The sequence below is a fragment of the Bos indicus x Bos taurus genome, chromosome 1 (genome assembly GCF_003369695.1).
Source record: "Bos indicus x Bos taurus breed Angus x Brahman F1 hybrid chromosome 1, Bos_hybrid_MaternalHap_v2.0, whole genome shotgun sequence".
Lineage (NCBI taxonomy): Eukaryota > Metazoa > Chordata > Mammalia > Artiodactyla > Bovidae > Bos > Bos indicus x Bos taurus.
Genome location: NC_040076.1, coordinates 73,494,051 through 73,634,180, shown reverse-complemented (window position 1 = coordinate 73,634,180; position 140,130 = coordinate 73,494,051). Strand labels below are relative to the sequence as shown.

Below are 140,130 nucleotides of genomic sequence, written 5' to 3'. Positions count from 1 at the left end.
ATTTGAGCACAGAGACTACATATATAAATCAAGTCATATATTACCCTCCAACTGATGTAAGTATTCAAATATACAAACAAATGTGGTAAAAGGTGTTTAGTTATTTTGAGAGCTGGACTAGGAGTCTAAGACAACTGTCAGAAGTCCCAGTACTGTGGAAGCAACACACATTCATGTCTGCTCTGAAAGAGAGAAAAAAAGCAATCTAGCTGCTCATGTGTGCCAGCCTCACTATAAGCATTTTACCTGCAGGAGCTGGCTCTTCTCAACCAATAACTGGAGGAATTGAATGGGGGCTTGGGGAAGCATGTTGTAGAGCTCTGATCAAGGACTGTCATCATAATTAAGCTAGACATCCAATTTAACAGCAGTCACTAGAGCACAGTGTTTAAGGGCAAGTACTCTGATTTTGGAGGTTCAGTCACTAAGTTATGATTCTTTGTGACCCCATGAACTGCAGCACACCAAATTTCCCTGTCCTTCACTATCTCCCAGAGTTTGCTCAAACTCATGTCCATTGAATCAGTGATGATGCCATCCAACCATCTCATTCTCTGCCACCCTCTTTGGAGGGCCTGGGTTCAAATTTGGCCTTTCCTAGTTATGCCATGTGGGGAAAACAAGTCTCATAAGCTCCAGAAGCCTCTATCTGCTCCCATGTAGAATAAAAAATGATAGCAATAGAACTTACCTCCTGTGTGAGGGGTAGTCCCTGGGAAACAGTGTATGTTCAATAAAGGGGAGTTATTTTTACCTTCAGTGTGTCCACCCACTCTCCTTCAAGCTATCCACAAATGTTGGCATTGATCACCAACCTGATATGAAAAATCCTAGCAAGTCAAAGACTGAAGTGTGTGTGTGTGTGTGTGTGTGTGTGTGTGTGTGTGTGTGTGTGTAAAACATTGAACAAATGGTAAAGTATCATTAAGATAAGCATTCAAAAATAGCCTATTATAATATTAATTACTATATTTATACATACATGCAGCTCTCTGAATTTCTAAAAATTATTAGTGCAACTTAACCACATAAATAAAACATTTTATCACAAAATCACAAAAATATGAAGAGTATGAGATTTCTTTTTAGGAGGATGAAAATCTTCTGGAATTAGTGGTTATGGCAGCAAAACTTTGTGAAAATACTAAACTCACTAAATTGTATACTTTTTAAAGGGTAGACTTTATAAATGTGAATTGTTTCTCAACAACAACAAAAAAAATTATATCTCAAAAAAGGATAAGTGACTATTTTAGAGCTCTAGCAAGAGTTATGTAAATATTTAAGAGACTTCAAACTTTATCTCAACTTATGAGGATTGAGGAATGTTTCTGTGTGAAGTGGTAAAACTATACCCATGCTACTGGGCAAGTGAGAAACAAGTGTTTCATTCTGTTGTCTAGAACTGGCAATTCCTGCACTTCTTCCTTCTGACTGGGTTCTTGAGTACATTTGGCAATTCATGTGCCACTGTGGGGTTAAGATGAGTGTGTAATTGATTAAGGGCTTCAGGAAAAACTGCACACGAACTTAACTTCATTAAACAGATCTGATTATGCCATAGCAATATTTAAGGCGAACTTGAATAGCAAAATCAGTCCTTAAGAATGTAAAAAAAAAAATGTTATTGAAAACCAGAAGTCCGTGGAAAACCGTTTCAACGACATGGTCCAGGAGAACTGAGGACTTTGAAATAATGAGTTTCCTCACATCCCTCCAGAAGTTCTAATGGTAAAATATCCAAGTGCCTCTACAGCCCACATGACTCATGGGCAGCCTCCTTCCTTGTCTAGAACTGTTGGTCTGTAAGCATTGAGTGTACCAAGAAACGGAGCTACATTCCATGAAAAGGAAACAGAATATTTACAGAACACTTCCATGTACCAGGCACTATTCTGAGCATTTTATGCACATATTTACAATCCTACAACCTCTGTAGTCATTACTACTCTAGACCTTCCCACTTAGCAGACTGGGAAATGCCAGCACAGAAAATAAATAGCGAATGCAAGTATTTGGATATGGCAATGCTGCTCTCCCAATCCACGTTCCTCATTGTTAGGTTAATACAGCTACTACAGGTTCATTTGGCATAATCTAAGTGCTTTCTGAGAGATATTAAATCTATATGACCAGGAGAGCCTCTTCGGGAAGGAAGTATTTGAGAAGGACCTTGAAGTCAGACAGGAAAAGCTTCAATAGGTGGAGATGCTGGGGCTTAGACTGGAAGTGGGTCATAGGAAAGAGCATCTAAAGCAAGGGAGCCATCAGGAGAAACACACAAGCTGGTCCAGAAGTAATCCATCACCTTTGCTGCAATCAAGGAGTGAGTGAAAGAAAAAGGGAGATAGGGCAGGAAATAGAGATTAAGGTCATTACCTGAATGGCCTGAGTCTGAACTTCATACAGTAAGTAATGATGTCAGTGAAAATAAACTAGCATCACAAATATGCATATTTTCCTTGATCAACCTGTACTTGACTGTTACAGGAATCACTGAATAAGCAAGTTCTAAAGTAACTCAGTCTTTCTAGACAATAGAAAGAGTTTTTGAACCCTCTAGGTTAAATGTACTTCCTTTTACAACATTGTTGGAAAATTAATTATTATTTATTAAATAAATTTTAACTTAAATAAATTTCAATAGACTTTTTTGGAGCATTTTTTAGGTCTGTACTAAAGTTGAGCAGAAGGTACAGAGATTTTTCATATACTTTTTAAAAATATACATCCTTCCTCCCACATGAGCATTCCCCACCAGAATGGTACATTTGTTACCAATTAAACCTACTCTGACGCATCATTTTTACTCAAGGTCCGCAGTTTACACTAGAATTCACTTTTGGCGTTGTCCGTTCTGTGAGTTTTAACTCCTGTAGTATCATATAGTTTCTCTGCCCTAAAAATTCTCCCTCCTCCCACTATTCATCCCTAACTTTCCAATGACCTCAGGCAATGGCTGATGTTTTACTGTCTCCATAGTGTTGCTTTTAGAATGTTACATAGTTGGAATCATACAATATGTTGCCTTTTCAAATTGATTTCTTTTGCTTAGTAATATGATTTAAGTTCTCCTGGTCTTGTTTTGATGGCTCATTTCTTTTAGAGTTGGATATTATTCCACTGTCTGGATGCACCACAGTGCATTTATCTGCTCACCTACCAAAGGACATCTTGGTCGCTTTCAAGTTTTGGCTATGAGAATGGCAGCTATAAACATTTGTGTGCAGGTTTTTGTGGAGACATACGTTTAGGAACAAGGAATTTAATAATCAAGGCTAAACTAATTAACCAAGAAATAATTTAAGTAAATAACTTTTGTGTTTGTTATTTATAATCACCTCATTTGATTATGCCATCAGGGAACTGTAAATTCAAGCAACAAAGAACTATCCCTATACACCTATTAAAATGGCCAAAATCTGGAACATTGCCAACACCAGATACCAGCAAGGATGTGGAACAGAAGGTTTCATTGCTGCTGGGAATGCAAAATGGTGCTTTGGAAAACATTTTGGGAGTTTCTCACAAAATTAAACATCTTATCATATAATTCAGTTATTACACTCCCTAGAATTTACCCAAGGAGTTAAAAGTTTCATTATTTAAATCAGTCTCTCTCTTCCTTAATATCACCCATTTGAAATATATTCTCCACTGGATGTGCCTCACAGAGTATAGAGTGACATGGTGAGCGCAGCAGATGCGGGTTTGGCGTGATCTGAATTCAAATCTTGACACTTTTCTAGCAGAAACCATTCATTCATTTATTTAACACTTGTTTGATTCACTTCATTGTACCAACTTGTACTAGAAGGAGATTGTGAGTTAATATACCTTGGAAGAGCTAAGTCATTAAGAAGCAAGACAAACACCAAAATATGAATTTCAAAACAAGTGTTAATTACAAAAGAGTGGCAGAGAAAGTTCAGGTAGGATAAGGACAAAAAGACTTCATGGAGGTAGGAAGCTCCATGCCAACCTAGATAAATGGAGATGGAGAGATAGAGAAAACATTACTGACAAAGAAGACTGAAAGCAAAGGCCCACTGAAAAACACACATGTGAGCCCATTCTTAGGAATCTGAATAATACACACATATTTATATACTGATAGCTTAGAATTGAGAGGAATTCCCAAGAGAAAATATTGCTTCAGCCATTCCCTCTCAAATACTCCATTTCAAATAAGAACGGAAAAGAAAAAAAGAAGAAAACCAAAAATTAGCTGCCTCTTTGCTGATCTGGTGTTTCAGTTTGCTTTCATTTATCCCAGGAGCATGACCACTGCTCTATTTTTCAACCTCTTTGGGTGTTTATAATGGATGCAAAATAGAAATAATGACACTTCCAGTTTCTGCCAGGACTCTGGGCCTGTGTCTTCTTCACATCCTAACTCATTTAGATGGTGTGAAGATAAGTGGTAATCAGCATGTATTAACCTCCACCTTTCATCTGAGAACTCCACAGCAGTTACAAATATTATTCCTTGCAACATCTCTATGAAGTAAGTGGATGAGTAATATTACTGCCCCCACTTGAAAGCTGTAGGAGCTGAGTCACAAAGGGGTCACAAAGACCAGTTCAGGGTCATGTGTCCTCAACATAAAGTGGAAATCAAAATGAGCGTGATGTCTCTGCTTGTCATCATTGGCAATGAGCTGCCTCAAGCTTCGTCTCCAGTCTTCGTTCCTCCAGTCTGCTTATTTGCAAAGCACTTGAGACCTTTAACTCTAGAACTGCATCTAAACTCATCTTATTATTAGTTGTCCTAATCTGCACTACTGTATAATCTGCACATGACATCGTAGCAAGCAAAGATGTGATGTCCCACAGAGGAATTACCTACCTCAAGGTGGTGCTGTGAAGTTTAATTGAATTAATTTCATTTATGAAACATTTAGCAACCCTAAGAAAAAAGAGTCTAATACAAATATACAGGGACTCCCCATTAATTACAGTAGAAAAGAGCAGGTTACCACTGTCTCTACTTCTCAGAAGTATTGCTCTCAAATATCCCTGCTTGGCATCGGGTTCTGACCTTCCTTATGGTGACTTGGCCCATTGGTCCACCTTCAGAAGCAACCACCTGGCTTTCTGTTATTTTCAAAAATGAAAAACTCCTCTCTGGAGGTAAGGCAGCTTCTCTTCTGTGAAGTGCATCTCAGTTGGCAACTATTACAACAATACCAGGTCATTAAGGACAGTCTATAAAAATGGAAGCCAGAAGAGTAAATCCCCAGGCAGAAACTTCATGCCAGTGTACTTACTTTTGAGAACTTCTAACAGAAATTTTGAACATGCAAAATCATGCATGCTAAGGTAGAATTATTAAGAATCACGGATTGTTACAAGTAGACTGGATCTTAGAAATTACTAAATTACCTTCATTTTTTTCTCAGATGAAGAAAAAGTTCCAAGAAGACTGTACAATGATTTTCTGAGGTCACAGTCTATGAAAAGTGGGCCTCAAATAAAGAACTCGAGTCTTATATAAGGTACTTTGTTATTGTTATTATCGTTTAGTCACTCAGTCGTGTCTGACTCTCTGCGACCCCAGGGACTGTAGCTCACCAGGCTCCTGTGTCCGTGGGATTTCCTAGGCAAGAATTCTGGAGTAGGTTGCCATTTCCTTCTCCAGAAGATCTTCTCCAGAAGACAGTTCTCCAGAATACACGCCTAACCTGTGTCGCAAGAATTCTGGAGTAGGTTGCCATTTCCTTCTCCAGAAGACAGTTCTCCAGAATACATGCCTAACCTGTGTCTCGTTCATTGCAGGTGGGTTCTTTACCACTGAGCCACTAGGGAAGCCCATAACGTACTTTACACTGCACCATATTGCTACCCACTTTTTTGCGAAGGAATCAGAATAGGATTCTTTGAACAGTCTCTCTAGTATATTTAAAAGAGGATTTCATTTGGAAAGTCCAATTTAAATAGAACATTTGCAGAATCCACTAACTGGGTAACTGCTGCTATTGCTAAGTTGCTTCAGTCATGTCGGACTCTGTGCGACCCCATAGACAGCAGCCCACCAGGCTCCCCCGTCCCTGGGATTCTCCAGGCAAGAACACTGGAGTGGGTTGCCATTTCCTTCTTCAATGCAGGAAAGTGAAAAGTGAAAGTGAAGTCACTCAATCGTGTCCGACTCTTAGCAACCCCATGGAGGAGCCCACCAGGCTCCTCCGTCCATGGGATTTTCCAGGCAAGAGTACTGGAGTGGGGTGCCAAAGCTATGGCCATATCACAGAATTGTAGGATGTATCCAATTACTGATTTAGGCAGAATAGAAAGGATCGTGAACATATCCAATGGACTTGATATCTGTACATGGCAAACTGCTGAATTTGCAGGTGCTAACAAAGGAAGTTCAATCTAGCCAATTGTCTATGGCAATCTTTGCCTACAGCTCAGGAGAGCAGTTGGCCGTAGAAAGGAGGCCATAAGACAAAAGTGGAAATGTTTCCAAAAAGCAGCTAAGTCCAGCCATGAGGAACATGGGGCAGGTGATACTTGGAAATCCAAACAGGAAGCTGGCTCCAGGAGTCTATTCTCTAGTGGCCAAGCCCAGCCAGAGACTTTGAGCCTGGGGGAGTGTTCCAATTCTGGGTAGGAGCCTGGCAAGAGGAAGCCTAGTCCTTACTCCTAAGAAGGATCTAGGGCTTGAGGCAGGCAGCCAAACAGGAACTTGGGAACAGTAGTACCCACAGGGGATCTTACGTTTGGGAATGAGACAGAAGCCCAGTTAGCAGAATCAGAGTGAAACTGTTAGGTGTCATTTCCAGGGTTTCAAAGAGCTCTGGCCCCACAGTCTTGTATGTCTCAGTGCAGAAAAGAATTCAGCAAGAGACAAAGTAATAGGTAAGAAGTGATTTATTAGAATAGGATGCTTGACTCAATGGACGTGAGTCTGAGTGAACTCCAGGAGTTGGTGATGGACAGGGAGGCCTGGTGTGCTGCTATTCATGGGGTCGCAAAGAGTCGGACACGAATGAGCGACTGAACTGAACTGAACTGAACTGAACTGAAGGCTCATAAGTGGGAAGGCAAGTGTTGTGCTGCCCTGGGTACTCAGTGAGTTACATTTTTATAATCAGAGGAAGAGAGGGGAGGAGGAAAAGGTCTTCATTGTCTCTCTTGAGTAGACATCACATTTCCATCATCAGTTCCTCCACCATGTAGAGCAAGGAAAGTTTGCTAGTCCTTCCCTGTATGGTCAGGCCAGGTTTGTCATAGCACTTTGGAAAAAATATTTTCAAGTCTCAGTGCAATGAGAGTCTTTCATTTTGAAAAGTCACCTTCCCATAAGTGATTATTTTTTGTGTACACAGACCCTGTTTTGGGAGTCATTAACTTGATGACACCACTGGGCAGATCGTAGTCCTTATTTTCTGCTATTGTTTTATTGTTTTGGTTGCATGGTGCAAAGAACATGTCTTGGGGCCAAAGAACATGTTTAGGGTGTTACTAGCTCACTGAGCTCACTGAGGAAGATATAGGTCTCATGCCACCATAGTTTTTTTTTAGGGGGGGGGGGTCATGTCTCATGCTTCTGTTGCATGGTTTTGTTTTCAAAGCAAGTTAGCTTGATTTTACCATAAAGCAAGCCTATCTGACTGTGATACTAAGTGACTTATTTTGCTTTATGAGTCAAGCAAGCCCACATTGTTTCAGAATTTTTCCATTACTTTCTTGAGTGACCATTAGTCCTACTGTGGTCTCCCCAATCCCCTAAATTTCCCTCTCTATCTACAATTCCCTAATGGGGTTTCTAAGCTAACTATTTGACCATCCTATTCTGTCTCTACCAAGAGAACTGCCTCTGGTCAGACTGAAGGGGTGTGACTTGGAGCTCCTGGTGTAGAGTGAGGCTGGTCTGGGTTTGGTACCCCCGCTGTGGGATGACCCAGGAACAGGGCTGAGCCTCCTGGTGGGAATCCAAAACAGGTCCCTGCTGGAGATGGAGTTCAGTTCAGTTCAGTTCAGTCACTCAGTTGTGTCTGACTCTTTGCGACCCTATGGACTGCAGCACGCCAGGCCTTCCTGCCCATCACCAAATCCCAGAGTTTACTCAAACTCATGTCCGTTAAGCTGGTGATGCCATCCAACCATCTCATCTTCTGTCGTCCCCTTCTCCTCTTGCCTTCAATCTTTCCCAGCATCAGGATCTTTTCAAATGAGTCAGTTCTTTGCATCAGGTGGCCAAAGTATTGCAGTTTCACCTTCAACATCACTCCTTGCAATGATTATTCAGGACTGATTTCCTTTAGGATGGACTGGTGGGATCTCCTTGCAGTCCAAGGGACTCTCAAGAGTCTTCTCCAAACCACAGTTCAAAAGCATCAATTCTGCACTCAGCTTTCTTTATAGTCCAACTCTCACATCCATACATGACCACTGGAAAAACCATAGCCTTGACTACATGGACCTTTGTTGGCAAAGTAATGTCTCTGCTTTTTAATACACTGTCTAGGTTGGTCATAACTTTTCTTCCAAGGAGCAAACGTCTTTTAATTTCATGGCTGCAATCACCATCTGCAGTGATTTTGGAGCCCAAGAAAATAAAAGTCTGTCACTGTTTCCCCATCTATTTGCCATGAAGTGATGGGACCAGATGCCATGATCTTAGTTTACTGGATTTTGAGCTTTAAGTCAACTTTTTTACTCTCCTCTTTTGCATTCATCAAGAGGATATTTAGTTCTTCTTCACTTTCTGCCATAAGGGTGGTATCATCTGCATATCTGAGGTTACTGATATTTCTCCCAGCATTCTTGATTCCAGCTTGTGCTTCATCCAGGCTAGTGTTTCTTATGATATACTCTGCTGTCGCTGCTGCTGCTACGTTGCTTCAGTCATGTCCGACTCTGTGCAACCCCATAGACGACAGCCCACCAGGCTTGCCTGTCCCTGGGATTCTCCAGGCAAGAACACCGGAGTGGATTGCCATTTCCTTCTCCAATGCATGAAAGTGAAGTTGCTCAGTTGTGTCCGACTCTTCGCCACCCCATGGACTGCAGCCTACCAGGCTCCTCCATCCATGGGAGTTTCCAGGCAAGAGTACTGGAATGGGTTGCCATTGCCTTCTCCAATGATGTACTCTGCATATAAGTTAAATAAGCAGGGTGACAATATACAGCCTTGACGTACTCCTTTTCCTATTCAGAACCAGTCTGGTGTTTCATGTCCAGTTCTAACTGTTGCTTCTTGACCTGCATACAGATTTCTCAGGAGGCAGGTCAAGTGGTCTGGTACTCCCATCTCTTTCAGAATTTTCCACAGTTTGTGGGGATCCAACCAGTCCAAGGATTTGGCATAGTCAATATACCAGAAATAGATATTTTTCTGAAACTCTCTTGCTTTTTCGATGATCCAACAGATGTTGGCAATTTGATTTCCGGTTCCTCTGACTTTTCTAAAACCAGCTTGAACATCTGGAATTTCATGGTTCATGTATCGTTGAAGCCTGGCTTGATGAATTTTGAGCATTACTTGCATGTGAGATGAGTGCAATTGTACGGTAGTTTGAGCAATCTTTGGCATTGTCTTTCTTTGGGATTGGAATGAAAACTGACCTTTTCCAGTCCTGTGGCCACTGCTGAGTTTTCCAAATTTGCTGGCATATTGAGTGCAGCACTTTCACAGCATCATCTTTCAGGATTTGAAATAGCTCAACTGGAATTTCATCACCTCCACTAGCTTTGTTCATAGTGATGCTTCCTAAGGCCCACTTGACTTCAAATTCTGGGATGTCTGGCTCTCGGTGAGTGATCACACTATCATTATTATCTGGGTCATGAAGATCTTTTTTGTATAGTTCTTCTGTGTATTCTTGCCACCTCTTCTTAATATCTTTTGCTTCTGTTAGGTCCATACCATTTCTGTCCTTTATCAAGCCCATCTTTGCATGAAATGTCCCCTTGGTATCTCTACTTTTCTTGAAGAGATCTCTTGTCTTTCCCATTCTATTGTTCTCCTCTATTTCTTTGCACTGATCACTGAGGAAGGCTTTTTTTATCTCTCCTTGCTATTCCTTGGAACTCTGCATTCAGATGCTTATATCTTTCCTTTGCTCCTTTGCTTTTTGCTTCTCTTCTTTTCACAGCTATTTGTAAGGCCTCCTCAGACATCCATTTTGCTTTTTTGGCATTTCTTTTTCTTGGTGATGGTCTTGATCCCTGTCTCCTGTACAATGTCACAAACCCCCGTCCATAGTTCATCAGGCACTCTGTCTATCAGATCTAGTCCGTTAAATCTATTTCTTACTTCCACTGTATAATCGTAAGGGATTTGATTTAGGTCATACCTGAATGGTCTAGTGGTTTTCCCTACTTTCTTCAATTTCAGTCTGAATTTGGCAATAAGGAGTTCATGATCTGAGCCACAGTCAGCTCCTAGTCTTGCTTTCGCTGACTGTATAGAGCTTCTCCACCTTTGGCTGCAAAGAATATAATCAATCTGATTTTGGTGTTGACCGTCTGGTGATGTGCATGTGTAGAGTCTTCTCTTGTGTTGTTGGAAGAGGGTGTTTGCTATGACCAGTGCATTCTCTTGGCAAAACTCTGTTAGCCTTTGCCCTGCTTCATTCTGTACTCCAAGGCCAAATTTGCCTGTTACTCCAGGTGTCTCTTGATTTCCTACTTTTGCATTTGTCTCCTATAATGAAAAGGACATCTTTTGGGGGTGTTAGTTCTAGAAGGTCTTGTAGATCTTCATAGAATTATTCAACTTTAGCTTCTTCAGCATTGCTGGTCAGGGCATAGCCTTGGATTACCGTAATATTGAATGGTTTGCCTTGGAGATGAACAGAGATCATTGTGTCATTTTTGAGATTGCATCCAAGTACTGCATTTTGGACTCTTTTGTTGACCATGATGGCTACTCCATTTCTTCTAAGGGATTCCTGCCCACAGTAGTAGATATAATGGTCATCTGAGTTAAATACACCCATTCCAGTCCATTTTAGTTCGCTGATTCCTAGTGTGTCGATGCTCACTCTTGCCATTTCCTGTTTGACCACTTCCAATTTTCCTTGATTCATGGACCTGACATTCCAGGTTCCTATGCGATATTGCTCTTTACAGCATCGGACCTTGCTTCTATCACCAGTCACATCCACAACTGGGTGCTGCTTTTGCTTTGACTCTGTCTCTTCATTCTTTCTAGAGTTATTTCTCCACTGATCTCCAGTAGCATATTGGGCACCTACCAACCTGGGGAGTTCATCTTTCAGTGTCCTATCTTTTTACCTTTTCATACTGTTCATGGTGTTCTCAAGGCAAGAATACTGAAGTGGTTTGCCATCCCCTTCTCCAGTGGACCACATTCTGTCAGAACTCTCCCCCATGGAGATGGAAAGAGAAAGGCAAAACTGGGAGTGGCTACTGGGCTCCTTGTTTGCCATTCTCCCTCACGTCCACTTTAGGATGACTTTTGCTAGTTATGGTTTTCATAATTCATCAGCAAGTGACTGCACAGAAGGAAAGAGATTCTCGAGTGTATCAACCCATGATATTTGGGAAGGGAGAAGAAACTGCAGTGAATGCCTCATAAAGTTCAGAGCTTGTATTTGTTCATCTTACAGGCGTCTCCCAATGCCTTAAGCAAACGGGAAGTGTTATTTCCTGATGGGAAACTGAGTGGAAATTGGAACTGAAGCACTTCTAGTACTCAAACCTGTCCCTCCATTGTGAGGTATCAAAGGGGGCTTGCTGAGGTCTTCGGCTTGCCCAGGCCCTCCACTAACTCTACTCAATCATCTTAGATTAATAATCTAAGGAAAAACTGAGTTTGTCATGCAAAAGCAACTTCAAAACAAGTTCCCCTGCTTCCAGCTCAATCTCTGTTCTAATAGAGGTTTTTTGGGGGGCCTTCTCTGTCTTGCCACTGACCTCCTCTGCAAGGCTCCGTGAAACATTGCTTTCTTCCCGTGTCTGTCACAGGAATGTCCCTGTACTTCTCCTTGCACTGGGGCCTTAGCAGCTTACTACCCCTTTAGTCTTCCTCTGGTCCCAGGACACTTGTCATTGTCTGCCTACTTTGTGTCTCTGTTTGTTTATATCCCATTCACCCTATAGGGCATTAGTTCACTTTTTCATTTGTGAAATGGAATAATACTCATGCTGTACTCTGTGAGGTGGTTGTAAGGATGAGTAAGATAGTGTATACATACATACATAGTATCAAACAAATTATAAGAATATTTTTTAAAGGAAAAATTAGTGGAAGTTAAAGATAACTATACCTGGGAATTTTTTCTTCCCTAAAAATATTTTTATATGAAACAGATATATACATATAATATACATACATATACAAAGCACATATAAATACAAAGCATATTATAAATACTATTTGTATATTTATTCTACATAGACACAGAAAATGGGGAAAAAAGACAAATCTTTTTTATTCTAGCAGGGAGGGGCAAGATAGGGGTATGTGATCAGGAGATACAAACTACAATGTATAAAATAGATAAGCAACAAGGATATATTGCACAGCACAGGAAAATACAGCCATTATTCTGTAATAACTTTAAGGGAAGTATAATCTATAAAAATACTGAATCACTATGCTATATACCTGAGATTAATACTGTAAATCAACCATACTTTGATAAAAATAAATAATAAGAAAAAATAATTTTATTAATCTTTTAAAATACACACACACACAAACCAATTGGTTGAAAGATGTCATCATTTGGAGTAGGCCAAGTTAAATCAAAGACATCCCAACCCTGGCCGCTGAGCCTGCCTCACTAGGCCTTGCTCTGGGCACCGCAGCCTGCCACCCACAGGCCTGGCTGCACCCTGTGTGCTCTGTGACAATAGTTGCATGGCTTTTTGCAGATTGAAAAATCATCCAGATATTCAATTACCTGGGCAAAATCAGTGTGGGAGGGTTAACAAGCTGATAAGAGAAACTCAGTTATGTCCCATGAAGTGCTTTGGTAAGAACTCTGAAAGGTACTTGAGGAATAGAAGAACAGAAGATTTAGGAAGCACAGGTTGGTCATCTGACTGCTTGTCATATAGGATGGAACTGATACTGATCTGGTGAAGCCAAGAGAAGAATTAGGATTAATAGAGAGAAGCTGTTACCCAGTGTTGATGAGAAAGGGCTTCAGTCCTTTCGATTGTGGTGATCATCTCACAGGTATACACTTGACATATTTTATATTTTATATATTCTCAGTGTATTGTAGTCTATTTATATGTCAATAAAGTCAAAAAGCATATGAGCTTTTATGTCCAATGTCTTGGGCTCCAATTATTACCTTGCCACTTAAATTCAGTGTGATCTAAAACAAATTCCTTAACCTCTAATAAATCTCTTGCATTTTGATAAGAAGACAGGTGAGATAATGCATATAAAGTGCTTAGTGCAGAGTCAATGTGGCAAATATTTGCCTAGGAGCTTCTTTTGAACTTCACAGAAGGCCTCCTGCCAGGCCTACTAGGGGCCAGATTTGGAGTGGTAGATTTCCAGGGACTTTTGCAAGGCCATCAAAGAGCACCGCAAAGTGGGAGAATCCCAGCCAAGTTTTGTTAGCTTCACTATCCAAGGTGGGCAACCTCAGAGTCAGATAACCTTGCCATTAGAAGGAACTCTTGGGATTGCTGCTTGTGCAATTCCAATCTAGACGTCCCACTCTGTACATGAGGCGTCCCAGCCTGCCCCTCCTCTCTACTTCTGGTACATCTGCACGGGGTACCTTCCTTGTCAGCACTCTTCTGGCATCTGGCAATCAGGAGCTCACATACTAAGTGCCTATTAATAGTCAAGTATTTGGGACAGGAGGTGGGAAACACATTAACTTCCTGTCTCTTGTTCTCTTGCCACGTGTTCTTGACAAGTCACTTCACTGCCATGAGCCTCAGTTTCCTCGTCTGTTCGATGAAAGCTACAATTTACCTCATCCTTGTGATCTTGTAAAGCACTTAGTCCTGCTCAGAATAAGATCAAGTACTCCATGAAGGGCAGATCATAAGACCACAGTGAATGAGCATCATGGGAAGTAATAAAGGTAAAATCCATGCAGAAGGGAGTGTCCAAGTCCTCAGTTCACAAACCTGTGTGGCTGTTGAAAGGAGCAAATCAAAGCACTTTCTTCCCCTCCAGGGGAAGAAACACAGACTCATTTTATTTTGTTTTTTTCAATTTTTATTGGAGTACAGTTGGAGTACAATATTGTGTTTCATGCGTATAGCTAAGTGAATCAGTTATACATATATCCAATATTTTTTAGATGCTTTTCCTATAGAGGCCATCACAGAGTATTGAGTAGAGTTCCCTGTGCTATACATTAGGTCCTTATTAGTTATCTAGTTTATAAGTAGTGGTGGTGTTGGGTTTGAGCAGCACAAACCTACAAGGCCTGTGCTTGCCCAGCTTCAAGACTGAAGAAGTAGCCCAGAGTCAGCAAAGAACCAACAATGATTTAATGGATGGGGGCAGTTTATACATCCAAAGCAAGGTCCTGGAGCAACACCCCACCATGTGTGGGGCACAGCAGGCAGGACATGGCGGCACTTTTTGTTCCCAGGGGGAAGGGGGTGGAGGAGAGGGGAGATTATCAGTTATAGGGGGAACTGAACTCAGATAGGCTCATTAGTTACCAGGGAAACCAGCAGAGGGGCATGCCCCTCATCACTGCATTGATAAGCCATCATTAGCTGGGGCCTGGGTTAAGTACACAGGAAAGTCAGTCGTGTGGGTAGAGTGCAAGTGAAGCAAGCCCTGGTTGGGCAAGGGATGCACAGAGAACAAAAGAACAGCCATCTTGGGTGGCCTGACCATACACTCCACCTCTAAATACCCTGTACAATCCTTACAATCTCGGACCGCCAACCCAGATGCATTTTAGACTGTGAGTCCCTAGAGGCAATGCTCCCACCCTTGTTGTCTTAACCTACTCTTTGATAATTTCCTAAATCCCAGTATCCTTTACTGAAATTTAATTCCTCAACAATCCTCCTTAGTTTAAGATCTCCCGGATTTTCCTTGCTGTGATCTTTTAACCTCTATGTTAGAACAGATGGTCCCCAGCTTATACCTTCTCCACAACTGAATATTCCATTCCGATCTGGACAACAGCTGGCCTGCCTCCTTCCTCAAAGGACTGACCCCATTTGGCTTGTTTTCTGCCTTCAATAATCTGTGACTGCTCCCGGGTGCACAGCCCCAAACCTGATCTGCTGGGGACCCCCAGCCCCAGGAAGATGTTAGGCATCACAAGAGCCTTGCATCTCTTTCCCTCAGGTGCCACAGTGTCACACACGCACACCCACACACATACCATTCCAGCATGAGCCCTGGTCACATTTCCATCAAGATGCAATGGGGACATTTGTCTCACGATTCCATTCCATGGTATTTCTCATCCCGTTAATCTAGTCTTGGAAGGCCTATTGCTAATTTCTTCAATTCCCTTTTGCCAAAACCGCATTTCTTACCCCAGATGTCATTCACAAAGCTTAGAATTCTGATTCACAGTATTTTCAATTACTATTAAAATATTTAATGATGTGCTTAATGTTAAGAATGACAAGGGGTCTTCTGGAAGGTTAGTTTTTAATATTGACCAAATGGAATATCCTTGCAGCAATTATACTTAACATTCATTGAATATTTGCCATGTACCAAACACTGTTGTGAGTGGTTTAATTTCTCTGCTCTCATTTTCCTGACATCAACTGTCTGGAACACATACTTTTGTTGTTGTTGTGTTGTTGTTCAGTCACTCAGTTGTGTCCGACTCTTTGTGACCCCATGGACTGCAGCACACCAGGCTTCCTTGTCCTTCACCATCTCCCGGAGTTTGCTCAAACCCATGTCCACGGAGTCAGTGAGGCCATCCAACCATCTCATCCTCTGTCGTCCCCTTCTCCTCCTGCCCTCAATCTTTCCCAGCATCAGGGTCTTTTTCAATGAGTTGGCTGTGTGCATCAGGTGGTCAAAGGATTGGAGCTCCAGCTTCATCATCAGTCCTTCCAATGAATATTCAGGGTTGATTTCCTTTAGGATGGACTGGTTCAATCTCCTTGCTGTCCAAGGGACTCTCAAGAGTCTTCTCTGGCACCACAGTTCAAAGGCATCAATTCTTTGGCACTGAGCCTTTTTTATTGTCCAGTTCTCACATCTGTACATGACTACTGGAAAAGCCATAGCTTTTGTTATAACCACTTTATTCCACTTCTAGAAATTTTTCCTAAGGTAATAATCTTGGCCATATTAAAAATGTACATATACAAAAAATTTAGCAGAGCATACTTAAAAGTGAATATATCCAATATGATGTAATATTATACATTTATTAGATATCAAAAGTTTCACAAATATTTAATAAGATGAAAAGGTCATCAAATACTAAGTGAAAAACAAGGTGTAGGGGACTTCCCTGGTGGTTCAGTTGTTAAGATTTCACCTTCCGGTGAAGAGGATGTGGGATCAATCCCTGGTCAGGGATCTAAGATCCCACATGCCCTGCAGCCAAAAAACCAAACCATAAAGCAGGAGCAATATTGTACAAATTCAATAAAGACTTTAAAAATGGTCCCCATTAAAACACCTATTTAAAAAATGCAAGATGTAAATTTTTACATGCAACATGAACCACATGTTCATGTTTTTTTATCCACAGATGCATAGACGAAGAAAAAAAGAAGAGGAAACACAGCAAAATTCTAAGAGTAAATACCTCTAATGGGAGAGTTTTTGTTTGTCTGCATCTTCTGGAAAAAAAATGGAAAGTGAAATTCTTCTAAATTTCCACAACAAACATGCCTTAAAGTCATAATCAGAAAAAAGTAAATGTTATTAAAAATATCTTTTGCTATAGCATAATTTCTTCAAGTTCTACTTCTACTAGACTAGAGCAAGTCTCTTACTTGCCTTCATTGAGAACTTTGCATTGTCAACGTCTTTGATGGGACCATCTGCTAGAAGTTAATATTATTACCAAAGATAAGGAGTTGGAAAGGTAATGCAAATTTATTCCAATTACACAGAAAATATCCAAATAAAGAACCTGTGTACCTTACTCTGTGGCAGGCAGAAAATTTATCCTCTTTAAGGAGCCACTCAATCTCCTTAAGTGCCCAGAGAAATGGAAATTTAGCATTAGATTTTCTCTTTTCAGCCAGAATGTTTCCTCCTTCCGGGTTTTTCCTCTCAGTGATGTTCTTTGTTTCTTTCCTCCCTGCCATCCCCTGACCCTCCAAATCAGACTGGCCCAGGTCCTGTTCAAAGCTTACCAAGCATACTCCAGAGAGACCATCTCCCTCTAATCTTGTAAGCCAGGTCAGCATAGCCTAACTGAGGTCCTTGGTCCATGATGGTGCCCTCAGTAAATTGGGGGTGCTAGAAATACCACTTTTCTTTAACTACCAGAAAGCTTCAGTGAACAATTAACTGCAAGACAAATTCTTTCTCTGGGTGGAGTAAAGAGAAAATCTTTCATCCAACTGCAGGGAATAATGTATACTCCTTTTCCACTTTAACCATTATTTCTGGGCATACTGAAAGGAATATGGGTTTGTAGTCACTTCACATCTGGACATGAGGTCAGGCTCTGCTATAAAAGCAGGGGGAGCTTTTGCATGGCTATGAAGAATGCTCATCTATATGCTAAGTCACTTTAGTCGTGTCTGACTCTGTGCGACCCCAGAGATGGCAGCCCAACAGGCTCCCCCGTCCCTGGGATTCTCCAGGCAAGAACACTGGAGTGGGCTGCCATTTCCTTCTCCAATGCATGAAAGTGAAAAGAGAAAGTGAAGTCGCTCAGTCGTGTCTGACTCCTAGCGACCCCATGGACTGCAGCCCACCACGCTCCTCCATCCATGGGATTTTCCAGGCAAGAGTACTGGAGTGGGGTGCCATTGCCTTCTCCAATGCTCATCTATAAAATAAGACTAATAACTTTATAAGTTGTCATTTAGTCACTAAATTATGTCTGATTCTGATTCTTTTGCAACCCCGTGGACTGTAGCCAGCCAGGCTCCTCTGTCCATGGGATTTTCCAAGCAAGAATACTGGAGTGGGGTTCCATATCCTTCTCCAGGGGGAACTTCCTGACCCAGGGATCGAACTTGTGCCTTCCGCATTGGCAGGCAGATTCTTTACAGCTGAGCCACCAGGAAAGCCACAGCTGGAAGAATAGAATTATACAAAATGTATAGCTAAGTGAACATAAATCTAGCACCCTGATTTTTGCTTCTAATACCATTCTCCAACAACAGGGACCAGGGCTTCATGGGAAGAAAAATGGCTGATTCCAGAACTAGGATTTCCCAGATGTTGCTAGTGGTAAAGAATCTGTCTGCCAATGCAGGAGATGCAAGAGGCATGGGTTCCATCCCTGGGTTGTGAAGATCCCCTGGAGTAGGAAAAGGAACCCACTCTAGTATTCTCACCTGGAACATTCCATGGGCAGAGGAACCTGGCAGGTTATAGTCCATGGGGCTGCAAAGAACCAGACACTACTGAGCACATAATCTTTCTTTTCCAGAACTAAGGCAGCAAATATACAAGGTGAACTGGGAGCCTCTTTTATGGCCAGGAAGTTATGAAGTGCTCACACAAAAACACACAACAAAGACAAAAAGAAAGATGATGGGTATATTGAGAGGGCACTGGAGAAACTGAAAGAGTTTTCAAGGGCGGAAACAATCTGAGAAACAAAATTTTTAAATTGGATTTGGATTATAACCCAAAGTATAAATTAACTACCCATGAGTCCACATTGATATAAACAAAGGATAAAGTAAAATAAATGGGGAAGAAGAGACAAATCTCTGAAACCGAAGAATCCACATACTGTGTGTAGATACTGCCTCCTTCAGGAGGGTTACACAGCTCCCTACTCCTTAAGTGTGGGCAGCTCATCATGACTACCTTTCACAGTGACTGCAAAGTGAGGGAAGGAGTCAAAGAGCAACTTAGCAGTGGAGACGCTTGACAAATACTAGCCCAGTCAGGTGATCAAGGTTCAACATCAACAGTCCTAAATCATGTTCACAGTATGTACTCTTAATAAGATGAGATGAGAGTGATACTTTACCTCTGTGATATTCTTCTCTCAAATTCATAATAAAAGTCTAATAATGAGAAAAAAAATAGCCAAATCTCCATAGAGGGACAATGTACAAGATACTTGACCAGTATACCTCAAAAAGATCATCAAAACAAAGAAATTTCAAGAAATTGTCACAGCCACGAGGAACCTAAGGAGCCACGACAACTACGTGAAATGTGGTATTCTGGAACAAATACAGAGCACCACTGACTCGATGGACATGGGTTTGGGTGAACTCCGGGAGTTGGTGATAGACAGGGAGGCCTGGTGTGCTGCGGTTCACGGGGTTGCAAAGAGTAGGACATGACTGAGCGACTGAACTGAACTGAAGGAGACTTCAATAAATTACAGACTTTGGTTAGTAATAATGTGTCAATACTGGTTCATTAATTGTGATAAGTGTACCATGCTAATGCCAGATGTTAGCAGTAGAGAACAATGGGTTTGGAACATATGGGAACTCTCTATACAATTTTCACAATTTTCCTGTAAATCTAAAACTATTCTAAAATTAAAAGCTCATTCTTTAAAAAGTAGTATGAATAAAAGTTTGAGTCACTGGAAACTGCTTATTTTAAATATATAGCAACTCAACCTTTATCATCTTGTTAAAATAATTGAAGCCACCTTGGTGGCAATGTCAGGATTCAGATCTAAATTGATAGTATAAACTGGTTTCAGAAACAAATAGTACCTTAGTTTAGTGGGATAGCTCTGCCCTCTAGTGGCTTAATATAATGTCTACAATTTGTGTCAAAGGACAGCCTTCAGCTCCAGTTTTGAAGTTTCAAAGCCTAGACAAGCGTCAGAGCCCTTGACCTCCTGGAGCATATCTCCACTTCATTCATATACATAGATCTTTGCCCTTTGAGTGGTATCTGAAGAAAGGGACATGAATAAATCAGCTGATGGGAACATAAATAGCATGAATAGGGAAGAATTGTGTTAGTCACTCAGTTGTGTTCAACTCTTTGCAATCCCACGGACCATAGCCCGCCAGGCTCCTCTATCCATGTAATTCTCCAGGCAATAATACTGGAGTGGGTAGTCATTCCCTTCTCCAGGGGATCTTCCAGACCCAGGGACTGAATCCAGGTCTCCTGCATTGCAGGCAGATTCTTTGCCTTCTTTACACCATTGGACAATGTGAATAGAAAGTTTCAAAACTATTTATATACCTTTACCCAGTCATTTCATTTTTGGAAATTGTTCCTCAGAAAGTAATACAAGTTATAGTAAAAGGCTTAAGCTATTTTAAGAAATGTTTCATATAACAGTGAAAAATTAGAAACAAAGTAAATATCGAACAATCAGGGAAGTATGGAAGGAAGTAAAGAAGGAGGTGAGAGAGGAAGGAAGGAAGGAATGTAGGAAGGGGAAAGGAAACTATACCTACATGATAGTTTTATTACACAGTCAGTAAAAACATACCCAAGAATATTTAATGGCATGCTTAAACTGCTTGTGATAGAATGTTCAGTAAAACTCTATAAACAGTGTGATAAAAACTTTAGGGACTAGCATAGATGATCACACATACACATACACGCTATGCTATGCTATGCTAAGTCACTTCAGTCGTGTCCGACTCTGTGCCACCCCATAGACGGCAGCCCACCAGGCTCCCCCGTCCCTGGGATTCTCCAGGCAAGAACACTGGAGTGGGTTGCCATTTCCTTCTCCAATGCATGAAAGTGAAAAGTGAAAGTGAAGTCGCTCAGTTGTGTCCGACTCTTAGCAACCCCATGGACTGCAGCCTACCAGGCTCCTCCATCCATGGGATTTTCCAAGCAAGAGTACTGGAGTGGGGTGCCATTGCCTTCTCCCTACACACACACACACACACACACACACACACATATATATATAAACAATGATACGTATTTCTTAGGTCACAGTGTGCAGGAAATGTAACTTTATGTTCTTATATCTCAACTTGATTTTTTCTTTTACTACCTCATTGTGCCTGATGGCAGGAAATGAATCTAGTCCACTATGAGTTAGCTAAGTCATGCCAGGATACTCCCAAGCACTTTGTGTTTAAACAGTCAATTAAGGATTTCCCCCTTTCCGCTTCCTTCCATCAGATTCCGTTCCCCAGATGTTCGTGTCCCAGAGCGGGGAAGACTGGTCTTTCACTGTCCTCCGTCCTTCACTGGCACAGGTTGAGCCATCGTTTGCATACACAGTCATTTGCATTTCTAGGCTTGCATCTTTTGAGACATCTGTGGCTCCACTGTGGGTTGTACCTCAGCCTTCCCTCAGCCCTTCTCCACACCTTTAGGCCAAATGAAACACTAGGGACTTTCCAAGCCTCCTGGACCACCGTTAATGTAGGGGCTGGGCCCCTGCTAGGCTTTTCCTGCCTCATTCGCTTCTTCACTTCTGCTGTGAACTCCAGACTTCTCTGTCAATGTCATTATCTTCTCAGACTTCCCCAGGGCTCAGGATCCAGTTCTCTGCTTGAGGTGCCCAGCCCCACTGCCCTGAGCCATCTGTCATTCCACAAGGTACAGGTGTGTCTCTGGGACTGACACCAGCACGAAACTCAGACTTCCCAAATCTCTCCTTCCTCAGCTGTGAAATGTTTGTCAAATCTGTGACCCAAAAACTAGACCTTACATCATTTGTTCTGCCAAAGTCTACTATTTATAGAGTAAAATTTAGCTTTTGTACAAAAAAATCAGACTCTAAGACACAGAAGGACTTCTCTGGTTGTCCAGTGGTTAAGACTCAATGATTCCACTGCAGGGGGCACAGGTTCGATCCCAGGGCAGGGAACTAAGATTCTGTATGCTGTGCAGCATGGCCAAAAAGGAAAAAAAAAATCATTGCTTAAAAAAAGGGGGGGAAAATGACTCAGAAATCCTTTTTCTCTAAGTAAAGTGTCTTTCGGAAATGTCAAGTCTATTTCAAAAACCTAAGTACTGATGATTGTCTCGTTTCTTTCTCTTTGCTTTCCTATTGTAAACTTATACTGACTGCCCATGGAAAAGTCTCGCTGGTGATTAAGCAATTTGGGAAAGGAAAGGAGTAAAAAGAAGTGAATATATGTACACATACACAAACATTTATGGATGCTTAAACATATGTATTTATATAAAGAACAGGAAAATCAATTCAACAAAAGGTTTTGATGGTTACCTATACATGTATCCCCACATTTCCTAAATTCCTAGAAGGAATAGATTTCGACTCATCAGAAAAAGAAAATGGTATATAAAATGGTATATAAAAATAAATCAATGAACAAAGTCTCTGACTCCCAGCATCACCACTCGCAGTGGAGGAGGAAAAGGATGGTATCCAACTCATCTCTTGGCCTCACCCAAAGGCCTCTTCTCTTCAGTCTCTGTGTTACATGATCTTTGACCACTTTCTTCTTGAACCCTCTCTTTCCCTCAGCTTTCACAGCACCAAGGTCTCTTAGCTTTTTTCCTAGTTCTTTTATCCACCTCAATTCTGAGTCTCTTGCTGTAATAAAATGAGACACTTGCAGGTTCTTGGAGGGAAACAGGGCAATCTACCTGAGGGAGTACTGTCTAAATTTGTGGCCAGAGGCTGTACTATGGTAATAAAGAGGACTGCACATTTACTTGAATCGGACAGGCTCTGTGACTACTTTATCCAATATGCCAGACGTGACACTGACGAGGTCACACTTTAAGAGACTGGCAGCTTCTACCTCTGTCAGGAGGAATCTTTTCTCTAGGAGTCCTGAGCCACAACATGAAAGGTGAACTAGCCTGAGAATAAATACTCTGCTGCAAGGAGCCCAAGCTAACCATGTGATATGCCATTTGGAGACAGGTAGGGAAGATTGAAGCAAGAAGAGAAGGGGATGACAGAGGATGAGATGGTGGGATGACAGAGGATGAGATGGTTGGATGACATCACCAATTCAAAGGACATGAGTTTGAGCAAGCTCTGGGAGTTGGTGATGGACAGGGAAGCCTGGCATCCATGTGGTCACAAAGATTCGGACGAGACTGAGCAACTGAACTGACTGACTGACTGAGGATGAAAGGGTGGTTGTTTTAAGTCACTAAATTTTGGGTAGCGTCTATGCTGCAATGGATAATTAGAAAAGATTCCTTCCAATAAAAGGGGGCTAATACTAAAGTAGCTCTAGGAGGAGCTGTGGTGAGAATTACCTTCACAATAGGTTCCAGAGTTTCTATGGGGGGCTTTTCTTTTTAGGAAATTACCTTGATAAGCCAAAATAAGTCCCTAAGAGGATGAGGTGGTACAGAGAAATAAAAAGATATAACTAAAACACCTTGAATTGAAAATGGACAGGAATTTGGAGACAGGGAAGAGCAAAAAAAAAAAAAGAGAGAGAGAGAGGAATGCAGTGATAAAGGAAGATAAATGGGAAAAGGGGCAAATAATGTGGTCAGAAGCTAGAAAGCAAGTTGCAGAAATGACCAAAAGATTTTTTGAAAACATGAGCATCTAACAAATTTGATTTATTTACATATTTGTGATGAAAATCTATTTCTCCAGAACTTCCATAAAATTCGGTATTAGCATTAGATTAGAAATTAAATTAAAGATTAAAAAAATTTTTTAATTTACATTAAAAAATTTTGATGGAAATTGAGAACAATGATAGCCGCATGTATACAGACTTGGTGAGAACAGAGACAACAGGTGGCAGTTCCTACATGGTATTAAGTTAGAATAGTGGTTCCCAACAGGGAGTGATTTTGCACCACCACCCCATGAACTACAGGGAACATTTAGTATTGTCTGGGTACACTTTTGTCATGACTGGGGAAACGGCAGTCATGACATTTGAACTGGCATTAAGTGGGTAGATACTGGGGATGCTGCCAAAAATTCCTTCAGTGTACTATACAGCCACCCACAATAAAGAACTGTACAGTCCAAAACATCAATAGTCCCAAGGTTGAGAAATCTTGATTTGGGAGGATACAAAAGTTCTGAGTCAGATGTGTCTGTGAGAACCCAAATCTCCGACAGAATTAATAGAAATCTTGGAGAAGGTGTTAGACTCTGCAATCCATGGAGTAGAATTGCAGTCAATCTTATCTAAATTATCAGGGAAGGGTTATTGTAGTCAACATCTGGGTTATGACATCAAATAAGAAAATTGATTTAGTTACGGTTCTAATTTGCAAGTAACTGAAACTAACTCTGGCAAAATTAAGCAGGAAAGGAATGTATCAAGCAATAGTGGGTAGCTCATAGAATCTCTGGAAGAGGTGGAGAATATGGCCCAGAGGCTATGCAGAAAAGAACAGTCATAAACGCATACTGCAGAACGGGTCTGTGGAGACAGTGGTGCTCCCGTCACTAGCACAGACACTGCTGGGATGAAGGGAGGAAGTATGGAGGTACTAGCAATTGTGATAGAATGGATGCTTCAAAAGAGAAAAGGAAAAAGAAACATGACGTCAAAAGAGTCTATTACAAAATATACAAATTATACAAATATACAAATACTGGGACTTCCGTGGTTAAGATTTCACCTTCCAATGCAGGGGGTGTGGGTTCGATGCTTGGTTAGGGAGCTAAGATCCCACATGCCTCATATAAAAAAAAAAAAATATATATAGAACAGAAGCAATACTGCAACAAATAAAATGTTCCACATCAAAAAAAAAAACCCAAAAACTTTTAAAAAAGCATACAACTATCTTTAAGCCTTCACATTAAAAAAAAACCCTCAGCCATTTAGGCTAAAAGCTTCACTGTCACCTTTGACCTCATAATCCTAATCCAAGTCAGAACACATTGGATGATTAAAATATCCTCCTAAATGGGCTCTCTGCTTTTGTCTCCCACCTTTAACCAATACTACCAGCCACTGGCAGGTTAACCTCCACAGAGCATCATATGGATCATGGTGCTTCCCCACAAAGAAATTACAAATTCCTTTTGCCAAAAGAAAAATACCCAAACATAATTTGACATCTTCAAAACGCTCTTGTGTTTTGCTCTGAACCTGCTTTTCTGTTTTCTCTTCCATTACTTTTAGGCAAATGGTTTGCAAATGGAGCTGTAAATATATTAATACCATACTTGAACTTGAAAAAGTTCAAGTGTGAGCTTGAGAAAATGAACATATTTCTCTGAACCCATAAAAATAGAGCACGGAAGTCATATAGTCTACGATGCTCCTTGGGAGACTAGAACGTGGAAATCATATGGTCTACACTGCTTATCGGTCTCACTGGTAGCCCTAAATCCAGTGTCCAACATAACAGGAAGGTGAACATTAGAGCACAGTCTTTCTCATGTCTTTTCAGCTGATGCAGTGGGATTCATTTCCAAATCCAATCTCTTATCAAATGGATCTCTAAGTTGCAACCCAGCATGTAGACATCTACATCCCACATAAACATTTCTGTTAGGACTCTTAAAAGAACTAGGATTTATTAACAATTCTGAAAGTTGAAAATGCTTCAGTCTCTTTCAATCTCTCTGCATACAGTGTGTATTTAATGGAGCAGGTATAAATCACAGACTGTAAACTCAGGTATGTGATAAATATTGTGTTTATTTAAATCAACTGAATTTTAATTATGAGCCTTCATGTATTTGGTTTCTGAGAAATTCAATCACTTTCAATATGATGGTCCTGTTACAGAAAGTACAATAAAACTAGACTATAGGACTTGCCCAGTTGTCAGTGGTTAAGACTCTGCCTTTCAATGCAGGGGGCATAGGTTCGATCCCTGGTCAGGGAACTAAGGTCCCACATGCTGCAGAGTGTGACCAAAAAAAAGTTTTTTAATAAAAAATAAAATTAGGTTATTCTCTCTTTATGGAGAATAAAAGTAATAAAAGTAGGTTTTAGAAACAGAAGGGCATGAGTTAAAAAGTAATCTAAAACTATAGGTTCAATGGAAATATAGATAGCAATACTTAGAAAAAATATCTCATTTTTGGAGAGCAATGAATGACACTATTGTTATTATAGCTAATGCTTATAACATGAAGCATTAGCAGAGATAGGCACTCTCTCTGTCCATGTTCTCCTCAGTAGTTTTGAGCTTTACTGGTGGTTAAGTTGGACAAGGGACTATGTTCTGGCCAACAGAATGTGAGCAGAAGTGAACTTTGCCCCTTTTAACCACTCACATAGTGGTCATACTATGAAATCATTTCTAGCCCTTAAAAATACCAGACAATGCTCCATGCTCACCAAAGTGGCCTTGAAGGCCGCATGTTTCAGATGGTATAGGGTCAGGTGGGAAGCCACTTGGGCATCCAGGTCACCTGCCTTCAGGAGACCCTTCCTGCCCAGGGCACATCAGACTATCGTGTAAGAAGGAAATAACTCTATTGGGATTAAGTCCTTGAAATTTGGAAGTTTATCTTCTAGAGCAGCACATCTCAACCTATCTCAACCTACAATTATTATGTGTTTGCTCTGTACCTGGCTTTGCTTTAAATGCCTCATATGTATTAACTCATTTTGTACTCAGATAGATACATCAGCATGTACTATAATGCCATAGTAACAGACTAATTTGTTGTTCGGTTGCTCAGTTACATCTGACTCTTTGAGACCCCATGGACTGCAGCACACCAGGCCTTCCTGTCCTTCACCATCTCACAGAGCTTGCTCAAACGCAAGTCCATTGAGTCGGTGATGCCAATCATCTCATTCTCTGTCGTCCCCTTCTCCTCCTGCCTTCAGTCTTTCCCAGCATCAGGTCTTTTCTAATGAGTCAGCTCTTCGCATCAGGTAGCCAAAGTACTGGAACTTCAGAACGGTGCAGAAATACAAACCTAAAATGGTCATTGACCCCCAGATTCACCACACACACCCTTATCGCATTTCTTCCCCCCATCCTTTCTGCTTGTCTAAATCTCACCTATCCCCCAGGAGGGAACAAAATGGCAAGCTGGGTAAGGTAAAGGAAACAAAATAAGGTATTCTAATTTGTGTTCATTTTATATAAACAGGTAAATCTAATTCTGATTTATTAAGAACTTCTTGGAGGCTATGCATTCCTATCATCTCTCCTACCAGTATAAGCTGATAAATGAATCACCTGCACACAGATTCAGTTTGCCTTCTTTAAATGTAAGTGCCATTGCTGCTAAGATGGTCTCCTGACCACGGGATGGTGGATCTCACTCTTCTGGTGGTGTTTGTAAACTGGATCAGCATTGTTGTAGCAGGCTGCTGCCTCAACCACCCATTTTGGCCTTTCCTGCCATGAAGGAAAGTTAAGGCGAACCAAAGTATGAGAGAATGAGGAGGCCGTCGACAATAACAAGCATATGGGAGCTTATCCCTTTGCAAGGCACACAGTTCAATCTACTTCTGCTGAGAAGGACACCAGAAAGCTGGAAAACGTGGATTACCATGCAATGTTACTTAACAGCTAATATATTTCTTGAACAGCTGAGCTTGGAAATCGGGGGGAGGTAGGGGATACGTTGTTCATATAAAAGACAAGAAAGGAGATGTTTCAAAGCGTAGAGAAAAAATATCTCTAAGCAGGAGGAAGAAAGCTCAGAATCCCAGGAATGGAGAAAGGAATATTCTGCAGGCTTTAGACATGACATTAGCCCAAAAGAGGACACAGCTGCATAAGTGGCCAGAGGTATAGGAAACTTCAAAACAAAGAAAAAAAACTAAATGGCACAATTTTTTGTCGATTTGTTTGGTCGGGGAGGGGATTGGCCACACCACATACCATGTGGGATACCAGTTTCCCAACCAGGGATTGAACTCATGCCCTGCCTTCAGAGGAACATGGAGTCTTAACCATTAGACAGCTGGGGAAGTCCCATAAGTGGCACAAGTTTTCAATGATGGAAAGGTGGAAGAAGAGTAACCTGTTACCCAAGCCCACATGTGCACACCAGTGTTGTCCTGGGAAATGTTTAGCAATAGCTCTTCCAAAAAAGCATTCATCTATATGCATAAGGTCATTATAAACTTTACTAGGAATAAGTGCTTGATTATCTTTATTACTACTGATACTGAAGAACGTACTATCAATTACTAAATGTACTAAAGAAGTTGCTTATATCACTGGCCTATGAGTTCAGATCCGACACGAATATAAGTTGATATTCTCTATTCATTAACAAGTAAGAGAAATGTGAAATGACAAAGGCATGTCAGGACTTAGATCATCCACGATGATGTGTAAGATTTCTTTCCTGGATCAGATAACAGATTTTAAATACTGGAAGAGTATTTCCTCAATATTCTGTGCTATTCATAATGGAACAGCCACAGACACAACACACTTTTAAATGGAACTTGCAGTATTGCCATTTCTCTATCACCTACTTAAGACTAAGCAGTCAACAAAACAATAAATCAAGTCTTGATTAATTTATAATAACTAGTATAACTAATTTCAACCTCCCAGCAAGATGTCACTGAAAGAAGAGTTGGGGAAAGATACACAGTAGCACACTGCTGCTGCTGCTGCTAAGTCGCTTCGCTTCAGTCATGTCCGACTCTGTGCGACCCCAGAGACGGCAGCCCACCAGGCTCCCCCGTCCCTGAAATTCTCCAGGCAAGAACGCTGGAGTGAGTTGCCATTTCCTTCTCCAATGCATGAAAGTGAAAAGTGAAAGTGAAGTCGCTCAGTCGTGTCCGACTCTTAGCAACCCCATGGACTGCAGCCTACCAGGCTCCTCCATCCATGGGATTTTCCCGGCAAGAGTATTGGAGTGAGGTGCCATTGCCTTCTCCAAGTAGCACACTATTAGATAGTATTTCCATCAGACATAAATAATAGACATAATAAATAACCACATGTGTAGAAAATAACTTTTTTTACCATAAGTGGTCATAGATAACTTCTGGAGTCCTCCAATTTCCTAATCTTCATCATGCCTTTGAATCTGATGGGTCTGCTGTTTCCAATCATGTTTTCTCACTGTTTTTGTTGTTTAGTCTCTAAGTCATGTCTGACTCTTTTGTGACCCCGTGGTCTCTAGCCCACCAGGCTCCTCTGTGCATGGGAATTTCCAGGCAAGAATATGGGAATGGGTTGCTATTTCCGTCTCCAGGGGTTCTTCCCAACCCAGGGATCAAACCCACGTCTCCTGCATTGGCAGGCAGATTCTTTACCACCAAACCACCAGGGAAGCCTATGTTGAATAATACATTCTTTGCAATAAAAAACACAGTAAACCTGCTAGCCTAGTAAAGCAAGGAAGAAAAAGTGAAGCCTGTGAAAAAAATGTACGAAAGAATGGAAGGAGGTATGTGTAAAGACAGAGCTTGGTGCCCAGTGCATTCAAAGAGCATCCACTAGTGACTGTAATCACAACAGTCATGATAGATGCAGAGGAAGATGATATCCATGATTTTACTATCTATGAGATTATTTACGACAAGGATAAGAAAAAAAATTTAGACATAATTTTCATCTTTAAGATAATGAAAAAACTTGACCTCTAAGGTACAGGCAGAGAAAGCAATAAACATAAGTAAGGGCAATATCTCAAGATTTACAAGGCAAAAGAATATTAAAAATGACTTAGAAAGCAGGAAACACAACAGTACCATTGCAGAAAATGACATTTGTGACATGGAATGCACACTTGAGATTTCCTTTTAGACTGCAGGAAAAAATATGACAAATGTATACAAACTTTAAAAATAAGAAAATGATAAATTTGTAAACAAAGATTAGAAGTACAAATTTAAAACTACAGATATTTCCAGGTGTAGCTGGGTGAACAGGTGGAGCATGATACTTCAGACACACACACACACACACACACACACACACACACACATACACACACATACACACATACATCCCATAGTATCAGAGAAAGATCAGTCAAAAAATTTAAATGGAGCTGTGTTGTAGGCAGGAGAATGTCTCCCACAAAGTCCATCCTAATTCCTGGAATTTGTGACTATGGAAAGGTGAATTAAGGATGCAGTTGAAATTAAGGTTGTTATCAGTCGATTTTAAAATAGGAAGATAAATGTAGATTATCTGGATGGGACCAATATAATCACAAGGGTCCCTAAATGTGGAAGAGGGAGAAGAGTTAGCATCAGAGTGTTACCAAAAGAATGTGTGGGGTCTGTCTGCTCGCCGTCCAAAAAGCCAATAAACAGACTAGGTTGGTGGAAAAGAAAGTTTGCTTTACTTCAGATGCTGGCAACTGAGGGTGATGGGCGAAGGACATCTGTCCAAAGGCCAGCTCGTTCCACTGGCAACCAGTGGAGCAAGAGCTTTTATAGGCTGAACAAGGGGGCTACATGCAGAAACAGCAGTCAGCTCTAACAGTCATCATCAAATTGGTCATCGGTGGTCTGACCAGAGTCATCTTGGTTATTTTAGGTACAGTTATTCTTCAGTTCCAAGGTCCATTTGTTCCATTTCTCTAAGGCCAATTCTCATAAATGTGCAGCTCGTGTCCTAGGTACAGTCTAGTCATCATGCAGTTGACTTCTCCACTGGTGTTTCAGTATCTACAAGGCAGCTCACAGGATATGGCTCAGAATATTATCTAGAGCCCTTGAGAAAGAACTAAAGGTCCCTGACCATGCTTGATGACTACATTATTATTATTATTTAGTCTCCTTTGACTGTTTTCCTTTATTTCCGCATTTCTCATTTCTCTGATTAAACTTATTCTTTGACTAAAGTTTTCCACATACAAAAGGCAGACAGATGACATGGTGAGGGTGCAAAGACCATAGGGTCCTGCTCCATTTCAGCTATATCACTTAACATTCCTGTCAGCAGTGCCTGAGAGTTCTGGTTGCTGCACATCTTCATCAAATGCAGTATTGTAAGTCTTTAATTTTAGCAGCTTTAGTGGAAGCATAATCGGTATCTTGTGGTTTTCACTTGCATTACTCTGATGAATAATAGGGAGTCCCTGGTGGCTCAGTGGCAAAGAATTTACCTCCAGTGCAGGAGACACAACAGATGTGGGTTTGATCCCTGGGTCAGGAAGATCCACTGGAGGAGGGCATGGCAACCCACTCCAGCATTCTTGCCTAGAGAATTCCATGGACAGAGGAGCCTGGTGAGCTATAGTCCACAGGGTCACACAGAGTTGGACACGAATGAAGTGACTGAGCCTGATGACTAGTAACATTGAGCACTTCGTTTATGTGTTCTATGGTGTGTGCTGTAATTTTTGGATTAATGACTTCTTCCTTTATCTTATACTTTGAATAAGATACAGTTTGATCCTTTGGTTCAAATACTTTCAGGGCTGCGGGTTGGCACTCTCTTTAAGCAAATTCACTAAGGCCACACCCATGGCCATTGATTTCACATCAAATATGGGTAATAATTGAAGAAAGAAATGGCAACCCACTCCAATACTCTTGCCTAGAGAATCCCATGGACAGAGGAGCCTGGCAGGCTACAGTCCATGGGGTTGCAAGAGTCAGATATGACTTAGCAGCTAAACCGCCATGGTGTGTGTGTATATATACATATATACACACATATACACACACACACACACACACACATATATATATCCTTTTATGTAGTGTTTGTTTGAATTTTTGCCCATTTTTAATTGGGTTGTGCCTTAGTCAATTAGGGCTGCTATAATAAAATGCCATACACTGGGTAGCTTAAAAAGAACATTTTTCACAGTTCTGCAGGCTAGAAAGTCCAAGATCATGGTTCCAGCATGGTCTCTTTCTAGTCGATTAGATCCTCCACTCTCTGGTTCATCTTCACACTGCCTCCTCCTCTGTCTGTACGTGTGAGGTCTTACTCTTGTCAGGATACATGTAACGGCATTTAGGGCCCACCTGAATAATCTAAAATACTCTCCTCAGATCAAGATCCTTACTATAACATCTGCAAAGACCCTTTCCCCAATTAAGGTAACATTTACAAATTCCAAGAATTCGGACCTGATATGTACACAGGTGTCTTTGCAAGTATATAAAAACACAATTATTTTTTATATATACTTTTGGGGACTCAACTCATTGAATATTTCTACTGGCTTTTTTTTTTTCTTAAGGTTTTCAATGTAAGCAATCAATTGAAAATGTTATGCCTTGTATTTCTTTTTCTTGCATTATTTCACTGAAGGTAATACTTTTAGCCCTAAAATAGAAATGTTATAAAATAATGTGGATTTAATAATTTATAAACAATTTCAAGTTCTTGCACGGTTTTACAAAGGTTAATGTGATTCAGTTTCATGTTTATAAAGACAATTCTCAAATCTGTATTGCAAGCTTTACCTCCCTCTGGAGTTCCAGGATTTGATTTCTAAGAGCTTCATAGATTTTTCCACTTAGATAACTCATTAATGCCTCAGCATTAATCGTCAATCCAAAAGCAGCATGATCGTCTCTATTCCAAATTAGCTTCCCAGTATCTGTGACTATCACTAGCACTGTTCATTTACTACAGATTGAAATACCAATCATCTTTGACTCCTGTCCTGAATTTATGCATTCAGCTTTCCATTGCTTTAAATACTCAGAAATATTCTTTTAGATAATCTTTCACCTCTATCCCCACTGTTGTACTGGGACCTCTCACACTTACATTTCTTCATAGCTTCTTATCTAGCCTTCCCAAAATTCAGTCTCTCTTTACAAATTTATCCTTTTCTGTTTTCTCCAGAATTATCTTTCTTTAGCCCACTTGCTTATGCCATAGTTCTGCCTGTAGCAGAACTTCCATTCCTTACTCGGTCCTCAGTGTCCACTTAACTCAATCTTTGTAAACACTCTTTATATTGTTTACCTTTTTAGGTATGGGTCTCCATAGCCTGACCGTAGACACTTGAGAACAGGGTTGGGTTTTACTCTTTTTCAAAAACATATATCATTTTTCTTTAAATCCCCAAGTGAAGATTTGTAGAAAATATTTTATAAATGTTTGTTGATGAAGATTATGACATCCTTTTCTGAAGGGTGGGGATAGTTTGATAACCATAATGGTGCAGTTATGCATGACTTAGCTAGTTTCTCTCTCCAGGAAACTGCAGAGGAAGAGTGCAGTGCCAGGGAATTTGGGCATCTCCCAGGAAGAACCCTAGGAACGGGGGAGCCTGGTGGCCTGCCGTCTCTGGGGTCGCACAGAGTCAGACATGACTGAAGCGACTTCCTGCAGCAGCAGCAGCAAGAAGAACTTAAACTATCATAAAAATTTTAATATAAAACTTTTAAAAAATAAATGCAAACATTTCAGTTTCCATTAACATCTCCCTTTCTGAAGATCTCTGGGATTAAAAGATAAACTGAGTCATTAAAAATTTAAAGGGTTTATTTTTTAATGATGCTGATTCTAATCTTCTGCTATTTCATACAGTGCAGAAAGAAACATCATGCATACATCTTTGCACAGTTTGTAAGCAGATAAGGTAGAGGGTCTGGAAACAGAAAATCAGGTGTGGCTTTCTTGGCATGAGAAGTCATTTCTGGCCTAAGCTGTTTTGTGATCTAAGCCTGGCCACAACGCTTGTCCTCAGGTCTCAGGAATTAATGATCTTAAGGGAACAGAGAACTGGACCATAAAGAAGGCTGAGTGCCAAAGAAATGATGCTTTCAAATTGTGATGCTGGAGAAGACTCTTTAGAATCCCTTGGATTGCTAGCAGATCAAACCAGTCAATCCTAAAAGAAATCAAACAAGAATATTCATTGGAAGGGCTGATGCTGAAGCTGAAGCTCCAATACTTTGGCCACCTGATGTGAAAAGTCAACTCATTGGAAAAGACCCTGATGCTGGGAAAGACTGAAGGCAAATGGTTAGATAGCATCACTGATTCAATGGACATAAACCTGAACAATCTCCGGGAGATAATGAAGGACAGGGAGGTCTGGCGTGCTGCAGTCCACGGGCTCTTGAAGAGTCGGATATGACTTAGAGACTAGACAGCAATAACAACAAAAGGGAACAAAGCAAAAGAATGCAGAAACAAAACTGTTATCAGGCAAGAGAAGCAACAATGCATTAGGTGTAAAGACTTCCAGTTCTAGTTCACTGGTAAAGGTTAGCCTGAAGCCTCAACCATCAGATCAACTGGAACCTAAGGGATGATGATGTTGACCTTTTCTGACCCAAGTGACTCCAATCAACTAAAGCTTAGATTCTGTTAACTGGCCAAGCCCCTTTATGAATATGCATGTACCCTTAGCTTAAAAACTTCCCCAGCTTTTTAAGAAAGGATGCACTGCTTTGGAAAAGATTCCCAGGTGTCTCATCACATGCTGCAAGTAATAAATTCTCCCTTTTCCCCAGCTTTGTCTTGGTTGTGTCTTTTGGCTCAACATCCACCAAGAGGAGAACCTAATTGTTGGGGGAACAGATTCAGCAGGCTAAATGCCTAGAAGTAAAAAAACAAAACAAGAGTTTTGTAAGATGTAAAGAAAACCCATACAGGAAAGGAGTTGCCATTATTTGGTTTCCATTTTTTTCCCATTAAAACAACTGGGACTTAACAGTAACAGGAATTTTTGCATAACTCCAGAGTTCTGCAAAAATAGTTTGTACAGATCAATACAGCAAGTTCCTATTTGCCCTTTTAACACAGTCACCACACTAAATATAATAAAGAAAATTCCCAGAGTCCTTCATGTGGGAAGTTTACTACCAAAAACTGGGTCTATACTTGGTGTCACTTTGAAGGAATGGATATTGACTTCAGTTCAGTTCAGTTCAGTCTCGAAGTCGTGTCCAACTCTTTGCGACCCCATGAACCACAGCATGCCAGGCCTCCCTATCCATCTCCAACTCCTGGAGTTTACCCAAACTTATGTCCACTGAGTCGGTGATGCCATCCAACCATCTCATCCTCTGTCATCGCCCTCTCCTCCTGCCCTTAATCTTTCCCAGCATCAGGGTCTTTTCAAATGAGTCAGCTCTTTGCATCAGGTGGCCAAAGTATTGGAGTTTCAGCTTCAACATCAGTCCTTCCAATGAACACCCAGGACTGATCTCTTTAAGATGGACTGGTTGGATCTCCTTGCAGTCCAAGCAACTCTTTAAGAGTCTTCTCCAACACCACAGTTCAAAAGAATCGATTCTTCTGTGCTCAGCTTTCTTTATAGTCCAACTCTCACTTCCATACATGACCACTGGAAAAACCATAACCTTGACTAGATGGACCTTTGTTGGCAAAGTAATGTCTCTGCTTTTTAATATTCTGTCTAGGTTGGTCATAACTTTCCTTCCAAGGAGTAAGCGTCTTTTAATTTCATGGCTGAAATCACCATCTGCTGTGATTTTGGAGCCCCCCAAAATAGTTAGCCATTGTGGGTTCTGATAATTAAGGGCAAAGGAATGTTCTTTGTGTATAGCATGTGTTGGGGCAGAGTCCTTAAAACTAAGGGTGCTCTTAGTTTTAAACCCAGCCCTTTGATTTTGGTTCTGGCTATACCACTAATTGACTTCACTACCTTTTACAGGCCATGTCCCTCGTATGGGCCTGTTTCCACATAAAACATAGAATGGTAAGAGCTGTAAGGGGAAAAAAGATATTTAAAGTTACAGAACTGCCTTAGACTACTGGCAGAGATAATGAAGATAGAGATGGGGTCCAGGATTTCTTGAGATCTGGAAACCTTCATTGAAATGCTGGGAGGAGGAAACAACAAAGGAGACTGAGGAGTAGCAGGTCCTGGAGAAAAAAGTTAATGTAGGTCCTGAAACCCAGGAGAGTGCTGAGTATCCATTATTCTGAGCTGAACGTGGAGCAGTCCAGTAATCACTGGCAATATGGAATTGTTGGTGACTTTTGACAACAGCAATATCAACAAATTAGTGAGATTAAAAGCCAGATGACTGCCAGTTAAGGAGTGAATGAATAAAATTATTTTTGATGCCTTTATAAACTGCACATGCATGTATCAAGCCTTCAGCTCGCCTAATTCATGAGCTTCTCTTGGATCTCCTTCAGATTCTAAAGCATTTAACCTGTCCAATACTCCTCTCAGCCTCCCGAGATTGCTCTAAACTTATGAAAGTTCTTCCTAAACAAAGACGTCATACAAAGGAGCAGGGCAAAGAGGCAGCAGTGGGTTTTCATTATTCTATTGCTCTATCCCTGTATTAACTCATCCCGTATTCCCTAGCCTCCTCTATGCTCAAGCAATATTAAATTTTCTTAAATTGGTAGCCACCCAGTGAGAATTTATCACCTGTATTTCACGCCTTTCATTCCCTACCCTACACCTTCACCCGTCCGCTCCTCATTTATTTAACTTGAGAGGCACAAGTTCCCAGTTCCACCCCGGAGGCACAAGCTCCCAGTTCCACCCCGGAAACAGAGGGCGGAGAGGGGAGAGGGGAGGGGGAAATAAAGTGGTTCCTACAGAGGCTTTGAGTGCATGAGCGAGTCCTCCGCCGGACCGTTTTTGCTGCCCTCCTGGAAGAGCGGGGTGGAGGTTTGGCCGACGGACCAAGTACGGGTGCTGAGCAGGCTCTTACGGAAGTCCATTCGCCATTGGGAGGGCCGCAGAGGCTGCTCTGTGCCCTTGTTGCTGCGGGCCTCTTCCTGGGTCATTCCCGGAGCAGGAGCTGGACTGGGGCTGACACCCGGGCTCCCCGCTGGCCGCCTCGGCGCCTGTGTGACCTCCTTGCCGGCGGAATGTGGCGAGTACGCCAGGCTGCCGTGGCCTGGTAAGTCCGGGCTCCGACCTGGCTCCGTTATTTCTGGGGCGTCCAGAAAACGGGGCTGCCCCATCACTACCTCCATAGTGTGCAGATAACTCTCAGGCCAGGCGGAGGGCAGTTAGATGGTTCCTGGATATTTTAGAGGTCCCAGAGTCGCAGGAGCCCTGACTGGGTTTACCTGAGATGCTTGCCCCAGTACTGGCCCCTGTCCCTATTCCTCTCGGAAAATTCTGGGCCCATTTCAGTCTTGGCCTGTTTCTGTTGTCCTTTTGTGCCTGCCCCTTCACCCGTCTGTCCTCGCTGTTATCTCTGTTTCTGGTCGCCCCTGGTTTCTGTCCCCTCTCTCTCTGGGCTCTATGGTGCTTGCTATCCATGTGTCACCTTTTCCGCGTCTTTTTCTTCTACCTCCACGCTAGGTTTACATTGCCTTTGCAGGTACCTGAGCTGTTCTGTTCGGATAAAGAGGACTCTGTCTCTTTCCTTAGTCCGCTGAAGAACATGAATGGAGTCAGATTTGGAGCAGTGACACATACAGTATCAGAGATGGTGATTAGAGATATTTTCTTAATAACAGCTTTCTTTTCAGTGTTCATGGAGGGAGAGTTGCTTTTTGGATGTGAGGTGGTGAATGTAGCGCCACTTTTCTAATCACCGTGTTATTGTTGACCTGGTCTGACTTAATCCTAAACCGAAAATGATAGAAGTATTTACATTTCTGTGGGTTACTATGTGCATTTTAATGAAATTAAGTTTGGCTCTAATTTTTACACGTAGTTGTGTTCTAATGTTCTTAAATACCTTCAGATTTTTAACTCACTGTTGACAGGCATTTGATGAGAAGTAACATGTATCAAGCAAAGTTGGAAAAACCTGATTTTCTGAGTTAACTCAGTCTCTAAACACCTGTCCTGAAGATTTTTTTAGGAGTGTTTTAAGTGGTGTAATTTATAGTGTTTGTAAGCGATGGAATCCATTTGCTTTATATAGATTAACCTTGAGTCTAAATTTAAAACTGAAAAACATACAATAGTTGTAGTTTTAGTCAAATAGAATACTTGGATAAGTTACTTCTGACCTCATGGAATTTTAATTTCTGAGTATATCCACAGCCTTTGGTACTAAACTAAGTTATTTACAACCTTTTTATTTCTACTTCTCAGTATTTACTGGGGAAATATATTTAGTTTTCTTTAAATAAGAACAGGAAAGACTTTTCAGAAAATAGCACACTTTGTTGAATTGATTAAGATATTTAGGGAATGCTTTAAAAATTGAGTTTAGAAACTAGATATCAACTGATAATTATTGATTCAGTTGGATTCTGTCAGCTAAATTGTTTCTAAAGTTACTAATGACTCCATAGTCATGGTTTAAGATATCTTATGTTGACTGCACTGTTGAGCTGCCTGCCCAAGTAGAGATGAGGAAGGTCAGATGCCCCATGTTCTGGAGTTTAGGTTCTTACTCTTTAAACAAACATTCTTTGACATGTATATCTAAGTACATACTCAAAGACATGTAAGAAGACGAATGACCAACATTTATTTAGGTGCAATAAGTATTTGTATAAAATTGTTGAAAAAATAATTACATGCTAGGAAACAGTGCTTAGGTTAAAAGAAGATGGATAAATGAGAATAGATGGTTTCTGGAGTGAAGGTCGGGGAGCCTTGTTTTGCATCACATTTGATTTTTAGTTTAGCCTAAATATAAAAGTATATATTCAAATTCTTTTCCACTGTCACTAGTCATTCTACCTTAGGTGAGACGCAGTTTAAAAAAGCAAATTGGAAAAATAAGGATCCTTACCAGGTTTTTCTGAGAGTTAACAGTAGCGTTTGTGCAAACATCTGCCATAATGCCTGTCAGTTACATACCCCTTTCCCGTGACTGTCCTTCTTCACAACATAATTTCAGTGTTCCTCGATTCCTTTTTCTTAAGATATTTCTAGTCCCATGTAATTAAATGAAATATTTTAATTCTTTAGAGCGGGGCCTGGCCCGTAGTAAGCACTATGACTGTGTATTGAATAAGATAATCAAGTGTGTGTTTGTTGGTAGGAGACTTTCATTCTCTACCAGGAAGAACAAGAGGGAAGAGCTCAGATAGCAACATGTGCATTTAGATCCTTTTCTCTTTGGGGTGTTTTTTGTTCTCTGTCTGTTTCTGGGGAGCCTGGTACCTGAGGTGTTAATTTTTTCTTAATTTCCATCCCTGAACCATCTCTGGATTGTGAGACATGAGAAGGCAAAGAATAGATGTTGTAAGCTACTGAAACTTTTGTGATTAAAAGTAAAAGTTTATGTGCCCCTTTTTGTATAAGTGCATCCATAATTCACGTTTATTTTCTTTCTGTTTAAAGAAAATTTTAGTCATTGTATTTATGTCTGTGCTGGGTCTTTGTTGCCTCACGGGACTTCCTGTAGCTGCAGTGAGTGGGGTCTACTCTAGAGTCAGGGCCCTAGGGCACATGGGCTCAGTCGTTGTAGCGCTGGACTTAGTTGTCCCCCAACATGTGTGATCTTTCCAGACCAGGGATTGAACACATGTCTCCTGTATATGCAGGTGGGTTCGTGGCAACATTATTTTTTGCTATTTTAACACATCTTTTTTTCCAGTTTTATGGAGATATAATTGACATACGTCACTGTATAAGTTTAAGGTGAGCAGCATAGTGATTTAACTTAAATACATCATGAAGTGATTATGAAATAAATTTAGTGAACAGCTATAGTCTCATATAGACTCAAAATAGAAAAAACATTTTTGTGATGACAATTCTTAGGATTTACTGTCAACTTTCATATATAGCACATCAGCTGTGCTGATTATATTTATCATGTTGTACACTACAGTCTTAGTATTTATCTTCAGTTCAGTTCAGTCACTCAGTCGTGTCCAACTCTTTGCGACCCCATGAACCACAGTACACCAGGCCTCCCTACCCATCACCAACTCCAGGCAAACCCATGTCCATCGAGTCGATGATGCCATCCAACCATCTCATCCTTCGTCATCCCCTTCTCCTCCTGCCCTCAATCCCTCCCAGCATCAGGGTCTTTTCAAGTGAGTTAGCTCTTCGCATCAGGTGGCCAAAGTATTGGAGTTTCAGCTTTAGCATCCGTCTTTCTAATGAACACCCAGGACTGATCTCCTTTAGGATGACTGGTTGGATCTCCTTGCAGTCCAAGGGACTCTCAAGAGTCTTCTCCAACACCACAGTTCAAAAGCATCAGTTCTTTGGCACTCAGCTTTCTTCACAGTCCAACTCTCACATCCATACATGACCACTGGAAAAACCATAGCCTTGACTAGATGGACCTTTGTTGCCAAAGTAATGTCTCTGCTTTTTAATATGCTGTCTAGGTTGGTCATAACTTTCCTTCCAAGGAGTAAGCGTCTTTTAATTTCATGGCTGCAGTCACCATCTGCAGTGATTTTGGAGCCCAGAAAAATAAAGTCAGCCACTGTTTCCCCATCTATTTCCCATTAAGTGATGGGACCAGATGCCATGATCTTAATTTTCTGAATGTTGAGCTTTAAGCCAACATTTTTTCACTCTTCTCTTTCACTTTCATCAAGAGGCTCTTTAGTTCTTCACTTTCTGCCTTAGAACTATAAATTTGTGCCTTTTGACTGCCTTCATCCATTTCCCCCTTCTACCACCATGCCTGTAATAACCACAAATCTGATCTCTTTTCTAAGTGTGAATGTTTGGTTTTGAAGTATAATTGACCTACAATGCTGCATTGGGTCCTATTGCACAGCATAGTGATTTGGTATTTCTGTACCATTTCAAAATGATCACAGCGGTAAAGTCTAGGTCGGATATGTCACTAAATAAAGATATTTTGTTTTCAAATTTATTGACAGCAAGTAGATGTCAACAGCTAATAAAATAAGTCTCTTTTTTCCTTTAGTTTGGATTTTTTGGGCCATGATCATTACCCACATATAGTAAATCAAGGGACAGGCTCTGGAGACCCTCTGTCTAGGTTGGAGTCCCTCCATTACTTCTTACATCAGTGGGGACCTTAGTAACTTATTTATATCTGTCTGCCTTTTCCTTGTTGATAAAATGGGGATGATCCTTATACTTTTATCATAGGATTATCAGCAAGATTAGCTGAGTTAGCTCCCATTGCAGCAGCGTCTGTCACAGTAAATGGTTAGTGCCCGTGTGCTATCGTGAGACAGGGTGTAATTGGTCAGGTGTGCCCTGTGTATTTTCCCTTTTGCATATTGTTTTGTTAATATCATTTCTTTACATTGTTTCCCTGTCTGATCTTTCTCCCACACCTACTTTTCTTTCAGTGAGGTCTGCCAGTCCTTAGTGAAACACAGCTCTGGAACAAAAGGAAGTTTACCACTACAAAAACTACATCTGGTTTCACGAAGTATTTATCATACACATCATCCTACCTTAAAGCTTCAGAGACCTCAATTGAGGATGTCATTGCAGCAGTTCTCCTCTCTAACTAGCCTTCCTTTACGTAAACTGAAACTTTCTCCAGTTAAATATGGCTACCAGCCCCACAGGAATTTTTGGCCAGCCAGATTAGCAGCAAGACTCTTGAAACTCCGGTATCTCATACTCGGATCTGCTGTCGGGGGTGGCTATACAGCCAAAAAGGTGAGTTTCACTTTGCTACTGCTTTTCCAGCTATTCCAGCAAATATTTTAAAGTTTCATAGCATATGTCATTTTTCTTTAGTGCAGTAGAATATAATGAGATGTTTAAACATTTATCGTGTGTCTCTGTCGTGTGCTAAACTGTTTTAATGGTGCTAATAGGAAAATGCTCTCAGAATCTTAGTTATTATAAGAGGTGAGAATGGCCTAATGGAAGGAGCACTGACCTGGGAGTGAGAATACCTTGGTTTGATTTGCAGCTCTGCCATTTAGTAGCCCAGGAAGGGAAGTTAGGTGGCATGCTCCTGCAACCACTTCGTGGCAACTCTGGGACCAGGCAGGGTCTCCTGATGCCTGGTTTGTTTTCCCTCTGTTCTTCGAATCATGTTTAAAGTCAAATCATGAAACCTATTTGAAATAAAAGTGTATTTTGAATTTTTCCATTTTTTGTATTTAGCAAAGAAACATTTACATGCTTTATACACTTGTCTGTTAATTTATTTTTAGAAGAGCAAAGGCCACTTTGTTTCTCAAAATTGTGAACATAATACATTACTCTTAGCAGCTTAGCAAGTTTTAACAAAATAAATTTAGCTAGTTTTTCTTTATATTTTATATGGCATTCAGATCATTTGACTGGCATACTTTCTTATCTTTTAGACTTTTGATCAGTGGAAAGACATGATACCTGACCTTAGTGATTATAAATGGATTGTGCCTGACATTGTGTGGGAGATTGATGAGTATATCGATTTGGGTTTGTATCAACATCAGAATACTTTTCTTGGTTGTCTCTTTAGGAAAGAAAAATAGTTGTATTGAGATAGCTCCTTAACTCTAAATTTAAGATTGCAGCAGTTTTATTTTCATAATGAAAGTGATAGACTAGCAGAGGAAAAATTGGTAAGAAACAAAAATAATCCACTGGTTCATCACTTTAATACAGCTGCCAGTGTAGTTTCTTTTAATTGTACCTATTTTGTGGATGTGGTTAATGTTTTACTTTCCTTTTTAAAAAATGTATAGTCATAGTGAACAAACACTTTGCTATCTTGTCTTTTGTTAGCTAACACATCTGTCAGCATTTTCTACGCTGCTAAGCAGCCTTCTTGAACATCATTTTCAGTGTTGTATGTTACTCAGAACAGCTTCACCTAACTAACTCTCCTTGAGTACCTTGGTTACCTCTACTTTTTATTACCAAGTTCCTTAAAAGCCTGCTAGTGGCCAGAGTAATTTCTCCTGTTAGTCTGCCGTTGTTCCCTTTTTCTAGTAGTAGATGAGAAACAGGTATATTTGATAGTTGTGATTGCCAGTAAGTCATGGTGATCTTTAGGGGGAAAAAAAAATTGTCTGATGAAATTATTTTCCTCAGGTCTCTCTTTATAGACTTTGTGTAGACTTTTTTTAGACTTTAGCTTAGGTGTATGCAGGGATGGATTTAATCTCTGCATGCACTATTCACAACACTTTATTAAAGATTGTTGCACTGATAAAGATATATACAGGAAAAGCACGCCTTCAAATTATTTTTCTAACATATATGAGGAGAGCTTTTTAACTTGATAAATTCAGCACACAGTAATGGCTATGAGCCTCGGTTCTGAAGCTACACTACCTAGGCTTAAACCTGACTGCCTCACTTTGCTGGGTGCACAGGTCCTGTTACATCTCTGTGTTCCATTCCTTATCCGTAAAATGGGGCTGATGAGAACTGTTTTGTAGCATTTCCACGAAGATGGAACAAGTTAATGCTTTTATTGCATTTAGAATAAGACCTAATACATATTTTTATTTTGAGAAACTTTGTGTTTTATCTTCTCCAGAGAAAGTTAGAAAAGCCCTTCTTGAATCAGAAGACACTGTAAAGCTGTACCAAACTTGGACAGAATTGTTGAGTATTTGTAAACAAAAATAAATACTTGGTCACTTTATAGATAAGGCTAGCAAAAATAAAGGCTTGTCTTGGGTTCATACACAGGTTTTTCGAAATGGTAACATAAAAGGAGAAAGAGAAATAATGAAATTCTGTTCTTGAGTTTAAACTGACATTACTTTTTTAGAATTTGGGCCAGGTGCTACAAAAGATTTTTAAAGTACTTCTGATTCCAATCCAGTGTTAACATTTATACCTTGTTTCTGTCTCAAGGCATTTAACTTATGAATCAAAAATATCTAAGCCATATGTTTGAGTCTTTTTAAAAATTTTTCATGGCTTATAGAATATCATCAGAATAACACATTGTTTCAGATACATGTAGCAGTTATAGTTGGAATAGAGAGAAAAATGGAAAACTATTTGTTTGTATATGATTATTTAAATTGTACAAATGGTTCAGTAGTCACATTTTAATTTGGAGACTATCCTTTTCTTTTCTTCAGAGAAAATTAGAAAAGCCCTTCCTAATTCAGAGGACCTTGCAAAATTGGCACCTGACTTTGACAAGATTGCTGAAAGCCTCAGCTTACTAAAGGACTTTTTCACCACAGGTAAGGAAAGACCTGTGTTCGATCTCATTTAAAATATCAGGAAACACAGAGGAAAGATACTTAAGATACATTCATATTTTCCATCTTTTAAATGAAAATGTTTAGTACAAATAAAAGCCAGGTTTTTTTATTAGAAAGATAAAACAAAATTTTGTTGCTCCATAGTTTTAATTTTTTTTTAATTAATTTATTTTTATTTTTTGGCCACATTGCACAGCATGTGGGATCTTAGTTCCCTGACCAGGGATTGAACCCACGCCCCCTGCAATGGAAACAAAGTCTTATCACTGGACCACCAGGGAAGTTCCCGTGGTTTTAATTTTTGTTTGGCCCAGCAAAATGAAGGTTTTCAAGAACTTAAACATCTTGGCTTTAGTTAGTGAGGGGAAAGTAAGTCACTTGTTCTTGACAAGCAGATGAGACTTCCTGTGTGTTTGCTTTCATAATTGATTAGAGCCGATTTTAAAACATTTAATTATAATGGACCATTATGAGTAGAATTTGCTAAGATCAATCCTGGTGTATTTGCCCAATTCTGCCCTACCATAATATAAATCTGAGGTCTCAGACATCTTTGTTTGCTCATTTCTGTTAAATTTTACATTTCTATTTCCCCTTTTGCTGATTTTTCACAGGTCACAAATTGGTTAGTGAAGTCATAGAAGCTTCTGACCTACTTCTCTTGTTAGGTGTGTAAACAGATATTTTTGCTGATCTTAACATGTCTTTTAAATGCTTCTAATAAACTAGTTGCAAATAAAATTGCAGACCAAATTTATAATGCTGCTTGTGCTGAATTTTAAAATGTCAGAATTATATTGGGCAAATTCATTATCCTAAATTTAGGTGGAAATAATAATTATTTTGTGATAAAACTAAAATTCCTAAGTATGTATCTATATTATAAGGTTAAAACTGTTAAAAAGAAAGTTTGCTTAATCAAACTATTTTCTTGAACCAGATCTGGTTGTTTCTCATAATTGAAACAAAGTCATTTTAGTTTGTCTCATCTGTCTGGTCACAGTTGACATTTTTACTTTTTTTTTTTTTTACTGTATGTGGTCTCTTATGGCAGTAGTGTATGGCCGAACTGTAAGTACTCTCATGTAAAATAATCTTATCAAAGATTCTTATTTTTTAGTTGTACTTTTCAGTGACATTTTTAAAAATCAGTTAAACAGGTCCTATAATGGTTTTGAAAAATTTTTTTCTTAGGTTACCACTTTGTTTCTTAAAATGATTTTTGCTCTAAAAATCCACTTACCTTTCAACTGACTAAATATAATATGGAATTTAATTTAGACTTTTGGCTTCACTGGAGAATTTATAAGACTGAATATTTATCTTTAAGGTTCACCTGGAGAAACGGCCTTTAGAGCGACAGATCCCGGATCTGAAAGTGACAAGCGTTATAGAAAGGTAAGTATAAAGGAGCACTCTTCACATAGATAGTCTTGAAAGATTTTTTTTTAAGTTTTTACCTACCCTGGAAGATTTTAAAATGGTAACATATGAGAAGCAAACATAAAATTATTCAGTGGAGGTATTGTTATTATTCTTGGTACAAAATGCAAGGCATTTATGCAACAGTTCTGGAAATATAATGGGATAATCCAGTTTCCCTCAAATATATTTGAGAAATATTAGTTTCCAGGGTTTCTGCAACAAAGGGTTTTGTTGTTAAATATGTGTGGGGGGAAACGTATAAATAAAACAAGCAGGCTTCTTTTCTCTGGGATTTCTCAGACTTTGATATATGCATGTGCCTTGTGAAGCTATAAGAGATTCGTCAAAATATGCAGAGTTTTCTAAATATATTTACCAACAAAACCCCTTTTTCCATGAAATATCTTCTAGATACCAATGTTTCATGATATATACTTAAGGGAAATCTTAAGGAAATAACAAGTTTGTTACTGGGGGATATAGATTTCTATTACATTGGTAGTCAACAAAATTAACGTATGGAGTTATTTAGGATATGCTAATTTCCATACATGCTTTAAAATCCATATAAAGTTTTAGGAGATTTGCTGATATAGAATAACATGCATTGTTATGTATTTATATTCATGTTAGCCTGATACTGTCTTAATCTTCACTTTTTTTATCTTTTCAAAATTGTAATATAAGTGATTCCTTGAAAGCTTTTTTCAAAATAATACCTAGATAAATAGATATCTGGAAAATACTCTATGAACATTTAAAAATTAAGTGCAAACATTTAACAATTAAATAATGAAGGTTATTGTGGTTTTAATGCATTGAGGTAAATAATTTCACGGCTTTTGGGGGAAGCAGGAAGAAAATAATTCCTTTGTGTAGATTTCCATCTAGTTTCCTATCCTTCAGCTTTGAACTTTTTACATGATATTCCACGTGTCAATTATATTTCAAAAGATTTTTTTTTTTTTTGTCTTTTGATCTTTTGGAGAATACATTTTTCAAGATGTGTTTATATATGTGTGTGTGTGTTTTTTTAACTTGATCATTTTTTATATCCTTTTCCATTTCCTTTTCCTTTACCCTTGGTGTTATTTTGACCAGGGACACCCTTGACTATGCATGCTACTGGGAAGAAAAATCTGAATAGAAATTAGCCTTTGATGATCAACTTTTTTTTGAGCCAAAGGCTTGACCCTTGATGCAGGTAGATTTAATGTGCAGAGAGAAACGAATGTATCTGGGGAGAAGGAACCTCTGTTAACAGAGGTGGTAGTATGATTTTCAAGTGACAAGATTTCTTGTTGCCTAGATCTGTTAGGTGAGGCCTGCATCTCTGTTCTTTTCTGACATGGCCTATGATTGTTTTGGTTCATGAGAATCCTGCCTGTTTTGGACCTGACAGATAATTCCCTTATAATCCTGCTAAAGTGATAAATGAGTAGTAGTAATTGATAAATGGTCAGGAGCTCCGCAGTATAGAAGAAACAAGAGAACTAATCTCTGAAAATTTATATTTACAGATTTTATTTTATACAGTAGACATGAGAGCAAATTTATTGCTTTATTTTATAATTCACTTTGCTTGAAGATAAATACTGCTGTAGACTATTTCTTTTAAACTTTTCCATAGTTTATGGTGATTATCTTTCCATTAAAAACTCATCAGTTATTTCCCACTATTTGTTATAAATACTACATCGAGTTCTAGTTAATCCATTTTCATAGGTTAAATCAGATAGTATTAAATGTAGTATAAATATTTACTATATAGAGAAAGTATTGTCAGCATCAACTGGTGGTTTTGAATTTTATTAATATGCAGCATTTTTTCAAGGCTTAACTGTGTACCTGTGGTGTTTGAAAATAATGAACTATTCAGACAAGATGCAGATACATGGATTGTAAGAAACTAGTCTGTAAATGGATGGTTGAATGTAAGCATGGACAGGGAGACCTTAGCAGAAACCTCTTTGAAATTACTCTAAAATATCAAATTTGAAAATTTGGGCAATAATCAGAGGTGATAGGATGGAAGCCAGGCAACCCACTCCAGTGTTCTTGCCTGGAGAATCCCAGGGACGGGGGAGCCTGTTGGGCTGCCGTCTATGGGGTTGCACAGAGTCGGACAGGACTGAAGCGACTTAGTAGCAGCAGGATGGTAGCCAGAGTTCAGGTGGTGCCTTTTTGATTGGTTTAGTCTAGTGTCTGAGAGCCCCAAGATTTAAAAGCGAAGTCATGACTTAGCATAATGATCGATTGGTTTATACCAAAGTTTCTAGCTAGACTTATCTTAGAAATGTAAATGTGAATTGGATTTTTTTTAATGTAATAAAAAACATTTCTATGAATAGAACTAAAAAGAAAAACTTGTTCTTTTTAATAAGAGAACACATCTGGAAAAATACTGGTGAGTAGAAGGATAGTTAGGAGCCTTTGTAAGTCAGCTTAAGTGAAAGTGACAGGGAGTTGCAGGAATACAGAGGTTGATTGACTTGAGTCAACAGAATGAAAACAAAATAGATTACCTGTGGTTCCCAGTCTGGAGTTGTTAGACTTTAGGTGTTCTGAAAAATTGTAATTGAGGTCTTCAGAAAGTCAAAAAGCATATTTTTCCACATAATGCTGCACAGGCTAACTAAACATCAATCAAATTTCTTTGACTTTGCCTGGGTTTATATCTATTCAGTTTGTGGGCAGTAATTATGTCAATCAAAAGTTCTTTATGTATTTTTGATAAATAAAAAATGGAAAAGTACTGAAACTACATTTTAGTTAATGCTTTTAATCAGAATATTTTAAACTTGTGTCCACTATAGAAAAATATTGGAAAGAGCCCTTAGTGTGAACTTAATAATGTTTTTGAGACCTGGATATCTGAAGGCAAATTCAGAATTGGAGTGGCAAGCCTTCTTTAGTGTTAACGGACTCGCCTGGTTTGTAAATCCCCAGATTTCTGTATTCAGTCATAATATGCATAGTAACGGGACCACATAGTGTATCTCCTCTTTTTAGATTCAGTAACATTGTTGTATTCTAGTGAAAATTTGTTAAATGAGACATTATCTGTGCTTTTATTCTATCATGTTTCTGATTGGTCATAAACATCTCACAGAAGTAGGGAATATTATTCTGAGGGTTATAAGTACATTTATAATTTATAGAAAATATTTGAAGTCCAAATCATAAAGTGTTGTTACCATTTTAAAAATAATCATTAAATAGTAATGTTCTTCCTTCCCACATGTCACTGTAATTCTTATGTGTGTGGCTTTACTTACTTTGTACCCCCCCACTTCTCTATTCCCTTTTCTGTGCCTAATTTTCCCTCGTCCTCAAAGTCCAGCTTCATGAAGCCTTGTGTAACCATTTTAGTCCCAATAATTATACTCTTAACATTTAAGGTGTTAGACAGATGAAACACTATTTACTTTGGGTTCCATTCTTAGTATTTAAGGGGCTGTTTCTGTCGCAAAATCTCTGTTCTCAAAGCATGTAGGATATTGCTGAACTCTTAAAAAAAAAATCTGTCAATTGATTTAACTCGGTAAAAGGCTAATTTAAAGTAAGTAAATTTGGCTAATGCTAACAAAAGTGGGCCCAGATTTTTATGTAATGTGTGTTTTTGCTCTGATTACCTGTGAATTTCTCTTGGCCTTCAATATTTGAACAACTATTGAGGAGAGTAAGAATGTGAAGGAGCACATGTACTTGGATTTCTGAATTGTAACAAAGCAGTATTGCTTAAGTGGGATTTACATTTCTGGAAATCCTCATGCAACAAATGATGTAAACTGGCAAAATGAAATTCTCAGAACCAGCACCATCAAGAAGCAACAGATTCAGGAAGCTTAAGTTTTCTGAGCAGCTAACGGCTAGCAACTGTACATGATTAGATACTTATTTTATTCCTTAATAATAAGCATATTGCATTTTTATGTTTTTTTTACATTAAATATATACTGTGTACATAACACTGTCTTTAGGTGTAATAATTTAGAACAAAGGGGATTTGGTAGAAATTGTAATTTTGATAAAAACTATTGGTAATAGACTGATTTGTCCATCTTCTAAAATTATCATTTGTAGAAATTGTCCAAATAGTGAAATAGGACATGGTATTTCTGATTGGGGCAAGTTAAATAATTCAAGTTGAAAGACTTATTTTCTTCTGATATCCAATATTAAACATATTGTGATTGGCTCTGAATATCTTGAGAAGAATTATATATTACTAGGAGGGAGAAAGGAGAAGGCAATGGCGCCTCACTCCAGTACTCTTGCCTGGAAAATTCCATGGGCGGAGGAGCCTGGTGGGTTGCAGTCCCTGGGGTTGCCAAGAGTCGGACACAACTGAGCGACTTCACTTTCATTTTTCACTTTCATGCTCTGGAGAAGGAAATGGCAACCCACTCCAGTGTTCTTGCCTGGAGAATCCCAGGGACGGGGGAGCCTGGTGGGCTGCCGGACCCGCACAGAGTTGGGCACGACTGAAGCGACTTAGCAGCAGCAGGAGGGAGAAAAATAGGAAAATAGATCTTTATAGCTAATAGCAGAATTATTCAAACTTTGAAAAGTAGATTAGTGCCTAGAAATATTTTTTAAGTGGAATGGAAAAGTTTTTACTTTGACAGAGTTGTTTTCTGGACCCCAAACTAATAAAACAGAATTTGGCAAGCTTTTTCTTAGAGGTCCAGGTTGGAAATATTTTAGGTTTGCAAGCCCTATGGGCTCAGCAAGCCCACTGTAGTTTGCCAGCTCCTTCTCTAAAGAGTAATTTACATGTGTCCTCTGAAGTGTTGTAGTTTTACCATTTTCCTTATTTATGTGTGGATTGAACCTGAAGGGTCAAAGACACTGAAACCAGTGAGACTGTAGAGCTCACAGGATGCTATCTGGTGCAGGCGTTGGGTTCACACTGCCTGTGTTCAGACCCTGCCCTTCCGGTTTTCTGAGGTGTATGACCTTGGATAAGTTCCTTAGTTTCTCCAAGTTTTTGGTTTCCTCTTCAGTAATAGGGGGCATGCTACCTGATAATGGTTAGTGTGGGCATTTCGTAAAGCCCTTCAGCACAAGATCTGGCACATAATAAAACTCAATAAATATTTATATGATGATATTATTATCTTATACTTTGAATTGTTGCATAAGTTAACAGCATATTAATGTTATTTGATTAATTTCTTCTTCTTTTCTTATTTCCTGTTGAATGTGTTCTGGGAATTGTGATAAGTGGGAAAAATGGATTGTAGGGTTGATGTTTAGCTTATTTACAGAGTAAGCAATTTTTAGGAAACCCAATTTGGATTTTATGCTATAAACTTTGTGTATTTTTGCAACAAACATGTGCCAAGCCCTAACCTATGTGCTGGCCATAACACACCTGAAGTGTCAAGACCTTATTCTATGTGCTAGGTATAAAAACAAACAAGGTATAGACCCTGCTCTGCTATTAATATTTAGAATACTGTTAAAGATAAGTATTTTTTTTTTTTTGGCCATGCCTTGTGGCTTACAGGATCTTAGCTCTCTGACCATCAAGGATCAAACCTAGGCCTTAGCAGTGACAGCTCCAAGTCCTAACTACTGGACAGCCAGGGAATTACCAAAATGCAGTATTTTAAATGTATTCACATAAAAATGAGTCACAATTTCAAGGTTTTAAAAAATAACCATCAACATTTAGAGGTCTTTTAGCACTTTCAGTTTGTGTCTTGGTTTTTGGAGTTGATTTTCTTGGTCTGACACTATACTTTTTTAAAAACCCGAAAACATTGTACATACAATATGGGACCATGAGAGCAGCAGTGTCAAACTGATAGTAACCAAGAGATGTTTTGAGAGTGTATCACATGTGGTTGTTTACAATAACTATTTTTATAGACCACAATTACTGCATTTTTAATATATATCATTTAAAAATTATGTGCTGTTTCTTGAGATTAAAATGTCTGACCTTGGGAAAATATTTATTAAATGTTTTGTTCATATAAGGATGTATCTTACACAGGAGGCACACACATTTTTCTTCCTCCTTATTCAACATGGCCTTGGCTTTAAAAGCTAGCCTAGCAGTGCTTAGATAAGTGAGATATGATGCCTAAAATAAAAGTAACCATTTATAGTTGTATAGTATAGTGTAAGTAGTTTTTTTCTGTGTCTAATTCTTGTTTTCTTCCTACTTTTTCCAGGAGGTAACAGTTAATTTCAACTACCTTCACATAACAGTGCTTCAGTAACAGACTTGGAAGGAAAGTGAGGTGTCACTAGGAGGAGGATGTTTTTCTTATAATTAAATAGCTGTTAGAGTATTTACCGTACAGTTTGTATATACATGTAAGCAATGGATTAGAGAGGGGTGTTTAAGTTATCAATAAATAAGAAACCTGTGCGTGAGAGACCAGCACAGTTTAGAAGTGTGGAATACTTTCATACTGCTTTGGCATTTTATAAACTATAATAATGGGGATTATGTTCATTAAAGCACAGGCACATTAATGTGTAAGCCAACATGGGATGCCTTCTTTAAAAGACAACTATTTTGAGAAATCTAAACACTTAGATGAGTAGAAGCTATTATGATAAATGACTGAATAAAAATGAGCTGGGTAATTTCTTTCTGCCTGATGAAAGGCAGGGATACATGAAATGAAAGAAAAGGACATAAAAAGTTATGCAAATGATGAGGCTAGTGAGTTGACGTTGCATTTCTTTTAGATTTATCAATGACCATAAAAATGTTTATTTAAAGAATATATCAAAAAAAAAATATATCTAAAAGAGAACTGCAGTTTTTTATAAGTATATTTTGTACTATTGAATTTGGAAACAAATGTCGAAATTTCAGTTATGTTACTTGCCACTTTGACGTTCTCTTACTTGTCATGCAGAAATATCAACTAGTTTCATCCTTTGATTTATAGTAAGTCAACCAGTTTCATTATATTGGTACATCTTAATGTATTAAACCTAAGAATCAAGGTAAAAATTCCCCTAATTGTTTAATATTTCCCTTAAAGTGCTGTACTATAATACAGCTTTTCTTTTTGTATTTATTTCTTTTCTGCTAAACTTTTTTATTTATATAAATGTTTGGATTATATAAACTAACTTATTAAGCTTCCGGGTGAGTCTGCTAATTAAAATGTAAATGTAACATTAATTAGTATTTCATTTTAAGAAGCTTTATGATTATATTAAAGAAAAAATATTTTTGGCAGTTGTTTATAAAGCTCTGAGGCTGTTTGAAACTCCTAACTTAGATTATTTTAATGAGTGTTAATTTTCCTAACTTTTAATTTTTATGACTTGGTAAAAATTGAGCCCATTGTTCTCCCAGGTAAACTATTCTTACGAAGATTAAAGGGTGACTTCATTGCAACTTTACCTTTTAAGGGTTTCTAATTGAGAAAATACAAGGTTCATAGCATTGTCAATTCCCAATTGTTACTTCTCCTACATTTCTTGAGGTTGATTATCTAATAGACCAGCAATTAAAAACACTGTATAGAAAATGACATGTATTTTAGTTTCATTCCACAAGTGAATGCACTGCATTAGATGAACATTTCATTATTATAAATGGAATGAGATTTTAGCATAGAAATAGTGATTACTTTGTACATAGGTCCAAACTGAGTTTTTTTTCTTTTTTGTTTTTGCAGCAACTGTATTATCTCCATATTTTAATTATGTTCTTTAATGGAACTTGTGCTTTAGTAATTAATGTACCCTTGGTTATATTCTCAGAGGCTGTTTTTACTTAATGTTAGAACAGCTCATAAAAAGTGAAAATTCAGTCACACTTCTTAATTTGTTGTTGTATAAAACTAAAACAATACCTCAAACATTTTTTAATTAAAAAAACTCTTAAATTTTAATCAAATAAGATTATGTGTTTAGGCATGTAAAATTTTGAATTAATGTAAAACCTTGATTAACTTGATGCTCAAAACTAAGTTTTCAGGGATATTTATTGATTTATTTACTTTTTGGCCATGCCACATGGCTTGCAGAAATCTTAGTTCCTGGACCAGGGATTGAACCCACGCCCCCTGCAATAGAAGCAGGCAGAGTCTTAACCACTAGACCACCAGGGAAGTTCCTTAAGGGATCTTTACTTGAAGACATTAGATATCAAGGAAAAATACTTACTTAAAAATAATGATTTAATACGTAATTAAGCTATTATATATTCTCCGTTTAGTCTTAAGAAACTTTAACAGTTGAGAATTAGATTCAGGACCGCATATCAACGCTTGAAAAATCAGTTTGGGTTTTTTTTGCCCCCTATGTATCAAGTCGGGAACATAACACTGGTTCATATTGGCAGTTCAAAAATACAGGTCACAGTATCTGTTTTCTCAGTGTTCCTGGTACTCATTTAGTTAACTGTAGTGCCACCTTCCTTGAGCATTCCAGTTAGTCTAGGTTTTACTGTATGTTGGTATTATATCTGGCTCATTTTATTCACCAAACAGTCACTTACTGCATTTTCCTTTTCACTTTTTAGACTATGGTGTTTTATATTTGAGACATAATTTTACTGAGGGGAAAAGTGGAAATGTGGTACAGAGCCCAGTTATATAGTGGCTCTAAAGGTACATAACTGAGTTTCCATTTTTGTTACAAGCTATCCATTCCTCTCTAACTTACATCTGTTCCTTTTTTGTACCCTTTGGTTTAACATTGTTCTCCTCCCCAATTTTCCTCTTCTCCTGGCTGTAAACTCATGGCAGGGTCTGCTTGGTGAGCTCATTCTCTTACAACAGCAAATTCAAGAGCATGAAGAGGAAGCACGCAGAGCTGCTGGCCAGTATAGCACGAGCTATGCCCAACAGAAGCGCAAGGTGATGGATGGTTTAAGGGGGCTACTGATTTGTTTACACTAATCAGCCATTTCTGCCAATATCACGTCACCTTAATCCATTCATGGACTAGAATTATGAGAAATTAGTTTTGACAAGATAAAAATATGAAAGATAATACAGATATGCAACTTTCTGGAGTATGCAAACAAACCCAAAATATTAAACATAGTAATTTATTTTCTGAAAACTAGATTATCTGTGAGGGTTCATGGACTTGTACTTAGATAATTGTGAATTGTGGTTTACTTGGCCCAGTTATTGAGTTACCCTAAATCTGTGGCCAACTTGTCTATTCTCTTAAGTTTTCACTTCTAAAATGAAAAGGGTTCCTGTGAATGACCATGTTAAATTAAAGAATGAAATGGTTTTGTTTTAGTTAAAATGATTCAGCAGAGAATTCTTTTTCCTACAAAAGAAAACTATTTTGACTTAACTTTCGGACAGTTATTCTTAAATACTTTGATTAACTTGTAATAAGACTTTTGACATTTATTAACAAAGTCAGCACAGATTTTCACCTTGTCCACTGAAAAATTGAACATTGGAAATTTGATATAATTCTAGTCACTAAAGGACAGATTCTAATAAAACTCAGTGTAACACTGTACAAATATTTGCTTATCACCAAGAAATCCTTAAAAGTAATGCTTTTGGCTTTAGATGATCCTATAATGTAGATCCACAGTTTAATGTCCTAAAGAGACTAGAGTCAAATGAAGTGTTTAAAATGATTTTTAAAATTTTATTGTAAAATCTTGACATCAGCTAGTTACATATATTAGAAAAGTTTTACAGTTAGGTACAAATCTTAAGAAAAATGATCCAGTCATATAATTAGTTTCCTGTACATTCTGATATTGAAATCAACCAATACTACAGATAATTAGTGAAATGATCCTGCTGGCTAACCCTGTCGCATTTGGTGGTGGTTAGTACAGTACTAATTATAGTTTATTTTTTCAGTGTCGCTTCCTGGCTTTTCTCAATTCCATGGCTGTGAAATCAACTGCTATATGTCATTTAGCTTTCAGTAAATGAATAATATAGGTGGAAATAGAAAACAAATTATTTTCCTACTTGTGTTAAATCACAGGAGGACTTAGTGTAAATGGTGCTTTAGCATTCTCTGTTCCTCATGCTGTTCAGAGTACCACTTAAATATACTAACAAGTTGGATGCTCAGGCTAAGCTTCTGTCCTTAACTTCATTACAAAAAAGAGGGAAAGAAACTGTTATGTTTTGGTGTGTTAGTTAGAAATATGAATATAGCTCTTGTTTTCAAGACCAGTAGATCTTGTTTTTTTCTTAATGGTAAAATAATTTACAGTGAGCCCCATAGATCTGCTATTTTAAGATTCTAAGATACAGTTTAAGATTATAAATATCCTATTGAATCTGACAATTTAAATGAAAGCAATAGTGAATACTGTTATTTTCTACACTGCCAAGGGTTAGTGTTCATTTGGGGCCTTTTTTCAGACCTAGAGTTATCCTTCCTCTTCCTAATAGTCATCGGATTATCCATATATAACCCTTTTATTCCTCACTCTCCATGTTTGTGAAAGAGCTACTGATAGGGCTGTACCTCTGTCTGTTTTGTTTATTAAGATGTACTTAGAAGGGCACAAAACGGGGCTTGTTCCTGCCCACTTACCTTGTGTGAAAGTTAATGAGACGAAAAACAATTTGTGCACCTCTATAATAGTATCATTCTTTCACTGTCCTTAAAGATGATTTCCTTACTGTATCTTCCCTCCTTTCCCCTTATAGTTACACTGGTGACTTCAGCCTTACATTGTCATAATGACCAAAGTGCTAATTTGATGAGACTTCTATCTTTCCAGGCATTTGAGGTTTACTTGAGGTACAAAACCGCAGCTACTTTTTGTCATTTTTTGATGCTTCTTTCCTACTACATATTGTAAATATTAGTAGGCCTTTTTTTTTTAATGCTTTTTTTTTTTTGTAATACTGTGCAGCATGTGAGATCTTAGCTCCCTGACCAGGGATCAAACCCACACCCTCTCCAAGGATCATAACTGCTGGACCTCCAGGGAAGTCCCTATTTATATCTTATTGGTAGCAGCTAGTAGATTTTCCCTGTATCATCCAAGCAGAGCAGCTCATGCAGAGATAGTAGATTAAAACTGCCATTGGTAGATTTGCCTCCTGTGAATGTATGTACGCATACATAGAAACTTTTGCGAGTCTTATACTCCATATTTCAGAATGGCTACAATTGCTTAGTGGGAAGAAATGCTTAAAATTTAAAAATCAGGCTTGGTTTTGTTAGGAGCTAGTAAAGGTTTTTCTTTTTCAGCTTTAGCTTGTTTCTGCAGAGGGTTCCGCTCTTTCTCCATCAGTTTTACAGCCCTGGAATTGTAGGAAAGCTCTGGTTTCAAGACTATTGATACCCATTTCTGTCAGGGTGAGTTTTGAACTAATTTCATAATAAAAACTAAATATATTAAACAATAGGACAAGGACTTACTGTAAGTAGCTGAATTTTACTAGTAAAGTGCATCAAAGTAAAATACATCCCAGGTTGCTAGTTAAGACTTCAAATAAGTGATAGACTAACAATAGCATGTATTATTCTCTCAAAATATGTCAAAGTATCTTATCACTAATCTTTAAGATTTATTTTGTGAACCTAAAGGTTTTAATCTTGTTTCCTGTAAAATCTTAGATCTAATTCTTGACTCATCATCAACTTGTCTTTTATATAATATAGTATTAACCTTTTAATTTAACGTTAAGCAGATAGGAAGTGTATTGTTGAAACTATGCATGAGTTATTCCTAACAGTCACACCAGAAGGGCACATGATAAATTTAAATACTCCTAAAAAGTTGTTACTAAATACTAATATTAGCATAAAAATTGTGTTTGTAATATTTTAATAACCTTATATCATTTTAATTCTTTATATATCTTTTTTATTTTACCAAATTGTCAAGGTTAGTCCTTTATAGTCCTTGGCTTGTATAAACATTCTGTTTTGTGTAATTATATTGCTTTCTTAATTATTGCCCCAGTTGTAGAGATATGTTGGATTTTCTACTGTAACTTAGATTATATTGCATGATATCATTAAGTATTCACATCCTATACTAATGCTGTTTATATATTTCATACCATTTTAACTTCAGTTGGATGAATATTTAATGGAACAGTAAATCAGAGTAACTTTCCAGATGAATTGGGATTATAATCTGCATAACAATTTTTGTGATCACATTATTACAGTGTGATGTCATGCCATATGATCAAAATATGGAATTAATTTCTTCATTGGCCTTCAGGAGTTTGTTCTTTGGGTTGTGGGCTCCTCAACATGCTTGTTTTGTCACATTTTAGGAGATGATTAATAATTCTTGTCCATTTTACACAAACACATAGTCACATGAAAAATGCTTCTATCCACAAGTTGCTGCTTGCTGTACTGGAGTGAGAAGCAGTAATACAAAGTTTGTTTTATGTTGCATTTTTCTCATTTGCAAAATAAAATTTGAAATTTTTAGACATAGGCTTTTTAGGAAAAAGCAATTGTGGATTATGTACCTATCATTTCTAGCAAGTATTGTCATTTTTATTTAAAAGAAGTTTGAGGGGAATTTTGAGAAAGCATTTGGAAACAGGAATTAAAATCTCAAAATAACATTTTATTGCATGGATAAGAGTTATTAATGTCCACTTCAATAAGCAAATCATTTAGAATATTTTCATGTGTATTTGCTACCATGAGGTCTTGGCTGCTTAAGCAGCCAGTGAAATCAGGATGAATAAAGATTTACCTGAGTTTTAACTTGATTTTTGTCTCCTATGGAATAAAATCATGTTTAAAAATTTTGAGTACAGAAATTAGATAATTATTTTAAGATTGAGAATGGCAACTTTGGTATCTCACTAAGGAGTCAAAGCAGTTATATAGATTTGTCATAAATGACATCATTTTAATTGCAATTGATTATTGTGTTTTATATTTAGAATTGTGATTACTTTAAAGCTTGTCGTAGAATAAAGTTCTTTATTTTAAATATCTTATCTTAGAACTATTAGCATTACTAATAATTAGAAGTAGTTTCCCTAATACCTGTGGATTTTATCCTACTTTTGTTTTATTTTCAAATCAATTGTTTGCTTTACTCAACTTCACTGCCTCTGATGCATTCGCTTTATTATGGGTTAGAAGATCTTGCAGTGGAACTAAATTTAAAAAGCAAGCATCTGGCTCCACTTAAAGCTCTGAAAATGCAATTGTTCTTTGCATATATTAAACACTTTCCTACTTACGGAATGAAAATGGATAAGTGTTTGCTTAAAAGATAAACTATGACCAATAAATTTTTTCAGTAGCTGTACATTATAACGCGTCTGACTTCTGAAAACATTATTGTAAGGATTTCAGTGCCTTATTTCTCAAGCATCCAAGTCCCTGTGCTTGAGTACAAAACAACCTGTCAAGGACCTAGTAAATGTATGTGTCAATCTATTTTTCTAACAAGCCAGTCATAAGAAATGACTAGAACGGCAATAAGAAGATGATTTCTTTTTAAGGTTTTCATTTATATAAACTTTTCCTGAGCTGTTTTTGTTGATGAATAAGATTACTTTTTAAAATAAGCATTTGATTTAAAATTTCCTTTTATTAAATATCCATGTAAAGTGTATAGTTTTTACTCTTAAAAATGGTTTATTTAAAAAGTTAACTTACTGTATATTCTATACAAACATAATTCTACTCAAAAAAATTTTATTTTAAATATTTAGGTGTCAGACAAAGAGAAAATTGACCAACTTCAAGAAGAGCTTCTGCATACTCAGGTAATACTAATATAATTCATAGTCAGGTAAAAAGAACCAAAGAGTTTGTCTTATACTCTAAATTTGGTGATGTGGGAATTTATCTTTTTAACTGAGCAAAGTTTGTAGTGATTTAATGATAGAACCTTATTATTATCAATAGATGCCCCCACAAATGCAAAAGCTAATTGAGAAATAAGGAATAATGAAGGAACTTGATAAGTTTAATTAACTCATTTATGTGTAAAACCTATTGTTGAGTGAATCATATGCTTTTAATTTTAGAGGAAGACTATGGCAGAAAAGACTGGGGAAAGTGACTTGTTCTTGTATAAACCTGTGCTTGTATTTTTACATTAATTGGCTAATTAGAGGAACAGTTAAAAGAAATTGGAGTGAAATCTATCACAGTTCTCTAAAGTCCAAACCCAATCAGATAATAATCTTTCCAAAGGTATTAATATTTCTGACACTAAAGAGTTATTCTCTTATAGTTGATGATACAATTATTATTTTAAAGACTTGTTCTGTGCAATGTAATCGAGTAGAGAACATTCTCCTGAAAAATTGCCACGTTATCCACTCTATCATTAATTATTCTCTATAGATACAATGATATGTGGTAATTCCGTTTAAATTAAAAAGACTCATCAGGTCTCTTTTTAGAGAAAAGTACGACAAAGCAATTTAAATGAAATTAGGAACCAGTGTATGTTGAGTCTCAGGTTTTCTTAATATCTATGTATTGATTCATATACTCAACTATATGTTAGAATCAAGTGTGCTCTGAGCAACCCTAATATTGTCATGGCTTCACAGCTGGGTGATTATAGTCTGCAGCCAGAGATTAAGAATCACTGGCCTCAGAATGTGATCTCTGGAGAATTAGCATCAGTAATACTCTTTGGGAACTTGTTGGAAATGCAGATTATTGGTCCTATCCCAAATGCACTGAAACAGAAACTCTGGATGTGGAACTTAGCAGTCTTTGTTCTTAAAAACCCTCAAGTGATGTTGATGAGTTCTTAAGTTTGAGAATTATTGGCCTAGAATTTTGCATGATGGCCCATAGCACATCTCTGTAGGAAGCCTGCAGATTGACATATACTAAAGAGTGTTTCCAGTCCCAGAAAATGTAGCCCCCATATTTGATTCGGTATTTACCAAGTGAACCAGTAGAAATCCTACCACCGTTATATATACCTATTGATACCAATCTTTCTATTTGTTGGAAGGTGCTAGGCATTGATGAAAGTACTTTATGGAGAATTCATGATATAATAATGACATTACCTATATTAATAGTGTCCAGTTGAAATAAAATGCAAGCTATATGTACTTTAAAATTTTTGCATTAAAATAAGGGTAAAAAGAAATAGGTAAAATTTTAATGTTAATAATATATTTAACAAAGTAGATCTAAAATAGTTATAGATCTAGTTAGTATAAAAATATTAATGTGGTATTTGTGTATTTGTACTGAATTATAGAAATCTGATGTGTATTTTATTCTTAACACACACCTTAGTGCAGACTTGCCACATTTCAAGTGCTAATTATCCATATGTGGCCAGTGGCTACCATCTGTATTAGACAGCATAGGTCTAATTCTTAGATAACTACCAGAAGTTTGTTGTGTGTACTGTTACTGAATATAAATGAACAAGTTCTGTAAAAATATATTTATAATATAAACCAGCCTATAGTTCTACCTGTCTCATACTATATAATTTCTTAAATTTATCTTAAGTTGGACATTCTCTGAGGATAAAGCCATGATCTCTTGTTATTTACTTTGTGCTTGGAAGATTGTAACAGCCTAACATATTTTCCAAGAAAAATTTTCCATTTCTTTCTTTCCATTAACAAAAGACATGTTACTGTAAAGTTGGACAAAAACATCCAGTTGGTGGGATGGGGAGGGAGGTTGTGGAGGGAGGGGATATGTGTATACCAGTCACTGATTCATGTTGATGTATGGCAGAAACCAACACAATATTGTAAAGTAATTGTCCTCCAATTGAAAATAAAATTTAAAAAAATCCAGTTGGTTGTAAGAAAGAGTAATTCTTAATAATTTTCTGAACTTGGTTAATGTTTATAGAAGAAATAATCGAGTATAAACAGACCAGTTAGAAAAGGATCACATTTATTGGCGTAGCCAAGCATCTAATTTGACAAAAAAGCTTGTATAAACATATTAGTCTTTTAAATTGTTCTTATTGCAGTATTTTAAAAATTATAATGTGTAATCTCTGGTCATAGAAGCTTACCAAAACTTAAAAGAGTTTGGGCCCTCAACTCAGACCTATATTCAAAACTATGTGACCTTGGATAGGCTCCTAAGCATCTCTAACCTCTGATTCCTAACCTGTATAACCTTGGCCTCACATGAAGCCTTAAAGGAGTTAAATACAGGTGAAACACTGAGTAAAGGGCCTGTCGTGTAACGCATGGTCAGGTACCGTTAGCTATTTTTATTTTATACCATTTTAATAAAATAATATAGGGGCATAAACAAAATTTGAATTTTTGTCAAATGTGCCTTAACTGAAGATTTAAAATTTTGATGCAGGAAATAGTGCTTCATAGAGTATACTTAAGAGCTTGCCTTTTCAACTCCTTTTATTTTTAGTATTTTTATTAATTTCTTCAACATAAACAGCAAATAATTTTCCAATAAGATGCCAATTATAACAGAAAACTATGAAGTTCATTGTTTGAGATAATATTCATCATTATTTTGTTCAACATTTTCATAGTTAACTTTTAAATAAAATAATTCATTTTAAGTGCTTCAGGATCAAGGAAGATTTTAATTTGTACTTAATGTTATTTTTTAACCGATTGGTTTCTTATGAAGTTACTTGTATTACTGTGTTGCAGTTAAAGTACCAGAGAATCTTGGAACGGCTAGAAAAGGAGAACAAAGAATTGAGAAAATTAGTATTACAGAAAGATGACAAAGGCATCCATCATAGAAAGCTTAAGGTATTTTAAGTGTGTCTTAACTTGTTAGCTCTCAAAACTGCCACTTCACATTGTGTCTTCATCAATACCAGTTTTTAAGGAACTGCAAAGGGTTCTATCATCCTTTTCTTTCTAATCTTATGCCCTTGGGGGAAAGGGAGGTCTCGTCTTTTGTTAAAGACTTTGTAGATTATAGTCTCCGAACATTTGTTTTTTTATTAGATCCATAAATTCTTCATACTTGTGAATCAGTGAATCAGTTTATTTTTTTATGAAATATTAAACTTCCCTAGTGGCTCAGGTGGTAAAGAATCTGCCTGCAATGCAGGAGACCTGGGTTCAATCCCTGGGTGGGGAAGATCCCCTGGAGAAGGGAATGACAACCCACTCCAATATTCTTGTCTGGAGAACTCCATGGAGAGAGGAGCCTGGCAGGCTACAGCCCGTGGGGTTGCAGAGAGCTGGACACGACTGAGTGACTAACACTTTACTTCTAGGCTTACTTCATTTCTGCAGCTGTAAAATCAGTAAGTTAATAGAAAATTACGTGTGTCCTCTTTATTGCCTTACTTGTAGTGCCACTGCATGAAGAGCCCATTTTCTTCAGTTTTACAATAGTTAACATTTTCTTCTGGAAGGTTCCTTAGGCATTTTAAAGAATTTTTGAATAAACATGCTGGTATTGTTATCAGCACATTGATAATTACCATTATCAGTAAATTAAATATTATTATTCCCCACTAAACAACCTGTATGTGCTACATTAAATTGAAGTAATTCTTTTTTTTTAACTTAAATGTCATATAAGTAAACAGAAGGTGTATGTAGCAAAACTTCAATAAATCATGACACATGCATTTTGTGGCCAAGGTCCAAGGATATACAGTTCTGGTTTAACCAACATGTATTAGTAGTTCTGACTCCAAATTACAACTGCATAATACTAGCATGACTTTATTTATAAGCCAATATGTGGCAGTTGGAAAAGTCACATCCAAGTGTTAATAAATACTGAGAATTTACCTGAGCAGTTGTATTTTCTCTCATTAAGTGAAATAGTAATGAAGATTTGAAAAGTTTGTTGTTTATCTTTAGGTCCAAGGGATAATAGTTGCTTTCCTTTTAATTACTTGTAGGTGTTTAGAGGTGAAAGGAACTTCAGGCCCTCATTTTGTTCCTACTTTGGTATTAAAACTTACCTTTAATTATTAAATGCTTGGTAGTAGCCTTTTTCCCAGGCCTGTTTATATGTTCAGTCATTCCTCAAATACTTGAAGTTTGTTATTTTCCAGAAAACTTGTTTGACCCTGGTTTTACTGAGAGAACAATACAGGATGTCTGCTCCTGGTGCTCTCATGTTTTAGTCTGCCCAGTTATCAGTATACACTACTCGTCCTTACTGATTTAACAATAATTTTGGTGATTCTTTCTCTACTTTACCTTTTCTTCAGTCTCTCTCTCCCTCTCTGAGAGGGAAACACCAAACATTCCTTTCAGTTGGTACCTGGCTTATTGAGTGTTAATGGTCTTTCTTTGTTGGGCACTTAATATTAGCTCTTTAGTATTTTTTTTTTTAATATTTATTTATTTGTCTGCCCCTGGTCCTTAGTTTTATCATGTGGATCCTTAGTTGTTCTTAAGTTGCAGCGTGAAGGATATTTAGTTGTGGTGTGCGGATTCTTAGTTACAGGCGTGTGGGACCTAGTTCCCGGCTCTGGGATCCATCCAGGGCACCTAGCATTGGACGCTGGGAGTCTTAGCCACCGGACCACCAGGGAAGCCCCTAGCTCTTCAATGTTAAACAGTAACCTCCCTCTTTTAGTGTTTAATTGGAAGATTAGGAAATCCTGAATTAACATACTGTGTTAAATCAGTGTCTCTTGAAATAAATTGGATAAGAAGCTATGGAATTTTATTCTATACTGTTTTACATTTACTCAGAATATAATTATGGGAACTCTTTGAATTTATCAGCTTTTTTATCCTGACACATCTGTGGGTTTTTTAAAATGTTTTCTGTATTTTATAATATTGATTTTTTGAATTTTATAGAAATCTTTGATTGATATGTATTCTGAAGTTCTTGATGTTCTGTCTGATTATGATGCCAGTTATAATACACAAGATCATCTGCCGAGGGTAAGTGAAAAATTAGTATACAGTGAAATTGCCCATTAGCAGAAAAGCACATTAGTTTTTTTAAAAAGTTACGTGTGTGTGTATACATAGACAAAGACAAAATTTTCTCTATAATATTCATGTGTTCTAGGTGATGTCTCAAGCATTGAATGTTGTTGGACTGTTTTGGTCCTTTAGTTTACTTGTATTTATGCATAATGAAGGAGGGCTTTCAGATATTTGGCATTATATATACATGATGTCTATGATATTAAAATTCCTGCTTGGTAGATAAAATTAGGTACATAGGAGAAATATAACCTCACAGAATTGAAAATGTCTTTATAAAGAGTAAACTAGCTATGGAAGAGATTTATGCAATAGTAATGTTAATCTGGTTTTAAAACTAGTAGTTTAGCATTAGTAATAAAAATTTGGCTATAAATAATGGATCCAATTGATGTTTTATTGTTTATTTTCAGTACACATCCACGTATAAACTATCATTTTTTTTTTTTCTGGATATTTTAAAATCATTTAACTGGACAGTTTTTAAAGACTAATTCCCAGCAGCATTCCAAATGTATTGAATTTAAGTTTGTATCAAAAAATTTGAATATGTGGTATTTATTTTGTGGTAAGGTTGTTGTGGTTGGAGATCAAAGTGCTGGAAAAACAAGTGTATTGGAAATGATTGCTCAGGCACGAATATTTCCTAGAGGGTCTGGGGAGATGATGACACGTTCTCCAGTTAAGGTAAGAAAATAGGCCCTCTGGGTCAATAGACTTATTGTGGTGATCGTTGTCTAATGTATTTAAATGTTGAATCACTGTTTTGTACACCAAAACTAACATAATATTGTTGGTTAACCATATTTCAGTTAAAAGAAAAAGGTAGGCCAAACGAAGTTCTTCAGGGAAGTAATCACTTTAACGAAGTTTGTCCATTGTGTTGAAATGAAGAATTTTGACGAAAGAATTGATATGTAGCATTTGGAATTATTCCTAGTGTAGAAATTAGTAGAAGTCATCCCTCAGACAAGAACAAAGATCAGGAGTTTGGGGCTTGCCTTTGGGATGTTAACAAAGCAGCAGCTGGATGTGCAAGTTTGGAGGGCGATCTGGATTAGAGATGGAAATGGAGGAGTCATAATCAAACATCTAAAGGTGGTAGTTAACTCCCTAATGGATAAGATCACCTAGGGAGTGAGTGGAGATGGAGAACACCTACAACCTCTGAAACATTTAACTCTCAATAAATGTTAAAGAAATGAATTGTTACCTAAATTTACTGTTGATGTGCAATGCAAAATTTCCTTTTAGTTTTTCAAGTTTTGAGATTGATGGTTTTGTGCTTGGTACTCTGTACAACATTGACTGGGAAATGGAACCATGTAAGTACTGTGGGAATTAATAGAAATTGTAAATACAGTCTTCTCAATTTTCTGTTAATTTCAGGTGACTCTCAGTGAAGGCCCTCATCACGTGGCCTTATTTAAAGATAGTTCTCGGGAGTTTGATCTTACTAAAGAGGAAGATGTAAGTAGGTTTCGTATGAGGTTTATATGTGTAATTTTTTATAATCTGTGTAAACTTATAAAAGACAACTAAATGGAATATTTAACTGACAGTTTTCTTAGGATTTTGTTGTTTTTCCATTGATAGCTTGCCGCATTAAGACATGAAATAGAACTCCGAATGCGGAAAAATGTGAAAGAAGGCTGTACTGTTAGCCCTGAGGTAAGTCCTGCAATTCATTTCAACCATGTTTTATGGAAATCCAGTATTTTATGATTTGAAATCATGATATTAGCATTGATATTTAGATTGAAGCAGTTCGAAGATAGTCTTTTTTTTTTTTTTTTTAATATTCCAAAGAATGTTTCATTTTGTGGGAAAGTTTTATGAAATAATTATTCCCATGATCAGAAAAAGCATAACTTTTTTTCTGAACCACATATCTAAATGAATGAGATAAAGAATTTTCAGGATATGTGTCAACAAAAAAATTGCTAACAAGCTGTCTTTCAGTTAGTTTTTTGGCTTTTGGATTTTTTTTTTCCCTGAACAGACCATATCCTTAAATGTAAAAGGTCCTGGACTACAGAGGATGGTGCTTGTTGACCTACCAGGTGTGATTAATGTAAGTGTATACAAAACATGTATCTTATCTTATTCTGTTGTGGCAGACATTTATAATGACCTTTAAAACCTTTTTCTTCAAGACTGTGACATCAGGGATGGCTCCTGACACAAAGGAAACTATTTTCAGTATCAGCAAAGCTTACATGCAGAACCCTAATGCCATCATACTATGTATTCAAGGTAAATCTTATTGAAAGGTTTTAATTGCACTAGTATTCTTCCTTATTTAGCAATGAAGGTTTGTTTTACATATGTGTTACATAAACATGGGCTTCCCTGGTGGCTCAGATGGTAAAGTGTCTGCGTATAACACGGAAGACCTGGGTTTGATCCCTGGGTCAGGAAGATCCCTTGGAGAAGGAAATGGCAACCCACTCCAGTTCTCTTGCCTGGAAAATCCTATGGATGGAGGAGCCTGGTAGGCTACAGTCCATGGGGTCACAAAGAGTTGGACGCGACTGAGCAACTTCACTTTACATAAACATATAAAACAAATGTTTTATTTTCTCCTCCTGTTCATTTTATAAGTAGAATTGAGGTTGGTGATATTTTGATGAATTTCCCTGTGTAGGCATCATAGAAATTCTTATTGGCTAGAATTTCTTTTCACAACTAAGATAAAATATTAAGAAAGATGATTTTACTATAGTGTTAGACACAAGATGTAGCTTCTTGAAGTTTTTAAAACCCACTTTGTAGCCATTACAGTGTCATTTTTCAATTTATTTTCAGATGGATCTGTGGATGCTGAACGCAGCATTGTTACAGACTTGGTCAGTCAAATGGATCCTCATGGAAGAAGGACAATATTTGTTTTGACCAAAGTAGACCTGGCAGAGAAAAATGTGACTAGTCCAAGCAGGGTGAGGGCAAATTCTTTATGCAAGCTTTAGTTATGACAGAAACTGAATGGGGGGAAAAAGATTTCCTTGTGAAATAAAAGTAGTAATGGGATTTTTCTTGGTTTTCATTAAAAAAGCAAAGTATTGTAAAGTTATAGTAAATTATATAAGTGCAGAATTGAGGTTTAAGTGTAATTCTACAGTTATAACTAGTTTGATTCAAATTCTTAAAACTAATGTTGCTTACTCTAAATTTTGTAGGCTGACATAGTCATTAACCTCATTGCAGTATTTTTTAACATTAGTTAATATTCATAAATTAGTGTAAAACTAGTGATGGTTTAAATTCCTTCTGGACATTACTTATGTTATTCTTTGTTTTAAATTTTTTTATTTTTTATTCAGATAAACATTACCTTTCTTAACTGATTAAAGAGCGTGTGGCAGATGTTCATAATAAAGAAGGCATTGGATGGGGTGTCTAGGCTCAGCATTCTTATCCATGCTGTACCAACAGCTGGCTACATGTCCTTGGGCAAATCTTGTTAATTTGTTCTGCATCCAGGAAGAGCACAATCCAGTCTATTAGGCTAGTTTATCTCTAGGGTTATTTTCATTTCTGATATTCTTGTGACTTCTATATGAGCTTCCCTGGTGGCTCAGTGATAAAAGAATCCACCTGCCAATGCAGGAGACACGGGTTCAATTCCTAGGTTGCGAAGATCCCCTGAAGAAGGATCTTGCCTGAAAAATTCCATGGACAAGAGGAGCCTGGTATGCTACAGTCCATGAGGTCACAAAGAGTCAGACGACTTAGCCCCTGAGCATACACACAAACACACACACATGACATCTGTGCATGGTGTTCCGTGTCCATTTTCTCCTCCTCCCTTAACAAGGAAAGAACTTTGTTCCAAGGTACCATTGTGTGCAAGTTTTACTAGGGCATGCGCTCTTCTTAATTCTGAAGGCATAATGTAAAAGTGGGTGAAAGCGCACAAACTAAGCCAGATTGCCTTAGTTTCCCATCTGCTCTGCTGTTGCTATGTAACACTGGGTAAGTTATTTCACTTTTTCAGTGCTTTAGGCTTTGTCACCTGTTGGAAATGAAAATATTAATGGTACTAAAATTCTGCAGCACAGGAGACCTGAGTTCCATCCCTGGGTTGGGATGATCCCCTGGAGAAGGGAATGGCAACCCACTCTAATATTCTTTCCTGGAGAATCCCATGAACAGAGGAGCCTGGCGGGCTGCAGTCTGTGGGGTCATAGAGAGTCTGATACACCTGAGCAGCTAAGCACAAGCACATCTCATAGGTTATGAAGATTTATTGAGTTAAATGTTTGCTGTAAAGTGGTTGAGCTTAGCATGAGAGTGTTACGTAAATTGTGGCTATCATCCATTGTTATTATTATAACTTCATCCCCCATAGAACAAGAGCTTGAAATATAAATAGCCATCCCTTGTGCTTCTGTTTAGAACTTCTCTTTTTCTCACAAATCTGAAAATTTGTGGGACTATGCCTCTGTGGTAAGAATTCCCAAGAGAGACCACCTCTAGGTTCACTGATTGTCTGGAAAGACTCATAGGACTCAGTACATAGTCATACTTATACCTAAGAAGAAGATGCAAGAGATGATGTCTGAAGGAAACCAGGCTCAATTTTCCAAGAGTCCTTTCCCAGTAGAGTCACACAAGAAATGCTTAAGCCTCCACCAACGAGGTACTAACTAGAGACTCAGCACCTAAGGTTTTTATTGAGGGCTGGTCACATAGGCACCCACAAATACCAAAATTCCAGACGCCCAAAGGAAAGCAGATGTTCATAAACCACATTGATTGCACAATAAGCCACTGTTACTTAGGGAAAGTTCTGTAACAATGTAGGGGATTGTTTACCGGTTAAGTTCACAGATGCCAGCCAAGGACAAGCAGGCCTTTCTGAGGACAGCGATCTCAGCCTGCTGTGTTAACTCTTTTCTGCAGTCTCCATGACCTTAGCTTTGCCCTGTTTTCAAGGAGAAGGCCTGCCATGGCAGTATTGGTCCTGATATGGAAAAGGGAAAATGAGGTAGAAGCAAACTTCTGTGCTTCCTTCCCATTTCCCATCTTTTCCTTCATTTTCTTCTCTTCTTTAGGGTAATGAACTTGTATTTCCTTTGAATACAGTTGAAGCTTGTATCAGTCTTTTCTTTTTACACTAAAGATTTAGCATTAGCTTAAGAATGTTACTTAGAAGAGGGATTCTTACCTCAATGTTTATCTGAATGAGTTTCTGAAAGTAGGAATTCTTTTATATTATGTGTGAATGATAGATCTGTGCAAATGTTTGTTTTTCTGGGGACAGAGTCTGCAGTTTTTATTACATTTAGAAAAAGAGATTTGACCCAAAAGAGTTAAGGACCAATGGATCCAATTTTTTTTTTCAGAATTAATTAAAAAAGACCATCCAACTTTGTTAGAATTTAGATATTGGGGAAATAATAATAGTAGCTACCATTTACTGATTGCGTCTGCATGCCTGGCACTGTGTTAAATATCATGTACTCTTTTCAACTACCATTATGAAAAGTTAAGGAGCTTACTTAAGGCCACATACCTAGTTAGTGACAGAGCAGAAATTCAAACTAAGGCCTGACTCTAAGCCACTGTACATCATTCCAAGTTCTAATGTTGATACTTATGTTTAATAATACATTTTTAATATAACAAAATTAAATGTGTTTTATTTTTTGCTCAAATAGCATTTGAAATACATTTCAGCACTTGTACAGACATACATTTACCTAAACATATACATATACAGCATTGTTAAATTTGCTTTCTAAATAGCATATTATGCTTTGAAATTATGTAAACTCACATGTCATGTTTATTTTTTCCTACTTTTAAAAATAGATTCAGCAGATAATTGAAGGAAAACTCTTCCCAATGAAAGCTCTAGGTTATTTTGCTGTTGTAACAGGAAAAGGTATGCAAAGATGGATCATTAGTTTTTTGTTTTTTTCAAATAATAAAAATGAACTTAGTGAGAACTTTACCACCATCTTTCCATAGGAAACAGCTCTGAAAGCATTGAAGCTATAAGAGACTATGAAGAAGAATTTTTTCAGAATTCAAAACTCCTAAAGTAAGTATCTTATTGAAATATTTAAAGAATTGATAGGGAGTAACTTCAGCTGTTTCCAATTTAAAAGTTTCTCTTATAGCTGTCAGTTTAATGTTGACTTTTCAGAGATGAATTCTCAAACAGTCATCTGTATCTAGTAAGCAAGTCCTCAGACTACTGGGACACAGTTGGGAGCAGTTTATCACATAGTACAAAACATTGTGTCGTAATCAACTGCCCCTTGGCATATGGGCACCAGGGACAACACCAGTGCCTCTTAAGTTGTTTCCCTTACAAGGTGATTTTTAAAAAATCAACACTTATTTTTAAATACGTATCCATCGCTTCTCGGCCTTTTGGCTAAGATCAAGTGTAAATACGTATCCAGATTTCTCAGAGTATTGGGGAAACTTGGGAGTGAGAGGTGGCAGTGTCAAAGAGATATCCTTAAATAGATACTGACAGATGTTAACAGAAAATAAGATACTAACAGAAAAGCAAAAAGGAAATGCTAAAGAGCAACTGAATTTTAAAACACTGTAACATGTAGAGAGTCTTGAGCTAGAAGAGTGTGTTTTCCTCTATATTAGTATAGTAAGTCAAGGCAGACCTTTCACCCATAGTCTTGAGAATTATCTTTTGGGATGTGGGTAGAACTGTGCTAGGGCTTGCCTGGTGGCTCAGTGGTAAGGAATTCTGCATGCCAAGCAGGAGATGTGGGTTCAATCCCTGGGTCAGGAAGAATCCCTGGAGAGGGAAATGGCAAGCCACTCTAGTATTCTTGCCTGCAGAATTCAGTGGACAGAGGAGCCTGGTGGGCTCCAGTACATGAAGTCTCAAAGAGCTGGACACTACTTAGTGACTAAACAACAACAATAACTAAGCTATTCATTACAGTAGTCACTAACCCTGTGTGCTTGTTTGAATTCAGATTAACATTAAAGGAACACTGAAGTTTCTCAGTCACAGTAGCCACACATTTCAAGGCGTCAGTAACCCATGTGTCTAGTAGCTGCTGTATTGGACAGCACAGATATAGATTACTTTATCGTGGAAAGTTCATTGGACAGCCCTAGTATAAAGCAATTAAGTGGTTGTTCTCATTAGGTTATAACAAGCACATTCTCAAACTTGGTGATAGTATTGTCCTTTCTGCCACTTTAATGTACTTTAACTCTGGTTATTGTTTTGTAGGACAAGCATGCTAAAGGCACACCAGGTGACTACAAGAAATCTAAGCCTTGCTGTATCAGACTGCTTTTGGAAAATGGTACGAGAGTCAGTTGAACAACAGGCTGATAGTTTCAAAGGTACGTTGGGTTTTTAAAATAAGCTCTCAAATTTATGTATTTTATTACCTGACAGACTTAGGCATCCATCAGATTCTTGACTTCCTTTTTGTTCATTTACTATAATAGTATATGGGAAATGGAAAAATACCAATCTTCAGTTGTATGAGAGCAGGATTTTTCCTTTCAGAGGAACAATTGCTAGGAGCACATTACAGAGTTTAAACAGAAAGCTTGCAGTAATGTTTGAGAGAAAGAGCCTAGAAAACTATAGAGAACTCAGATTCCGCCTTGTTAGAGGAATGAGAGGAAATGTGTTGGGAGGCAGAGCAGCCAGTGTACTTTCAGGTATATTGTACTGGTTCCTGAACTCCAGGCCTTCCTTTTGCATGGTTTTGCTTGCTTCCATAGTTTCATTTGGCAAGAGTATACCCTCCCGTTTTCTCAGTAGGAAATCCTACCTATTTAGCCCATTAGTCCCTCAGCAATCTTGTATTATTCTCATTTTACCAAAGAGCAGACTGAGGCAGAGAATAACTTGCCTGAATAATAACGCACCCAGCATCACACAGTAACAGAAAATAGACCTGGGATTTGAATGGAGTTCAAAATCAGAGTTGAGTTGGTGACTTGACTTCAGAGTCCCATGCTCTTAGCAACTGTACTAAATTGTGTCAGCTGTGTGATCTGTGGATTGAAAATGGAAAAACTAAAGTCAAAAGGATTACTTTGGAAAACTGTTTCAATAATGCAGATTCTGAGATATTGAGATGGAGAAGGACATGGCAAACCACTCCAGTATTCTTGCCTAGAGAATCCCATGGACAGAGGAGCCTGGTGGACTGCTGTCCATTGGGTCGCACAGAGTCGGACATGACTGAAGCAACGTAGCATGCATATGTGTGTTGGAGAAGGAAATGGCAACCCACTCCAGTATTCTTGCCTGGAGAATCCCAGGGATGGAGGAGCCTGCTGGGCTGCCATCTGTGGGGTCGCACAGAGTCGGACACAACTGAAGCAACTTAGCAGCAGCAGACATTTTCGCCCAGAGTACTCAGGAACTATCAATGCACATTCAGAAATTCAGTTAATATACCGGATATGTGAGATAGCCTTTAACCACTGTGTCTGGAACGAAGGAGATTCCTCAAACCTGAGCATCTTTCCTTCTTCCTCAGCAACACGTTTTAACCTTGAAACTGAGTGGAAGAATAACTATCCTCGCCTGCGAGAACTTGACCGGGTAATGTTTGTGTGCCTTATGGATTTTGTGTATATCTAATTTAATATTGTGCTCTAACAGAATTTAAGTTAATGAGTAAAATCTGGTAAGCTAAATTGTTTTTAACCATGATTACTAATTTTAGAGTTACAGGAATACATTTGGAGGAACAGTTGTCACTTCTACAATAATTTAAATCATTTATTACATAATATTAAAAATCCATTAGGGATTCTAGCATATGCAAACAAGTATTTAAAAAATTTTTTTCTAAGAAGTTGAAGACTATTCTTTCAAGGTCATAAATTAACATGTTTATATAATATAAACTTTTAAAAATGATACATCAGCTTTTTAACCTTTTTAACTATTCTAAGTTAATAGGACTTAAGTATTGGTTTTCCTTTATTTTAAAATGCCATCAGTTGTAAAATAGCATTAGATACTGTCACTACTATATTAAAATTAATATGTGTTGACAGCTGTCACATAACATTACATGAAAAACTTACCTAAACAAATGTTACATGAAAAGCTACATTCAGAATTGAGTGAATAAGGTGGGCATTTGTGTCCGTTTTTGTGTCCTTATCTGGTTATTGGCATTCCTGAAAAGAGTGTAGAAGAGAAGAGCATTACTTGCAGGTCATGGATACTTCAGACCTAAGCCCAGCCAGGAGCCTGTCACAGGCTTTCCTTTTAGTTATCTCTGAAAATCATGGCAGGGCAAATTGACTGTTCTTATGAAAATCTTACTTACTTGTATCTATGTTGCCTAGAATGAACTATTTGAAAAAGCTAAAAATGAAATCCTCGATGAAGTTATCAGTCTGAGCCAGGTTACCCCAAAACATTGGTGAGTATTTGACCTTTTCTCAAAGACTTTACTATGTGAATTATAATGGAATACTAAAATTTAGATCGATAAGGCAGTGATTTATTGTAGCCTTGGCTCATCCCCCAAGCACTTAGTACTAACAGACAAGAACATAAAAATGTCTTTTTATAAAATAAAACCACTATTTTAGTCTAACCAATTAAATATTTTAATTATAATGAATTAGGTATTTATTAAGTATTTCTGAGAAGAGATATTCTGAAAGATAGCTTTCTCCTTGCTCTTTTGAAATCTTAATTCATCTTAGGTTTTTCCTTACTTATACTTAAAAAATACATAATTTTGATTTCTGTAAAATCTTTTAGGTAAAAGTTATGTTAAATCATGCTTTAGCTAAGTATCAGTCTGTCAAAAACTAGTTGTTCTTGTTTGGTCACACATAAAGAACAAAACTACAGAGAAAATTGATTTGTAAAAGGAGAAGAGTATATTATTTTAAAATTCTCATATCTACATAAGAACACTGGTGCTTTTGTAATGTGTCTAATATGTTTTGTGCAAATCACATTTGAAAATGAATCCTATTTGAGATTTTTTTAAAATAGCAAGTAAGTGTACTCTTTTGAAAAATACTCATGCAAATTGCTCTTAAGGCCAACTGTCATCTTCAATTTATGTTTTATGTCAATATGTTGGAATGGCACTGTAACCAAACTAGGGTCAATGTATCTCAAGCAAGCTATATATAAATATCCTTTAAGTTTTTATAATCTGTATTTTAATTAATAAATAACATATAAAAATTACCTTCACAATTAAATCTGTAGTATTTTAAGAATTTATTAACTTCAGAGTAGAACTGTCTTTACTGCCGTTTATTATAAATATTTTTTTCTGTAACTTTTATATGCTCAGTTGGAGATTATCAAAATTGAACACAGACAGTAGTATCCGTTCCTGAAGTTTATATTCTGTGCTAGTTTCCCGATGTTGGTGCCCTTTCTTCCTCAGTAATCTCTTAAAGTAATCAAAATTTGATTTTGATTTTAAAGTAAAATCTCTCTTCTCTCTTAATCAAAATTTGCCTATTTTTAATCTTTTCTTGTTGTCCAAAAAAGAATTCTGATCTTACCTCTATTTGTTGATTAATCTGAGCCATCAGGAAAGTGCACACACACACATACACACGCAACAAATTTGTTATCTTTATTGGAGATGCGAGTTCCATCCTTGGGTTGGGAAGATCCCCTAGAGAAGAAATGGCAACCCACTCCAGTATTCTTACCTGGGAAATCCCATGGACAGAAGAGCCTGGCAGGCTGTAGTCCACGGGGTCGCAAAAAAGTCAGACGCGACTTAGCAATTAAACAGCAATGCTTTTCTGTAAGTCATCCAGCTTTGGAAGTTTGCCAGAGATAGATATGTGTGTGTCTGCATGTAAACATATACATATATACATACAGAATGAATAATACTATTGACCTTACTAGATTGTATGAGGATAATATACCAAAAAAAGTGATTTGTAAAACTATAATAACTGTAATACTATGGAGAAAAATGTGCCTTTGTAAATTTCTGGCATCATCAAATGGAATGGTTAGTTTTGTTTGGACAGAGGAGTTTGAAATCAAAGTATACCTACACTTAAATGAGCCGAGAAGATAAACGCATGGGTGGCGAAGTGAATTGTGGAGGCACAAGAAAACTATATTGTCAGATTGCCTATTGAGCCAGCAAGGAGAAAACTAGGACATCTGGTTGCTAGAGATTTATTCTTTGAGTTGCTGGATCTTTTCATCACCACCCCTCTTTTTCCCCAGACTCTATAGATTAACACAAACATTGATCAAAATAGCAGGTCCTAATCTTAGCTGTTTGTGCCACATTGATATCAACTGCATTGCACCCAAAATGTTTTATTTTTGTGACATAGTTTATGTTGTATTAGGTAGTATCTTTTTGCTACTTAATGTCTTATGTGACATTTTAGGATACACCTTTATAATGTTTATTATTATTTGAGTCAGAAGACTATTTGATCTGTATTTGGTGATCCAGAAGCACTCTTACAAGTTTTTTGTCTACTGTACTTCAGTTATATTTTAAGAAAGTTATTGGCAGTTTAGATTTGACTTATGATTCACTTTGCTTTCACTTTTCACTTTCATGCATTGGAGAAGGCAATGGCAACCCACTCCAGTATTCTTGCCTGGAGAATCCCAGGGATGGAGGAGCCTGGTGGGCTGCCATCTGTGGGGTTGCACAGAGTTGGACACGACTGAAGCGACTTAGCAGCAGCAGCAAACTCTCAGCATTTTCACATAGTATACATCACTTGATCATTAGGAGTTGATTATGTACACTAGCAGGAGATAATTATCCTTATTTAGAAGGATAACTGGCTGGATTTATAGAAATACACTTAAAAAATGGTATCATGGTAAAATGCATACATTTTTCGGTGAGAAGTATGAAGTTTATTTTGTTGAAGTTAAAAGAATGAAAGGAAAATAGGAATGCATAGTTAAGCACCCTAACTCAGGTGTAAATAATCAAAAAATGTTCTTATAATCTGAGATTTAAAGAATATATAGGTGCTAGGTAAGCCAGTGACCAGAATATTTCAGAGGCCAAGAGATAAGAGCAAGAAAAATGACACGGGTAACTTAAGGCAGTTACTTATGGTTTTAACATAGAGAAGCAAGAGGCAGAAGATGAAATAAATGTAGGTATAAACAAAATATAGATGATTAAGGGCCTTAGAAACCATGTTCAGAAAGTTGGAATCTATCCTACAAGCAGTGAAAGCCAGTGAGGAGTTCAGGTCAGATTTGCATTTTAGAAAGATTTTTGTAGTAGGAGGAGTGGAATACAGGTGGAGAAAACTGAGCAAGGAGACAGTTGGCTATTGAGATAGTCTAGATGAGAAGAGAATAGTGACTTGAATAGTAGTTGTGCAGATGGAGAAGAGATTACACTTTTGAGATATTTGAGAGGTTACCTAGAGGATAGAAGTGATAGTATAAGTGTAAAAAAATTGAAAACTAGGTTTTTATTTGGGATTACATAATATTTGATTTATCTGTAGAGTGGATTGCTCTGCAGCCATTGAAAAATATAGGATGTTAACATGGAAAACCATGTACTCTACAGCTTTATACTGTATTAATTAAGCAGTATGTGTAATATCACCTGCATCAACACACAAATAGTAATGTAGGCATTAAATTTTTTTAAATGATAAATTAAGCTGTGAATAGTGATCATCTGGTGGCTTAGACGGTAAAGAATCTGCCTGCAGTGTAGGAGACCAGGGTTTGATCCCTGGGTTGGGAAGATCCCCTGGAGGAGAGCATGGCAACCCACTCCAGTATTCTTGTGTGGAGAACTCCATGGGCAGCAGGGCCTGATGGGCTGCAGTCCATGGGGTCACAAAGAGGCAAACACGATTGAGTGACTAACACTTTTACTTTCAGTGAAAGAGAAATTATAGAGGACTTCTTTTTCTGTATCGATTTTAAATTATTTTATGGAGTAAGTCCTATGCTTTAAAAGAAGAAAGAAAAAAAATTTTAATTAAAAGAAAGAATATATAGGTAAAGTTTGGGAGATGAAGAGGGTAATAAATAGAACTATAATGGTAACTGTATTTTGTGTTTTAGTGGTACATGGGGTTGCAAAGGGTTGGACACGACTGAGCGACTGAACTAAACTGAATCAAATCCCTGGATGATTGTAAAACTTAAGAGTAGAGAAGAAGCCTACAGTTACCTAGAACATTCACTGGGGAATTGGCCAATGTAAGCTGAGGACTAATGATTTGGAAGAGAGGTTGTGGGATTGGGAGAATGTAGCTTCCTCTTCCTGACACTGAAGCACATTCAGCTAATGAGGAGCTTCAAGCAGCAGAATTTGAAGATAATCATTGAGGGTCCTTTGCAAAAAGTTACCTAAGTTTTGTCAGAATTTGATGGTCTGTAATTTTGTTACGATCTCCTTGAAAAGGTATATGGGTTGTAGAGTCTTGTCACAGACTGCAGCAGGAGCAGCGAAAGGCCTTCGTGGTCAGAGGCTGACTCGTGATTTTTTGTTCATCTTTCAGAAGTCTTGAGTTTGTGTTTAAAGTTGCCTGAATAGATGACCCTGATAAGCTTCTTTTCTTCCATCTTGCTCTTAAAATTCTCCCGTTATCTGTCATTATCGCCATGACTAAATGGACTTTATCCTTCTGACCCTCAGTGTGCATCCTCTCCTCACACTCTTTCTCTCTGTCTCCTTTCTCCCTTCCTCCCTCCCTTCTGTTTTTATTGAAATATAGTTGACGTACAGTATTATGTTAGTTTCAGTGTACCACATAGTGATTTGACATTTGCATACATAATGGAACAATCACTGTAAGTCTAGTAACCATCTGTCCCTATGCAAAGTTATTACATTATTATTGGTCATATTCTCCATGCTGTATATTATATCCCTGTGACTTATTTTACAACTGGATGTGTATATACCTTTTCATCTTCACCTGTTTGGGCCTCCCTTGCATACTTTTGTTTTCTGGTCGTAATGGAAAAAAGACCTGAAAATTAGCAAAGGAAAACCAGCAGCTAAGCTCATTGACCCAATAGACTTAATGTTACACAAAATGTTGAGTGAATATGAGTCAACTTGCACAGTAGGGAGTGTTGACTCTCCTCAACCAAGAAAAGTACAGTTTGGCTTTTGGACAGAAGAGGGTGTTCCTGTTACCCTGAGCTTTGTAACAGTACCCTAAAAAGTGAGATTACTTTTAAAACTGATCACTCGATAAGCAGTTTGCTTTTGTATGTTGTAGCACTATTTTACAGTAGAGATTAATTTTGGAGAATTTGAATAAATATTTTCTAGCGATAACATTTTTTCTTGATTAAAATAATTTTCTTTTTTCTATTTAGAGAACTGTGTTCTTGTAAGGTGTCTTTTAAGATACAATTTTCAGCTTGATTATTCATCCTTTATATTATCTTGAAATGTTGAGCAATTTTACTTAGCAATATTCCATAACATCTTTGTGCTCTGTGCTGATAAATTATTAAAATTGTACCAAGAAGTGTACAGTCTTGGACTCCACAGTCAACACATATAAAGTATGTATTAATATTAGGTAAATGAGTACGTGAAAAGATACTTAGAATTACTAGTCATTCAGTTCATTTCAGTCGCTCAATCGTGTCCAACTCTGCGACTCCATAAACTGCAGCACGCCAGGCCTCCATGTCCAACACCAACTCCCAGAGTTCACTCTGACTCACATCCATCGAGTCAGTGATGCCATCCAGCCATCTCATCCTCTGTCGTCCCCTTCTCCTCCTGCCCCCAATCCCTCCCAGCATCAGAGTCTTTTCCAGTGAGTCAACTCTTCGCATGAGGTGGCCAAAGTACTGGTGTTTCAGCTTTAAAATCATTCCCGCCAAAGAAATCCCAGGGCTGATCTCCTTCAGAATGGACTGGTTGGATCTCCTTGCAGTCCAAGGGACTCTCAAGAGTCTTTTCCAACACCACAGTTCAAAAGCATCAATTCTTCGGCGCTCAGTCTTCTTCACAGTCCAACTCTCACATCCATACATGACCACTGAAAAATCCATAGCCTTGACTAGACGGACCTTAGTTGGCAAAGTAATGTCTCTGCTTTTGAATATGCTATCTAGGTTGGTCATAACTTTCCTTCCAAGGAGTAAGCGTCTTTTAATTTCATGGCTGCAGTCACTATCTGCAGTGATTTTGGAGCCCCAAAAAGTAAAATCTAACACTGTTTCCACTGTTTCCCCATCTATTTCCCATGAAGTGATGGGACCAGATGCCATGATCTTCGTTTTCTGAATGTTGAGCTTTAAGCCAACTTTTTCACTCTCCACTTTGACTTTCATCAAGAGGCTTTTTAGTTCCTCTTCACTTTCTGCCATAAGAGTGGTGTCATCTGCATATCTGAGGTTATTAATATTTCTCCCGGCAATCTTGATTCCAGCTTGTGCTTCTTCCAGTCCAGCGTTTCTCATGATGTACTCTGCATATAAGTTAAATAAGCAGGGTGACCACATACAGCCTTGACGTACTCCTTTTCCTATTTAGAACCAGTTTGTTGTTCCATGTCCAGTTCTAACTGTTGCTTCCTGACCTGCATATAGATTTCTCAAGAGGTAGGTCAGGTGGTCTGGTATTCCCATCTCTTTCAGAATTTTCCACAGTTCATTGTGGTCCACACAGTCAAAGGCTTTGGCATAGTCAGTAAAGCAGAAATAGATGTTTTTCTGGAACTGTCTCACTTTTTCGATGATCCAGCAGATGTTGGCAATTTGATCTCTGGTTCCTCTGCCTTTTCTAAAACCAGCTTGAACATCTGGAAGTTCACGGTTCACGTATTGCTGAAGCCTGGCTTGGAGAATTTTGAGCATTACTTTACTAGCATGTGAGATAAGTGCAATTGTGCGGTAGTTTGGGCATTCTTTGGTATTGCCTTTCTTTGGGATTGAAATGAAAACGGACCTTTTCCAGTCCTATGGCCAGTGCTGAGTTTTCCAAATTTGCTGGCATATTGAGTGCAGCACTTTCACAGCATCATCTTTCAGGAAATAGCTCAACTGGAATTCCATCACCTCCACTAGCTTTGTTCATAGTGATGCTTTCTAAGGCCCACTTGACTTCACATTCCAGGATGTCTGGCTCTAAGTGAGTGATCACACCATCGTAATTATCTGGGTCGTGAAGATCTTTTTTGTGCAGTTCTCTGTGTATTCTTGCCACCTCTTCTTAATATCTTCTGCTCCTGTTAGGTCCATACCATTTCTGTCCTTCATTAAGCCCATATTTGCATGAAATGTTCCCTTGGTATCTCTAATTTTCTTGAAGAGATCTCTAGTCTTTCCCATTCTGTTGTTTTCCTCTATTTCTTTGCATTGATCGCTGAGGAAGGCTTTCTTATCTCTTCTTGCTATTCTTTGGAACTCTGCATTCAGATGCTTATATCTTTCCTTTGCTCCTTTGCTTTTCACTTCTCTTCTTTTCAGAGCTATTTGTAAGGCCTCCCCAGACAGCCATTTTGCTTTTTTGCATTTCTTTTCCATGGAGATTGTCTTGATCCCTGTCTCCTGTACAATGTCACGAACCTCAGTCCATAGTTCATCAGGCATTCTATCTATCAGATCTAGGCCCTTAAATCTATTTCTCACTTCTGCTGTGTAATCATAAGGGATTTGATTTAGGTCATACCTGTATGGTCTAGTGGTTTTCCCTACTTTCTTCAATTTAAGTCTGAATTTGGCAATAAGGAGTTCATGATCTGAGCCACAGTCAGCTCCTGGTCTTGTTATTGCTGACTGTATAGAGCTTCTCCATCATTGGCTGCAAAGAATATAATCAATCTGATTTTGGTGTTGACCATCTGGTGATGTCCATGTATAGAGTCTTCTCTTGTGTTGTTGGAAGAGGGTGTTTGCTATGACCAGTGCATTTTCTTGGCAAAACTCTATTAGTCTTTGCCCTGCTTCATTCCGTATTCCAAGGCCAAATTTGCCTTTTACTCCAGGTGTTTCTTGACTTCCTATTTCTGCATTCCAGTCCCCTATAATGAAAAGGACATCTTTTTTGGGTGTTAGTTCTAAAAGGTCTTGTAGGTCTTCATAGAACCGTTCAAGTCATTAGGGAAATGCAAATTGAACCCATACTGGGATACCACTGTACACCTATTACAATGCAAAATGAAAATGACTAATGATACCAAATGTTGGCAAGATGTAGAGTATCTAGAACTTTCATACCCCTCTGCTGAGAATGTAAAGTGGTTCAGTCAGTTTGGAAAATGGTTTGACAGTATCTTATAAAGTTAAATATATAATTACTGTATGATTCAGACATTCCACTCCTAGCTATTTGTCCAAGAGAAATAATAGTCTGTGTCATACACAAACTTGTATTTGTGATAGCCAACAACTGGTAACAACCCAAATGTTCATCAGAAGGTGAACAAGTAAACAGATTCATGTAATGGAATATTCAGTTCAGTTCAGTAGCTCAGTCGTGTCTGACTCTTTGCGACCCCATGAACCGCAGCACGCCAGGCCTCCCTATCCATCACCAATTCTCGCAGTCCACCCAAACCCATGTCCATCGAGTCAGTGATGCCATCTAACCATCTATTACTCAGCAAAAAAGGAAATGAAATACTAATATATGCAATGTAATGGATAAATCTCAAAATAATTATGCTGATGCAAGAAGACAGACAAAATAAGAGTATATGATATATGATTGCATTTACATTAAGCTATGGAAAATACAATCTGTAGTGACAGAAAGTAAATCTAGTGGTTACAACTTTTGTAAATGATGAATATGTTATCTCGGTTACTGTGATGCACAGACATGTATGTATGTCAAAACTTTAAATACATGCAACTTATTGTAAGTCAGTGATAACTTTAATGATACTTCAGTGAAGCTCTTTATAAAAACTTGATACTATGTTTGAATTTGGTGTTCTTAGAACTTTTTTTTTTTTAATTTCAGGGAAGAAATCCTTCAGCAGTCTTTGTGGGAAAGAGTATCAACTCATGTGATTGAAAACATCTATCTTCCAGCTGCACAGACCATGAACTCTGGGACTTTTAATACGACAGTGGATATCAAGCTTAAACAGTGGACTGATAAGCAGCTTCCTAATAAAGCAGTCGAGGTTAGGATATAATTTAATTAAATGGGTAAGAAGCATTATCTGAAGAGAGTAGGAGCTGTGACTTTTATGATTTATTCCCATCACAGCCTCTATAGTTCCTTTGCTTCTTAAGCTCCTTTTATTCTTTATTCCTGATCTCTGTGTTGGGATTAACCTTAATGCTGCTATCAGTTACGACTATTAAAAAATTTGCTAATTGCTATGGTGTTGGTGTGAGGGTATTGGTTCTCCTTCCAAAGGTGGCATTTAACAAAACCAGCAAAATTTGCTTGAGTGTGAAATATTTTTAACTTCTTCTGTGGATAGATATGCCACAAGGAAAGGGTTTAACTTTGTTTTCTGCAGGGTTCAATTTTAATGAAATAGTTTCCTTAGTTAAGACCCTGCCAAAAGGTTAGACTAGGAATATAAGAAAGTTACACTTTCCTCTTAGAGAATGCATTTCTGATACCTGTGTACCTTGGTTCTAGCACTTTCAGGCTATTTGCTTAGTAATGTTTCTGTTTTCTCATCTCTAAAATAAGGGTGAAAACCTGGCCTACATAAAACATTGTTATAAGGAGTCAAGAGTTAACATATGTAGAATACATAGACAGTGTATGGTCCATGGTAATCACTCAGTAAATGCCAACTGCTTTACAATGATGACCATCATCATCCAAATTGATCTTGCCACGCACGTTATCTGAAGAGTGATTGTAGATCAGAGTCAGTGTGTTCTCTGCCTCTGTGTGAAAATTAGAATCCATGTTAAAAATAATTTTGTTTTTCATACTTACTAGAAACAAAATGTCAGTGTCCACTTATTCAAGTGTATTTTACCCTCTCCTGTCCTGCCAGTCTTTGCTTCTTTATCTCTGCTCAATTTCCTCAAGTCTCTTTTTCTAAGAACTCTTGCAGCCATTCTGCCTTCAGGTGTTCCTGACCCCTGGTCTCAACACATTTCCCCCTAAAGTAATTAGAGAGCTGCTGCCACCTCTTCTCACAAATGGCCCTGACATGGGCCATGTCCCATGATAGAGTATTTTCATATCCTAAGGTTCAAGCAGTGGAAGCAGTCATAAAAATGGCAAGTGACTCTCTTTTTTGCTACTTTCTCCCTTCACACACCTAGGTGTGGTAGAAAGACGTGAACCTGCTGAAGGTCAGGAAACAGATTTTAATACCTCACTCTGTATTCTTGGACAGTCACCTTCTTTATGCCATCCTTTCTTTATGTTTAAAATGAAGAGGGCAGAATATTAAGTGCAACAGTAACTAGCCCACATAGTCCTAAATAGGTTTAGTTCTTAATTGCTTTTGACACTGTGCTCTCATTTCACTGTTCAGATCATTGGGAGTTAGCAGTAATACAAAACTCAATAGTACTCACCTTTGTTTGAAAGTGTTGACACATTGCTTCATATATTTGCATAAGGGCAAAGATGTGAAAAAGACTAAATCATTAAGAAATTTAAAACTTTTTACAGTATGAAAGAGGCAGGCAAACTCAGATGTTGTAGAGAGTGAAATAAGTAAGTGAACTGAGTCTGGTGGCTGATGGGGGCTGCGTGCTTTCTCTGCTGCAGTGGGCAGAGGTGTGTAGAACGTGGGCCCAGTGTTGCTAGACAGTTCAAGTGAGACTGGGAACAGATTTTATATGAAGTCTCTCAGTTTTTAAATGTTGGTTACTAATTTTTTAAAATTTAGGAGGCCATATATGTGTTGTAGCTTTCAAAACATATCGGTAGGCCAAATCTATCCCACCAGCTATTAGTATAAGGTCTTTAGGGCCGAGTTTATATTTGCTATCTTTTTTAAAAATGTGATTTCATAATGTATTTTCTGATAGACTGATTTATCACAGCTACCTGGTTTACATTCATGTGTTTATTTTTCCTGTTATACATTAAATGAAAGTATGAATATAAATACAGCTTTTTTCTTTTAAATCATTCTAGGTAGCTTGGGAGACCCTACAAGAAGAATTTTCCCGCTTCATGACAGAACCAAAAGGAAAAGAACATGATGACATATTTGATAAACTCAAAGAGGCTGTTAAGGAAGAAAGTATTAAACGTCACAAGTGGAATGATTTTGCAGAGGACAGCTTGGTATGTCATTTGTATATTAGGGTGCCAGTCTCATATTTTTGTATGATTTCTCAAATTGATATTCTTTTGTAGGAGACTATTTTTATATGGTTTTAAATTTAAATTAGGTTCTGAAAATACTGAAAATAATGAAGGGAAGAACTAGATTTATAGAATGCAATCGGCCTTTTGACATTTCTCTGGCCTTCTAAAGTCACCCTCTGCTATTTCTTCCTTGGCTTTCATTTCAGAAAAAAAAAAATCAAACCTTGCAGTAAACAGGTTTCTATAAACTTCCACAAAATTTGCATGGGCCTGAACTATTGATAGCTGCTTCTCATTTTACCCTCAGTGATAACAAAAGGAATTAGATGCATTGGTTTTCAGTGGAACTGAGTCAAAATGTTAAGACTCCTAAAATCATAACGTGTTGGATGCTCACATGGTACCAGAAGCTCGGCTGTGTATTTTGTAAACATTTTATTTCATTCTTAAGCATATCTATTATTGTCACTGGCAAAGCTGGGATACACACTCCCACTCTGTCTTAGTTATAAAGAAAGGTCTGGCTCCTGACCTTCATCACCTGATAAATCTTTTGTTATGTAGAATGTTCTCATCACCATAGTCAAACCTTCGTTAAGCACCAGTTCTACTCAGTTATGAGACAAACTGTTGGTAAGATTGCTCTGTTTTCTGGAAATGCATATCTCACTGTGGGCTAATCCTAATTATAAGGTGTTTTTGTTTTTAAGAAATGTTTGTCTTCATATTTGAAAGCCATGTTCATTCTTGTTAAGCATCTTAATAAGATTGGTTTTCTGAGAGAGAATGGTGCCATTTTCATTCATTCAGTAATTTAAAAAGTATAAGATTTGAAAGCCAATTTTTTATAAGTAGCTCACATTTACTTAAGATTGTGTAGACCTTTTAAGCCTCCTTCCATTACATTTTCCACTGCTAGTAACAGTGAGATAATGTTTATTGCTTTCTTTCTTCTTTTCCTTTTTTTTTTTTTTTTTTGAAAATGCTAACACGTAGGTCATACGGCAAAAAGAAGCAGTAGATGTGATCTGAACCATTAGCTCCTGAGTACCAGGATTCTAGGGTGTAGCTTGAAGCATACAGGATGCTGACGCAGGCAGATAATGGGACCCTCTGCATTTGCATGGGAGGGACATACTTTTACGTTATTGTAGTTACATCTCTTAGTTTGGATATTTGCTGAGCTGTTGGTTAGAAAAAAGTTACTAAGATGACAAGACATAAATCAAAGTAGTTGTTTTTCTTTGTTATTTCAGAGGGTTATTCAACACAATGCTTTAGAAGATCGATCCATATCTGATAAACAGCAATGGGATGCAGCTATTTATTTTATGGAAGAGGCTCTTCAGGCTCGTCTCAAGGATAGTAAGTAGGAATGTGGATTATTAAATTCTTAGTATTCTCAGTGGAAAGTCATCTAACTTTAGTGACCACTGGTTAAAAAAACTTTAACATCTCAAGATCTTTGTCAGTACTACTCCAGTTGAATATTATTTGTGCAGTTTTTCAGTCAGCTGCTTGTAACTACTAAAATGTTAAAGTGGACACATGTTTATGTGTAATTATATTCTAAAAAGCTGTAATTCAGACTATTTTAGTATTTGCTACTATACTTATGGAAACTTCTTAAGCAATTATAGTTTTCATAGATTCTAAACATATAAAATTAAATTCTTTAGCTTCTATATGCACCATATCAATCATATAATTTTTTTCTTTATTTCAACTGACTATATTGACCCAGTGTTTTGAAGTAGTTAAGAAAGCAAGATAGTTACATTTTATGTGCCTGGTAAATGATAAATTTTTTTTTTTTTTTAATTTTTCTAGCTGAAAATGCAATTGAAAATATGGTAGGTCCAGATTGGAAAAAGAGGTGGTTATACTGGAAGAATCGAACTCAAGAACAGGTAAAAACAAACAAATCTTTAGCATTTTAATTCAGGCATTAAAATATAATCTCTGAATGCCTCTAGACCAAACTTAATAATTTCAAATATTTTATATCAGCCTTTCTAAAATATAATAAATCTTTAGAATAAACAATAAGCTACAAAAGAAAGTTTTTTGAAAAGTGAGGTAGCTGTTATTAAAAAGAGTGATTGATTATTTTGTTCATTTGAGGTGTTTGAGGTAAATAAAGACTCAAGTTTAAACAGAAGAAAAAAATGATAAAGATTTCAGAGGATGTAGAATAAATGTGATTAGAATAAAAGATATGATAACTTTTTATTCTGTTATCACTGAAATTTTCTGTTGTCTATTCAAGTTATTTTATTCTTTTGCATTTTTGCTCCTGTGTTCACAAAATAAGTATAAAAATTCAGACAGGAAGTAGAATTATATAATTCATTCATTTTATAAACATTTAATGAGCACTTTAACAAAATGGTAAGGCACATATAAGTAACTTTATAAGTGAATAAATAGGAAAATGTGTAGTCATTAAAATCCTCCCTCTACCCATTTTTATTCCTTCCTTGTTATGGTTTCTTTTCCTATTAGCATTGAATCTTACACCACTATCTCTTTCTTATGTCAATTCCTTAAATAAAGATTGTAAATAGAATAGAGAATCAAAATATATAGATGAAGAAAGTAATGCATAAGAAAAAGGTGGCGTACAATTCATTTCCTTTCTTCCTTTCTTGAATCCATATAATTAGCAAAATGAGACCATCAAATGTGGAAATACTGAAAGAGCAGATAAAGAGAATAAAAGGTTACCAAATGATATATCACATATTTTTTTCTTTATTTTTTGTTTTCATTTTAAAAAGAATTATATATATTAATTATATGATCAGCACCCTATTATTTTTTCTGGTTTACACATTTCTTGTTTCATAAGCTGACTATCTTGAGTCCCAGTTGTCTTAAAATAGTGAAAAGACAGTCTTCCGCCTGTCTTTCTTTCTAATTTGATTTTTTTTTGGGAAAATGAGTCATGAAGAGACTGAAGAGAACCTGATGAAGTTGACGGAATTACGGTTGGGTCTGGCCTCTGTTCCCCTGGAGAAGGAAGTGGCAACCCACTCCAGTATACTTGCCTGGAATATCCCATGGATGTAGCCGGCCTGGCTACAGTCCATGGGGTCACAAAGAGTCAGACACGACTGAGCAACTTCACTCCCTCACTCACTCACTTGCCTGTGTTCAGAGTACATCAGTTAGTTACCTCTGCTCTCCAGATGGACTGCGGGGAGGCAGTCTTTCAAAAAAGAATTTCAAGGATATCCATCAAATATTTCTGACTTTGAGACAGGAAGAGACATTGATTAGAAAGAACTGGTGTAAGGCAGATTAACTCCAGGGAAAGTGGTGTCTGACCCTTAAGGCTTCAGTTCAGTTCAGTTCAGTTGCTCAGTCGTGTCCGACTCTCTGCGACGCTATGAATCGCAGCACTCCAGGCCTCCCTGTCCATCACCAACTACGGGAGTTCACCCAGACTCACGTCCATCGAGTCAGTGATGCCATCCAGCCATCTCATCCTCTGTTGTCCCTTTCTCCTCCTGCCCCCCAATCCCTCCCAGCATCAGAGTCTTTTCCAGTGAGTCAACTCTTCACATGAGGTGGCCAAAGTACTGAAGTTTCAGCTTTAAAATCATTCCTTCCAAAGAAATCCCAGGGCTGATCTCCTTCAGAATGGACCGGTTGGATCTCCTTGTAGTCCAAGGGACTCTCAAGAGTCTTCTCCAACACCACAGTTCAAAAGCATCAATTCTTCGGCGCTCAGCTTTCTTCACAGTCCAACTCTCACATCCATACATGACCACTGGAAAAACCATAGCCTTGACTAGATGGACCTTAGTTGGCAAAGTAATGTCTCTGCTTTTCAATATGCTATCTAGGTTGGTCATAACTTTTCTTCCAAGGAGTAAGGCTTAGTTAGGCTTAATTAGGTCTAGAACAACCAATGATGGCAGAACTTAATTCAGCAACTAGTTGTAAATATGCTTTAGCCAAACATTCTCAGAGAAAAATGGTTCCTGGTTGTATGTTACTTTCTCAGGAACTTGAACTTAAAAGGAATCCCTTAAAGAGAAGCAGGGGAATTACTGGATTGACCAAAAAGTTCGTTCAGGTTTTTCCATAAAAAAACAACAACAGGAAAAACCTGAACAAACCTTTTGGCCAACCCAGTAGTTTTAAGGTCAAAGCAAGGATCTGTAGAGGAAACTTTCTTCTAGGGTTTCAGGGCAGCGTGCATAAGATCCATAGATGAATGGAGGCCATCCTTTGGAGAGGGGAGTGACAGGAGAATCACAGGGGAGGTGTTTGTATAGGTATGTTTTGTTTTCTCTTTCAAAACAAAGCTTCATGTCAGAATCATTGAATTAAGTTCTCTAATCTCTCTAACCCTCCCACTCCCAGTTGAAAACCACTGGTCTAGGCTTCATACCTGGATGTTTTATTGAGAAACAGATTCTAGAAGAGATTGAGAATATTCCTAAAGTCTCATACTGCAAATTTAGATAGCTGTGTAACAGTTTCATTTCTTTTTGAATTGGCAGGACTTAGGAAAAGAAACTTAATTTTGTCCTGTGTTGAAGAGGAGAAATCCATGTTCTGAAAATTATTTTTTGCTTTTATATTGTTACTTTTACTTAATTGGGGGGGGGGGGGTGCGGGATCCAGTCCTTTGAAGCATTCTCACATTGAGCTAAACTAATGGAAATCTTGGTCAGGATAGACAGGAGAGTAGTGGTCTCCTGGACACCCAGTGTGATGGGGACAGGTGGACAAGTGGAAGTGAAACAGGACAGGAAGAGTGGGAGGATGTCATGATTAGAGATTTCCTTCCTCTCTCAGACCAGATAGCAGAAGTTTAAGAAGACAGTGAAATTTCTCTTTATTAAATGTCTTTTAATGTGTCATGTTTTCAGAGAATAGTATTTAATAGTTTCATTTACAAGCCATTTCTTTGTGTTTAAGTGTTGTTCTTATGGGCAAGATGCTATGGCAGTAACTTGTTTCGTGTAATTCAGTGAATTTGAAGCTAGTTTCCTGTACCATGCAATTTGGAAAGAATGAAAAACTGAAAATATAAAGTTACTTTGACACCATACACTAGTTTTGCTTTCAAAGTTATCACTAGTGTGTGTGTTTTCCTCATTTGGTGAAGAGATTATAAGCAATATAATTGTTTAGAAGAGACTTGAAGTGAATTTAAGAATGATAGATACCTCACAGAAGCAGTCTAATAATGATTTTTAATGAAAAGACTTAAAAAAAAAACTATGACTTTCATATTTAATTTATGAGAAAAAGACTATGTCAACAGGCACAGGGCCTTATAGTCATCCAGTTCTTAGATATAAGGCATTCATAGAACATTATCTCTTCCCATGTATACAGGGTACTTTTTCCTAGATTGAACTCATACCCTAAGGTCAAGAAACGAAGTGCATAGTAAGGTGTCTTGTTCTGTAATTTGGACAGTAAAACATTTCAGCCAAAGTAAAATACAGTAAATAGGGCTAATCCCCTTCCCCCTGTGGCCCTTCATATGTCCAGGTTGTTTTGCATTCATAAGCCGTGCTGTTCTGGTCTTCCTTGTTTGTTATGATTGAGCGTGTGTCACCGGTCGTGCCAAAGTAATATATTTATTAAAATTGGGACTCTCTTTTTATAATTATGCCAAGTCATGAACTATCTAATAAACACAGTCCTCTTTAAAACATTTCAAAGTGTGTTCACAATGAAACCAAGAATGAACTGGAGAAGATGCTGAAGTGTAATGAGGAGCACCCAGCTTACCTTGCGAGTGATGAGATAACGACAGTCCGAAAGAACCTTGAATCACGAGGAGTAGAAGTAGACCCGAGCTTGGTAATAAACGTTGCTGAAAGGCATGAGTTTGCTTCCTAAGTCTTTGTTTCTTGTAGTAAAATGTTTTTACTTCTAATATATTACCTAGATACTTAAGTACTTAATTTGATTTTGATCATGGGTGCTTTTGCTGACAAAAAGAACTCAGTGATTTTGAGTGTGGAAAAAATTTGAAATTTTATTCTCAGTATTATTTTTTTAAGTGTAATGCTTTAGTTTGTAAATGGGGAACCTGAGACCTAGAAAAGGGAAGTATCTGGGCAAATTTAGCAGTTAGTTCTGGCAAAAGGGGATGAAACACATTCAGATCTCTACACCACATTACACTGGGTCAGATTACAAAATAAAATTTTTGCTTGAATATAGTTCATTTATATGTATGTTTTTTCAGTCATATGTATCTTAATCATACTTAATGTGTATGAGTAAATTGGATAATGTCTTTGAGTTCTATCTCTTTTTCCTTTTTTAAAATAAATATGATGCTATATAATTATAGTTTAGAGTAGTACTTTTTCACTTTCATGATGCTTATTTGGAGAAAGTCTTTAAGAAGCAATTGTGTTTCTGGATCTATATTCCCTAGTTAGGGTGTAAAGGATCAACTTCATTTTAATATTAGCTTAAGTGAATTCCATTTAGAAAAGTAATTCTAGTGGGTAAAATAATCATTAAGAAATTTCAAAGCCACACATAAATTCTTTTTAAAAGTATTTGCTATTTACGTCTCTGCACTTGAGAAAAGAGTATACTTATTTAAAAAATTAACCAGAGATCAGAACAAGAAAAGAAAACTGATGAAACAGATAAAGCTGTTATATATCTCATTGTTTATAAATTGAAAATGAAGTTAAAGCTAGTGATTACATGCAGTTATTAGTTGAATATAGATGTAATTTATCCACATTAGTCCTAGTTCTCACTAACAATAAATTGTGTTTGGTTGGGTACTTTTGAACTTTATAAATGGTTAATACAGTAGGAGGGACTTTGTCCATATCTTAGGATGTGGATTGGCTATATATCTTAATTACTTTCTGTGAGTAAGAAAACACCAGTTTTTTCCCCAAGAGAAACTGTGTTCACTGAACAAAGTACTGTAATCTAGATGGGCTAGATGTCAAGAGATGTGACTTCTGGTACATTTCCACTCCATTAGCTAGTAATACTGCCTCTAACAATTGGTATAAACTCAGCCCCCTTCCCAACCGCCAGATGGTGTTGGTGACGCTTGTTTACTTTCTCAACATTATCATTGTCGTGCTCAAGAAAAGACAGTGGTGTAAGAGAACCTTGGACACTCTGACAGACTATATAGTAATAAAACGATGGGGTATCATATTGCTGAGGTAACAATGAAATTTAATAATAAGAAAGGAAATCTTGTTGGATTGATGGACATGGTCTAAGACCAGCTTCCTAGTCTAGCACTGACCTCAGTCAAGGCTCACAACCTCATTTGCCTCAGACACCTTAATTCTAACTAGGGGAAAATAATCCCCACCCTGTCTACTCTACTGCATTATTAACAATAATGCTTGTTAGAAACAGTACAAATTTTGAAGTACAAAGACTGTTAAGGAGTCAGATTAGTAGTAATCTAATCTTTATCTTGAAACAAAATTTTTAATGGATATAAACAGTTGACAGAATAACAACATTGCTGTTGTTTTTAATTTTTTATAAATAAACTTTGTATATGACTTTTCAAAATGTGTTTGATCAACCTGGAGGGTATACAGTAACTTTTTGGCCTTGGTTTTCTTCGTTTTTATTTTAGATTAAGGATACTTGGCACCAAGTTTATAGAAGACATTTCTTAAAAACAGCTCTAAACCATTGTAACCTTTGTCGAAGAGGCTTCTATTATTACCAGAGGCATTTTGTTGATTCTGAGGTAAGGTTTCCGAAAGCAAGGAGAAATGTTTTTAGTGATAGTTGTTTAAGTGCTTAAAAGTAACCTTGAGGTTTGGCATTAAAGTCTTTTGATCTTCTGAGAAAAAAAGTATGCATTATTTAGAAAGAATAGCCTAACTCATATTTTTCTCAAAGATATTTGCCACTTTGGTAGTAATTGCATTTTACATGCTATCATTCCAGTGCTTGTAAAACTGTGTGTGTATAATAGGCACTGTGCTACTTTTGAAAGACTTTTAAGGATTAACTTTATGTTAGAAAGATAAACTTTTCTATTTTGGAAAGTAAATGGAATAGGTAAATGTAAAACATACAAAAGTAAACAATAATTTATAATCCCCTTGAAAGTGAAAGTTGCTCAGTTGTATCCCACTTTTTGTGACCCCACAGACTGTATAGTCCATGGAATTCTCCAGGCCAAAGTATTAGAGTGGGTAGCTTTTCCCTTCTCCAGGAGATCTTCCCAACCCAGGGATCAAACCCAGGTCTCCCACATTGCAGGCAGTTTCTTTATCAACTGAGCTATGAGGGAAGCCTATAATCCCCTTGGTGAGGTGAGGTGAAGTCGCTAAGTCGTGTCCAACTCTTTGCAACCCTGCAGACTGTAGCCCACCAGGCTCCTCTGTCCATGGCATTCTCCAGGCAAGAATACTGGAGTGGGCTGCCATTTCCTTCTCCAGGGGATCTTCCCAACCCAGGGATCGAACCCGGGTCTCCCACATTGCAGGCAGATGCTTTATCCTCTGAGCTACCACATGTTGTATGTGTGTATATTTATAACATAATCATCCATTTCATAGTGGAAATAATAATATAATACATTTTTATCATGCTTTTTCTCCATTTTATAATTCTTTCTTTATATCATGAAAATTTTGCATTAACTAATTCTTTAAAGAACTGTATAAAGTTCTTAAAATGGACAATTGCACAGTTTAATGTCACATTTTACAGAGTAACCCCTAGGTGGCAGTGTGCGTGTTAGTTGTTCAGTTATATGACTCTGCGACTCCATAGACCTAGGGTAGCCCCTAGGTGGCAGTAGGCTAATGTATTTGAGCATTTTCATGCAAGCAGAAATGCTTTTCAAAGTATACTGAAAGAGCTCTGCTAATCAGCAGTCCTATTTGAGATCCATAAAATGTTTTTCTTTTGAGCAGCTTAAAAGAAAATTTTTGTTTAAATGTGACAATGTAAAAATTGACAAGTTTTTTTCGTCATTTTAATTGTTGGAATGTGGCTTCCCCAGTGGCTTAGTGGTACGGAATCTGCCTACAGTGCAAGAGACACAGGAGACACGGGTTTGATCCCTGCGTTGGAAATATCCCCTAGAGGAGGAAATGACAGCCCACTCCAGTATTCTTGCCTGGAAAATCCATGGACAGGAGCTTGGCGGGCTACAGTCCATGGGGCCACAAAGAGTCAGACACAACTGAGCAACTGAGCACGCATGCAGCTAGCACACAATTGTTGGAAAGACCTCTTTGTATAGAATAAGCTTTATGTCTCCCTCTTTTGAGAAGCAGCATGCTAGCTTTTTTTTTTGAAGTATAATTGATTTTACAAGATTATATTAGTTTCAGGTACACAGTATAGGGATTCAGTATTTTTATAGATTGTGTTCCATTTAAAGTTGTTATAAAATACTGCTATGTTTCCCTGTGCTGTACAATATATTCTTGTAGTTTACTTATTTTATACATAGTTGTTGGTACTTCTTAATCCCTATTCCTCTTTTACTCCTCACCCAGAGGATAAGCTTCTTTTTTAAAATATCACTAATTTATTTTCATATGCATGTGAATTTCAAAAATGGCTTGAGTGCACATTCAAAGAAAAGAGGTTAGCCTGAGGACATATTTAAGATAATGTGATTGTTAGCTGAAAGTAAATGCTAATTAAGGATATATTTTGTGGACTTCTACTTGTATAGAATGTAACGAAATGCTCTACCTCCCAAGTTTACTTTGCTTTGTCATTGAAATCAAAACTATGTAGCTGTGCAGCGGATAAAACCCAAATCATGCAGAACTTCATAGATCTATACAGAAAAAAATCACTAGGTTCTCTCTGTAAGAGGAATATGTATATTAGGTAAATCTGAATATTTTTAGTAGTTGTATGGGTTCATGATTGTGGTTTTCATTTTTAAATTGCATCTGGTAATCTTAACCACCTCATATTTCAGTTGGAATGCAATGATGTTGTCCTGTTTTGGCGAATACAGCGTATGCTTGCTATCACCGCAAATACTTTAAGACAGCAACTTACAAACACTGAAGGTAAGCCACAGAGGTACCGCTTTCTAATTTGACATCAAAAAACAGTAATGTTCATTTTAAATAGAAGGATGCCAAAATACTTCCTGAAAATTAGATTTATTTAAAAAAAAAAACAAAACATAATTTGCCTTTAAAATATTAATGAAAATAAAATCATAATTGAGAATTATGGGAAATAAACATACCAGGAGTCTTTATTACCCAAAAACTCTGGTATGAAAGGGGTGCTAAGCATCATTTAGGATTTGGGGGAATCTGTACTTCCATAAAAATATTAGGGCTTAAGATTAAGACTATCTCTGAGAATATATAAAGTACTGTATATCAGGTAGAGATTCTCCCTATAACTGAGAAATCTGAACTTAACAACAGATTTACCATGGTGAGAAAAATAAGAATTTGCTCTCTACATATATTGTTACCTTTGTCATTCTTGTACGTTCATAAAAATGGTGCTTCTTTATTTGCTTTAAACAGTCAGGCGATTAGAGAAAAATGTTAAAGAGGTATTGGAAGATTTTGCTGAAGACAGTGAGAAGAAGGTAAAATTGCTTACTGGCAAACGAGTTCAACTGGCCGAAGACCTCAGTAAGTAATCCTGCCTGCCCTCCATCTCACTGCCTTTTCCTTTCACCTTCCCCATGTCCATTTATTTCTCCATTTCTTGTAAACTTACAGAAAAGTGTATGCAAAAAGCTCTTTTCCCTTGAACTGTTTGAAAGTTGCTGTCCTAAAGTTCCATCAGTTCCAAGTATTTTAATGTGTACTTTTTAGAAACAAGAATTTTCTCCTAGCACCCGTCAAAATCAAGATTTTAACAACAAGGATAAATTACTACATCTAATTTTTAGACTCAATTCAAGTTTCACCTGTTGTCCTTATAGTGTCCTTCCATATCACAAGATATTCCATATGCATCTTTTATTTTCCCTGACCCAGCTTCCCTTTTTAGTAGAATGATATTTAGAAATCGCAAAGAGCCAGACACAACTGAACGACTAAGCACAGCACAACCTTTAGAAATCAAGAGCTGGGAACTAGATACATTTATTGTTACTGAAATACCACTGCTCCCAGAAGTGCTCAGTGGAGCAAGGGAACAAATATGCATGTGTGTGCATATTTGTGTATGTGCACATATACACATATTTATAACTGTATTCCTAATCAAATACTGAGCTCATTCTAATTTTCTATTTTTCTGTAATTTTAAAAAATATTTATTGATTTGGCTGTATCAGGTCTTAGTTAGTTGTGGCACATGGGCATGCAGGACCTCTTGCTCTGGCTTGCGGGCTCAGCAGTTGTGCCATGGAGGCTTAGTTGCCCCACAGCACATGAGATCTTAGTTCCCCAGTTGGGGAACAAACCCACATTCCCTGCCTTGGAAGGCAGATTCTTAACCACTGGACCATCCAGAGAAATCTCCCCTTTTCCGTATTTATAATTCATTTTTCTGATAATGAGAAATCTGGCTCTTAGTGTCCTTAATATATTTACTTATTTTGATCAGTCCTCTTACATTTAACTAAACTTGTCACTGTCCCCTTCATTGTTCAAATGTCCTCACCCAGCTCAGGTTCTCTTCACCTGACTCCAGGCCATCACCACAGTTCCTCCCCCTGTGTTAATACCCTTTCCACCTCATCTCAGTTGTGACATTCTGTGCCAGGATGCCCTTCCTGAGGGAGTCCTTTTAACTGATCTCATGCTCTGACACTGCCAGGCGTCTCTCCTCCTCCCTATCCAAGTACACAAGGACTCTTCCTCACCTGAATCCTGACCATGCTGTTGTAGAGATACCATTTTTGTCTGCCTGTGCTTTGGCACTTTGCACTGCCTGCCTGCCCTCCTCCATGAATCCTCTCCTCACTACTGGGCAGGTCACCACACCCTAATGTGAATGCCCTCTTAAACTTGGTCTGGCTTTAACACATATACCAGAATGCTATGGCTCCCTACCCTCAGCCCTCAATCTCGCTGGGCCTTATTCGTCACTTTGTCACTTTGTTTTCAGGGTATAGGGGTCAGGGGGTTCTTTCCTGGGTGCTAGTGAATCCCTCACTTTAAGCTGTTTGGATTTCATGTTAAGATTTACTTAGATACTTCTGAATCTAAGGAAATCCGTGAAAGATTTATATTATTAAATAAAAATACTAGTGGTCATTGCTTCTGTTTGCGTTAACCTTATAATAAGTTTCCCTTATTTTAGCTTCACGAAACAGTAGTTTTTCCTTTCAATGTATACTTAGCTTTACTGTCTATGAATTTTCTGATGTCCGAAAGATAGCACATGCTCGACAGAAAGCAGTTTTTAAGCTGATAAGTACATCCAAGAAAAACCAGGCAGTTTTCCGGTCTTCCACCCTGTGCCAGAGCAGCGTGTTCTCCTCCACTGTTTGTCCTCTCCTCTCTCCTCCCAGCTTACCTCAGCTTCTTATTTCTTTCTCCTTGCCTTTTCCTTCTTTTCTTTAGGTAATCTTTCTTTGAAACATACCTCACTCTAACTTTTGTTTCCATCTCCTGTTGCTCTTCTTTCAGTTTTTCATGCCACTTTGGCAGTATAGTTAAGTTTGTGCTAACTCACAGGTCTGTACTTAAATCTGAGCTACCATGTACTTTGTTGTCATCGTTCAGTTACTCAGTGGTATTCTGATTCTTTGCAACCCCATGGACTGCAGCGAGCCAGGCTTCCCTGTCCTTGACTATCTCCTGGAGTTTGCTCAAACTCATGTCCATTGAGTCGATGTTCCATTGTTCAATGGTGATGCCATCGAACCATCTCATGCTCTGTCTCCCCCTTCTTAGGCAGGCTATCTCCCACAGCCTTAACTTCCTGTGAAAGAGTGGTACTACAATAGTTCTTTTTTTATAGGATTGTTAGGGAAATTGGTTCAAAAAACATTTGTAAGTTCCTGGTTCATAATTTTATGCTGAATTAGTACTGTTCAGGAAGAGATGTATCAGTTTCACAGTGTATACAGATCTATTTCTTTCGTATCTCTTAAGAAATAGTTATCAGACAGTGAAGTACTTCCATGTGTTTTACCTGAAGATGCATTTTTAAGTGATTAGAAAATGATGTGTCTTTTCTCAAGTTTTAGAATAGTCTTCTTTTTAAAAAATATTTATTTACTTGGGTGTGCTGCGGCTCAGTTGCAGCACGTGGGCTCTTTAGTTGGGGCATGCGCACTTTTAGTTGGAGCGTGGGATCTAGTTACCTGACCAGTGTAACCTAGGCGCCTTGCATTGGGAGCTGGGAGTCTTAGCCAATGGACCACCAGGGAAGTCCCTTTAATAGAGTCTTGTGTAACCCCATCACTTTTCACTCCCAATTTGATTATTTAAAGAAAGCATATTTCTAACACAAATTTGTGTACTGTTAAGCCAATTCTTATGTTTTCCTGCTGTTTTTCCTGAAAAAGTACTCATATGACTCCCTTGAAATGACTTACCACTTTTGTGTGTGTGTATAAATATATAATTATCATCATGTTTCTGTACCAGATAATGTCCTTGGAAGCAAGTGTTTGACCAGTGACTCAGCCTCATCAGTCACACTAAAGGAGATGACACATGACTTTGTCCATTAGTTGAAAAAGAATCTTGAGAGTACCTTTTCCGTACTGTTTATCTTCAGTCTAACACTTGGGAATATGGTCATGGATACTTTCAGCCAGAAAACTTTCAAAGTTTAATGGTTACTACTGTATTACACAGATCAAAGTTCCTGGTATAACATATTCAATTAGAATATGTTAAATTGGTTAATGAAATTTAGAGAAAGGGAAGCAGATAGGGCTCTGTTTTGTTTTGCTTTTTACAATTTGAAATGAATACAGGATGAAATATTATAGAAATTGGTACAAGTTGGATGCATCATGTATTTTGCCACTCTTAAGCTTGCCCATTTTCAAATCATTTCACCGCTTTACTTTGGAGGTTCAGCAACTGATGATACTTTAAGATGATTACATAAAAAATACTGTGATGTTCTTTCATTTTAAGAAGAGGTACCACGTTCAATATTGAAATGAAGCCACAAAACTAGAATTAGAAAGATGAAAGAAGAATTTACCTCTTCTAGTCCTAGAAGGCTCATCGGTTGAGGAGTCATACAAGGAACCCAGACTCTAGAAGCACAGTGGATTCCATCGGTGGAACAGGGAAAGGTCAGGAGGACCCTGGGGCGTCTTGAGGATGTAGAAAGTAAGGAAGTAGTTGAAGGATGATAGGGACATGTCAACAAGATACAGAAGCCAACGTGCAGAGGCTCCTGCTAGCCAACACTAGGACAATTTGGGCATCAAAGTAAAGAAGGACACCGTAAGGAAAAAAGAGTAACTGTATGTTGGAAAAGACTGGTAATAGCCACCTTAATCAAGTGGTTAAAATAATATCAGTAATGGTCAGATCAGAACTATGTGATACCTTAGAGAATTCAGTGAGAGGAACCCAGTGTCACTTCTGTGATTTTCTTACCAAAGATGTATAACTTAAATTCAATCATGAAGATGCATCAGAAAAACCCAAGTTAAAGCACAGTCTACAAAGTAGCTGGCCTGTAATCTCTAAGTGTATCAAGATCGTGAGTGACAAGGGAAGACTGAGGAACTGTTCCAGCTGAGGGAGACCAAGAACAGGAAAACAAAATACAATGTATGTGATCCTGAACTGAATCTTTCTGCTCTGAAGGATGTTAATGGGACAGCTGGTGGGGATCTGAGGGTTACATGGTAGTCATATGTCACTGTTATCAGTTTTAAAAGTTTGATTGTTAGATTGAGATTGTTTAGGGAAATAATCTTATTTGTAGCTAACACACAATACAATTGGGGCTTGTGAGGCATAATGACAGTAAATGATTCAGGAAAATTATGCTCTTTGTGGTATTCTTAAAACTGTTTGCTAAGTCTGAGAAAAGGATGAAAAAGGATATATCCTGATACAGGATCAGGGATCATTTGAAAATACTTTAGAGAAAATGAGACTTTTGAAAACATCATCTCTGAAGATGTTGAAAGACTGGGTCACCTCATGGACAATTTAATAAAATACATAACTGATCTTTCCACCTTAATCCCTTTTTTGCAATGTCTACTCATATTCACAACTGCCTGGTATCTGCTGTGACATTGATGAAATTCTTTTGATTTTGTAGTGAATATTTTCTCAGGATTTCTTTTTTATAGATATTTAAGTACAACATTAATTTAGATAAAATCCATTTGGATTCCCAGCATAATTTTTAATAATGTGTCCTATCTATTTATTGAAATAGACTGCAATTTTAAAATGCCTTCTTTGGAGAGGGAAAAATCAGCATGTTATATAGCTCAATTCAAAATTTTTGTATAATCTGTTTAGGATTTATAAGATCTATTTTATGATTGTCATTATATAAAATAATATTGCTAAAACCTCGTATACTTTTTTTTCAGAATTTATTCTCCACTTCAGCCCAGAAACTGAGTGTCTGGGCACTGGTAACAGCCGCTGGTAGTGTTGCTCAGCTGAGTTTCATCAGCACAGCATGGGATTCTTTTGTTGTTTGTTCTATGAATATTGTATCAACAGTTAACTAGATTATTGTGAGTTTTTGGACCTTGATATCAGTTGCAAGGAGTTTAGAGCTTAGGTTTCTTTTTCAACTCTTATTCACTAAAGTCTGAGTTATACTTTTCATTCTTTGTGTAAATCATCAAAGAATCACTGATTCCCAATAATTAAAGGAGTATTAGCAGTCATTTAGATTTTCCTCTCCTTATTTTACAATAAATTCCTTTTCATTTTTGTATCAGAACTTGATTCTGCTTGTGAAAATGAATTAATATTTAAATACATTTCCTATGCCAGATATTAAGTTATGTGTTTAAAACGCATTTTCACATTCTCATAGGTACAGTCATTTTTTATCATTTATATATAATAAAGAAACAGAGTCCTAAAAACACCCACATTGTGGTAAAGCCAGGATTTGAGCTCAGGTTTTGTACTGTGCTGAACTATTTTTCTGAGGGGAGAAAAAAACCTCAAGGCATTAGGCAATATAAGTATATGAAATGGTCTTGTGTATTTGGAAACTTCCATAGTTTACAGGTCCCTTATGGAGTGGGTCAGAAAGATGTACATACTAGTTACGATCATGATCATGGTCATCCTGCGTACTTCCTGTAGCACAAAAGCATTGCAGCTTAAACTTTCAAACAGTGTGAAACCTTTCACAGAATTAGGAAGTCTGGGTAGAAGAACACTAAAGTGTGAACAGTACCAGTAAACATTGAAGGAAGTTAATTTTCCTTATATGACTTGTAGACCTGTCTCTAAGTGCACTCAATCAGATTCCGCCATAGGTAAGTAGTATCTAAGTTGCCCAAAATCTAGACACAGCTTTTCAGTCTGTTGTGTTTATACTTAGAGACTTAAGATCCAACTGTAACAGATACAGAACCTTTACTTGAGCATAATGGCTGTTATTCTTAGTTGAACTTTTTTGTTGAACTTGTCTAGGAGTGGGAGTGTTGAGATGTTTTATAATAAGCTTCAGTATATTTCTTCATATTTCTTGTATTTTACATGAAGAGAAGATAAGCTTCAGTCAAAGCCAAATATTTCATATTTACATTTCATTTACTAATGAAATATGAAAACAATCATACAGTTTTTACTTGGGCTACCATTGCACAGGCTTATTTTAATGATAATTTTGATGCCCTTAATGTTAAAAACAGCATAGATTAAAGAGGCTGGTAAATTAGAATTTTCCAATATCCGCAGCTTTTCTCTCCCATAGTTAATTTGCTCTGCTGACTCCCTACGCGAGGTGGCAACAGCTGGCCCTTTTACTAGAGCCCTGGGGATTAGAGTAGCAGTCGCAGCAGCATGCTCGGCCGCTTGCCTCTGTTGACTGTTCTTTATTGTTTGATGCCTGAGCATCTCCCAGACAGCCAGCAATTGTTTCTTGAATCCTAAAGTTTGTTTCTCTTGGGAGTATACAATGCTGGTGGGGCTCGTCTTTGTATCTCCTCTCTTTCCCAGTCTCCTCTTATCCTTTCTGTGCTTTCTCTTGATAATTAGAATGGGGTAAAGATACAAGTTTTGTATCTTAGTGTGCAGGAGATTCAGTTTTGATGCTAAAAACTTAGAAATATAGATGACAAATGGAAATTTCTTTTTTTCTCTGAGCTATCAGATAGTAACGAATTTTTTTTTTTAATGAAAACTTTGTTCTTCATGATTGGTATACTAGTGGCTTTATAATTTAATTTTATAAATTACATAAAAAGGGAGCAACAGCAGAATGATCCAGTGCTACATTTAAAAGCTAAGATTGGAAGAGAAATGCTCTTTAGCTGTTCCAGTTTAAGAAGTACCTTCATTATCTCTAAAATATAATTCTAATTTATAAGAGTTAAGTTTCTTCACACCGTGTTAAAACTTGGGTAAAAAGTAGTCAGAAAATATAAAGATGAGAAAAGCTTCAGCAAGAATAATTTTGTTCTTCATTTAGAAAAAAGAAATAGGTACCTCTTGAATTTAATTTTCATTGGTTCCTCCACATTCCTAAACTTCTGCCATACCTACAGAATCTTTGAGGGCCTTTGTGGATAAAAATAGCGGCCACACGGCAGTGTGAGACTAAAAATTATCCTTGAAAGATTATACTCAGAATCTGAAACTTAAAACTGTAGAAAAGGGCAGTCATGTTTAAACTACCTTTCCCAGAGCCAGGGCTCTGGCATGCGTATTTTGCCAAGTCTCCGTAGGTGATTCTTGCCATGCATCACAATAGCTATTCATGCCATGCCCTCAAACCAGTACTCTAGAGAGTTCTTCATGTTTACAGCAGTACAATCTGCCAAGTTAGTAACTGGGATGAAATTCTCATGTATCTTCTTTTAGTAGAGTGTGATAAATCATGTGACTACTGAAAATTTGTTATTTGAACCATCATCTGTAGTAGCATGTCCATTTTGTTTCTGTAAACATAACCAAAGAAAATTAATTTTGAAGGGATTTGATTTAAAGGATAAGAGGATAGTATTGAGTTGTAGAATTCTAGGTACCTAGACAATCTTGTGGCATCATTTATATATAAATACTATTATTGTGAGTTTTGGCCAATAATTATAGAACCTCAGTACTGGTTTCTCATCTCTGCTGGCTTCTAGCATGCTTCTAAGCATTCTTTTCCTTTGTCTCTCTTTTTCTAATCTCTCTCACTGTTCCTTTTTCTATGTCATTATTCTCTCTTGGTCCTGAGCTAGTGTTTTCCTCCTCTCTGCTTTTTTACCTTCCTTCAGTGGTTAGAAACCTTACTGAGGTAACTGCCAGTGTTGTTTAATTGAGCATAAGGCAGGCTTCCCACTATAGACAACTGTAGATCAACCAAAATAACCAATTTAAGAGAGTTTTTTCATGTCTGTTATGTATGATCTCTTCTGCCCAAGTGATAAGCTTCTTTCGTAAATTCACCTTACTTTGTAAATCATACATTGTATATGTTTGCTGAATGTTGAATCATGTTGCTTCAATACAGACTCTTCATTAGCCCACTTCTCTTAACTTAAAAGAGAGGGAAAAGGAAGCTTTCTCATCCTAAGGAAGCGTTCCTCTGTGTTGCCAGGAAACTGCCATCTCATTTCTCTTGTGGAACAGCTCACATGTCCTGCATTTAGCTCTGTATCCACACATTCCTTTGCTCACATTTTGTGATCTAGCTTTCATCCCTAACAAAACACCTGCTTTCTAGGTCACCTGTGATGTCTAATCACTGGCCCACCCAATTCACCAAAGCGTTTTCATTTTTGTGTGTGTTTATTAGGAAGTCTTAAGTCAATTGGAGTATTTTTATTCTCTCTGATATTTAGTACTTTTTGGAATGGTTAGTAGATGTGAATATATTTGAAAAAGATTGGAATTTTTTTCTTCACTGCAGAATAAATAACTACTTCCTGTGTTATGTTATCAGTGTTTGAGGTCTTTCAGGCATCTTCTCAGGGTAAAAGTGGTTGAGTTTCTAAATTCTGCCTTTGTGAAATATTTTTCCTAGTAAAATGAAATTGACAAAGCAGCTAAGAAAGAGAGTGAAGAGTTATTTTTACCTTGAGTCTGCAGAGATGAAGTAGAGTCTGCCTTTGTGTTGTAGCCCAAAAAAGGGAAAGAGAGAGTGTGTGTGAGCTGACACAAAGAATAAAGTAATCCTCAGGGAGAGTCCTCTGTGTTAAGAGAAGTAGTTATTTACAGGCATGATTCCACACGATGAGTCCAAATTGTGTGCTTTCCAGGTTATTGATGAGAAAATTTAGACTCAAAATGGGGCTTTTAGAATCAAGCACATTTTTCATGCACTAAGTCTGTCTTTTAAGGACAGCATTGAAGGATATTGATAAATTGGTACAAGATTAAAAGGATATTTACTTCTCTAAAATCTTAAACAGGCTACTGGTACTCAATGCTTTACTAGCAAGTGTGTTCGTTTTGCTTAAAAGCCACATTTTTAACTGACAAAAGTCAGAATAAGGATAGGAAAGGACTCTTTAGTAATTTATGAATTGAATTTTGGTTATCATTTTAAAGTGGATTCTATTTATGTGTTACTGTGTTATGTGTTTGAGTGTATATTAATATGTATAAAAAAGCCAGTGCTCATATTTAAAACTAGAAATTAGGCTGTTTTCCCCCTTGTTATTAATGCTTACCACTCCCTCAGAGTTTAGAATGAAATAATATCTTTATATTTGGGATTAAACTTTGTTTTATTTTTAAATAATGTCTTTTGTACTATTCTCTCCATTCTGAGATGGAGAGAAAAATGGAATCTAGTCATTGAAAACTAAATCAGACTATGAAACAATCCATTGACATGTGTAACAGTATATTAAAAAATAAAATTAAGCAGAAATGAATAATTTTTTTCAAAAATTGTCTTGAAGGACAAATTGATGGATACTGGTAATCTTTATAAAATACGGTTCTCAGAATAGTTGTTGGGGGAGGGCGTTAAGGGCAAAAGGAATTTTAATTTCTTTACCATTTTATACATTCCTTAACTGCTTCTTTGCCCAATGAGCATAATTCAGAATTACCTTAGAAATTTCATATTCTTAACTGTCATGTTCATAGAAATGATAAAAGCTGGTTTGTGATATGATAAATCTTAAGAGTGACTGATCAGATCAGATCAGTCGCTCAGTCGTGTCCGACTCTTTGCGACCCCATGAATCGCAGCACGCCAGGCCTCCCTGTCCATCACCAATTCCCGGAGTGCACTGAGACTCACGTCCATCGAGTCAGTGATGCCATCCAGCCATCTCATCCTCTGTTGTCCGCTTCTCCTCTTGCCCCCAATCCCTCCCAGCATCAGAGTCTTTTCCAGTGAGTCAACTCTTCGCATGAGGTGGCCAAAGATACCTTCCCAAATAACCTCTTGGTGATTGTGACACCAAGAAACATTTCACGGGCCCACATAGTGATCATTAATGTATCATCCTTTGTGGTGGGAAATTCACATTGAATTCTTCTCATTTCCTTCATGGATCTGTCATCTGTGAATGAATTGAAACCTTTCTTATTGAACTAGTGAAGTTTTTAAGCTTGTGCAGCCTATTAAAGATAACAGATTTTGTCTGCTTCTTGTTAGCTGGTGTATGGAAATGGTCTGTTTTAATTCCTCTTAGAATTCTTTCAGCCTATTCCTTTAGTTTTAGTGCTGTAAGTTAGATCTTTTTTGCTGGGTCAAGGAATTAGTCTCTCTCTTTAATGGCACCACCGCATGGTACCAGTTCTGAGTCATACGTACCTATTTTCACCCAGTACAACTGTCAGAATTTTGGGTGTTTTTGTTTTCATCTTTTTTTAAATCAGAGAACTAGTGCATATGCATTGTGTAAAATTAGAAAATATAGATGGCAGAACTTTTTAAGCTATTGCCACTGCCCAGAAATAACCACTGTAGCTCTATTCTAATAAAGTTTTTAATGTGATCTTAGGGCTATAATTTGTGTCACACATCTGGAACACACTTTTCATGAAGAGATCTTGGATTAGCTTCCATCTATACCCTGAGTCTTCAGTTTGTTGTCGTTGCTCCTATTTCTGGTTTCTCATCTATCAGAGTAGGCTAAATTTCTTTTTCTTTTCTTCATATAAACTTACTTCAGAAAGATTCATTGAGACGAATAAGGAGCATTAGTAAAAATAAAAACTATGATGCTCATTACTTAAAATAGATGAGGTATTCCAGAGGCTATCTTATAACAAAACATATACTAAAAATTACTGTTTTAAAGTTAATCTCCATCTGTATTTAGGACCCTGGCACTTCCTGTACATGGTTTTGCCTTCACTATGTCTCCCCTTCCTTCAGAGATGCTTGAAGTATTTGCTTCTTAAAACTGTGGGGTCAATTCATGATTCTCTTTCAAACAGGAAAGGATTTGAATGTTTGGCTGCTGCTGCTGCTAAGTCAATTCAGTCGTGTACAACTTTGTGCAACCCCATAGACGGCAGCCCACCAGGCTCCCCTGTCCCTGGGATTCTCCAGGCAAGAACACTGGAGTGGGTTGCCATTTCCTTCTCCAATGCATGAAAGTGAAAAGTGAAAGTGAAGTTGCTCAGTCGTGTCCGACCCTCAGCGACCCTATGGACTGCAGCCTTCCAGGCTCCTCCATCCATGGGATTTTCCAGGCAGGAGTACTGGAGTGGGTTTGGCTGCTACCTCCACTTTAAACCATCCACTCTCTTCTTAACTTTGTAACCTTTTATTCTCACTGAGACTGCTGACAATCAAGAAAGCAATGAGCCAGGCAAGCTTTAGGAAAAGAAAGTATTCTCCAGTAGCTGCATCATTAGGTACTTTGGAATCCCAGTCAAATCCTGCTTGGAACTTTTTATATATCCCTTAAATGTGTACAGAGCTTTACACTTTACACAGTTTCTTACGTTTGCCTTGTAAAGGCATATAAGGCTTATAAGTTATTATCCCCATTGTTCAAATGGGAAAATCTATGTTCATTGAGGAAAATGGTTTAGCCAAACACAAAAATCTTTATGGCAAAGCTGGGGCTAACAACGTGTATTAGAGATAGTATGTTTTTAGATTTGTTTTGGGATTCTGTTCCTCTGGTCTGGGATTATGCTAGTGGGTGACTGTATATAACCAAGTTCATATAGTTTGGCTTCCTTTTTTATATTATTTTTCAATGTGTTGGTTTCCGACCCTGCTCTTCTAGTTAAACTAATCACTAACTCTAGAACAATAAGTTTGTCTCCTAAAGACATGTAATGATTTCATTCTTCAAAAAAAAAATAACTCAGGCATATAAATCTATGCATGCTTATTGCTTTTTCATGATTATTCCTTTTCTGTAGAAGAAATTATGATTATAATTTAAAGGTGATTTTCTAAGTTAGTGAATGCATGAAATTAACTCTGAAGTTATTTTTGTTTTTGAGCTTTATTCTGACTTATGAAACCAATATCAGTAATGATACCTCTTTATAGGGTTATAGTGAGAAATAACTGAAAGCTTATGAAATCAGCCTAAAAAAAAAATGAATGCCTATTAGTTCTCCTTGTGATAAAATTAATAATACTTTGTTCTAATGCAATATTTTATTTAAGAAATAAAATTATATTTCATTTTTGTTTTTCATCTCACTTAATTCATAACTTTGTTAAAGTCTACAATTTTTAATTCCATACTTTACATTCTGCAAACTTTAGTTTGGTTCATAAATCAGAATTGCATTCTCCCTTCTTGTATTTTTTCTTTTACTTTTAAAATTACATTAATGAGCTGACTGTTTAAGAATCATTCTCGTGATTCATTCATCTGTTACTCCTCCCTTTTAAACCTTCAGAACTGAAGGTCTTTTGACAAACCAATATTTATAACAGTTTGACAGCAGGATGAGGAACAGCGTTTGTCTTTGTAACAGCTTGAAGAAAGACCCTTTCCAGGATCCAGTCATGCAGTTACAATCTTGACCTCTTTCTTATGCTGGGAACATACATAGAGCAGCACCTCCCATGTGTTTTCTTGTCCCATTGACTGTCCATTCACTTCCCATCTGTTTGGCAGTCTTAAAGGAACAGAAGGGGCCCTCTTCTTATAAATCTGTCTTTGCAAGTGATAAATGATGTTCTGTCTCTTTAAGAGCTGCCTGGGTGGTTTTCCTTTTCTTAAAATGTTTCAACGTCTCTCCTAACAAAATTCAGAGTAAAATACGCTTTTAAGAATAAGAAGAAAATAGGAAAGAAAGAAATGATGAATTATTTTTATACTTTCTTAATTATTTGGGCCTGAATATCTTACTGGTCTTAAGTCTAGTGCTTTTTTAGCTTTCCCAATTAATTACCTATATCATAGTTGTTAAATTGTATTGATTTTTAGGCTTTCCTGTGGGCAAAAAAAAGAAATTATTTACTTTGAAATACTATATTTAAGCTTTTTTGAGGGAAAAAAATCAATATATTGTTAATGAGTTAGCATATAAAATAACTTCTAAATATTTTTTCATCATAATTTTGAGTTGATAGTTGTATGAATATGAAATATTTTATTACTGGATACAGAATTAAATAACTCACAGGAGATGATTATAATCTTATGGTAGAATCTAACTTTTAAAAAAATAATCATGAATCGTATAGAAATGTATGATTTTTTTCTGTTGCTGAAAATAATGACTTTAAGTATAGATATTTATATCTTTGAGTTTTCTGAGAATTGAGCAGAAATGAAAATACTTTATTTTTTCTCTCACATAGAGATTGTTCATTTCAGTTCAGTTCAGTCGCTCAGTCATGTCCGACTCTTTGCGACCCCATGAATCGCAGCACGCCAGGCCTCCCTATCCATCACCAACTCCCGGAGTTCACCCAGACTCACGTCCACTGAGTCAGTGATGCCATCCAGCCATCTCATCCTCTGTTGTCCCCTTCTCCTCCTGCCCCCAATCCCTCCCAGCATCAGAGTCTTTTCCAATGAGTCAACTCTGCGCATGAGGTGGCCAAAGTACTGGAGTTTCAGTTTTAGCATTATTCCTTCCAAAGAAATCCCAGGGCTGATCTCCTTCAGGATGGACCGGTTGGATCTCCTTGCAGTCCAAGGGACTCTCAAGAGTCTTCTCCAACACCACAGTTCAAAAGCATCAATTCTTCGGCGCTCAGCTTTCTTCACAGTCCAACTCTCACATCCATACATGACCACTGGAAAAACTATAGCCTTGACTAGACGGACCTTTGTTGGCAAAGTAATGTCTCTGCTTTTGAGTATGCTATCTAGGTTGGTCATAACTTTCCTTCCAAGGAGTAAGCGTCTTTTAATTTCATGGCTGCAGTCACCATCTGCAGTGATTTTGGAGCCCAAAAAAATAGTCTGACACTGTTTCCCCATCTATTTCCCATGAAGTGATGGGACCAGATGCCATAATCTTCGTTTTCTGAATGTTGAGCTTTAAGCCAACCTTTTCACTCTTCACTTTCACTTTCATCAAGAGGCTTTTTAGTTCCTCTTCACTTTCTGCCATAAGGGTGGTGTCATCTGCATATCTGAGGTTATTGATATTTCTCCCAGCAGTCTTGATTCCAGCTTGTGCTTCTTCCAGCCCAGCATTTCTCATGATGTACTCTGCATAAAAGTTAAATAAGCAGGGTGACAGTATGTGATATTGTTTCCCAAAAATGTTCTTAAATTACTGATTTTAAAAGCGCTGCTGGTATAAAAAGATCATTTTTAGAGTATTATAATATATTGCATGAATCAGCTTCCTGTGGTGTCTCTTCTACAAACTAGCTTGTTAGTTTACTAATTACCTGCCTTATTCCTGAAATAATTTGATGCAGCTTATAAAGATCTACCCTGTGCAAAAGGTAAGTATACTTAAATGATAAGGGTGGAAGGGAAGAGAAAATGCAGGCAATGGAATAATGTGAAACTTAGGATGTGATTGGTGCTCTTGAGGGTTCTGCATACTTTGCTATAAACAAGCTGTCAATTTAGTCTTGAGCTTCCTACTGGTGTTTACGAATTGGTCTCTGATCCCCTAGCCCTGTGTACAGCAAAGCCAATCAACTGACACTGGGTTGTGGTGAAGAAATGTTGTTGTTGTTCTGTCACTAAGTCATATCCAACTCTTTGCAACCCCCATGACTGTAGCACGTCAGGCTCCTCTGTCTTCACCTGCTCCTCTGTCCTCCACTGTCTCCTGGAGTTTGCTGAGGTTCGTGTTCATTGAGTCATTGATGCTGTCTAACCATCTCATCCTCTGCCACCGCCTTCTCCTCCTGCCTTCTGTCTTTCCTGGCATCAGGATCTTTTCCAGTGAGTTGGTTTTTCACATTAAGTGGCCAAAGTGTTGGAGCTTCAGCATCAGTCCTTCCAATGAATATTCAGGGTTGATTTCATTTAGGATTGGCAGTTTGAACTGGCAGTACAGGAGACTCTCAAGAGTCTTCTCTAACAATTCAAAAGCATCGATTTTTCATTACTCGATCTTCTTTATGGATCATCTCTCACATCTATACATGACTACTGGAAAAACCATAGCTTTGACTATACAGACCTGTTGGCAAAGTGATGTCTCTGGTTTTTAATACGCTGTCTAGGTCTGTCATAACTTTTCTTCAAGGAGCAAGCATCTTTTAATTTCATGGCTGCAGTCATCATCCACAATGATTTTGGAGCCCAGGAAAATAAAATCTGCCACTGTTTCCACTTTTTCCCCTTCTATTTGCCATGAAGTGATGGGACTAGATGCCATGATTTTAGTTTTCTGAATGTTGAGTTTTAAGCCAGCTTTTTCCATTCTCTTTCACCCTCATCAAGAGACTCTTTAGTTCCTCTTCACTTTATGCCATTAGAGTGGTATCATTTACATATCTGAGTTGTTGATATTTCTCCCAGCAATATTGCTTCCAGCTTGAGCTTCATCCAGCTCAGCATTTCACATGATGTACTCTGCATGTAAGTTGAATAAGCAGGGTGACAATATGCAGCCTTGTCATACTCCTTTCCCAATTTTGAATCACTTATTTAATTGTTCCATGTCTGATTCTAACCGTTGCTTCTTGACCTGCATACAGGTTTCTCGGGAGACAGGTGAGATGGTCTGATACTCCCATCTGTTTAAGAATTTTCCACAGTTTGTTGTGGTCTGCACAGTCAAAGGCTTCAGTGTAGTCAGTGAAGCAGAACATAAATTATAATTTATTTCACAGACTTTCCTTATGGCAGCTTTCCTTCTAAATCATATTGTTTTGGGGTCTGACATAAACTTTTAAAATCATCTTTTAAAAAAATATATATTTATTTATTGGCTGCACTGGGTCCTAGCTGTGGCATGTGAACTCTTGGTTGCAGCATGTGGGATCTAGTTCCCTGACTAGGGATCGAACCTGGGTCCCCTGCATTGGGAGCATGGAGTCTTAGCCACCAGACCACCAGGAAAGTCCCTAAAATAATCTTTAATGTTTAGATTAAGTATTGCTTAAGTCAGATCACTCACCTGTCAATAAATGAGTGAACAATGAATGAATATTCATGGGCATCTATTACATAGCAAGTGTAGCACTTGCTGAGTGATTTTAAATGACAGGCTTCTTTGTAAGTAGATAATTCATATAAGCAGTCCTATTCCTGGGTGGAGGGCGGGGTGGGGACAATATAAAATGCATCTTTCTAAAATGAACTCTGCAGTCCTTTGAGAATAATATCATTTGTGGTTGCAGTTTTTGCTAGTAGCTTCAGTTCAGTTCAGTCACTCAGTCGCGTCCGACTCTTTGGGACCCCATGAATCACAGCACACCAGGCCTCCCTGTCCATCACCAACTCCCAGAGTTCACCCAGACTCAATCCATCGAGTCAGTGATGCCATCCAGCCATCTCATCCTCTGTCGTCCCCTTCTCCTCCTGCCCCCAATCCCTCCCAGCATCAGAGTCTTTTCCAATGAGTCAACTCTGCGCATGAGGTGGCCAAAGTACTGGAGTTTCAGCTTTAAAATCATTCCTTCCAAAGAAATCCCAGGGCTGATCTCCTTCAGAATGGACTGGTTGGATCTCCTTGCAGTCCAAGGGACTCTCAAGAGTCTTCTCCAACACCACAGTTCAAAGGCATCAATTCTTCAGCGCTCAGCCTTCTTCACAGTCCAACTCTCACATCCATACATGACCACCAGAAAAACCATAGCCTTGACTAGACAGACCTTTGTTGGCAAAGTAATGTCTCTGCTTTTGAATATGCTATCTAGGTTGGTCATAACTTTCCTTCCAAGGAGTAAGCGTCTTTTAATTTCATGGCTGCAGTCACCATCTGCAGTGATTTTGGAGCCCCAAAAAATAAAGTCTGCCACTGTTTCCACTGTTTCCCCATCTATTTCCCATGAAGTGATGGGACCAGACGCCATGATCTTTGTTTTTTGAATGTTGAGCTTTAAGCCAACCTTTTCACTCTCCACTTTCACTTTCATCAAGAGGCTTTTTAGTTCCTCTTCACTTTCTGCCATAAGGGTGGTGTCATCTGCATATCTGAGGTTATCAGATAAAAAGATACTAAAGAACAAAAGACCACGAATAAGTTTTAAAAGGTGCAATTATTAATAACATCAGAATAGTACATTTCAGTCCTGAGTTTTAAAGTACAATAATATATAGACTTTGAATTTTTTAAGACATATTCCCTCCTTTTATAGATAAAGAAACTAGGACTGTGATTTGTCTACAATACTAAGGTTAAAGGCAAAGCCAGGACTAGAAACTTAGTTCTCCTGATCATACTATCATACGCCTGTTAGTACAGTACGGTCTCATTTATATAAAAATCATATGAAATAACCCATTGATTATTAGGAGCCTTTGACCAGGGATTCCTAACACTGTTTTTTGTCAGACACTCGTTTCATTTTTGTATACTTCATTTTGTGAAGTCTGTGTTTTATAAAATTTGTCTATAATACGCTTTTATTTTTAATTTGAAACATAGAATTGCAGTTATATATCTCTTAATCAGCCCAAACAGATAATTGTTACAAGAGTAGATGTAATTCTAGCCCAAACAAAGATTTCCATTTGAACTTTTGAAGCAATAGAAATAACCCAGAGAACTCTATTTCTACCTCACAGACCCCTGGAAGTCTGGACCCCTCCCAGCTTTGAAATTACTGTCCCAGTCGCAAACAGCTTTCCCCAGGACACAGGGGATGACGCCTCCCTCTTCTGTAACAAACACGTCTACTGTTTGTCTTTATTAATGAATATGTTTAAAAATAATCATACCTATTTGTAGGGAAGAGAAAAAAATAAACTAAGGGCCAGGACTCAGAAGATAAGTGTTAGATTTAAATGTGCATCTTTGTATCTCTTTGGCTCTTCCTTTCAGCTGTCAAAGGTATACATGTTTCCTGGTGCTAACTCTAAGATTTTGAGTGTAGTTTTGAGAATCTTGAATCTGGTCTGGATTCACTTGTTTTTGGTTGGTGTTCTTTCCTTGTTTCCCTAAATGATTCCTTTAAACACTGAATTTCTAAAGAGCACTTACAGTGTAATTGTCTAATAAAAAGCAAGCCTGTACAGGAACAGCATATGTAACATAATAAGAAGTGTTCCTTTAATTTTCAGTCCCGTAGTGAACAGCTTTTTATAGCAAAATTTCACCTACAAGGTGTCCCCAAGCTTGGTAGAACATGTGCATGCAGCGTGTTATGAAACAGTTCTCTTAAGGAGCATTTGGGTCTTTGGATGTGTGCTTGTATAAAATACACTGCATCCGTAAGTTTGCAGCTCATTTCTCTACGCTTTCTCTAAAAACATCAGAAGTTGTCAAAGGTTTATTTCGGTTCATGTGTAGAGTTGTGCGTGATTCTTTGTTCCTGTTCTAAACTGTTACTAACCACTGAAGTGAGCCTTCTCCCGGGTTTGGCCTTTTGGATTCACAGTGTATTCAAAACCTAATTACAGATTAGTGTGGTTTTGAGACTTTTAGAACAACTATCAGAAGACTCAAAAGGAAAATGAGAGTAGTGGTATCATTTCACGTAGAGATAAAGAGACCCTAAACATGAATGGTGTCAAGTCATCTAAAGAAAAGAAAAAAGAGAAGGAACTTCATTCACTGAGACTGATGGTTTATGAGTTGGGGATTATGGGAATATTCATGACTCAATCAAGAAGCACAATGAATTGATGTTTGAAATTGTTCATCTTTTAAGTAAACATTGGATAAATGGAAAGTAGACTCCGTATTCACTACATGTGGAATTGGCTGTTTCAGTGTACAGAAATAGCAGTTTGTTAATCTCTTCCTGAGTTGGTTTAGTTTATCAAGTAAATCACAAATTTATAAGAATTCTCTAGCTATGTAAATATTTAATGCAAATATTTAATAGAAAAAGGAGTTTGCTCTATAATTAGCCTTGCTAATATATACACATTTTTCCGTGGGAAAGTAAGTTCTAATGTTGATAAATTAAATACCGTTAAGGTTTGGGGATTTGAAAACACTGTAATAGTGAGACATTAATTTGAAGGATCAGAAAGTGGAAAGTGTTAGTTGCTAACATTCCAACTTGATTTTTATGCATAACTCAGTTTTCTGTGCAGCCAGATACAAGACATTGTTGGAACTTTACATCAGAATTTAAAATTAATTCAAATATGGAAAATAATGTTGCTTATTATTTGTAATATAACTTCCTTGCAAAGCTTGAAATCATGCATGTGTGTGCTTATATAGTCATCATATTTTAGCCTTCTTAAGTAAGGTGTAATAATTAAGTCCTCCCTCCACTCCCCCATCAATTGCTATTGTATTCTAAGACCTGAGTATTCTCTGTTCCATGTTGTTGGGAGCCTACCAGCTTTTCTTGATCTTCATTGTCAACATGTACCCTGCCTCTTGTTCACAGACTTGCTCTAGCTCTTGTGATCCTGACATAACATCCTGGAAGCATGTTAAGTGCTTCTTTCCCCCTTCTTGATAACCTGTAGCCATCATTCTCCATGCCATACTTGTGGTAACTTCATTTATCAAATATTTATTAAGCATGTATAGTAAGTCAGACACTGTTGTAGACACTGAAGACGCTGAGCTTTTTTGGTCCAGTTTCCTGCTCTAATATTGTTCTCCAAGGGTCTCTCCAAATGTGTATAGATCTAATCTCAAGAGGAAGAAGTAATAATAATACTCATCTTACCATAATATTCATATTATGATAGCATAATATACATTTTTTAGACACTCCTAGACACAGAATTACTTACATTCTCAGTTAACTATCTTATTTTCTATTTTTATTATCAAAATATCTTGTTTCACAGAAGGCAAAACTTGCAACAAATACACTTGCAATAATAGCATTTGTTTTGTTACCATTTAGAATCTGCATATGGTAGTAGATCTGGTATGTGTCTCTGAATTGGAGGAAGGTGGACAAGGCTAACTCTCCAGGCTTAATAGCCTCGTCTTTGGCAGTGAAACGTGTGGGGTTATATGAGGACCGAATGAAATGTGGGATCTGAAATCACACAAAGCATAGTAGACACTTACAGACTTAGAGAGAGGTAGAAGGTAAGCAAGGAATTCTTCGTAAAGGCAGGGTATCATATGTCCCCATGTCACTTCAGTAAGTACATTATATAAGTGAAGGAACAAATGGAGAAATGAGTTTTCCAGTTTAGTATTAAAACATTTATCACAGTTATTCTTTTTTCTTTTAACTTTTACCTCCATCCTCTTCTCTCTCATCTCCTCCCATTAATTCCTAGTTACTTACTAGTGTGCTTTGTGTTATTCTTGAGGTTTCAGGGCACAGAGGTATAGTGTCTTGATGTTCCAGTGGTAAAATATTTTGTAAAAACAACTTTTTAAAGGGATAATTGGTAGTTTTTTATTCTGTGGTTTTCATATATAATTAGTTTTTTAAAAACTTTATGAGGAACATCACTTATCTTGAATTTTAGAAGAATTTGAATTTGATTCAGATTCCAGTGTTAGGCACACGCATCAGAGTGGCTCTTGGTCTCTGTCAATACACGTAGATCTTTCTGTGAACAGTGTCTTGTGAGTGATGCTACTGTCCCACACACTCACAGATAGTCTGTCCAGCTGAGCATAGAGGTCATTGACGGGGCAAAGGATGGATAGAGCTGGCCCTTCAGCTGCCTGATTGTACTCAGATGATGGAGCAGATAGATTGTGATTTACTTCCTTCATACAATACAGTTTTCCCACGTAGAAGTAGTTCTCAGTACAGTGTTTAGAGAGCTGCTAAGGCTCTGAACACTTGTTTGAGATGTCCATGTTTTGTGCTATTTAAGCTAGATGATTTTTTAAAGACCTCATCCATTTCCAAAATTCTGTGAGATGATTTAGAAAACTTTTTTCGCCCTATTTCCCAGCCTCCTCTAAAGAAGGTCGTCAACTGAACTATAGTATCTGAAACTCTGTAAATGTTCAGTGAAGAAGATAGGTGAACTGTTCTAAGTAACTATATGAAATAATTTTTAAAATAAAAATATGGCCTTTTTTTGTGAAAGGAAGGATGTTTACTGGTTTGACTGCTAGTTAAAAAAACAAACAAACAAAAAAACAAAAAAAACAGACTACAAAAAGTATGAACTAAATTTCCAGGAATCTGATTTTTTTTAGATAGAAGCAAGGAATTCTTGCTTACATTTAACTGTAGCATATTTTCTCAGTAAATACTTTGTTTAAAATAATAGGGGATCCCTCTGCCCTGGATTTTTTTGGTGTGTATTCATCTCAGTCTAATACCAAGAATTAGAAGTTCTAAATTACTGGAAGAAGAAAATGAAAACATTCCATTCTTTATATACAACTCCGGTGGGCTATGCTGAGCTCCTGCAGTGCTAACAAAAATTTACCAAAAGAACAGTTCTTTTTATTGGCTACTCATCACACATGCTGTCTCATTGATAAAAAAGGATACTTATATCTTCGATTGCAGACTATTTATTTTTAAATGTAAAAGATGCAAATGTTGTAAATCAATTATATTTCAGTTTTTAAAAAATAGAAAAGCTGAAAAAAAGAATAAACACTGTACGAGTAAGAATAGAAGGTAGAAGGCTTTGCAGTTTTGCCTTTAGGTCACCAACTTTGAACCAGTCGTTTCACTTTAATTGATAATTGACTCACTAACATATTATGTTAACAGGATAAAAGTACTTGTTATCATGCTTACTGTTGTTGTTCAGTCACTAAGTCATGTCCAACTCTTTGCGACACCATGGACTGCAGCACGCCAAGCTTCCCTGTCTTTCACTATCTCCTGGAGTTTGTTCAAACCCACATCCATTGAGTCAGTGATGCCATCCAACCATCTCATCCTCTATCGCCCCCTTCTCCTTTTGCCCTCAATCTTTCCTAGCATCAGGGTCTTTGCTAATGAGTCACATCAGGTGGCCAAAGTATTGGAGCTTCAGCTTCAGCCATCAGTCCTTCTAAAGAATATTCATGGTTGATTTCCTTTAGGATTGACTGGTTTGATCTCCTTGTTGTTTAAGGGACTCTCAGGAGTCTTCTCCAGCACCACAGTTCAATAGCATGCCTAATCTGTGTTTTAAAATAGGAGCTACCTGATTAAGTTAGTAGTGAAGTAGAATAAATCATGACTCTTTCTGCTTTTAATATTAGGAGATTGGCATGCCATGTGAACACATTTTGAAGGAAATTTTTATGTTTCAGGGAGAATTTGTAGATTTTATTTGAACACCTAAAGTGAAAACCTGAAATCAAACAAAATAAATCTGTCTTCAGTGGCTCAGGTGTTTTTAAATTTTCCTTCCTCATTCACAGAAAGAAAAGTACATTTTTATTATTTTTTAAGTGTTATTGCCTTTTTCATTTTTGTTGAAGGTACTTCCTATAGTTTCTTTTTTGTCTTCAGTGTTAGGACATTTTGACATGTAAAGTGTACATTTTAATGTGGTCATATTGGTTGATCTTTGTAACTCTTCCTATTACTTCACACCTAGAAAGTCATTTTCTAGTTGAAGGCCAGTTATATACTCACCTGTATTCTCTTCTAATTTTAAAAAGTTTGGTTTCATTATTTTATATTTTCCTCTGTTCCAGATAATGCTAACTGTGAGTACTTGGTTAGACCCCAGAGAATCTTAACAACTCCTTAAAATTATACACATAATTGTATGTGTATCTATATCTATATTTGCCTTTTTCTGTGTAAGAATCTGCAACATTTATTAGATTCTGAAAAGGATCTGTCCCCTACACTCCTCCCCTTTCCAAAAAATTATTAGAAGGGCTACTGCTATAATCTCTTTGAACTTTATTTGGATATCAGATGGTATGTCATGTGAAGGTAATTTTTCCCCTTTTCCTAAGTAGTTCAAGTATCCCAAACCATTGCCGTCAAGAAATAAATTTGTTTTTAATTAATTTGTTATCTTCTTATTTCTACAGAAAAAGTTAGAGAAATCCAAGAAAAACTTGATGCATTTATTGAAGCTCTTCATCAGGAGAAATAAATTATAAGTGAGTAAAAAAATCTCTTACTGCATTGGTACTGACTAAACACAAAATTTATATTTAAAACTTACTTTAACAGTTTACCATTCTACTTAACTATATCCTACTTACTCCTTAATAATAATCTTAATGTAATTAAATAATTTAAAAAGCAGGAATTTCCAAAACTAGATTCTACAGTTTTTATGTATGATGTTCCTTTGAATAACTTGATCGCCTTGTGGCTGAACTAAAAATATCCCCTAGAACTCATTTTGAACATAAAAAAAGGTGAACAAAGCTAAAATATTTCATGATATGCTGGTGGCTCATAGATTTTCTGTTTATAAAGAATTGAACTGTTGCACTCATTTTCTCATTGTTCGTATTCAATGAATAATCACATATATGTTCACTTGCAAAGCTTTTTATTTTGGGTTGACTAAAAATTTTCATAATTGCTCTTAATCTTATTTTCAGTATTTAAAAACATTTGAATAAACTTTTTCAATTTAAAATAACTCGACAGCTATAGAATTTAGGACTCTTCTGAATGTATGGGCTCTTGTCTAATTCTGTAGTGTGGCATTATAAGCAGTGCCTAATAAAATATTATATTTGAAGACTTCCCTTAATAGCAGAGTTAATTGCTAATTATTGCTGAAAAAATGTAATTAGGAAGTATTTTATTGAAGAGAAAGGGAAAGTGCTATAATTAAGACCTTATCACTTATTTAAAATATTTAATTACTTTATTTGTGAGTCCTTGCTCTGTAAACAGCTTGCAACACAGAAGTTAACGGAGTAGAAATGTGAAAGTTTCTCTCCCTAGCTGCACTGTGTTCAGAAAAGGCCCTTAAATCAGACTGCCTACTTTCTTGTACTGTCGAGGCAATATATTTGAGAAAGCAAGCTAGAAAAAGGAAGCACAGCTCAGAGCCAGCATCACATAAAAGGGTACACCAGCAATGAATGAGAGAGGAAGGAGTAGAAAGCTTTAGAATAATGCTTTGTTACTTTGTTTCTCTTTCATAAGCTAAGACAGGTATATGGATGTATACAAAAATGTGTCTAGAAACTAAATATTAATCATCTTTCACACAGGCCAAAAATAATTCAGTATTTTTAAGTGTCTGTGCTCATAAACGTTTTATACAATTTCAGTGTACGAGAATTTTCTTTTAAAACCATGAAATGTTATGATGTCTTCCTCATTGTCGTAGTTCCTTACTATCAGTAGTTAATGTTAGAAACATTTGAGAATCTTCTGGATTTGGAGATTCTCTTCATAAGCATCAGAGTTTGCTTGATACTTTTGTTTACAAATATAGTTTTTTTGGGGGGTGGAATTCACAGAAACCCAATTAAAAATATCAGGTGCATTTCCATCTCTTTAATGAAATAAGGAAGCCCAGAGCCAACCAGGTCAGTGTCACTTACCTAAGCTGGTCACTGTGACATCTGGAGTGGTTGTTGCTGCCAGGAACATGCCTTTTCCTACCAAAGTGTTTGTCCCAGGTGAAGGCCGAGACAGTCCTACGAGGCAGGTTGTGTACCGGAAAACAGTCCCAGCTTTTTTTGTTCCCTACTTGTCTCTGCTCTCTAGGGCACTTCCCACCCCTTGGGATTCATGGCTCTGTGAACTGTTATATTCATCTGTGAGTTGGACAGATGATCTATTTTGTATCCTGCACATCCACTTAAAAGAATAAATCTGGGACTTCTCTCGTGGTCCAGTGGTTAAGACTGTTCTCCCAGTGCAGGGAGCCTAGTTCTATAGGTTCCATGGTTGGGAAACTGATCTCAGATGCCACGGGTGAGGCTAGAAAAAAAAAGTAAAAGAACAAATCTGGCAAAACTGTAGCCTTGCTTCATTTTGACCATTTAATAAAAGTTGCCAGGCATCTTAAGGAATTTGCATTCCTCTCAGTGAGTTTTGAGATGCGTGTAGTTACTCAGCCTGATCATTTTGAATAACTGATACTTGGCGAAGATGAATTCCAATATTTTTTGATTCATACATCATATTTGATAAAACTTTTATTGTTCTGGTGAATATTTCAAATTTATTAAAGCTAGCAAATTAGGCAATTAAGCTTCAATATTTTTATGATCATACAATAGTAAAATTTACTTAGAAATTTTACATTTGTCTCCCCAGACCTAAATTTACCAATGAAAATTCTGTTTATTTTTACAGAATCCTACTCATCATATAATCACCTCAGCATACATCTGAAGAAAGAAAACTCAAAAGTCTTTTGTCTTGCCTTTTTTTTCCTTCTGCTATTCTGCCTTTCTAAACATAAAATAAAGTCATGGAATAAAAATAATTTATGTGTGTTAGAGGCACTTTAACAGTCAGCTGCCTTTTGAATGGAAGAACAGTGGAAATGCCATTAACATTCTGTTTTATTGTATTTAAGTGACAAGTTGGGATAATTTAAGTGGTGTGGCCATTAGGCTGTCCTTGAAGATGAGAAACTTGCACTCCTGCTTGTCATCTCGTTTCTAGTGGCACGGGTTCAGCTAACTCTTTAGCCGTCGTTACTCAGTGTCATTTCTTTTGCAGAGAAAGAATGTTAGGTGTTTTGAAATAAAACTTACGGCAATTTTCTAAAGGCTATCAATTGTATATAAAATGATGGTAACCTGCTGAGTTGTTGTCTGTATCTGCAGTGTTCTGTGTACAGAAGCTATTTGACCAGGATAGCTCAGTTTATATTTACTTGAAAGAAAGTGAGTTAACAGAAAAACTCTTCAAATAGGTTAATTTGTATTACAATTCTGTGTGCATTCAGTGAAAGATTTCGGCCCTTCATTGACAGCTTAGAAGTTGCTTTAGAAGCTAAGAGTAGCAGCTTACCTGTTTGTTTCAGTTGATGTTTTTGTACTGAATTCATTCATTTTGGATGTTTTATACTTGAGCTAGGCTTTCTTGTTGACAGTGGTTTTGTTTTTGTTTTTTTTTACCTGTTGACTGAGCTGTTGGATTGTGATGGGGAAGATTAAGAATCATCAATTGACTAATTCATTTAGACTATTGTCGAACATTTCATTGAGGCCTCAGGAAAAGCCTTCTTTCATAAAACTGTTTTAAATGGAATTACGTTTCATTTAAATTATTTCAACAATTAGAATTATGTTGACCATTCCCTTCTTCTCTGGATGTTTAAAGAAAAATATAAAGTTTAATTCATTGCAGTTCAATTACAGTAATATCCTCACATCATTTTCATGTTTTTTTTTAATAAATATTTTGTAATGGCTACAAGACTTTAAAGCAAAGAAATAGGCCATTTTTGACTTTGAATGTTTTTGCCATTTAACTATGCTTCTTGCTGCCATCTCATTACACCTTTAGTATTCTGATAAAAGTGTCCATTTGTGACAGTTTTTATTTTACTTAATCTTTAAGTTTCTTGGAATTACATTTTGGTAACAGTTCCCACATTTTTTTAAATTTAACATCAGTACATTCTTTATTGTGATCTCTATCAAGATCTGACACAATATGCAAGGTTAAAGGATACCACAAAATGTTTCAGAAATTGAAAATTCAGGAATTATTTTTTGTATACTGTTTGATAGGATGTAGATGCAGTTTTAAGCAGAGAGTAGCAATGTATTTTACTTGGGAGCTGAGTCATCGAGAACATTTCTGTGTCCTTCAGACCTAGGGACAGTGAGTGAGTGGGTGGGCGAATGGAGAGGGAACAGAGGGCCCTGATGTTCTGTACAGAGGTTAAGAAGTGACCGTACTGGTTAACTCCCTCCAACTAGTGCTGGCCAGTGGGTATATACCCTCACTGAAGCAGACATCATTCAGTTAGTAATTAATATTTTTGCAGTTGTAAAACACAGCAACTTTACAACTACAAATGTATTGCTAAAAAAAAAAAAAAGGAAAAGGACCGTGTTTATTTCTGTGAGCTATGGATAGGGAAAAATGCACTCAGCTGTGTTTCTATAGATTTCCCCCAAGCAAAAGGCTGATGTTAAGTCAGTGCTTTTATCGCATCTTTCTATAAATTTAAGAAGGGGTGGTTAAAGGAGATGTCTCCATTTCTTTGAGATCAGTATTTGTGATTTAAATATATAAATAATAAAATGTTATTAAAAATCCCATTTTAGAGTCCAGACATTTCCCTGTCCTACTCAGTAATATGACTTCTTTCATGGATTGTATATTGTTTTCCTTTATGGCTGATCTCACACTAAGCATGCTTCCCTCCCCACCCAAAAGCTATTTCTTAAAATCGGATGTTTTAAAAGAAAAAAAAAAAACCCTCAGATTCTCAACAGTAAACAGTAAACTGTTGTGTCAGTAGTTCAGAAATCACAAATGATTCAAATGTAAACAAATCACTATGCAAAAGTATAAAAATGTAACAAATAGAAACAAATTCTATGTACAGAAGTTAAATTCTAATGAGACCAGGAATCATTTTGTTTTTCACCACAGAATTTGCAAGGAATAGAATGAACAAAGCTCTGTACTGAAGACTGAACAACTGTAAATAGATTTAAAAGGTACTCGATCCAGGTATCAATTTAAGAAATGAAGCTATGTAGGCAGTGAATGATGGGAAACGAGCGGTTCCTGCAGCTTCACGGTTGAACCATAGTTCAGCTGAGCTGTGGTTACAAGTGGAGCAGTCAGCCTTTCTTAGCTGCTTAATTATGTCCTCTTTTCTCTGTATTATCCCCTTTCCAGGCTTGACTCTGGCACACTCCTTCCCACAAATTATTTAGCCTCCAGATACAAATGAATAGTGTAATAATGAATAGGGATCATTGCAGAGAGTGGTATTTCCTGACCTTATAATTTGGGAATTTTGCATATGATATTAAGATTCAGAGTGTAGGTTTAAAAGGTAAATCCCTTAGTCAATAATTTTATTTTTATTTATTTTAGATGTATTTATGTGCTAAAAGAAATATATTTTAGTTTTCCAATAAAGGGGATCAAAGTTTTGTGTTTTTTTTTTTTTACAGTTTTGATTCTCTAAGCTGGTATATGCTATAGTTTCAGGAACTTCAGCAATATAGAAATGTGCTTATAAATATGCTTACCTTTTGAATAATCATGGCTTTGTGTTTAAATATTTAAAACTTAGCCTTGTTTTTACTTGTGCACTATGAATGAACTTTGTATTATTTTTTAAAACGTTCACACTATATGTAGATGTTACTGCAATTTATATTTTGCCTGTGCTTGATCTAAAATCATTGGTGTAGATGAGTAATTAAAGACACTGAAATCATGTTATTGGAGATCATCTTTTAAGTTGTCTCTGTTATAATGAGGGGGAGAGAGAGAGAAACTTATGCACCCAGGATGATAATTGACTCCACAGTATAACCAAATTCATGGTCTAATAAGCCTCTTAACATGTGGCTCTTCTTGGAATGCTTGACTTTCACATGCCTCACATTGCATAGTTGTAATTCATGATCTAACCATGCTTTTTCATGTCTTGATATTTGTCAATACACTTTGGTATTTTCTTTGGTGAAATATATTTTTTAAATGTTTTTAATTGCATTTTGCTACCATGGCCATCATTTTCATTGATGATGCTAACCTGTTTAGTCATTTATGAGGCTGCCTAAGAAGGCATCATTAAGTCTTAGAACCAGAAGGAACCTTAAAGATCACTGCATTCCATCTACCACCCAATTACGAACTCCCTTTTTTTTTTTTAAATAGAATTTTTCCCAGAACTTTGCTCATGTGTGTGTTTAGTTGCTCAGTTGTGTCCGACTCTTGGCGACCATATGGGCTATAGCCCAGCAGGCTCTTCTGTCCATGGGGGTTCTCCAGGCAAGAATACTAAAGTGAGTTGCCATGCCCTTCTCTAGGGGATCTTCCCAACCCAGGGATCGAACTCAGGTCTCCCGCATTGCAGGCAGATTACCATCTGAGCCACGAGGAAAGCCCAAGAATACTGAAGTGGGTAGCTTATCCCTTTTCCAGGGAAACTTTCCGACTCAGGAATCAAACAGGGGTCTCTTGCCTTGCAGGTGGATTCTTTACCAGCTGACCTTAAGATTTGGTGACCATTAGATACATAAAATAAGACAGTGTGTGGATGTATCTTCTCCCTGATTCACACGGTTAGGTAAAGCCAAAACCAGGAAGAGTCTGTAAAGTCACGATTGCTTCCATAAGCGGCACACAGTCGCTGGAGTGTGGTGTATTTTCTGGTGAATAGATGTTAAGACAGTTTTAAATTCCTTTAGAAAATTTAGAGGGAAGGACATATTTCAATCATATTAACAGTTATTTCACTTATCAGTGGTATTCATCCTTTGTGTACTTCAAGATCTTCCTGCGTCAAAGTTTGAAGAGTTTGCTTCCTGAAGATTTAATAGGGTAATTTATCTGTTTTCTGCCAATACTTTCAGCTGAAGAATTAGCATCTTGGTCAAAGTGAAGTAGCTACCATGTGCCTATAAATAATAGAGATGTATTTAATTACGTTACAAAGTGTGTTTTAAAATAATAATTGCTATTTAAATTTAAACAATAAAATATTCAACTTGTGATAACAAGTCATAAATAATTTCTACACATATTAGACTAAGTTGATAGATGTAGAAAACTTAAGAGTTAAGACAGGTACTATAAAAGTTGTCAGAGATTAAAAAGCAGAGTAGTGTCCAGAGTTTAAGTGTGAGTGATACTTAGCCTAAAGACACTTTTATAAAATAAGCTGAGAAAAGATGTACATCATAAGGCAGTGGGTTAAGTGTGTATCTTGAAATGAGAGTTGAGTTACCAGCTTGACAGAGAATGTGTATATGATCACCCTGTGAAGCCTTCATGTGGGTTTTGTTCACATTCTACGGATCAGTGTTAAGGTTTATTTGGGGTCAAGTCACTGACCGGGGTAACTACAGCTTTTAAATGTTTTTGTAAACCAGTTCCTTATTCTGTGTGGTAAAGAATTCGTATCATTTGTTTTGTTTTTAACTAACTTATGTGTAGCATGGTTCCTACCCAAGTATTTGAGAATTGCAAAAAGTCATTTAAAAAATTGTAGGCCAGAGACCCCAGTGAAGATCCAATGAAAACTGCCAGCAGCCTCTACAGAGGCATGTCTTATGGTTGAGTTAGAATATAGGTTTCTCTCCTTAAGAGTTCAAAGAAGAATGTCCATTTTGAAACTGTCTCTTGGAATAACTAAATCATAGCAACAACACAAGAATTAGAATTTTATCCACTTGTGAAAAATTATGGTCATGGTATACATGATCTAACACTTGCCAAAAGCTTGTGAGACTTCTAACATTTGTGAGAAAGTATGTAGGAAATAGGTTAACTCCATCTTCTTGTTTGTTTTGCTAAAGTTTATCTGAAAATTAGGCCAAATCAGAAAGCAATACTGCCTGAACTACTTACCTTTACCCACTTATTAATTTATCTAATATTATGCCCTTTGCTTTCACAAATATTCTATGATGCACCTGTTTAAAGAAAATACACAGCACCTTTTGCAAAAGTTAAAATGACATGTCTCAATTAACACTTAGGTTCTTTAAGGATTTCTAGATAGTTCAGGACCAGCCAAGTTTCCCACTCCCGAGCAAAGCATATAGTGCTTAAAAGTGTTAATCACTCAGTCATGTCCAACTCTGTGAATCCATGGACTGTGTCACCTGCCAGGCTCATCTGTCCATGCACTTCTTCAGGCAAGAATACTGGAGTAGGTTGCTATTTCCTTCTCCAGGGCATCTTCTCGACCCAGGAATCAAACCCGGGTCTCCTGCATTGCAGGCAGACTCTATTGTCTGAGCCACCAGGGAAGCCCATATACACTGCTTCACTTCTGTCAAAGAGAACTCAAGACTTCACCTGTTTTTTTGCCTCAGCTACCAGGAAATATTGAAATGAACATATCTCGTAAGGAATGAACCTATTCATTTCTCTGCTTCCTTAGTTTGTGTTCCATTTTTATTTTTAATCTCTCTTTTCCATACATCTTAACACAGAAGTAATCATGGGTCATTAACAAAAATGCCGTACTTAACTCTTTCTCCATTAAGAACTGTATTTGCCTAGAGGGCTTAAGTCAAAAGTTCTCACACTTGCAGTCAGTGGTGCTCCGGGTGGTATGCAGCCAACACTTCTGATCAGCACAGGAGTTCTGACCTGCGCCGTTGCAGCCCTCCTTAGGCAACTTGGTAGTCCCCCACTCCCGGGAGGTCACCATATCGATGCCGAACTTCGTGCAGACACACAATCAGCATAGTGCACTACAGCCCAGAACTCCTGGGCTCAGATCATGCTCCCGCCTCAGCATCCCGAGTAGCTGGGACTACAGGCACACACCGGCTCTCAGAGAACGTGCCTCCCCCTGCCAGCAGCAACACTAATGGGAGGAGGTGGTGCTTGATGTGTTTCGGAGGAAAGGTGTGCAGCCACCTCAGTCTACAGCGTTGCAGGGGTGGCCACACACCTTGAGAAGGACTCCCAGAAGGACTCTTAGTGTCCATGGAAAGGACAGCAGGGCCATGAGCTGTCACTGGCCGTGAGCTTTTGGGGATCTATCTAGAAACCCCCTGCAACCCTTTAGGCCACTCTTCTGTCTCTTCCAAGGATTAATCCCATGAAACTTCTTTGACTTTCCTTTTAAATTTTGAAGAAAAAACTTTAAAGCAAAGGAACCAGTACGTCTTGTGTTATGCATCCATTGTCACAGGCAGGGTTATTTCCATTTTATAAATGAGAAAATAGGCTCGGAAAAGTTTTAAGTAACCAATGCCATTCATGTGAATAGAGTCTAAACTGGAAAACAGATCTGGTTACATACAAGCCACTATCCAAAGCATGCTCGCTTGCTCTCAAAAATACTTTTAGGAAAATGAACTTATTTATAAATTCTGAATATATTAGGGCACTGATATACCTAGAAAGTGCAATTTGAGCTAACTTTACAGAAATGCCCTAGGGTGGCTTTCCCTAACTATATGAGGTTTCTGCTGCATCATGAGAATGGAAAGCCCTGCAGAGATATGTGGTTCCCTACAGGGCCCTGGGAGGCAAGGTGATATTGAGATTCAGAGGGGGTTCTAATCTCAGGGTTATCCCAGACCTTGAAGTGGTAGGAGTGGAAATGAATACCCCGCAGTTTTCCCTCAACATCTTAATCATGTTAATTTTCCCATTTTACCTCTACAGATCCTCTCTTTTTGAGTTAGCCCAACTATTAAGATACAGAACTATTTTTACCTGTTTTCAAAACCTTGATTGAATATTTTATTTTTCCAAATTTTGACTGCCTTAAACACTTTCAGAAAGCTATTAACAGAAACCTTTGCCATCTTTAATAAGTTTATTTTCAGGAATATCTTATATACTCTTTAATTTTCTTGCCCTGAGACTTTCTAGTTTCCCAGGACTATTAGAATAGAAATAGATAATAAATACTTCCTTGCCAACATTCTTGCGAGCTTCTCTATCCCTCTGATAACCACTAGTGGGAATGCCTAGTTAAACATCCCTGCCCTCTGCAGCCTCTGCTGTATTAAGACTCTCAGCAGAAGCATGAGGCCACTCCCATTTTCATACATTCAGATTTCTCTTTTTAAATATCTGAGACACTGACATTCTTGCTAATTATACTAATTGCTCTGGTCACCACTGAATCAGAATCCTGAAACTGTGGGCCCATTCACTTCAAAAGTTCTGTGTTTTGTCACTGTGGCAGGGGACAGGGCATTTGGATCTCGTTCTCTGGGCCTGGCGGCCATCGGTGCAGTTCGCCAGCTGTGTGCCCTGTGATTGGCTGGGCTTTTGATGTGCAGATACTACAAGTTGGTCACCAACTTGTGTACAGTGGGCGTGTTCTGGTTCATGTGAAAATCAACATCCTTTTTTTGTGTTCCTGGGTGACAGGATGCTACAATACTATTAGCATTTGCAAAGAATGTGCTCAGTCCAAGGGTGTAACCACAGATCGTGTGCTGCTCAGTTTGTGTTTCTCTATTATGTGAGAGACACAAAGAAGCTGAAGGCTGGCAAAGGCCTGTCAGATCTTGTAATGTAGCGCTCGACCCCCAAACTCCACTTGGCCTCCAAGGGGCTCTTGTTCCCAGTCCCACCCCTTCCCCTGAATGGGCTCTGAGGTAGGTAAATGAATTCAGGGGCCTGGTAGGCGGGGGATTCCTTTCTGACCTCATTCCTGTACCATTTGTTTGCAGGCTTGTAGGGGGAGAGGAGGACATTTTGGAATCCTTTGTGTCAAATAATTTTCTTGCAGGTTGGGGAGTTAATGGTAACTTTGTCTGAAGCCACCAGAGCAGAAAGCCTCCATGGCCGAGGCGTGGCATGCTCAACCTCAGAACGACAAGATGAGAATGAGGAAGCAGGGAAATTTCCATGGCAGATGGATATGTAGCAAGTCTGCATGCTCAGCATCTGGTGGCGGGCAGCTTCCATCTTCCCGAGCGTATGAGACCCAGCACCTCGTCCTTTAAAAATAGCTTCCTCTTTCTGAGTTACCATGACTTATATACCGGCGCCTATAGTTTGGATAATCTTTTGTGTTAACAGTTATATATATTCTGAAACATTTTCAAAACCTCCTAGCACCTGGCTAACTGTACAGAGTATGGTGTGATTTCCAGAGGAATTGTATCTTTTTTTTTTTTCTACCCTCAGATTTACTTTGCTTATCTAGAAAATGAATTATAGTTTTAGAACAACAATAGCTCTTGTTTTTTTTTTTTTTAAAAAAAAAAGTAGAATAAAAAAAGAGTCCCAGAGAGAAGAAGCAATTTGTTCAATTAGTGGTCTAGCTGAAACCCTTGCCTCCTGACTCCCCAGGGAAGTATTGTTTCTGTTCCATGAAGATTTATGTCAGGGGACACAGATGTAGTACCTCCAAAGCCAATCATTTTGTAAAAGTTGAGGATCCTGAGAGTCCTGTGAAAGCTTCCATTGAAATGTTAGCAGCTGATTTTAAGAATCTTACTGTTTGAGTCAGACTGAAACATGTATAACGCACTACCCACACTACCGGGTCACCGTTTGAAATCTCTGATTTAAACTGTAACTTTATGCTCACCTCTGGCCTCAGTGGATTTGAGTGACAGTATTACTAGAGCTTCTGAAAATAATATGATTTCTAGTCATTCTTAGAGATGCATAGGTTTTTAGCTTCATTTAGATACACAGAGCTCTAGCTTCTCTGATGATGCGGCTGGACTAAAGGGAGCATGTTACCAGCAGTTCAACTCTGGCTCAGAGAGGCTACCTGCAGTCCTAAGACCGGCTTGTTGGCCAAGTCTTTCTGGGATCCCAGGTAGGCTTGAGCACAGAACCTTGAACAAAGTGCAGGTATTGGATGGGCTGGCCATGTGCTAAACAGCCCTTCCCTCCCCTCCTCGACTCTTTTGAAATGGCAGTTCGTTTTCATGTTGTGAGCAGCCTGGCAAAGAGGCAGGTATATTCATAAAAGGAGAACTGGATGCCCTACTTCCAGCATGATTGGGCGAGTCAGCGCTCAGGGAAAACCCCAACTGAACAAGATGCACAGACTTACATAAAAGCTTTTCATTCTAAACATCAAACTGTTCAATTCTGAAAGTCACACTGGTGAACCTCATAGCACTTGTCATGCCAGTTTTTCATATTTTCAGTGAATTCTGAGTATGCAGAGCACATTATTTTTAAGGTTTATTGAGGAGGAGGTAGGTACTGGGCTTCCGCAGTGGCTCAGTGGTAAAGAATCTGCCTGCCAATGCAGGAGACCCGGATTCGATCCCTGGGTCGGGAAGATCCCCTAGAGGAGGAACTGGCAACCTACTCCAGTATTCTTGCCTGTAGAATCCCATGGACAGAGGAGCCTGGCAGGTCACAAAGAGTCGGACACTACTGAGCACAAGGAGGAGGTAATCCAGAATCTTGGTATTAAATAAGTATTTTGTATTGATTATTTGTGGCACAGGTTGAATAAAACCACCTCACTCATTAAAGCATGCTTTGTCATAAAGGAAAGTCTATTGAATACTGAGTGTGTGTGTGTGTTTCCTGGATTTGTAATCAAGAATTCATCACTGTTTCCAGAAAAAGAATTCTACTTGGAGAAATTCCACCAGAAAGAAGGCAGCTGCTAAGAAGGGCAAGGCCCCAACAAGCACATACATTCAGGTCTGGAACCTGTGTGTTATATGTAGGAGAGCAAAGGCAGAGAACAGGCCATGCAGCCAGAGAACTGTGCTTCTAATCATGCTCTGTGCCCCCGTGACAGGTGGCCTTAGCAGAGCCCCTTCCTCCTCTGGATACTCCCGAAGGCCTCCAGCCCAGATGGCCTATGAGCTTCTGCCATTGATTACACTTGGCATCTAAAAATGTTTTCCCAAACCCAGAGAAAAATATCTCCTGGTCCAGCTAAATCAGGACAGGACATTTTCCAGATTACATTCTCTTTTCAGTGGAAAGCATCATATTTGCCTCCAAACTAGTTACAAGGTGTTCCCTAAATCCTCCTAAGTAATGATAGAAACGTTTGCTAAGTGCTGATTATGTGTCAGGTCCTACTGTAAACCCTTAACCTCCATGAACGCTGTTGGTTTCCACAGCTCTGAGAGCTAGATTCTGGTATTTCCCCCTTTTATAGATAGGACGGGAAGAAAAAGAAATGGCGTCTCTTGAGTTGTTCAAGTTGTCAGAGTTTGCTTGGCTCGTCAGTGGCAAAGTGGGGATTTCCACCTGGGATATCTGGCTTCTTGTGTCTGTACACTTAACCACCGCCCTGGAAACTGCCTCTCCACTAGAAATGGCCTACTTCGCTTAGCAGGAAGCCTGAGGCTGAAGCTGCTGTTGGAAAAGGGCGTCAGAGAAGTTTGAGAGGCTGTGAGTTCAGAAGGCAGGCATTTGAGAGTCGTAGATAAGAAAAGTTCCAGCTCCCTCGGGAATGTTTGCAAACAGAACATTTTTCTATTTCTAGGACTCATTGCTGCACCTCACCACACCGGAGACCTTGGGAACCAGGCCGCCCAGTCTTGGGATCCCCTGACTGCCAAGGAGACAGGTCACGCCCAGATCTCTTCCCTGCCAGAGGGAAGGGCACGAGCTTAATTTGCACGGGAACATGGGAGGGAAGTAGGGCCCAGTAGGTCTTTGAAGACTGTGGATTGGCTGTCTGGGAGGGCACAGTGCGAGCTGTATGAATCCTCATGTTCCTGGGGGCACAGAGGGACTGGCTCAGTATTGCCTACTGGGCCTGCTAACAGGCCATGCTTTATCACGTGAGTATAAGCAAACCTGGATTTGGGGCATCGTATTCAGTATGCCTGCTTGAGTTAGCTATTTTTATGTTTTTCTAACTTGAACACGTTTTCCTTCATTGTCCACTTTTATACCACCACTTTATACCTCCACTTCATCCTCCATTTTATACCACCACTTTAACTTACTGTCTTCCGAATACTTTGTGTAGAGTTATCTGGAAATAAAGCAAGTTAACTTTTTAAATGTCCTTGAATCCCAGAATCTAGAAATAAATCATCATCTCCCGTGAACCCTATATATCTGTAAACTATACACTATCTTTCTTTCATTCTCAGCCAAGCTCCTTGAAAGAGAAATCACCACCATAGTCCTCCTTTAACTCACTCCAAGCTGGCGTTTTCTTTGCCAGCTGGGCCTCCCTCCTCCATGCCATCACTGCCTCCACCTCTGCTTCTCCGTGCTAATCCCCCCAAACACTTCTATACTTATTTTGTTTGACTCATTAAGGCCAGTTAATACTTGGTGACATCTGTTCTCTCTCTCTCCCTGTCAACTCATTTCTTTGACTTCTGTCCTTTTGTGACCCCACTTTCTCCTCGTCCTCCATCTTATAACAGAATGGCTGCTGGTTGTCAGGACTGTTCACCCCGCCCCCCAAGGGTGGGCCTTTCTCGGAGTGCTCCCTTGGAACTCTCCTCTTCTGCCTCCATTCCTCCTGCCTGCCCAACTTCCAGCCACATTGCTTGTGACTCTAAACTCTCCGTTCCATCCTGTTCCTCTCTCTCCATACCAAACACCAGCTCCAACTCCCTACTTGCATGTACTCTAGACGTCTTACACTCAACTTGTCCAAAGTGCAAGCACCCCTTTCTTCATTAAACCTGTTCCTTCTCCAGATTTCACTGTTTTGGTGACAGGCACTGTGATGGCTGACAAGACAAACACCCAGGACTCCCCTGTTCCTGATACAAACAACAGACCTAATCATCAGTGTCTGCGGTTTTGACCTCAGTATCTTTCCTCCTGGCTCTCCACACTTCAGATGGCCCCACAGCTCGTCTCTATTCCCGCCACATGCCTTCATTCTCACTTCTCTTAAGCATCCTTTACACTCTTGCCAGAAAGAAGAATCTAAAATGCAAACATGACCATTTTTGATTAAATCTGTCTCCAGATAACTTTCAAATAAAGTTCAAAATCTTTAGCACAGAACTCCTCAGGGGATGGGATCTGCCCATTTCTCCAGCAATTCCAGTCACCCCTCTCAGCCCACATCCATATGGAGAACTACAGACCTTCCTGCAATCAGCCCGCCTTCCTGCCCACACACTGCTCAGGATGGAATGTCCTCCTTGCTCTGATAACTCTCATCCCATCCTTGGGGACCCTGCTCTAGCACCACTTCCTCTGGGAGACTTCTGTGCCCCCTCCCTGCCTCCCACCTGAATTGGCTGCTTTCCCATTGGCACCCACTCGTGTATCTGTCTTGATACAGCATAGTGCACTGGGATTGCTACTTCATCCACATGTTTTTTCATGGGATTGGAGGATATTTAAGGGCAGACACCGAGTGTTACGGATCTCCTTATCCCTAGCATTTAGCACAACATCTGGCACATGACAAATATTAAAAAATTATTTAAATGAGTGAACTTTTCATGTCTATAAAACATGTATTATGTAGACATTGAGTTATGTATAAGGTATGGTAACATTTACTGCTATCTGTATGTTTACTCGTTTATGTGTTGTGATCACATGTATGTGTTCTGTTTTTTCATTTGCTATCTCGTATAAATAATTAACTTTTCACTTCAGTTGGCAAAAAAACATTTATGCACCCATAAACCAGGATTTGCTATAATTTGGAATGTCCTTTGCATCTTGATTAATTTCCTCATTGATAAAATATGAGGATTTGATTGGCTGTTCACTAAAGGTCCTTCTGATGCTGACATTTGTAAAAACCTTTGATATTATTTTGATATAAAACTGCCTTTTCTAAATAAAACTGCCCTGAATTGGGATATAGCTTTCAGAGTTATTATCTCACTTGATCTTTAAAATATAAGGTAGTCATTGTGATGAAATGAGTACATTTCAGTTATTGGCTTATTTTAAGCATTTGTCCAACCTTAATCAAATGACTTGATTCTAGCACTAAATTTCTGCAGTATTTATCACTGCAACACAGGATACATTGCTAATTCCTTTAACTATCAGAGCTATGCTCAAGATACAAACCATTTTCAGAGGGAAATCCTCTTCCTTTTTGGTGTCTGGAATCTCTTCTAGAGTAACTGCCATCTTAGATGCCAAGTCTCTACATCAGCAGCTGAGAGAGTGGTCCACGGGCCCCGGGTGGTCCTTAAGACCCTTTCAGTAATCACGTGGTCAACGTGATGTTATAACAGCACTGGTATTGTGGTTCTTCTCTTCACTGTGTCGACATTCACTGGCTCTGTGAAAGCGGTGTGGGTAACAGCGCTCAGCATGAATCAAGACAATGGCACGACCTGTCCTAATGGGTGCTGTGTGTGTCATCTTTACTAAGATGCACTCATGGTTTAAAACAGAAAAAATAAGCTAGTTCAGTTAAAGAGTGATTTGATGAAATAGTAAACATCATTTTATTCATTTGTATTGCTATGTTATCAGTGTATTTTCTTGATTTTTAGCTTTATTTAATCTCAACCCTTAAGTACTTTTTTTAAATAGTCTGTGACAAATTAGGAGTGTCACATAAAAAACTGTTTGCAATCCAGAATATGATGGTCATATTGATAAAAGGTACTTGTGCAATTATTTGACTTAGGACCGAAACTGTCATTTTCTTCAAGGAATATCATTTTGCTTAAAAGAATGACTAATAGACTGTGGTAGTTCAAGCTGACTCATAAGGCAGATATTTTCTCAAAAAGAAGAGGGAACCTGCCGCTTCAAGGAAAACCTCTGCTGTATTGGTTACCAACGGTAAAACTGACACATTTAAGCCAAAATGAGAATTTGGAAAAACATTACGAGTCTGATAGCTTCTCAGTGTTTTTCTGATGAGATGGAAGATGGTATCCAGGAATGCGATTTTTTGGTTATTGTCAAAAGAAATGTGTCAGTCGGAAGATCTGCATAACCAAGGAAACCAGTATTTTCTGATCAGCTAGTGTGTGACAGATCTAGAACAGGCATGGGGGGAAGCTCCTCTCTAAGCAGGGGGTGGACCGAGGGATTTTATGTCACAGAGGATACGTTCACTGATTTGGCAAGTGTTGGTGTCGCATCAAGGAAGCTGCACGATTACCTGGAAAGGTGATTCCCATTCTCTTTGTTTTTTCTCATCTCATTATTGTGTGAGGCCAAGTTTTCTTCACCGCCTTCAACCAAAGCAACATATTGCGACAGACTGAATCTAGAAGCAGATAGAAGAATCCATTTATCTCCTATCAAGCTGGATATTCAAAAGGATTGCAAAGGACTTTTAGAAGCCTACTCTTGTCACTACATTCTTTTGTTTTTCATAAGAAATATAATTTATGTTAAAACATGGAATCGTTTTATTTTTTTTAATTTATTAGAGTATTTATTTTTTATGTTTCAGTTTCTAATATATCAATATCAACTATTAAATATCAATAGACATAAACCCATGTCAGCAAAAACTTTGGCATGCACAGTGCTTTTTAAAAGATTAAAACTTTGAAAATGATTGCTTTGTACTATAAGGCTTAGCAATAGGATCAGAGCCTTTGTTTAAAAGATCTGCAGCAATGCCGACCCCATAAGAACTGTTTGTTGCTTAGCCTGAATGCAGGATATATTTTAAATGCAATGGCAAGAGTAGAAGGAAGTCTAGTGAGTGAAGTAATCATTGCTACGTGAGTTGTACATTCAACCATTTTAAAGCACAGGTTAAGGAAACTTAAACCAGGGATGACATTTCAATGCAGTGCATAGTGTTTTTGTTTGAAGACTCATCATCTCACTGTTCCCGGGGATGGGGTAGGGAGCAAAGAGTTTCAGGCCTTAGTTTCTTTCGTGTTTTTTTTTTTTTTTTTTTTCTTTTTTACATTACATTGTTTTTATTTATTTAGAATCCTTTTTTACTTGAGTGTAGTTGCTTCACAATTTTGTGTTATTTTCTACCGTCCAGCAAAATGAATCAGCCAGACATGTACGTATATGCCCTGCCTTGTGGGTTTCCTTCCAGACATGTATGTATATGCCCTGCCTTGTGGGTTTCCTTCCAGACATGTATGTATATGCCCTGCCTTGTGGGTTTCCTTCCGGTCACCACTGAGGCTCTAGAAGAGTTCGGTGTGCTACACAGTAGTTCTCACTTGTTATCTATTTGATACATAGTATCAATAGTGTATATGTGTCAGGCCTCAGTTTCAAGACCTGTGCTTCCCCTGAGTGCCTGATGTGCTCTGACCTTCTGTCAACCATTTCTCTCCCTTTTCTTTGGCTGCTAGGAAGCTGGAAGCTAAATTCTCAGCTGAGCCTTGCTCACGAATGGAACTTTGCATTTACATGTCTTAACTGACTTCACTCTGCCTTGATTTAATTTTGCTACTTCCCCTGCACTTATCTTTGAGTTCTTCATCTGAATTTTCTCGGATATTTCCAAAACCCACCTTCAATCCTCTTGCCAAACAAGGTAAAGTGTAAACGTTTAAGTGTGTGCGACTATCAGCAATGCAGGAAGTTTCTTTTTCTCTGGGCCTGAACCCAACTCCTTTCTAGGCGTCAGGTTGCATGTCTGTAATATCTTTGCTGTTACTTTCTTCAATTCACCTGTAAAATAGGGACATGGATTCACGATGGAAAGTGGCAGAGCCAGGCTTCTGGAAAAGCTGAAGAAGCCAGCTGGGACCCATAGGTCATGGAGCAGAGAGGAGGCAGGCTGCTGGTAGGAAGGGATGGCAAGTCCCCAAGCCACCAGGGGGAATCTGCTTCTTTAATGAAAGGGTCCTTCTTTCCAGGGGATTATAAGAATATTCATGACCCTTGAGATCAGCAGGTGAGGCCCAGCCCTCCGTACTCATCCTTTGGGCAAATAGTCCAGAAAGCCGAGATTGCTGGGGTAAGAAAGGAACAGCGGGAGTTGGGAGGTTTCCCTGCTTCTATTGGCCCCCGAGTCCCGTATTTTGGGGTGGGCCTGGGGGGGAGTGGTACTTGTCCTGAGGTGAAGCACGGACTGTGTCTTTCATTTCTAAAGAGCAGACGCAAGGCCCAGGCAGAAGTCCCGTGACATGACTTGAGACACAAAATGGTATCTTAGCATCGAAGACCCCCTTTGACAACAAGAAGAAAAGCCCTTTTCTTCCCAGCCTGGATTAGGCGAGGAGGGAATTCTCTGGAACATGTGTGCTTTGTTTCGTAGGGGGCAGCCAGGCCGGCCCAGGGCTTGCCTCCCAAAGCACCCCCAAGGAAGCTTGTCCCCGTGTAATTAAAAGGGAAGGGGACACAGCAGGGTGTCTTGTTCCGCTGCTGCCCACCAAAGTGGGGTCCCTGGGGAACGGTGGGGCCCAGGAAATTGGCTAAATTAATGGTTACTGAAGGCCTCACTGAGTGTGGGCCTGGAGGCAGAGGGAGGGGCAGGGCACAGAGTGAGAGCTCTTCTGACAAAACGGGAAGAAGAGAAACCCTCTCAGATAGCAGAGAGGTCTGAGCCTCTGGTCACCCGACGGGACAGCAAGGCCCCCCGGGGGACAGGGCACCTGCAGCGAGGGGTCAGCACCTCGTGGAGAGCAGAGCCCCAGGGCGGTGTGTCCGGGCCCTGGCTCGTCCAGCTGACGCAGGCTGGCCCCTCGCTTTCTCCCGCTGACAGCAAGACCGGGAGCCAGAGGTCACGGGTCACGGCCGGCCCTGAGGTCTGGGGCTCACAAAGGGGAGCGGGGGCTTCCCCTGGCAACACGAGTTTCTGCAAAGCAGTCTCGGTATTTGTCAGTGGTAGAGTGTCTCACTCAGAAATGACTGGGAGCAGTAAAACACTCGACTAGAGACTAACAAGCTTGGCATTTATAGAGTGTGATCCCGTTAAGGAGAAAAAGAAAAATTCTTTTTCCTATAAAAAAAGAAAACTTCTTAGGAAAAACTTTCCACTGCCGTTTTCCAAAAACTTCAGTTCCAGATATGCTTCATCTTTCCAGCTCTCCCTGCAAATCTGGCAGGTTGGATTACAAAGGATTTGAGGGCGTCTTCACAACAGTCTGGAAACTCATGACTCCCTGCTTTACTGGGAAGATAATAGTAACAGTAACAATAGTAACAACAGCCAACTGGTGGGGTTTCCAGGACCCTGCACCATCCCTAAGGCCACGCACATCCCAGAGGCCCCAGGCTTGAGCCCACAGGCCCGGGCACTCTTTTGCTGGTTAGTGGTACATCTAAGTCAATATCATACAGGCGACCTGGCCCTTCTAGCTCCGCAAATATTGGAACAAAGCCTTGAGCACAGTGATGCTGTTGACAGTTACGAGATGGTGGCATTGTTGTCTTTGTCACCCTGAAGTGCAGCTCGGCAGAGCCTGGCCTAACACCCTGTGTACACAGAGGAGACAGTGCACTCAGAGGCCTGGGTGTTTGCTCTGCCAACAAGTGCGGGCGACCAGCCCTCCAGCCCCTTTCCAGGGGCACAGCTGGGGTGCCAAACACAGTACCCTCCGTGCCATGGGGCAGCCCGACAATGTTCAGGCCACATACTGCCTTTCCTGTCTCTTTTCATTCGTTTGTTAAAAGTACATTTTTATTGAAATGTAGTGGACCATGTCACCTGTCCAGCTTGATGGGAATGGCTACATCCTGTACCCAGCAGGTCAAGAGCCTGGACGTTTCTGGCACCCACAGCCCACCTGGGCTCCCTCCCGGGATCGCCTCCTGCAAGGGTGACCACTAGCCTAACCTATCCTATCCTCGATTGCTCAGTCGCTAAGTCATGTCTGACTCTTGTGACCCGAGAAGACCCCACCAGGCTTCTCTGTTCTTGGGATTTCCCAGGCAAGAATCCTGGAGGAGGTTGCTATTTCCTCCTCTAGGGGATCTTCCCAACCCAGGGATCGAACCTGCTTCTCCTGCGGCTCCTGCACTGGCAGGCGGATTCTTTACCACTGAGACACCTGGGAAGACCTATCCCAGTCTAACACAAACTACTTTCACTTGTTTTGAACCTCATGCTTCTGAAACTTTCCCTTGGTATCTGAAGCCAAGGTCTATGTGTTTGTCCAGCAGGGTGTGGTTACAATGCAGCGTGCAAAGATCTCAGCTCCACCCTAGCTTGGGCAAGGCCCTCAGCATTCTGGCATCTGGGTTGGCCTTGTTAAAGGACAGAGTTGGTCTGAGTCTCTTGGGGCCCTTCCAATACCAGTGTGTGGTCTGTGGCTCCACTTAAGAGGCAGATGGGCTGTGCACAGGAGAACTGACAGTGACCCCGGGTCCATGCATAGGTTGGAGACATGTTCTAAGAAAGAGATGGCTGCCCTGCCCAGTGCCTCTCCGCATCTCCTCCTTCTATACCACCATCCAGAAACAGCAGGAGATAGGTCAGTTCAGGATTCTCTCTACACCACTGGAGTATACCTGATGTGTTCTGGTCCTGAACCTGATCCATTCTCCTATCTGAAAACTGTACCGGGGAGACTGAGAAGGGAGGCTGGAAACTTGCCTCTAAATACACTCTGCTGTGTGACAGATATCTCACTCCTTTTACATTCCTGAAGCCTTCCTCTGTGTGTGTATGTAGGGGTGGTGGTGGGCTGGGGTGGCAGGCAGTGGAAAGGCTTACAGAGAGTGTGCCAGAGCTAGGGGTTCTGCTGCTTCTTAGGTAAAGAAACAAACTTGGGTCTGCCTGCCCAATGTGCAGCAAAGCCAATCTATAGACACTGGGTTGTGGTGAAGGCAAGTACAGTGTTTATTGCGAAACACCAAGCAAGGAGAACATGCAGCTCATGCTCAAAATACCTGATCTCCCTGATAGCTCTCAGGGAGGGTTTTTAAAGGCAACATTAGGGGTAAGTGTTGTAGGGTGCCTGATCAGCTCATGGGCTTTTTTCTGACTGGTTGGTGGTGAGGTAACAGTGTGGTATTTTGGAAGTTATTAAAATAACAATATCATCAACATTCTGGTTCCAACTGGTCTAGAGTCTGCATGTTTGTGGTCAGCATAGTGTTCACTTCTTCCACATACTTGGGGTTTTAGTATCTGCAAAAAAATCCCAAGGATCTGGCTAAGGATATTCTCTATAGCCATTGAGGTGAAACTAAAGGTCCTTGATTTTGTTTTATGACTAAACTAGTTTTATTCTGTCTTGATTGACCATTCTTTGTCTTGGCTTTTTTTTCATTTCTGATTGAATTTACTCCTTGGAATTTAGACTTAGGAGGCTAAAGCTTTCTAACAAACAGGAGGCAGGGGACATGGGGTATCTGTCCCTGGGAAGGCCCTGAAGGACTGCTTGGTTTCACAAGTAGGAAAACTGGGTCCCATAAGGGGAGAAGAGTTGCTTGAGCCCACATTGGAAAACAGTTGGGAGTTTCTTAGAAAGTTAAATACATAGCCCACCATATACCCTAGCCATTCCATTCCTAGGTGTCTACCCAAGATAAATGAAAGCCTGTGTCTAAATAAAAATCTGTACACAGATGTTCTTTGCAGCTTTATTTCTAACAGCCAGAAACTGAACATCGCCCAAATGCCCACCAAGCGAGAAATGGATAAGCACACTCTGGTCTATTCATGCAATGGAATACTACTCAGCAAGTAAAAAGAATGGGCATGCATCAACCTGGGTGAATCTCAGAATGATGCTGCTAAGTGAAAGAAGCCAGATTTTTTTAAAATGAGGACATACTGTATATTGCTAGGAACCCCACCTTCTAGGAATTGCAAACTAATATAAAGAAGATCAGAGGGTGGTTGGGGACAGGATGAAAGTAAAGAGCACAAGGGGACTTTTGGACTCATGAGTAAGTTCACTGTATTCATTTTGGTCATGGTTTCACAAATGCAGAAACTTACCACTTGTAGACCTTAAATATGTGCACTGTATTGTATGTCAGTTATACCTCAATAAAGAAACAAAGAATACAGGTGTTTCTGTTGCACAGACAT

At 38.1% G+C, this 140,130-nt stretch overlaps 2 protein-coding genes across 5 annotated transcripts; one reads left to right on the top strand and one right to left on the bottom strand.

Annotated features, from left to right (window-relative positions):
* Positions 1–33,292: 33,292 nt before the first annotated feature.
* Positions 33,293–37,111, bottom strand: LOC113890293. The gene is made up of 2 exons (XM_027538234.1): positions 36,360–37,111; positions 33,293–33,659 (listed from the first exon to the last, which is right to left on the bottom strand). The coding sequence occupies exons 1-2, from the start codon at positions 36,740–36,742 to the stop codon at positions 33,512–33,514; spliced, it is 531 nt and encodes a 176-aa protein (XP_027394035.1). The 5' UTR covers positions 36,743–37,111; the 3' UTR covers positions 33,293–33,511.
* OPA1 (OPA1, mitochondrial dynamin like GTPase) lies at positions 36,454–123,058 on the top strand. 4 transcript variants are annotated; one of them, XM_027538201.1, is made up of 31 exons: positions 36,495–36,666; positions 40,976–41,294; positions 41,954–42,050; positions 43,676–43,783; positions 44,419–44,472; positions 45,135–45,202; positions 53,965–54,075; positions 58,870–58,923; positions 61,789–61,893; positions 63,925–64,011; positions 64,633–64,746; positions 65,449–65,529; positions 65,656–65,730; positions 66,062–66,133; positions 66,216–66,315; positions 66,868–66,998; positions 69,877–69,949; positions 70,036–70,108; positions 71,282–71,397; positions 72,555–72,619; positions 73,378–73,454; positions 81,978–82,143; positions 84,084–84,236; positions 85,517–85,625; positions 86,091–86,170; positions 89,952–90,092; positions 91,873–91,989; positions 94,198–94,291; positions 94,769–94,879; positions 117,737–117,808; positions 119,982–123,058. In XM_027538201.1, the coding sequence occupies exons 1-30, from the start codon at positions 36,635–36,637 to the stop codon at positions 117,799–117,801; spliced, it is 3,048 nt and encodes a 1,015-aa protein (XP_027394002.1). In that variant the 5' UTR covers positions 36,495–36,634; the 3' UTR covers positions 117,802–117,808; positions 119,982–123,058. The 4 variants fall into 4 exon arrangements, with proteins under 4 accessions (XP_027394012.1, XP_027394027.1, XP_027394002.1 ...); XM_027538211.1 differs by lacking the exon at positions 44,419–44,472 and having other exon boundaries at positions 36,454–36,666; positions 119,982–121,686; XM_027538219.1 differs by lacking the exon at positions 53,965–54,075.
* The last annotated feature ends 17,072 nt before the right edge of the window (positions 123,059–140,130 follow it).

Bases quoted from the DNA above. Each gene is read 5' to 3' on its own strand.
- OPA1 (XM_027538201.1), top strand. From the start codon at position 36,635: ATGTGGCGAGTACGCCAGGCTGCCGTGGCCTG. The intron at 61,894-63,924 runs GTATTTTAAGTG...TGAATTTTATAG, and splicing joins TCCATCATAGAAAGCTTAAG to AAATCTTTGATTGATATGTA. The intron at 66,134-66,215 runs GTAAGTGTATAC...TTTTTCTTCAAG, and splicing joins ACCTACCAGGTGTGATTAAT to ACTGTGACATCAGGGATGGC.
- LOC113890293 (XM_027538234.1), bottom strand. From the start codon at position 36,742: ATGGAGGTAGTGATGGGGCAGCCCCGTTTTCTGGACGCCCCAGAAATA. The intron at 33,660-36,359 runs GTAGGAACCACT...GATTTCTTTTAG, and splicing joins CTCATGCACTCAAAGCCTCT to GATTGACTGGTTTGATCTGC.